The sequence below is a fragment of the Chlorocebus sabaeus genome, chromosome 17, assembly GCF_047675955.1.
Source record: "Chlorocebus sabaeus isolate Y175 chromosome 17, mChlSab1.0.hap1, whole genome shotgun sequence".
Taxonomy (NCBI): Eukaryota; Metazoa; Chordata; class Mammalia; order Primates; family Cercopithecidae; genus Chlorocebus; species Chlorocebus sabaeus.
Genome location: NC_132920.1, coordinates 10693314 through 10837492, shown reverse-complemented (window position 1 = coordinate 10837492; position 144179 = coordinate 10693314). Strand labels below are relative to the sequence as shown.

At 43.3% G+C, this 144179-nt stretch overlaps 3 protein-coding genes across 19 annotated transcripts; 1 reads left to right on the top strand and 2 right to left on the bottom strand.

The window, feature by feature from the left end:
- The first annotated feature begins 26354 nt into the window (after positions 1-26354).
- On the top strand, positions 26355-98148 carry MAK (male germ cell associated kinase). The gene is made up of 14 exons (XM_007973702.3): positions 26355-26741; positions 37736-37790; positions 38717-38838; positions 43009-43088; positions 47819-47951; positions 52536-52707; positions 54379-54546; positions 60397-60708; positions 64884-65056; positions 71408-71556; positions 80511-80642; positions 82869-82943; positions 86045-86164; positions 91972-98148. Exons 1-14 carry the CDS (start codon positions 26641-26643, stop codon positions 92124-92126), a joined length of 1947 nt encoding a protein of 648 aa, XP_007971893.3. The 5' UTR covers positions 26355-26640; the 3' UTR covers positions 92127-98148.
- Positions 98149-104183: 6035 nt separating this feature from the next.
- On the bottom strand, positions 104184-142047 carry TMEM14B (transmembrane protein 14B). 16 transcript variants are annotated; one of them, XM_073005661.1, is made up of 7 exons: positions 112945-113071; positions 111747-111898; positions 111569-111632; positions 111171-111247; positions 110197-110298; positions 106198-106288; positions 104184-104685 (listed from the first exon to the last, which is right to left on the bottom strand). In XM_073005661.1, exons 3-7 carry the CDS (start codon positions 111589-111591, stop codon positions 104634-104636), a joined length of 345 nt encoding a protein of 114 aa, XP_072861762.1. In that variant the 5' UTR covers positions 111592-111632; positions 111747-111898; positions 112945-113071; the 3' UTR covers positions 104184-104633. The 16 variants fall into 16 exon arrangements, with proteins under 16 accessions (XP_072861762.1, XP_072861751.1, XP_072861752.1 ...); XM_073005650.1 differs by having other exon boundaries at positions 111550-111646; positions 112945-113045; XM_073005651.1 differs by having other exon boundaries at positions 111550-111632; positions 112945-113045.
- TMEM14C (transmembrane protein 14C) lies at positions 134104-142073 on the bottom strand. Of its 2 annotated transcripts, none has more exons than XM_073005664.1 (6): positions 141969-142073; positions 140590-140648; positions 140186-140262; positions 139202-139303; positions 136505-136592; positions 134104-134623 (listed from the first exon to the last, which is right to left on the bottom strand). In XM_073005664.1, the coding sequence occupies exons 2-6, from the start codon at positions 140607-140609 to the stop codon at positions 134572-134574; spliced, it is 339 nt and encodes a 112-aa protein (XP_072861765.1). In that variant the 5' UTR covers positions 140610-140648; positions 141969-142073; the 3' UTR covers positions 134104-134571. The 2 variants fall into 2 exon arrangements, with proteins under 2 accessions (XP_072861765.1, XP_072861766.1); XM_073005665.1 differs by having other exon boundaries at positions 140590-140662; positions 141969-142071.
- Between the last annotated feature and the right edge of the window lie 2106 nt (positions 142074-144179).

Genomic DNA, 144179 nt, shown 5'->3' with positions numbered 1-144179 from the left:
TGTACCCAGTTGAAAAATCTCTCTCTCAAAATGAGCCTGCCAGAGGGAAACACAAAATTTGGGGTGTGTTGTCACCAGTGCAAGAAGCCAGCCTACCACTTCCAAGTCTTGAACAGCAAAATTCTATTAGTTTTTTATTTTTGTTTGTTTGTTGAGACAGGGTCTCACTAGTCAGGCTGGAGTGCAATGGCTCAATCTTGGCTCACTGCAACCTCCGCCTCCCAGGTTCAAGCAATCCTTCTGCCTCAGCCTCCCAAATAGCTGGGATTACAGGCCCCCACCACCATGCCCAGCTAATTTTTTTTTTTTTTTTGAGACTGAATCTTGCTCTGTCACCCAGACTGGAGTGCTGTAATGTGATCTCAGCTCACTGCAAGCTCTGCCTCCCGGGTTCAAGCAATTCTCTGCCTCAGCCTCCCTAGTAGCTGGGATTACAGGGGCCTGCCACCACGCCAGGCTAATTTTTGTATTTTTAGTAGAGATGGGGGTTCACCATCTTGGCCAGGTTGGTCTTGAACTCCTGACCTTGTGATCCACCCGCCTCAGCCTCCCAAAGTGCTGGGATTACAGGCGTGAGCCACTGTGCCCAGCCAATTTTTGTATTTTTTAGATGAGGCAGGGTTTCACCATATTGACCAGGCTGGTCTCAAACTCATGACCTCATGTGATCCGCTTACCTCAACCTCTCACAGTGCTGGGATTACAGGTGTGAGCCACCATGCCTGGCCACACATAGTCAATTTCGAAGACAACAATCAAGTGCAAGATTTATGATTCTGTATTTGGAGATTTTTCCATGGTGTCTCACTGCTCTACAGTGGGGTGGGGGAGTGGGCGAGGCGGTCTTTCCTAGGTAGTGGGGGTGGGGCTGTGGGAGGGAGGTTGAGGGTGAGGGTGGGGGTGTGGGAGGGAGGTTGAGGGTGGGGATGTGGGAGGGAGGTTGAGGGTGGGGTTGTGGGAGGGAGGTTGAGGGTGAGGGTAGGGGTGGGGAGTGGGAGGAGGGTTTGGAGAGGAGGGAGGGAGGTTGAGAGTAGGGGTGAGGAAGTCGGGGGTTGGGAGGGAGGTTGAGGGTGGTGCTGGGGGGCAGGCGGAGTCTTTCTTGGGGCTCCTGAGGGTGCAGGCTGCAGATACTCCTGGGTCCTGCACCTAGGAGGGCGGCTTTAGCTGCACCGGGAGGGTGGATACTGCCTGCTCCCAACCCTCCCCCAAGAGCATAGCGAGGTTCTGATCCACAGCTGCAGTTTGGGAGGCTGTAGCCCCACCCAGGAGGGGGGGGCTCCTTCCTGCTCCCTAGAGTAGGAGGCCTGGGTCTGCAGCTGTAGTTCGGGCAGCTGCAGCACCCGGCAGCTCCTATCACAACTCAGAAGTTGCTATCAACTAAAATGGTGAAGGTTGAGGAAGGAGCAGCTTGGGGAAATGAAGGAAGAAGAAAATATATTGGGAGCTCAGTTTTGAACAGGATAAGTTCAAACCGTAAGATTTCTATGTGAAGTGTTGAGCAGGCAGTTGGATATGTAAGTTTAGAGTTCAGGACAGAGGCACAGACTTGGAGATGCAAAATTGAGACTCGTTAACACATAATAATGCCTGGCATTTGTAGATTGTCAAATGCTATTCAAATACAAAGCTTCATCACCTAGCAATTGCTCATGAATATAATACAATAGCAAACATTGGCACACTTAAATTCTTTGATTAGTACACTAAAGATCCTTTTTGAAAGATACTTTTAGCAGAACACTTTTTTTGTTTTTCAGAAAAGCATGGCATATGCAGGTCTTTGACATTCTTCCTGTTATAATTCTTATTTTATTGCTGATTTTAAATATAACAAAGTTCTGAAATTCTTAATTTATTATAGGCTTATGAAATACTATCAATTGGAAATTCTAAGAAGGCCATGTAATTATATCTTCTTTGAGAATGCTTATCTTCCCAGAAACTGAAAAGCTCAAATGTGAAATGCACAGTCTTAAAGAAGCATGCAGCTGCTAGGTCAGCCCTGTCCTGATAATAATCGTTTACCAAAGGATATTCTGCCAATCTTTGACAAGAAACATGCTGGTAGTCTTAAAATATACACACAAACACTCCACCTTGGAAGGAGAATTGTAAGAAATCACCAGTAAGATTGAACTACTGAAAAACTGATTATCTGAGGATGAAACAATTAATGAAAAACAAAAGATGAAGGCATGGGGGAAATCCCAAGATTAATTATTGGGGGAACCTGCCCCCAATATATCAATGTAGGTTCTTTTTATTTTCCATAAGTGTCGGCCAGCTGATAAATAAAGAGAAAGAGTACAAAGAGGAATTTTACAGCTGTTGTGACATCACATATTGGTAGGACTGTGATGCCCACCCGAGCCTCAAACCAGCAAGCTTTTTATTAAGGGTTTCAAAAGGGGCAGTGGTGTAAGAACAGAGAGTAGGTACAAAGATCACATGTTTCAAAGGGCAAAAAGCAGAACAAAAATCACATGCTTCTGAGAGAACAGGACAAAAGGCAAAAGCAGAACTACTGATAAGGGTCCAACAAAGATCACAAGGCAAAGGGCAAAAGCAGAACTACTGATAAGGGTCTATGTTCAGCAGTGCATGTATTGTCTTGATAAACATCTTAAACAACAGAAAACAGGGTTCAAGAGCAGAGAACTGGTCTGACCACAAATTTACCAGGGCAGAGTTTTTCCCCACCCTAGTAAGCCTGAGGATACTGCAGGAGACCAGGGTGTATCTCAGTCCTTATGTCAACCTTATAAGACAGACACTCCCAGAGAAGCCGTTTATAGACCTCCCCACAGGAATGAATTCCTTCCCCAGGGTATTAATATTAATATTCCTTGCTAGGAAAAGAATTTAGCAATATCTTCCCTACTTGCATGTCCGTTTATAGGCTCTCTGCAAGAAGAAAAATATGACTCTTTTTGCCCAACCCTGCAGGCAGTCAGACCTTATGGTTGTCTTCCCTTGTTCCCTAAAAATCGCTGTTTTTCTGTTCTTTTTCAAGGTGCACTGATTTCATATTGTTCAAACACACATGTTTTACAATCAATTTGTACAGTTAACACAATTATCACAGTGGTCCTGAGGTGACATACATCCTCAGCTTACAAAGATAACAAGATTAAGAGATTAAAGACAGACATAAGAAATTATAAAAGTATTATTTGGGAAATGTCCATGAAATCTTCACAATTCATGTTCCTCCGCCACAACTCCAGCCAGTCCCTCCATTTGGCATCCCTGACTTCCCGCAACAATTAATATGAAGCTACTGAAAATCTTGAAGTTATGGCAAAGATCAGAATATCTGTTTTGCTGTTACATTTCTACATGTCAAGTCATAAATACACAAATAGAAATATTTGGGGTCATAAAATGCAATCTTTGGAAATATTTGGGGTATCAGTACTTAAAAATAAATTCTTGAATTTCTGGTTCTAGAAATGGTGGAGTGGCTTGTATTGGACTAACTCTTCTTCACGTAATTATTATAAAACTCTAGACAAATATAAAATTTAATTATTTGAAGACCCTGCAAAAAAAATCACCAAAGTTAGGTAGAAAGTGGAGGGAAGGCTGGGCGCGGTGGCTCACACCTGTAATCCCAACACTTTGGGAGGCTGAGGCGGGTGGATCACCTGAGGTCAGGAGTTAGAGACCAGCCTGGCCAGCATGGCGAAACCTCGTCTTTACTAAAAATACAAAAAATTAGTTGGGTATACTGGCACATGTCTATAATCCCAGCTACTAGGGAGGCTGAGGAAGGAGAACTGCATGAACCTGGAGGCCACTGCACTCCATGCCACCACACTCCAGCCTAGGCAACAGAGCGAGACTTCATTTCAAAAAAAAAGCAGAGAAGGAGGGCATTTGACAGTTGAAATAAGAAAACCACCCACACTGAATGAGAGTCATGTTTATACAGCTGCTCCCTGAGGGCACTCCCCAGTGCACACTGCATGGAGTGGCTAGGACTGAGCAGAAATCGCAGTGCTTTTGACTTGTCAGAGGATGGAGTCTGGGGCTGCCAAAAGACTTGGAAATCGAGGGGAGGAACCTTGGAAAAGAGGGAACCACAAAGAGGAAGCCCCAAAATCTGTGTTTAAACTCACTTTAAATTCTTGGCTGATCCCTGAACAGGGCTTAAGGAGATGAGACTCTAAAGATGTCAACGTAAAGCAACAGCTGGAAAGTGTCAAAAACAGGGCAACTACCTCATCATCTGCGCACTGCAAGGGAGATGGAATTTGGAGTTTGCATATCGTAAGGTCATACTCTAAGAGCAAAGAGTATGTTCTACATCTAAGGAATTCGCCCTAAAACTAGTGGCAAGGCTAAAATAAATGCATCTTTAGAAAGTGTAATACTAAGCATCCACAAATTTAAGGTGATTTGTCGAAAAAGCAATTGATTACTAAAACAGAAAACAACACTCAACTAAGAAAGATAAAATCCAAAAGCTCTTCAATATATTATTCATAATGTACAATATAAAGACAAAATAGTAGCTATTTAAGTAAGTAAGACTAGTATCATGAGGTTAGGAGGAGAAGCAGTCAATAGAAAAACATGTGAGATGGCTCAGATGTTGGAAATAGCTAACAAGAACTTTAAAACAGCTATTATAAATATTCAAAGACCTAAGAAAATATTGTCATCATAAATAAAGATATAGAGAATTTCAACAGAATATGGAAACTATTTAAACAATTCAAGTTTAAAAGTCTAGAACTGAAAATTGAAGTATTTAAAATAAAATAAAACACAATGGGATAGGCTTACCAGCAGATTGGAGATGGTAGAAGAAAGTGTCCATGCACTTGCAAACAGTTTTTTCAGAAATTATCCAATCTGGGCCAGGTGCTGTGGCTCACGCCTGTAATCCCAGCACTCTGGAAGGCCAAGGCGGGTGGATCACGAGGTCAAGAGATCGAGATCATCCTCGCCAACATGGTGAAACTCCGTGTCTACTAAAAATACAAAAAATTAGCTGGGTGTGGTGACAAGCACCTGTAATCCCAGCTACTAGGGAGGCTGAGGCAGGAAAACCACCAGAACCCAGGTGGCGGAGGTTGTAGTGAGCCGAGATCACACCACTGCCTTCCAGCCTGTCCAGCCTGGTGACAGAGCAAGACTCGTCTAAGAAGAAACAAAACAAAATAACATACTGGATTGAACTGAGTCTAATTTTTAATATGTATAACTGGTAATCTTAACAGAGAAAATTTTCCTCTATTAGAAAATTTATAAACCTTGACATTTAAATAAAAATAGATATAATAATAAATACCTCCAAATCTCAGTATGAAACTGTTTAAAATCTACACTTACCAAAGGCTTGTGTAGCATTTTAAAAATGTGAAGCTTATATTTACTTTCTGTGCTGAAAAGAAATGCATGTATTTCCTGAGATTTTTAAAGACAGCCTCCCCCAGATGTCCCACTGTGACCAAAATGAAAAATTATGCATTATAATGTATTTTTAAAAATTGGAATAAAAATCAGAATTTCATTGGTCACTTGTCTTTATTTTGACCCTCTAACATTTTTAAAATGTTGTTTCAGAGTTCTTGAACTTTATTTTTGATAATATATTATATTACCATAAAATCTTCTAAGTCAGTGAATAAAACACGTAAATAAAGTTGCTGGAGCTAGTAGAAACATATTGATAAAGATCAGTTCCACAAAGTCATTTTGACAGAAGCAAACATACTTGAGGTGATATAATTTATTACTTCCTCCTAAGCAGGACAACTTCAAGACATGCTGGTGAAAGGAATGAAGTGAACTAGGAAGGCTGTTTAAGCATAATACGGTGAAGAAGCTGCTTACTGACAGACAACCCGGGTCTCAGGTGTCCAGCCCTGCCCTGTGGCCCTCCCAGACTGTTATGGTCATCCATAAGGATGTGTGTGCCTGAAGTTCCAATGCAGTGTTTTGGGTTCACTGTCTCGGTCCCCTACATATGGGCCTCCCTAACTTCTGCCTACACCTCTGGGACCTCCATGGGTTAGATGCAGACGGTCCTAGTACTGCGATGCCACCTAGCCAAGATGCTATCGTATCATTGAATGGCCTCAACTTTCTCATTCTTGTAAAAAGCAACAAACTGGTCAGGCGCGGTGGCTCAGACCTATAATCCCAGCACTCTGGGAGGCCAAGGTGGGCAGATCACCTGAGGCTGGGAGTTCAAGACTAGCCTGACCAACATGGAGAAACCCCGTCTCTACTAAAAATACAAAATTATCTGGGTGTGGAGGCGCATGCCTGTAATCCCAGTTACTCGGGAGGCTGAGGCAGGAGAATCACTTGAACCCGGGAACTGGAGGTCGCGGTGAGCCGAGATCACGCCACTGCACTCCAGCCTGGGCAACAAGAGCCAGACTTCATCTCCAAAAAAAAAAAAAAAAAGCAACACGCTGTGAACACAGGTAAAAACCAACACATCCACACATATTCTTGCTTTAGTTGAAAAGCTATTGGCAGGGTGATAGGAAGCAATTTCTTTTGCTTAGAGTGGGCTGTTTAGAAAAGCTCTGTATATATTTTTGAAACTTTATGCCCACAGAATAACAAACTCCCCACTTATCCTACCCTGAAATCCCTGACAACCACCATTCTACTCTCTGCTTCTATGAGTTCGACTATTTTTTTATTTTTAGAGACAAAGTCTCACTCTGTCACCTAAGCTGGAGTGCAGTGGCACAATCAAGGTTCACTGCAGTCTCAACCTCCTGGGCTCAAGTGATCCTCCAGCCTCAGCCTCCCAACTAGATGGGACTGTACGTACGCACAACCATACCAGGCTAATTTTTTTAAATTTTTTGTAGAGACAGGGGTCTCACTATGTTGCTTAGACTGGTCTTGAACTCCTGGGCTCAAGTGATCCTCCCCCTTCAGCCTCTCAAAGTGCTGGGATAACATATGTGAGCCACCCTCAGCCACCCTGTATTGTAGTTACCTCATCTAAATGGAATTATGCAGTATTTGTCCTTCTGTGACTGGCTCATTTCAGTTAGCATAATGTTCTCCAGGTTCATTCCTATGTGGCATGTGGCAGGATTTCCTTCTTTTTATGGCTGATTCCATTTACATATATACCACATTTTATTTTTCCATGTATCTGTTAATGGACATTTAGGTTGTTTCTATATCTTGGATATTGTGAATAATGATGCAGTGAGCAAGGGAGCACAGGTATCGCTTCACAGGTATCCTGATTTCAATTCTTTTGGATACGTGCCCAGAAGTGGGATTGCTGGATCATGTAGTAGTTCTGTTTTTAATTTTTTTTCCTTTGAGATGGTGTCTCACTCTGTGGCCCAGGCTGGAGTGCAATGGCATGATCTCGGCTCACTGCAACCTCTGCCTCCTGGGTTCAAGTGATTCTCCTGCTTCAGCCTCCTGAGTAGCTGGGATTACAGGCACCTGCCACCACATCTGGCTACTTTTTAGTTGTATTTTTAGTTGTGATGAGGTTTCACCATGTTGACCAGGCTGGTCTCGAACTCCTGACCTCAGGTGATCCCACCTCGGCCTCCCAAAGTGCTGAGATTACAGGTGTGAGCCACCGTGCCCAGTGTAATTTTTTTTAGAAACCTCCATACAGACAACTAAACATAATGTAATATTCTAAGTGAGATACTGGAAAAGAAATTGGACATAAGACAAATACTAAGGAAATCTGAATAAAGTATGGATTTTAGTTAATGATAATGTATTGATATTGCTTCATTTGTTGTGACCAGTGTAGCATAGGAATGTAAGATGCTTGACAACGGGGAAACTGGCTGCAGGATATAGGGCAATTCTTTGTACTATCTTTGGAATTTTTCTGTAAATCTAAAACTATTCTAAAATTAACAAGTTTATTTCAAACTTTTAAATGGCATACACTAAAATGTTAGCAGTGGTGAAATATGTGATTTTTATTATGTCTTCTAATATTATGTTGCTATGTATTACTTATAAAATGAAATGATAAAGTGGATCAGTAAAGAAAAAATTACCTGATATGCTTTAATATTTTCTTTAGTATTTACTTAGCTGTTCATTGTTAACATTGCTCATAAGTGATTAGGTATTAATAAGAGCTCAATGGCTGGGTGCAGTCACTGACGCCTGTAATCCCAGAACTTTGGGAGGCCTAGGGGGGTGGATAACTTGAGGTCAGGAGTTCGAGACCAGCCTGGCCAACATGGTGAAACCTCGTCGCAACTAAAAATACAACTAAAAATTAGCCAGGCGTGGTGGCAGGTGCTTGTAATCCCAGCTACTCAGGAGGCTGAGGCAGGAGAATTGCTTGAACCCGGGAGGTGGAGGTTGCAGTGAGCTGAGATGGTGCCACTGCACTCCAACCTGGGCAACAGAGCAAGACTCCGCCTCAAGAAAAAAAAAAGACCAGACTCAGTGGCTCACACCTGTAATCCCAACACTTTAGGTGGCCGAGGCAGGCTGATCACCTGAGGTCAGGAGTTCAAGAATAGCCTGGTCAACATGGTGAAACTTCGTCTCTACTAAAAATACAAAAATCAGTCGGGCACGGTGGTGGGTTCCTGTGATCCCAGCTACTCAGGAGGCTGAGGCAGGAGAATTGCTTGAACCCAGGAGGTGGAGGTTGCAGTGAGCCGAGATAGTGCCACTGCACTGCAGTTTGGGCAAAAAAGTGAGACTCCGGCTCAAAAAACTAAACTAAACTAAACTAAACTAAACAAACGGTCAAGTGGAATTCAAATTTCTAATTTCCTAATCAAGGAAACCATAAATTGTCCAAACACTGACTTTCTTTTTTTTTTTTTTTTTGAGACGGAGTCTCGCTCTGTCGCCCAGGCTGGAGTGCAGTGGCCGGATCTCAGCTCACTGCAAGCTCCGCCTCCCGGGTTCACGCCATTCTCCTGCCTCAGCCTCCCGAGTAGCTGGGACCACAGGCGCCCGCCACCTCGCCCGGCTAGATTTTTGTATTTTTTTTAGTAGAGACGGGGTTTCACCGCAAACACTGACTTTCTTAAGAAGACAGGCTACTGTAAATTGTTTTCGGAATGGCATTATCATAGAACACTGCTACCTTGTGATGATTCATGGTATAGCAGATAAATCATGCTCAGATTCTTTTTTTTTTTTACTTTTTCAAAAGGATTTTTCTTATACTGATATCTTCTAAGTAATAATTGTGACAAATGTATTTAGCCTGAACCAACATCAGTTTAAAAAAACAAAAAACACCAATGACCGGCTACTCTACAGAATTCACTGCAAAGGAGATGAGAGTTCTCACCCAGGTAAACTATTACATGAGTATGTGGAGGTTTATTCTTAGAATAAATGTGTTTTGAATTTAGAAGGAAAATTTGAACATGAGCTTATATAATAGTTGATACGTTTCTTTAGAAATTAATTTAACCCACCAACACATCATTTGATGGTAGCTGGATCGGAGTTGGGAGCTGAGGAAAAAGCAAGAGAGTACAGCATACTAGAAAATGGATTGAACCATGAATGTTCTGGTCCTTCAGTCACTGACTGAGTGTCAGGTTCACACACTTGGCATTGAGGCTCGGGGAGGAATTCAAGCATGAGATGGAAGGCTGAACTGGCTAAGGAATGACCCTTCACCCTGCAGTTCTGGGATGGTATCCAATCACAAATCAGTCCTTAAGTGGACAGATGGGACAGCTAACTTCAAATACTGGAAGGGTTAACATGTGGGAGGAAAAAGTAAATCTTCTCTATGGCCCTATAGAAGTCAGAAATGCTTTTTTGTTTGTTGGTTTGTTTGTTTGTTTGTTTTGAGACAGAGTCTTGCTCTGTCAGCCAGAATGGAGTATAGTGGCACAATCTCAGTTCACTGCAACCTCCATCTCCCGGGCTCAAGCAATTCTCCTGACTCAGCCTCCTGAGCAGCTGGGATTATAGGCGTGTTGCCACCATGCCCGGCTAATTATTGTAGTTTTAGTAGAGACGGGGTTTCACCATGTTGGCCAGGCTGGTCTCGAACTCCTGACTTCAGGTGATCCGCCCGCCTCAGCCTCCCAAAGTGCTGGGATTATAGGCGTGAGCCTCTGCACCCGGCCAGAAACACTTTCAATTGCAAGTTGAAATGAAAATCAAAGGACTAAGAAAAAAGAGGAATTTTCTGACCCTTGTCATTGGAGAGACTGGGAATAGATATCTGCGTGGCTCTGTCCAGATGTTCTGATGCTGACATCTGGAAACGATGTCAGTCCCTCCCAGCTCTGCGTTCTTCCTTGTTCCTTCTCAGGAAGGCTGTCCTTGTGCAGCAAAGCTGGTCCCCAGCCACTCTGGGCCTTCATGGTACTGCTAAGTGTCCCAGCAGAAGGGTAGTTTGTCTTTCCCAGTAGCTTGGAATCATGTTGCCATCTGTGTAAGCCACACTGAGACTTTGAGTGGCTCACATGCCCATCTCTGACACTGAGCCACATAGCCAAGTGGGTCAGGGGTGTCTGCCCAAAGAAAACTGGGGGAAGGGCCAGGCATGGTGGCTCACGTTGTAATCCCAGCACTATGGGAGGCCGAGAGGCAGGCAGATCATTTGAGATAAGGAGTTCGAAACCAGTCTGGCCAATATGGTGAGACCTCATCTCTACTAAAAACACAAAAATTTGCCGGGCATAGTGGTGCACACCTGTGATCCCAGCTGCTTGGGAGGCTGAGGCAGAAGAATCATTTGAACCAGGGAGACGGTGGCTGCAGTGGGCTGATATCGTGCCACTGCACTCCAGCCTGAGTGACAGAATGAGACTCTATCTCAAAAACAAACAAACAAACAAACGAAAAACTGGGGGAATACCTGATAAGGCAGGTAGACACTGGTCAGGCAAAAATCAGAGGTCCACTACAGATCACAGTGGATAAAATTCAGGAACTGCAAAGTGACATATCACCATTCAATAGAAGGAAGGCAACTTAAACAATCAGACCCATCTCAAGCTGGGATTGGAGGAGGTAGTGAGTTCTGTCACAGGAGATTCTAGGCAAACACTTGCACTTCTAAAGTTTCTGAGAATTGAAACTGCCGATGGAATCTAAGGATTGGTTTGTGATTGGACACCACAATGCTTCCCTCTGTCTCCACTGCTGTCCACTTCTCCAATTCACCCTCACAGCTTAACTGTGCAACTGAACATGCCCCTTAACTTGTCTCACTGCCTGCCTCCCACTTGCCTCTCTACAATTCATTCTCCAGAGAGCAGGCAGAGGAAACAGACATTTATTCATTCAATAAATATTTATTGAGCACCTGGTATATGCCGGGCACTGTTTCAGGGATAGATATATCAGCGACCAAGACAGACATAAATCTCTGCCTTCAGGGAGCTTACATTCCAGTGGGGGAAGCAGAAAATAAACAGAAATTGGTAAAATATAGTATATATTAAGAAGAAAATTAAGCCAAGGGGTATGCATGAAGTGTCAACAGTGGAGTAGTAGAAGGTGGTTAGAGAAGGCTTCACTGAGAAAGTGATGTTTTGAATAAAGACCAAAAGGAAGTGAAGAATTGAGCTACATGTTGAGTGCGACAATTTTTTGTTCAATGTGGTATCATTTAAGGCTGAATTGTGTTCCATTATGTATTATGTATATCTTGTCATTTGCAACATGGATGAAGCTGGAGGGCATTATGTTAAGGGATAGTAAACGAGATATAGAAAGACAAATATCGGGCCAGGCGCAGTGGCTCAGACCTGTAATTCCAGCACTTTGCGAGGCCCAGGGGGGCGGATCACTTGAGGTCAGGAGTTCGAGACCAACTTGGCCAACATGGTGAAACCCCATCTCTACTAAAAATACAAAAATCATCAGGGCGTGGTGATGAGAGCCTGCAGTCCCAGCTACTCAGGAGGCTGAGGTTTGAGAATCACTTGTACCTGGGAGGTGGAACTTGCAGTGAGCCAAGATCGTGCCACTGCACTCCAGCCTGAGCAACAAAGCAAGGCTCCATCTCAAAAAAAAAAAAAAAAAAAGACAATCACCACACTATCTCATTTATATGTGGAGTGTGAAAAAGTTAAACTCATAGAAATAGATAGTAAAATAGTGGTTACCAGAGGCTGGGGGATGCAATGGAAGACTGGGGAGATGTTGGTCAAAGGACACAAAATTTCAGTTAGATAGGAGAATAAATTGAAGAGATTTATTGTTCATCATGGTGACTATAATTGATAACAGTATACTATATACCTGAAAAGTACTGAAACAGTAGATTTTTGTGTTCTCAGCACACATACAAAAATGGTAAGTATGTGAGGTAATGCTTATGGTAAGTAACTTGATTTAACCATTATACAATGTATACATGTATCAAAATATTATATGGTATAACACAAATATATACAGTTTTTACTTATCAATTTTAAAAATTAATTTTTTTGTTTTTTACTTTTTTATATTTTTTCTATTTGTTTTTTACTTTTTTGAAAAAAATTTTTAGAAATCTAAATGTAGTATAATTTATTACTATCATTATTCTTTTTGATATTCAATTTATTCCAAATTGAGCTAGTAGATACATCTTTAAACTTAGAAGGAAAAAAAGGTCAAATTTTAATTTTTTCATATGGTTACTCATTATGTCATTTGTCCAATAGTCAGTATTTTTCCCAGTGCAAAATTTGAAGTAGTGTTAGAAAACAATATTTTTCTTTTTTTTTTTTTCTTCTTGGAGATGGAGTTTTGCTCTTGTCCCCTAAGCTGGAGTACAATGGCATGTTCCTGGCTCACTGCAATCTCTACCTCCCAGGTTCAAGAGATTCTCCTGCCTCAGCCTTCCAAGTAGCTGGGATTACAGGCACCTGCCACCGCGCCTGGCTAATTTTTGGATTTTTAGTAGAGACGGTTTCACCATGTTGGCCAGGCTGGTCTCGAACTCCTGACCTCAGGTGATCCACCCATCTCGGCCTCCCAAAGTGCTGGGATTACAGGCATGAGCCACCACACCCAGCCTGAAAACAATATTCTGACAGTACACTCTCAGTGGCATATAATCTAAGGACAAATTAAACTGAAAAGAAATCTTGAATTTAGGATAAAATGAGAAAGCCTAACATAGGTCTAAAGAAATTCTAACCAGTAGAAAGAATAAAGGGGAGACAATTTTTGCAAAATCATGGCTATTTTCTACAACAGGTTAAAGATATAAATCCACAGATACAAGAAGCACAGATAATACCAAGCAGAGCAAGTAAAAAGATATTCACATCTAGACATAAAGTAGTAAAATTGTAGAGTGCCAGAACAAAGCAAACTTAAAAGTACCGGAGAGAAAAGAGAGATGACATACAAAGGAGTGGCAATTAAACTGACAGCAGACTTCTTAACAGTAAAAATGGATACTGGAAGATGCAATGAACATTTCTGTTCAAATGAAAATTTCCCCTCACGGTACTGAGAAGTAATAACTCTCAAACTACTAGAATTGTACCTAAGAAAACCATGTTGCAAGAGCAAGGACAAAGAGAGATTTTTAAAAACTGAAAACAAAGCCGGGCGCGGTGGCTCACGCCTGTAATCCCAGCACTTTGGGAGGCCGAGGTGGGCGGATCATGAGGTCAGGAGGTTGAGACCATCCTGGCCAACATGATGAAACCTCGTCTCTACTAAAAATACAAAAAATTAGCCGGGCGTGGTGGCAGGTGCCTGTAGTCCCAGCTACTCGGCAGGCTGAGGCAGGAGAATGACGTGAACTCGGGAGGCAGAGCTTGCAGTGAGCTGAGATCAGGCCACTGCACTCCAGGTTGGACAACAGTGTGAGACTCTGTCAAAAAAAAACAAAAAAAACAAAAATAAAAACAAAAAGCAACTGCAACATTTTACCACCAACAGACCTACTGTAAAGGAACTTCTAAAAGCTATACTTTAGGATGAAGGAAGGTAATCCTAGAAGGAAGGTCTGAGGTACAAAAAGATAAGATGAGCAAAGAAATCATCATATGTATCAATGTAAAAATAATCTGAATGTAAAATAACAGACCAATCTATAGGGTTATAAATATAAACTAAAATATTAGATGACATTAACACATACATTGAATGGGTAATCTGAATTAAAGAACTATAAAGTCCTTGTAGTGTCGGTGGCTTGGTAAAACAGAATCTTTAACCTTTGTTAGGTGGGCATGATACATTTTAAGACTACCTTGGACTTTCCTTGCCCAGGCATGGAATCAGCCACTTCTCCAAGGAGTCCTGTTTCCTTTAAGTAAATAATAGTATTACAAAACCAGGACTTGGGTGTTAATCTGTTCATGTTACTGTACTGTCATTGTTTCTAGATCCTTTCAGTGAACAGAGCTAGGAAGTATTTTTTAGTAAGTCATGAGTTCATCTTGCTACCTCCAAGTCAAAACTGACACCACAGATTCTTCCTCTTCTTTCTCCATTGTATATCTTTATCTCTCTTTTCCCAAATAAGAACTCTGATTTTCAACAGTATCAATATTTGCTTGATTCTACCATATAGATAAATTTTATTAGAACTACTGCAGCTGGTCTGGCACAGTGGCTCACCCCTCTAATGCCAGCACTTTGGGAGGCTGAGGCAGGTGGATCACCAGAGGTCAGGAGTTCAAGACCAACCTGACTAATATGGTGAAACCCCGTCTCTACTAAAAATACAAAATTAGCCGGGCATGATGGCATGCGCCTGTAGTCCCAGCTACTCGGAAGGCTGAGGCAGGATAATCAGTTGAACCCAGGAGGTGGAGGTTGCAGTGAGCCGAAATCGCTCCACTGCATTCTAACCTGGGCAACACAGCAATGCTCCGTCTCAAAAAATAATAATAATAATAATAAATAAAAAACAAATAAAAAATAAAAAACACACAAAACAAACAAATCAAAAAAACCAAAAACAACAACTACTGTAGCAATGCATTATCAACAACAAATCTACTTCTTAGAATTTATTTAGACCCATGTCATGTTAGACTTCCTTATTTTATCCATCATATCTCTTAATTTCTCATCTTCTTATCTTTTATATGCTATATTCTAGGTACTTTCTGCAGATTTTATGCCAATTCCCTAATTCTTTCTTTTCTTCTAATACAACATGTAACTCATTTTTAAAGTTTCAATAGTTATGTTTCTTTCTAACAGTTTATTTAATTCCTTTTCTAATATTCCTGATTGATTTCTGTTCATTTTTGCTATTCCTTATTCTATTTCTCTATATATTTCATATATAGCTATTTTGCATTCAAGCTGATTTTTCCAATTTCAGAAATCCTGGAAAGTCTGAATAATTGTTACTTTTTCTAGATTCTCATTTGACGGTGTTCATTCCTCTGTGGTCATGAGCTCATATTTTTTGAAAAACCTAGAGGCCTAAGTTGAGGATGCCTTCTTCAGAGATGACTGTGTTTGTTTCCTTTGGGATCCAGATGGTGCTCCTGATCTGGGACCACTTTGACCCCTTCTAAGCTCCCCTGGTTGATTTTCTTTTCTTTTCTTTTCTTTTTTTTTTTTGAGACGGAGTCTCGGTCTGTCGCCCAGGCTGGAGTGCAATGGCCGGATCTCAGCTCACTGCAAGCTCCGCCTCCCGGGTTTTCGCCACTCCTGCCTCAGCCTCCCGAGTAGCTGGGACTACAGGCGCCCGCCACCTCGCCCGGCTATTTTTTTTTTTGTATTTTTTAATAGAGACGGGGTTTCACTGTGTTAGCCAGGATGGTCTCGATCTCCTGACCTCGTGATCCGCCCGTCTCGGCCTCCCAAAGTGCTGGGATTACAGGCTTGAGCCACCGCGCCCGGCCTCCCCTGGTTGATTTTCTAGTGCCTGGTCCAGCTCAGCCCTATTGCCACGGGTCCAAGGCTTCATCAGCTGCTTGAAATACTGAAATGGGATTTGCCTTTGGGCCACCTTTGCCTTTCAGGTACGTTCACTGCTCTGCTCAGATATTAGATACCTTTTAGGAGGGGTTAGGAGTGCTTAGAGAATTTGTATTCTTCCTATTGTGAAACGTGACGAAAAAATATGTTTTGTGCATGCTCTACTTGTTTTGAAACAGAAGAGCTCTTCAGACGGAATAAATGCCATTTGTTCTGTTTTTGTGTTTCTACCTCTTTCCTTCTTTCCTTTCTCTTTATCTTTCTTTTGGGAAACCTACCTTTCCTCATTCTGAAATACCATTTTTCTGAGCGATCTCCTACTACTTCCCTGGCTTTTCTTTTTTCAATCTGTCTCTTCCTCACCCCTACTCTTTCTTTCTCCACTTTTTAGAGGATAGAGTTTTCCAGAATCCCATCCCTTTTCTCTTCTTACAGTTTATTTCATCTATATCCGTGATTTCATCCACAGTATCCCAACATATCTGCATTTCTAGCTCTAAAAGAACCCTAAGTTACAAATCTATATTTCAAACTCCCTTCTTGTAATCTGCATTAGGATTTTCCTCAATTTGAAAATTTCAAAACTGGGCTTATTATCTCTCACATCCTCCATCCCTAAATCAGCTCCTCCTCCATTATTTTCCACCTTGGTCATGGATGCCACTATCCACCATTCATCCAAGGCTGATGGTCCTGCCAATTTTAACTCCTAAACATCCCTTGAATTCTTTCTCTGTCCTATTTCCATCATCACTACTAGAGTTGGATCCTTATCATTTCTTCCCAATCAGTTGCAGTAGACTCCCAATCTTTCTCTTGCCTGCAGACTCACAGCTCAAATCCACCCTACCCACTGCTGCTCTTGGGATCTTCCTAAAATGCAAATGTGAACATGTCACTCTTCTGTGAGAGATTCTTCACTGGTCTTCCTCATTGATACATGTTAAAGCTTAGGCTTCATAACTGGGTATATAAAGCTGCTAGGACCTATCAAACTTATGCTTTTTACTTTACCTGCCTACTTCACTTATTTATTGGAGAGCAATGAATCTTTTATTTATTATTCTTATTTTTGAGACGGAGTTTCACTCTTGCTGCCCAGGCTGGAGTGCAATGGTGTGATCTCAGCTCACCACCACCTCTGCCTCCTGGGTTCAAGTTATTCTCCTACCTCAACCTCCTGAGTAGCTGAGATTACAGGCATGCGCCACCACACCTGGCTAATTTTTTGTATTTTCAGTAGAGATGGGGTTTCTCCACGTTGGTCAGACTGGTCTCAAACTCCCGACCTCAGGTGATCCACCCACCTCAGCCTCCCAAAGTGCTGGCATGAGCCACTGCGCCTGGCTATTTATTATTATCATTATTATTTTGAGATAGAGTCTTGCTCAGTCACCCAGGCTGGAGTGCAGTGGCATGATCTCAGCTCACTGCAACCTCTGCCTCCTGGGTTCAAGTGATTCTCCTGCCTCAGCCTCCCAAGTAGCTGGGATTACAGGCACGTGCCACCACACCCAGATGTTTTTTGTACTTTTAGTAGAGATGGGGTTTCACCATGTTGGCCAGGCTGTTCTTGAACTCCTGACCTCAGGTAATCCACCCACCTCGGCCTCCCAAAGTGCTGGGATTACAGACGTGAGCCACTGAGCCCAGCCTGTTTTTAAATTTTTATTTCAATAGCTCTTGGGCTACAAGTAGTTTTTTGTTACATAGATGAATTATATAGTGGTGAATTCTGAGATAGTGCATAGTTTTTTTTAATCCCTAGCCCCTCTCCCATCCTCCCCTTTCTGAGTCTCCAAAGTCCGTTATTTCACTCTGTATGTCTTTGCATACTCATAGCTTAGCTTTTGCTTACAAGTGAGAACATATAGTTTTTGGTTTTCCACTCCTGTATAACTTCGCATAGAATAATGACCTCCCACTCTTCCAAGTTGTTGTAGAAGACATTATTTCATTCTTTTTTTGTGGCTGAGTAGCATCCCATGGTGTATATACACCACATTTTCTTTATCCACTCATTAGTCAATGGGCACTTAGGTTGGTTCCCCATCATTGCAATTGTGAATTGTGCTGCCATATAAACATACTCGAGAAAGCCTACTTCACTTTAAGCTGTGAGGGCCACCAGCATGTCTGTCGTGTCTACCTTTGCACTATTCTTGGTCCCAAGCCCACAGCCGGACACCTAATAATTACTAACTGGCCGCACCACTGCTTCATCGCTTATGTTTCTGTTTCATAGACCCTTTTTGCCAGCCAATCTGAACTATTTGCAGTAACACAAGTGTCTCCTCCTCTCTAAATTCTAGACTAGTTACAATTTATCCATTTATTCACACATTTATTCATTTTTCTTCGAATTACCACTATCTAACCCTGTGGCTGATACTAGGCAGGTTCTCTGAATGAATGAATGGAAACAAACTTAGAAGTGCAGCCCAAGCGATAATACATACCCGAGGAATTGACCAATATAAGGAACTGCATACGAGAACAGTTTTTCCCCAGGCATAAACAAGTGCAAGTAAAAGGCAAACAGACGTCATTCTCTTGCTCTGCCCGGTCTGGGAAACATTTTAATTAATCGAGACTTTTTAGAATGAATCGGAACAAAACCAAAACAAAATAAAGGGCAAACAAACCAACTTCGGAGAAAGAACTGACTGAAAAGGTAATTAACTCCCCTAAACCCCAAGTCTAAATGGCACACTTGCCGCAGCTCAGCCGACGGTTCCCCTGCTCCCTGAAGCCCCGCCCCGGAGAAGGCGGGGCCTGTGGGATTGGCGGGGATTTCCCGCGAGGCCACGCCCTCTCTGGGCGGGCCGTAGGACCGCCTGCTGCCCCCGCCGTTTCCTAGGAGATGAAACACAGAAGACGCCGGAGCTTCACAAGTGAGCGAACTAGGTAAGCGGCCGGCGCGGGCAGGTAATCCCGAGCGGGCTGCGGGGCCACCACCCTCTGTCCGACCCAGCCCGAGCCCGACTTGCGAGGCTGGCCAGGCATGTCCCCACGGCGCCCTGTGCTACCAGGGCCAATCTCCGCCGGGAGACGGGTCCCTGACGCCGGTAGGAGAAGTACTGGAGGGAGGAGGGTCCCCAGAGGGGCGGAGCGGGCGGTAGTGGTCCGTCCAAGGGAAGGCAGTGGGTGTCTCCCAGACATCCTGACTGCTTTCCCGCCTCCTGGACCGCGGGGGCCGGCCTGGTGTGGGAGGATGACGGCGGGGCGTCCCTTAGCCTGAGAGACCCCCGCGCCGAACCTCTTCTCCGGGGCCTCCCACCTCTGCGCCCTCCTCCTCTCCCCTGCTGCTTGGGCTGGCGGTGGAAACTGCTTTTAGGACAGAGAGGCAGGATTGGGTCTCAGGGAGGCCGCGGAATTGAGGTCAGAACTGTTGCAAAATCTAAAAGAAGGGAGAAAAACAGGAACTAGGTCCGACTTCAGCCCTCGCTGGTGCATCCCAAAGGACGCTCAGATGAAAGCAGTATCCCGCACACCCGCGTCCCCCCGACGGCGCCGGACTGCAGGCACCGGGCGACGCCCCCTTCTTCCACCACGCGGTCCCCGGAGCCTCTTAAGGGCCCTGGTTTGCAGAGCGGGATCAGAAAGCGTGTGACGAAACCTGTCCCTTTTCTGCAAATAATACGTTTTAATTTAGGGACAGGTCAAGAGTGCGGTGTCGAGAGCAATAAAACTGGTTTTTAGTGGTTAGTAATCTCAATCCTACAAGGAAAGAGCTGTGTGCAATTGTGTTTAGATAATCGTTTAAAAGAAACAGACATTTGTTCTAATGATATCGGAATTCTCAAAGAGGGAAGCCAAAGTTATCGGACTTAATTTATTCAGAAAGACAACCCACCGAGTGAAATAATGGTGAAGACAAAAGTGACTTAACGGCTTTTCGGTCGGGCCCCGCCTCCCCCGCCCTTCAATTCCCGAGGCTTGACCGGGAGGGAGAGAGTTCCGCCGACCGCATCACCGCCTGCTTCCACTGCAGGCGCAAGGCAGGACGTTTAATCTTTTCGTCGGGGTGGACTTTGTTTATTTGTGTGTAAGCTTTGAAATAATTTGTGAATATCAGCACTGAGAACTGTGCTTTTATATTTTAAGATATAATCTTTGTTTTTCCATCGTAATAGCTTTGTTTAATTTCTGTAAACCTTCGACTTGGTTAGTTTGGGATCTTTTTCCCTGTGTTGCTTTTTAAAGAATTTGGTTACTTTTAGAACGTTAATTCCTCTTTTGTTATGTATTAGAAGCGTTAATGCCAGCCTCGGAGTGACATAATTATAGTATGTGCTAGAAAGCCAAGTTGAAGACATCCAAGCCTTATCTGTTCAGTAATTGGCAGACACTAGTTTTACCCTTCATTTGCCCTCTATGTTAATCTTCTTTCATCCTATCTAAATCTCTTATTAGCTGGCAAAAGCTGTTGAGAATAAAGGCCAGATTTACAACAACTGTGCACTTAAATAAACGGTAATTATGAGCTTAGATTAAAAAGTTGAAAACTGGAATGAGAGATAAATTATAAGGGTATTTATTTTTGTGTAGGTCTATAATTAAACCTCTAAATAAGCATCTTTTTCTTTAACCCGTAGGAAAGTCAGTAACTATTATAGCTTGATTGTAGAAAATTCCAAGTTTTTAACCATTCTGTTAAATTGAGGATAATAGTTAGATTTACTTGGGTTTTGTGTTGTTGCATATGTATCATATCTATATATATCCATGCACATAAGAAACTGTGTTAATATATCCCTATTTTGTAGAATTAGTTTTCCATGGATCAACAGAGAAGAGTATGTGTAACTTGTAGAGAAATATTACTGTGCGTGAACTGTAGAATCATGGGAAGCCTGTGTTTAAGGAACATAGACTGCTTTTTGATTAGTAATCAGTAGTTGCTATGCTACCTTGGTTAAAGTAGTTGCTTATGTGCTATCAGGGAACAGGGACATGGAAATCATGATTTTTTTAAAAGCTTTATCTTTATATCTATGTCTCTACATTAGACCATTGTCCTTGTATGTTCAGGGGATAGAAGAAACAGTTGGCAATGATCAGCTTCTCACCCTGGGCAGCTGTTGATTTTGTAATTAATACAGTTCAAAAGAAGCCTTTCCAAAGTTTTTTCTTAGGGAGCGCAGTATGTAAACTTGTTTTACTTAAAGGTTAGCTAGCTAGGGCTTAAATGGGACAGATGCTCACAGAACCACTAATCTGACCTTTTAAAAATCTATGTCACGTCCATAATCCTCACCACTCCACCCCTCAAACAGAAAGGAGCTGGGAAATGGTCTTGTTCCCTGCTTATTCTTCCCTCAATATAAGTACACACTATCCTATAGCCATCATCAGTGGACAGACAATTGTTGTTGCCGGTGTTTATTCAGAAGTTGATTGGTTAGGCTTGGAATGAGGTTGCCACGATAGCTACTTGCAAAGACACCGTGCGTACCCCTGTCTGGGCCAAAAGTCATCGGTGACCGAATGCTCTATTGTGTTGTTAGCGCTGATACAGCTTCAGGTCACCCTCCCACCCCAGGGCGGTGGCGATGGGGTGGCTGATGGCCTCAACAGTGGAAGAGAGAGGTGTAATTAATTCTTATTTTTTAGATTGTTGGGCCAATGAAGGTAAATTTTTTTGTCACTCTGTTTCCACTTCCCTGAATAACACTCGCTACCATCATTACCACGCTACTAGAGGCAGCTCCCTCTTCCATTCCCTTCTCAAGTAATATGTCCTTTTTCAGAATTGTCTACATTACTTCTACCCTTCATACCCTCAAATGCTTGTCCTTGGTTAGGTGTTAACATGAAAATAATTCGGTTAAAAAAAAGATGATGCTATCATACCATTATGTTTCTGAATTAAATAATTTTCATGTCTGGGTGCAGTGGTTCATGCCTGTAAATCCCAGCACTTTGGGAGGCTGAGGCAGGTGGATCACCTGAGGTCAGGAGTTCAAGACTAGCCGGGTCAACATGGTGAAACCCCATCTCTACTAAAAGTACAAAAAACATCTGGGTGTGGTGGCACGTGCCTGTAATCCCAACTACACGGGAGGCTGAGGCAGGAGAGTCGCTTGAACCCAGGAGGTGGAGGTTGCAGTGAGCAGAGATAGCACCACTGCACTCCAGCCTAGGCAACAGAGCTGTAGGAGATCGGTCAGGGTGGTAGGAAAAATCGTAGAAAGATGCAAACCTTCTTGGAAGGCCAGGGGTTTGCAAAACTTCGAAAGAAAATTTGGCCAAAGGCAGCTGAATTCTCTTAAGAGCTTAGGTTGAATAACAAGGGAAGGTTAAGAAACTGATCTAGATAAGTTAGTTTAGGTAGGCCTCAGAACCTGGCATTTAATCATCCGTGGGCAGGACTGCTCTCTTGGGGGTGGTGGGGGCGGGGGGGGGGTGGGGTGACCATGTTGATTACCCACAAGCCTGTTAACTCAAAGCCTTTGTCATTAAATCTGTGCTGAATAAATGCCTGCAGCGCCAGCTGGTCAGTGCCCTGGTTTACGGCACCCTGCTGCGGTCTGTGTGCTACCTGGTCCCCTAGCCTGCTCTTTCACTGGATACCTGTACCTGAGTGCATTCTTTGATCTGTTGTTCAGCCAGGGTCTGCGGGTCGGACCCAGCACAGAGCGAGACTCTGTCTCAAATAATAATAATTATAATAATAATTTTCATGAGAGGAGCTCCACCTAGGTTCTTTCTCCCTTAACCATTCGAGTTCTAAGGTCTCACTCTTTCCCTTTACTGTTTCTATTAGTTTTCACTGGTCTGAATGACCCAGAGGTAGCCCTAGGGTTTAGTCAGGTTATGGAGTAGTCCCACCTCACTTTCCAGTTAATCAGCAATATCTTAGTGTTTGAGTGAGGAGCTGCATTAGGAATCTTAAGGTGGAGGTTGGGGTGGGTGGCTTCAGTTGTGGAGCTTAGTCTGCATGGTTTTGGAGCAAAGAGGATGTTTTCTTTAGCCTCATTAGGGATAGTAAGAGCTGGCACCAGTTCCTAAGAATGGCTTGTTTAAAAGTTGGAGACGGCCCTGAGAAACCAACAGCTTCAAGCCAAGTGCGCTCATTGGATTGACTCCATCGTTGATTCTCTAGTTGATCCTAGACAGGTCATTTAATCCTTCCATGTTTTTATTTTACAATCTTACTGTCATGAGGAACATGATGGCCTTTTGTGCAAATATATTCTCTATATGCTTACTTAATCAGAAAGAATCAGTAAACCTAGAGTGAACATATTTCCTAAAAGAGATAGTTACATGCCACCTTAAATAGGGTAGCTAGAAAAGAGTGTACAGCAATTTAATATGCTGGTGATAAATTGCAAAATACTGATTTAATAAAATCCTAAGTGAGAAGAAATATACTTTAGTCCATGTTTTGTTTAATGTAGTACAAAACAAAACAACCCAAAAGGTTTTTCCAAATTATATTTGCTTATAGAGATAAAGGCAAAATGAAGAAAAGCAAATTCATGTTTTGATCAGAAACCATGTAGAGAGAGATATTGCCTTTCTCTACATTAATGCCTTAATATTTGGAATCTGTGTCTATGCATAAGGTGACAATGACTTACAAAAGCTATTCTTTCTCAGGCAAATGGGGAACCATTTGCTGGTATTTATGATTATTAGTTCAGGCTTAATCTGACAAAAATGAATAAAACCCTAAATAGAAATGGAATCTGCTGTCGTGGTCTCTTTTTCAAGATCCTGGCCATGGAGTTAGCATAGCCTAAATTATTTTATATGTGCCTTTGAAGGGATTGTTACCTACATGAAGTAAGAGAAATGTTAAATACATACTCCCGATTATCATTATTATTATTTTGAGACAGAGTCTCGCTCTGTTGCCCAGGCCAGAGTGCAGTGGTGCAATCTTGGCTCACTATAACCTCTGCCTCCCGGGTTCAAGTGATTCTCCTGCCTCAGCCTCCTTAGTAACTGGGGCTACAGGCCTGCACCACCACACCGAGCTAATTTTTATATTTTTAGTAGAGATGAAGTTTCACCATGTTGGCCAGGCTGGTCTCAAACACCTGACCTCAGGAGATCCACCTGCCTTGGCCTCCCAAAGTGTTGGGATTACAGGCATGAGCCACGGTGCCCGGCCCACACTCCCTGTTATTAAAAGCGCCACAGGATTCTTCAGTTTTCTGTGAACAGATCCATTCCTGTAAATAGGAAACAACATAGCTTTACTGTACTTCTCTGCACGCTTATGTCTGCTCATGTTTATGTTTGTTTTCTGGGAAAGGCTGTGTTGGGAAATCTTAAGTATTTTGACAAATAGAACATGTCCTTGTTGGTCTTAGATTCCTGCATATAATAGAGAAGCAGTTTCTATGATGTAAATGAAAGTGCTACAGTGAGAGAAAAATATTCTTTGAATGAAGAACTAAGTGATAAAAGGCACTTTAAAACAAACTACAGACATACCTCGGAGATACTGTGGGTTTAGCTCCAGACCACGGCAATAAAGTGAATATTGCAATAAAGCAAGTCACAATGTTTTTGGGTTTCAAAGTACATATACAAATTATGTTTACATTATACTGTAGTCTATTTAGTATGCAATAGCATTTTGTCTAGAAAAATAATATACATACCTTAATTTAAAAATATCTTATTGCAGCCAGGTGCGGTGGCTCACACCTGTAATCCCAACACATCGGGAGGTAGAGGCAGGTGGATTACTTGAGGTCAGGAGTTTGAGACCAGCCTGGCCAACATGGTGAAACCCAGTTTCTACTAAAAATACAAAAAATAACTGGGCGTGGTAGCTTGTGCCTATAGTCCCAGCTACTCGAGAGGCTGTCATAAAAAAAAAAAAAAAAAAAAACTTATTGCTAAAAAATGCTCATTATCTGAGCCTTCAGTGAGTCACAATCATTTTGCTAGTGGAGGTTTTTTGCCTCTGTGTTGATGGCTGCTGAACGATCAGGGTTGTGGCTGCTGAAGGTTGGGATGGCTGTGACCATTTCTCAAAATAAGACAACAATGATATTTGCTACATTGACAGACTTTTCCTTTCATAAAAGGTTTATCTGTAATATGTGAGACTGTTTGATAGCATTTTACCTACAGTAGAACTTCTTTCAAAATTGAAGTCAGTCTTCTCAAATCCTGCCACTGCTTTGTCAACTCAGTTTATGTAATGTTCTAAATCCTTTGTTCTTGACTGGGCACTGGTTCATGCCTGTAATCCCAGTACTTTGGGATGCCAAGTCGGGTGGATCGCTGAGGCCAGGAGTTCGAGACCAGCTTGGCCAATATGGCAAAACCCCATCTCTACAAAAAGTATAAAAATTAGCCAGGTGTGGTGGTGCGCACCTATAATCCCAGCTACTGGGGGAGTGATGGTGATGGCTGAGGACTGAGGGACAAAAATCACTTGATCCTGGGAGGCAGAGGTTGCAGTGAGCCAAGATTGTGCCACTGCCCTCCAACCAGAGTCTCACTCTGTCTCAAAAAAAAAAAAAAAATTCTTTTTTGTCTTTTCAGCAGTGTTAATAGCATCTCTACCAGAAGTAGATTCCATCTCAATAAAACATTTTCTTTGTTCATCCGTAAGAAACAATTCCTCACTCATTCAAGTTTGATTATGATATTACAACATTTTAGTCACATCTTCAGGCTCCACTTCCCTTTTTTATTTATTAAAAAAAATTATTTTTAGAGACAAAGTCTTACTCTGTCACCCAGGATGGAGTTTAATGGTGTGGTCATAGCTCACTGTAACCTTGAACTCCTGGGCTGAAGCAATCCTCGTGCCTCAGCCTCTCAAGTAGCTGGGACTACAAGCGTGCCACCAAGCCCAGCTAATTTTTTAGTTTTTGTAAAGAAGGGTATGATATGGTGCCCAGGCTGGTCTCAAATTCCTGGCCTCAACAATCCTCCTGCCTTGGCCTCCCAAATCAATGGGATTACAGGCATCAGCCACCATGCCCAGCTGTTTCTTATTTCTTTGTATGAATCTAGTGTGACACTAAATTCTAATTAGTATTTAAATTTTTCTTAGTTTGATGTAAAATAGAGTAGCATGTTATTTAAATAGAATACAAAATTTTAAAATAATGCTATTCCTTTCATACAAAACAAAAGTTTGCTTTATACTTACCTTACCCAATTGGGGTACTTATATTCCACAGAAAATTTACAAGTAGTACAGTTTTAAATAATATGCCAAATTAAATACGATACAAAAATTGATTCAAAGAATGGATATAATATGGACATCAATTTTCCAAGGTCTGATTTGGAATAATATAGATTATATTTAGTAACAAAGGAATCATACAAGCCATTATGCCATTATCGAACATAAATAGCACAGTACCATGTAAATGAGGCATTTACCAAGTGAATATTACCAGTGAGTTATATGTGAACTTCATTTTAGATAGACAAGTGAGTTACTGACAAATAGTTAACACAATAGTATTTATATTATTTATAATTTTTCCCTTTGCTCTAAGTTGCCAGTACAATTTTTGAAGAGACTTGTTAATGAAAATTCATGATATCCTTGTTTTCTTTCTTTAGGGTGTCTATAAGAATGGAAGCGCTGTTTCCTGCCAGATTTCTTCATGCTGTATCTCGTGAACCTTTGTAATCTTGGGGAGGAGCCTATATTGAATGATGACAAACCTGTCACCAGTATAGCAACAACAGTGTGAGAACAAAAACAAATAAAAATTAAGACGCGTTCAAATTTATATTCAACAAGGAAGTCATTGCAATCAACAACTTCTGCTGCATTATTTTTCCAAGATGAACCGATACACAACCATGAGACAGTTGGGGGACGGCACGTATGGGAGTGTGCTTATGGGCAAGAGTAATGAATCCGGGGAGCTGGTGGCCATCAAAAGGTACTGTGTGTGACACTGCAACTTCACCTTTGAAAACTCTGCTCTTTGTTTTCCTGTCCTCACTTAAGAATATATACCAGCACAGGCCGGGCACGGTGGCTCACGCCTGCAATGCCAGCACTTTGGGAGGCTGAGGTGGGCGGATCATGAGGTTAGGAGTTTGAGACCAGCCTGGTCAACATGGTGAAACCCTGTCTCTACTAAAAATACAAAAATTAGCCGGGCATGGTGGCGTGCACCTGTAATCCCAGCTACTCAGGAGGCTGAGGCAGGAGAATTGCTTGAACCCGGGAGGTGGAGGTTGCAGTGAGCTGAGATCATGCCACCACACTCCAACCTGGATGACAGAGTGAGACACTGTCTAAAAAAAAAAAAGAAAAAAGAAATGCACACACACACACACACACACACACACACATACATACACACACAAGCACAGGCTGGGTGCGGTGGCTCATGCCTGTAATCCCAGCACTTTGGGTTGAGGTCAGGAATTTGAGACCAGCTTGACCAACATGGTGAAAGCCTGTCTCTACTAAAAGTACAAAATTTAGCCAGGCATGGTGGTGCACACTTGTAATCCCAGCTACTCAGGAGGCTGAGGCACGAGAATTGCTTGAACCCGGGAGGCAGAGGTTGCAGTGAGCTGAGATTGCACCACTGCACTCCAGCCTGGGCAACAGGAGGAGACTCCATCTCAAAAAAAAAAAAGTACATACACACACACACACACACACACACACACACACAAGTACAGAAGGAGGTCTAGTTTAGATCAAATAGCATTTGGCTCATGTGGAATGTCATTCTTGGAAAAGAACATTGACAAGGAGGAATTCTGCTGTTTTTCGTGTATATTACTTTAATTGCCAGGCTTGTCCAGCTACACTGATAAACCAAAACATATGAGTGCCTCCTTTTTCATATGTATAATACATTTGGACCAAAACTATAGGTAATCTTTGGGATGTTCTTCCAAATGTATTTGTTGGTTTTCACTTTTGTTTGTGTTTTTTGAGATGGGGGTCTCCCTCTGTTGCCCAGGCTGGGGTGCTGTGGCGTGATCATGGCTCACTGCAGTCTTGACCTACCAGGCTCAAGCGATCTACCTACCTCGGCCTCCCAAAGTGCTGGAATTACAGGTGTGAGCCACCATTCCGGACCTGTTTTTCACATTTAAAGTTGAGTGCAGAGTAGGGCTTGTAATTTCTTTAAAACAAGATCTCAAAATCAGATGGTATTCACAATGTCAGATTGAGTTCTGAATGATATATGTTATATTCCTGAACTTCTGAAATAGAATTGTTTTTAAGTTGTTTTTAATCCACTGTGTTTTTCCATTGCTGCATAACAAAATACCCCCAAAGCTTAGTGATTTAAAAGAAGAAGATACATTTATTAATTCATATTGTTTCTGTGGGTCAGGAATTTGGAAGTAGCTTAGCTGGGTAGTTCTGGCTTGGGTTCTCTTATGGCAGTCAGATAATTGGCCAAAGTTGCAGTTATCCGAAGGCTTGACTGGGGCTGGAGGATCTACTTCCAAGGTGGCTCACTCTTGGTTTGCTAGGGCCGCTGTAACAAAGTACCACAGACTGGGTGGCTTAAACAACAGAGATTTATTTCCTCACAGTTCTGGAGGCAAGAAGTGCAACATCAAGGTATCTGCAGTTTGGTTTCTTCTGAGGCTTCTCTCCTGGGCTTGTAGACAGCCATATCCTCTCTAGGTCTTTATATGATCTTCTCATTGTGCATGTCTGTGTCGACATTTCCCCCCTATTTTTTTTTCAAGACAGAGTTTCACTCTGTCACCCAGGCTGAGGTACGGTGGTGCAAACATAGCTTAGTATAGCCTCAGCCTCCAGAGCCTGAACCGTCCTCCTCCCTCAGCCTCCAGAGTAGTTGGGACTATAGGTGTGTACCATCATACTTGGCTAATTTTTTAAAAATATTTTTGTAGAGATGGGGTCTTGCCATGTTGCCCAGGCTCCTCTTATAAGGACACCAGTCGTATCAGATTTGGGCCTACCTGAAAAACCTCAGGTAACCTTAATGACCTTTTTAAAGACCCTATCTTCAGATACTGTCACACTGTGAAAGTCTGGGGGCTAGGACTTCAATATAGGAGGTTTGGGGGACACAGTTCAACCCATCTCCCTCACTCACAGGGTTGGCATATTTGTACTGGCTGTTGGCAAGAGGCACCTCGGTACCCTTTTCCAGAGGCTCCTTCCTTGGGCCTTTCCAGAGGGTGGTTTGAATAGCCTCGGGCCATGGTGGTTGGCTTCCCCCAGAACCTGTCTCAGACTCATTGGATACACATCTCCACATCACCACATCAACCACATTATAACAATCTAAAATTTAAATGCTTTAGCAAGTGTTTCAAAATATTATGATCTAAACCATCACATGTACAAGGAAATAACTTCATAAAATATTTTTAAACAGTCATTATCAGATAAGTAAATATATAATATATAATAATGGACATGAAAAATTTATTGAATAGGCTTAATAAAATTCAATACTCATTTGTGATTTGACGAATTTAAAAAAAACAAACCTTGGTTTCTTAAAAAACTTATGATTAAAAAAAGCCACTTGGCTGAACGCAGTGGCTCACACCTATAATCCCAGCACTTTGGGAGGGCGAGGCAGGAGGATCACTTGAGCCCAGGAGTTTGAGACCAGCTTGGCAACATGGTGAAACCCTGCCTCTACAGAAAATACAAAAATTAATTGGGCATGGTAGCGTGTACCTGTAGTCCCAGCCACTTGGGAGGCTGAGGTGGGAGGATTGCTTGAGCCCAGGAGGTCGAGGCTGCAGTGAGCCAAGATAGTGCCACCACTACTGCACTTCAGCCTAGGTGACCTAGTGAGACCCTGTCTTAAAAAAAAAAAAAAAAACTCTTAGCAAATAGGAATAAAAGGAAACTTCCCTAACCTGAGAAAACCTATATAATTTATATTAATGTGAAATATCAGAAGTAATATCAGTACAGTTAGTTTGAAAACCCCAAATGCCTGCTAGCAGTCCTGCTGATTAGGATTGCATTGGGGATACTCACTACTGCAATAAGACAGAAACCTAAGAAATGAGTGTTATTAGACAAAATGAGCTGAAATAGCCCTCATTTGTAGATTAAATGATTATGTAAATTCACACAAATAAATACTTTATTATACACAAATACATTCATGTAGAAAAATATTTTTAAAGGCCTGGAAAGATACACCCAAAAATCCATGATGGCCGTGGTTTCTGGGGAGAAGGGTAGGAGAATCAGAAGGGGCATTGGGTCTTGGGTGTGGTCCCACAGATGGTTATTACTGTCTGGTTTTATATGACAAAGTGTTCATCATTTTTTTCTGAGTGGCAAAATATGGTATTTGTTTTATTCTTCAAAAATATGGTATTTTGTGTTGTTTTGTTTTGTTTTGAGATGGAGTCTCGCTCTGGTGCCCAGGCTGGAGTGCAGTGGCGCTATCTCAGCTCACCACAACGTCCGCCTCCCGGGTTCAAACAATTCTCCTGCCTCAGCCTCCTGAGTAGCTGAATTACAGGCATGCGCTACCACGCCCGGCTAATTTTGCATTTTTAGTAGGGACAGGGTTTCTCCATGTTGGTCAGGCTGGTCTTGAACTCCCAACCTCAGGTGATCCACCAGCCTCAGCCTCCCAAAGTGCTGGGATTACAGGCGTGAGCCACCATGCCTGGCCTACTGTGCTCTTTTTTAATCGGGAAAGCAAAAGCTTTCCCACATCCCATCCAGAATGCATCGGGTTTCTTCTCGTTGATCAGAAGTGTACCACATGGCACCCCCAGCTGCAGAGAGGATGGGAAACTGATTACTTAGCTGAGCATTTTATATCCCTGTGTAAAAGCTGACTCTGAATGACGAGGAAGAGGAGGGCTTTCAGCTAGTCGGCTTACCATGTGTCTGCCACATGCACTATCTACTGTGTGCTGGGCAGTGCTCCACCTTAGGCACGGATGGAGCAAAAATGAATGGGAAGAGGAGTCCCATGGAAGACTTGAAGAAAATTGAAAAATTCATTTATCACAGAATTGTTAAACTACTACTGTGTTTCATGATCAGGACAAAATGGGGACAAGATAGATGTCTTACAGTATGCTCAGGAAGACCAACAGATTCAAGAAGTTACATCATCAAGTATGCTAAGTCCTATGATGGGGGAATATTGGGTCCTATGGGAGCCTAGAGAAGCCACACTGGAGAGGTATCATAAAAGGCTTCTTAAATCAATGAGACCTCAAGAATGAGAGAAAATTATTTTTTTAAAAAGTGGGGAGGGGGGGGCGGTGGATGGGGAAATGCTCCAGGGAGTAAGAAATAGTATGTATGAAGCCCTGGAGGCAAGAGAGAGTGTGTGAGGGCCTAACTGGGGCTGAGTAACTGAAAGAAGCATACGTGACTGGAATGTGGATTACAAGTGGGGCAGAGGAGGGACGTGAGGCTAACAGGTGAAGTCGTGAAGCCAGATGAAGGAGTCTGTATATCTTGAGGACTAGAAGGTCATGAAGGATTTTAAGCAGAATTGTTCATGTGATCAAATTTTTAGAACTGGCTGGTTAGCAGAAGACTGGAGACTTGATTGAAGAGGTCAAGACTGGACACAGGGTGGCCAGTTAGAAGGTCAGTACAGTCATCTTGGTTAGAGTTAGAAGGTCAGTGCAGTCATCTTGGTTAGAAATGGTGGTGACCTGACAGGAAAATAGCTTTGGGGATGGATGTAAGTGGATACAGTCAAGGGACATTTAAGAAGCAGGCTGTATAGAAACTGGTGACTGGGCATGAGGATGGATGGTGGAGTAAAAGATGAGGAAGAGTCCGGGCTAACTCCTGGGATTCTGGCTTAAATGTATAGTGGTGGTGCCATGTACCATGTCAAGGAGGGGAAAATCACAGGCTTTAGGGGTAAAGCTGAATTCAGTCTGGGGCATAATGACTTTAAGATGACTTTTAGTCAGTTGAATATTTGCATTTAAATCTTAAAACAGAGATGCAAGCTAATGATTTGGAATGGTTAGTCTACAGATGGTAATTGAGACTCTTTAGAGGGAGAAGAAAAGAGAGGTCCTCATTTGAAGCACTGAGAAACCATGGCATATAAAGGATGGGCCCTGGAATAGGAGCTTACAAAAAAGTCTGAGGAACCGGAGAAATAGGGGAGAAACCAGGAGAATGTAGAAAATATCTGAAACCGAGGGAAAGATCTAAAGAGGCAAAAGCGTGTATCAAGAAGTCTTGAGTGTGGTGATTCCAGAGCTCTTTCAATGGCTCAGCATTACCCAAGAAATTCAGATGTTTTCTATGATTTTCATGCTGAGCGGTTAGCATTGTTTTTGTCCTCAAATGTGTCATCTAGTGACCACCTTATGGCTACTTCACCTCCAGGCATTACATCCATGCTCAAGGAGGGAAGAAAAGAGAATAATACCAGCAAACTCTTCTCATCTTTTATGAAGAAGTAATAATTCTTTCCCAGAAGTCCTCTAGGACATCCCCTTACATCTTACCGGCTAGCACTGGGTCACGTGGTCTCTCTTACTTCCAGAGGAGACTGAGAGAGTATTTCCTCTTCCAGTCTCTGTTTTAGGAGGCAGAAGGAAAGGGGATGGAAATGGCTTTGTGATATTTCAACAATATCATCTGCTGTGGTGTTCCTTGGGTTTGGGGAATATGACATAACTGGTGGCCGTGGTGAGCATTGTTCCAGTGGAATAGTAGAAGCCAGACCGCAGTGGGACAAGGAGTAGCGGGAAGTAGGGCAGTGGAGGCGTGGAGCTTTGGAGAGCTGTGAAGGATGAGTTACTGAGTTGCTAAGAAAGCCACAAAAGAGTTTCCCAGTGTCAGGAAGAGTCCGCCTGAAATTACATGGGATGAATGTGAAAGTGGAGCTGCTGGAAGCATTTTCATGACTTTGCTTTCCACCTGCACCCATCTGTATGGAGAGGGGAGACTGGAGGATGATAAGGCAGGAGCGGTGGAACGATGGGAGAAGGGGATGTTCAGAACGTGTGTGTGATCTTGAGAGCATAGTGGATGAAAGGCTGATGGTGGGGCCAAGCTGGATGAGGAGGCAAGCCATGCCACGCAGGTGGTTGTAGGAATAGCCACAAGTTGAACAAGAAAGAGGTTGTATAAAGAAGTTTCGAGGGTAACGACGGTGAAAAGGATAGAAGGTTATGATCAAGAGTCTGAAGTTGGAAAGGTTGTTAGGTCTTGGACAGTAGGACTGTTCCTCATAACAAGGCGTTTATGAGTAACTGTGGTAGGACAGAGGTGAACATCTCTTAGGAGTTAAGCAACTGTGAAGGCAGGCTACTGGCAAGGTTAACAGTTTAACCTACACTGACTATTCTCTATAGCCGTTACTCCTCAAGTCTGAATGAGATAGTTATGTTATCTACAAGAGTCATACAAGCAGGCTTTGCCATCTCTTTAAAGCCTGATATACAGGGATAAACTTTACCTGAAAATTACAGATATTAAAGTCCTCATTCTCCCTTCTCATTTTTTTTGTTTGTTACCAAAACAATTCACATCCCATAATAACCAATCAATTTTTTGTTTGGAGATAGAAAATTTTAGGCATTTCCAATTTAGGCTTAAATATTCTAGGTGTATCTTGTTGGGTAACACTTTAAGATCCATTGATACTTTTCCCCTAAAATTAAAAATAAATTCCAGGCCGGGTGTGGTGGCTGACGCCTGTAATCCAAACACTTTGGGAGGCAGATCACTTGAGGTCAGGAGTTCGAGACCAGCCTGACCAACATGGTGAAACCCCATCTCTACTAAAAATACAAAAATTAGCTGGGTGTGGTGGCGTGTGCCTGTAATCCCAGCTACTCAGGAGGCTGAGGCAGGAGAATCACTTGAACCCAGGAGGTGGAGGTTGCAGTGAGCCGAGATCATGCCACTGCACTCCAGCCCGGGCAACAGAGTGAGACTCTGTCTCAAAATAAAGAAATAAATAATAAGTAAATTCTACATTCAATACATTTTGTGGAGTAGCTGAAGAAGAGCTGCCTAGCCTTAATTTTCAGAGTGGGCGGTAAACATATCCCCTTGAAGGGAAATTGATTACCTGGAAGAAGGTGTTTTCATTCTAAAAACCTTTTAAACAAAAGAGCCAGAGTTGGGGGCTGGGAGTCGGGGGTTTCTGTTGAAATTAGACAAGTTCAGCTACGGAATTTAACAAGTTCCGTGTGTTACTAGATACGGCATTTAACACGTTCCATATGGAATTTAACAAGTAGGAATTAAACCAGTTCAGAATGACGTTGAGAGGCAGAGAAGAAGCTGAATGCTAGCCCTCTGCTTTTCCGGAGTTGTCCTGAAGAAGCAAGGGCATGGCGTGACAATTGGTAGATGACGGATAGGATGGTGTAATCTGCTAATGTGAACACGGAGAAGAAAGTTTGTGCTTAATTCAGCAGGCAAATCTTTTGAGCGGTCTAGAAATGCAGTCAGAACTGGCTAGGATGTGTTGGAGGGGGAATGGTTAGAAGTTGGGAGAATGCTACACTGAACAAAGTAAGAGGTTCCTTTGTGAATGTTTCCTTTGGGGAGTTTTAATTTAGATCACTGATATCTTGTCTTTTCTGCTGCCATTTTTTTTACAGTTATATGCTTTATGTTAGAGGATGGTAGAAAGATTCCCTTACTTCATTACGTTAATAAGTATCTATTAAGCCCTCTGCCCTTTAAGAACTTGAGAGGTAGTTCCATTTCTGAAGCTGATTTCCTGTGTCAGATGGGAACACCATGGTACCATCTCTGATTTGTTCATTGCCCTGGCATGGAGTAGATGTTGACGAATTAATACATAACAAAAGATGGCAAGGAACCTAAAAGGAAATGCCTTTTCTTAGCTATTCTAAGCAATTGGTTTACCTTTGGGATAGTCATTTTGCAAGGAAACTTCTGTTGTAGATAGATACATGCATTGCCTTAGGGAAGTACTGCTGAGAAGTGGTATTTGCTGGAAAGAAGGAGAGATGAAGAGAGTACATCTGGATGGATGAAGAGAATACAGATTTTTTTTTTTTTTTTTGAGATGAAGTTTCGCTCTTGTTGCCCAGGTTGGAGTGCAGTGGCATGATCTCGGCTCACTGCAACCTCCACCTCCCAGGTCCAAGCGATTCTCCTGCCTCAGTCTCCCAAGTAGCTGGGATTATAAGCATGCGCCACCACGCCCAGCTAATTTTTGTATTTTTAGTAGAGATGGGGTTTCTCCATGTTGGCCAGGCTAGTCTCAAATTCCTGACCTCAGGTGATCCGCCCACCTTGGCCTCCCAAAGTGCTGAGATTACAGGCATGGGCCACCACACCAGGCCTAGAATTTTAAAAGTATCCAATCTTTTAGAAGCCAAATAAAAATATGTTCAAGTTACTTTTCACAGTTCAGTGATAATTGAAACTCATTCTACCTGTAAAATCTGTACTCTCACTGGGCATATTGGTGTGTGCCTGTAGTCCCAGCTACTCCGGAGGCTGAGGCAGGTGGACCGCTTGAGCTCAGAAGTTAGAGGCTGTAGTGCGCTATGACTGAGCCTGTGAATAGCCACTGCACTCCAGCCTGGGCAACACAGGGAGACTTTGTCTCTAAAAAAAATAATAATAATAATCTGAGGCCGGGCGCAGTGGCTCACACCTGTAATCCCAGCACTTTGGGAGACTGAGGTGGGCAGATCACGAGGTCAGGAGATGGAGACCATGCTGGGTAACAGGGTGAAACCCCATCTCTGCTGAAAATACAAAAAATTCACCAGGCGTGGTGGCTGGCGCCTGTAGTCCCAGCTACTTGGTAGACTGAGGCAGGAGAATGGTGTGAACTCGGGAGGCAGAGCTTGCAGTGAGCTGAGATTGCGCCACTGCACTCCAGCCTGGGCGACAGAGCAAGACCCTGTCTAAAAACAAAACAAAAAATCAAATCTGGCCGGGCGCAGGCACATTATGCTTCAGCAGGACATTTTATAAATCTGTAGCACTGAAAGGTATCTTTTAATAAGCTAGTAAACCCCCATTTCATCACACTTCTTCATAAATGTCTAGTACCTGAGTAACTGCAAATGAAATTCTCATTCACTAAGGATATTTTGGAAATAATAGCAGTGATGCCCTTTATGTCATCTTAGTGATGTCCTTTATGTCATCTTACAGTCAATCACAGATATTGGTAAAAATGAAAACATCTAGTAGTTATTGAGTGCTGAACTAAGCAGTTTGCAAGAAACTCTTCTTATGCAGTAGTTTCTACTGTATGGCTAACTAAGGAATTTGAGGCATAGACTGGTCGTTAGGTAACTTGTCCAAAGTCCTATGGTGAGTGACTGGGCCAGGATTTGAATCCAGGCAGTGCGGTTCCAAAGCCTCTGTTCTTGGCTGTGATGTTGTGCTGCCAATTTTTACTCATTTCCTCACCTGTGTGTTATACCCCTATAGAGCCTCTGGATCATAAGGATTATTGTAATTAATAAAGACAATGCTAAGCTTCCCAAGGATCTTCTGGAACATCTCGGTAGGAGATTATATTACTAAATGAAAGCAGCATGACATATTTGGTTTTTCTTTTTCACAGCCCAGCCTTATAATTCCCATATCTGAAGAAACATTTTTTAGAATATGAATCCTGTCTTTTATCCGCTGTTTTGTATGGTGACTAAAAATCTGTTCATATAAAAACACATGTTCATGTAAAAACACGATGACGAACTATGGTGTATATAGTGGAAATACTTTTTACCCTAAGTACACTTTTGGTATGTTTATCTCTAGTAGAAACCAACATTGGGATGAAAGAGGGGAAGTAAAGAACAAAATTCAAGAAAGCCATTTCTTTTCTGAGACAGAGTCCCATCTGTCGCCCAGGCTAGAGTGCCGTGGCGCAATCTCAGCTCACTACAACCTCTGCCTCCTGGGTTCCAGAGATTCTCCTGCCTCAGCCTCCCTAGTAGCTGGGACTACAGGCGCCTGCCACCACGCCCAGCTAATTTTTTTGTATTTTTAGTAGAGACGCGGTTTCACCATGTTAGCCAGGTTGGTCTTGAACTCCTGACCTTGTGATCCGCCCACCTCACCCTCCCAAAGTGCTGGGATTACAGGCATGAGCCACTGCTCCTGGCCAAGAAAGCCATTTCTAACGTTGATAGTTACTTCTGAATTTTTACCGACTTAAATAATTTAAGTAAGGAGACATTTAACTATGGGCCTCTTGTCTAAAGCTGATGTAATGATATGAGAGTTATCAGATCAAATTCTTTGACTACATTTGCTCAAAATTTGTGATTTCTTTCCCTAACTCCCTCTGAAGTATAGTGTTTTATATTTATCTCTTAAGTTCTAAAAAGAGAGGAACTTGAAAGGGACTGTTTAAGAAAGGCACAATTAAACTGATTAGAGAAATGTTAAGAACTCACCCAGAGGCCGGGCGCGGTAGCTCAAGCCTGTAATCCCAGCACTTTGGGAGGCCGAGACGGGCGGATCACGAGGTCAGGAGATCGAGACCATCCTGGCTAACATGGTGAAACCCCGTCTCTACTAAAAAATACAAAAAAACTAGCCGGGCGAGGTGGCCGACGCCTGTAATTCCAGCTACTCGGGAGGCTGAGCCAGGAGAATGGCGTGAACCCGGGAGGCGGAGCTTGCAGTGAGCAGAGATCTGGCCACTGCACCCCAGCCTGGGTGACAGAGCCAGACTCCGTCTCAAAAAAAAAAAAGAACTCACCCGGAAAGGAAGATTAATGGTAATTTTTTCACTTTTGCGTTAAAGCTGATGTTTGGATGTGACATAGGCCTAACAAGTAGCCTTGAGATATAGGAGGTGATTTCCTTGTAAGGATGAGGAAATGGAGAGAGAGCTCGTCCAAAGTGAACCAATACTGGAGTAAGAAAGCCAGCAGTGTAATGTGTGTCTTTGAATTCTCAATCCCTGAACACTAAACTTTCCCTAATTTCTTTTAGGATGAAGAGAAAGTTCTATTCTTGGGATGAGTGCATGAACTTGAGAGAAGTTAAGGTAAAATCCTAAAGATGAAAAGAACCTGGAAGGCCTTAAGGCTACCTGAGGATAGTAGTTAAGATTATTTTATTCTCTGTGGGAAGCATTCTGAAGATAATTGTGTTTGTTTTTCCTTTATATTCCTAAATTAATTTCTCATTTCTTTTGGTTCTGATGTCAGTGGAGAACAGAATATAATTATAACCTCACATTTGAAAGGTCACTTTCACTTTTAAGAGAGCATCTTAAAATCATATTATGCAAAGACAACTTTTCTTTTCTTTTCTTTTTTTTTCTTTTTTTTTTTTTTTGAGACAGAGTCTTACTCTGTCACCCAGACTGGAATGCAGTGGCATGATCTCTGCTCACTGCAACCTCCACCTCCTGGGTTCAAGCGATTCTCCTGCCTCAGCTTCCGGAGTAGCTGAGACTACAGGTGTGTGTCACTATGCCCGGCTAATTTTTGTATTTTTAGTAGAGACAAGGTCTCACCATGTTGGCCAGGCTGGTCTCGAACTCCTGACCTCAGGTGATCTGCCCACCTCAGCCTCCCAAAGTGCTGAGATAGCAGACATGAGCCACCGCGCTTAGCCACCAAAGACATCTTTTTAAATTACTACATACAATTTCCTTAGATTTTATGCTTAAAGACTTGGATATAATTTTGGATACCTTTGCATGGTTAAGTCAGACAAAAGTTAGACCTATTTATAAACCAAGGGAAAAATGTAACAGATTGAAATGTATAATAGCCATTGCTGGCTTGATTTATTGTTTGCACTTAACGTTCATTACTTAAAGCAATTATGGAGATATTAAAATGTAATTAATTAATGAACCCAGGAGAAATGGAAAATTACATAATTATACTTAGCATTGATACGATTTTGCCAACTTTTGTAAGTTTTTTAAAGAAATTTTAATGCGTGTTTGTTATTTTTCAGTCTCTGAAGAAACTTAATCATGCCAATGTTATTAAATTAAAAGAAGTTATCAGAGAAAATGACCATCTTTATTTTATATTTGAATATATGAAAGAAAACCTCTATCAATTAATGAAAGACAGGTATGTTTTTATTCACATTTTTCCCTGTTATTCCCTCCATGAGTTCTTTTGATCCTTTCAATATGTCATACTTTATGAGATAAAAATTGATCACTGCAAAAGGTAAATTTAAATTAACTAGTTCTGTTACCTTTATCAAAGGGTAACATTTAACACTGAAGAAGAACCAGCTGTGACATAGCCAGCATCTTTCTGTTGTAAATCCTTGAAAGTGAAGGCCAGTATCTTATATAAATACACATACTATCTATCTATGCTTTTTAAAATACTAATTTATGTATAGTTTAGTACTCAGTAATAAAGCTGGCCTTGGGCACTGTTGAGAAAATTATCTTGCTTGCTCTCCCAAGCATCTTGTGAAGGTTGATGAAAGAATGGAGAAAGGAATGAAGTTGCTTTCAAGAAAGGATCTAAAAAATTCATTCAGTAGAATGCACAAGTCAGTGATAAGACTTGGTGTGTTACCAATTCCAAGGAAATTCACAATTTTTAAATATGTGTGGGCAGAGTCTGTACAGGGAGAGCTTCAGTCTTCCGCCCTGGGCTCGGGGAGATAATGTTTTAAAGGTTGTTCTGGTCACATCTGGGAGATTAACATCCATTTTGCCTGCTTTTAAAGTGAGAAATGTTCAACAAAAAACCCTGAAATACTTAAAAATAATTTTCCAAAATAATGATGTTGATTTCTCTCTGTTTCTTTCACACACACACACACACTCTCACTCAAGGTCTGAGGATGTTACGTGAATTCTTCTTTAATCATATTTTTCCCTTTCTCAAAACATATTTATTGAATGCCTCTTATGTTCCAGGTCGAAATCATTATAACATTAATATCAATTAAAATAAAAGTAAATTTCTGCCCCTCAAATCAGTTTTTACTTTTCTAAAGTCCCTTCTAGGCCTTGTATATAGACATGCACGCCTTTGTACTTGTAATTTCAGTGGGACAAAATTTTTTATTTGATTCATTTACTTACAAGTATTTTTTATGTGGATATGTAGTCTTTATAGTTACTATAAATAATATATTCTGTTAAATGTCTGTACTAAGCTTTACTTTTTGAACTATTTAAAATAAATATCAGTGCAAAAATAGGTTGGTAATTATTGTATATAATATTGATGGAATTATTACCATTAAAGGTGATAATTATAAGGATTGTGAAAATGCTTCCAAGTGGAAAAAACAAACGAAATTGCGTGTATGTGACATTCATTCCTAATATAAAAGTTATGCATGCAAATGAATTAGGACTGGATTAGAATACTGAAAAATTAAAAAAGTTTCTTAATCATGTGGAATTATCAGTAATCTTAATTTTCAGCCTCTAATAAATTTTGTCCTGTAAAATATTGAAATGATATATACGTACATGAAATATCAAGATACACTTGTTGAAGAAAAAAATGGAATACATAAATGCATGAAATATTAAATTTTTGTCTATTTTTGAAATATATATAAATCTGGCTGGATGTGGTAGTTCCTGTCTTTAATCCAGTACTTTGGGAGACTGAGGTGGGAGGATCACTTGAGCCCAGGAATTTGAGACCAGCCTGGGCAACATAGTGAGACTCCGTCTCTACAAAAAAATTAAAAAAATTAGCCAGGCATGGTGGCACACACCTGTAGTCCTAGCTACTTGGAGGCTGAGGTGAGAAGATTGCTTGAGCCTAGGAGGTTGAGGCCATCCATAATCCCAGCCACTCAGGAAGGTGAGACAGGAGAGTTGCTTGAACCTGGGAAGCCAGCTAATTTTTGTATTTTTAGTAGAGACAGGGTTTCACCATGTTGGCCAGGAGGCAGAGGTTGCAGTGAGCCAAGATTGCCACTGCACTGCAGACTGGGCAACAGGGCAAGACTCCATCTCAAAAAAAAAAAAAAAATACATATATATATGTATATATATATATGTATTTTTTATATATAGTATTATATATGTATTATATATGTATATATATAGAGAGAGAGTATAGAGCTACACTAATACAGTAGCCACTAGTCAGATGTGGCTAGCTCCTGAAATGTTTGCATTGAGGAGTGTTGTAAATGTAAAATAAATTACACATCAGATTTTGAAAACTTGGTACAAAAGAGAAAATGTCTTAATAATTTTTGTATTTTTTTTACTCCAGGGTTGGTGACTCACACTTGTAATCCCAGCACTTTGAGAGGCCAAGGCGGGAGGATTGCTTGAGCCCCAGGAGTTTGAGTCCAGCCTAGGCAACATAATGAGACCATGTGTCTCTCTTCTTTTCAGAGACAAAGTCTCACTCTTTTACCCTGGCTGGAGGGCTGGAGTGCAGTGGTGCAAACATGGCTCACTGTAGCCTTGACCTCTCCGGCTCCAGCAATTCCCCTGCCTCAACGAGGCCCCAAGTAGCTGGGACTACAGGCACGCGCCACCACGCCTGGCTGATTTTTATATTTTTAGTAGAGCCAGGGTCTCACCATGTTGCCCAGGCTGGTCTCGAACTCTTGAACTCAAGGGATCCACCTGCCTTGGCCTCCCAGAGTGCTGGGATTACAGGCGGGAGCCACCGCACCCAGCCCGTGTGTCTTTTTCAAAAAACAAAAAAAAGGTAAATTTTTAAAATAAATAAATAATTTAAAAAAAATTTTTTTTTAGAGGCATGGTCTTGCTCTGTCAGCCAAGCTGGGGTATAGTGGTGCAGTCAGCTCATTTTTATATTGATTACATGTTGAAATAATATTTGGCACATATTAGGTTAAATATATTGTTAAAAATTAATTTTACCTGTTTGATTTCTTTTAACACGGCTGCTAGAAAAATGATGTTAAGTACACAAGTAGCTCTTATATATATTTCTTTCTTTTTTTCGCGGGGGATGGAGTCTGACTCTTTCGCCCAGGCTGGAATGAAGTGGTGTGATCTCAGCTCACTGCAGTCTCCGCCCACTGGATTCAAGCGATTCTTCTGCCTTAGCTTCCTGAGTAGCTGGGATTACAGACATATGCTGTCACACCCAGCTAATTTTTATATTTTTAGTAGAGATGGGGTTTCACCATGTTGGCCAGGCTGCTCTTGAACTCCTGACCTCAGGTGATCCACCCACCTCGGCCTCCCAAAGTGCTAGGATTACAGGCATGAGCCACTGTGCCCAGCCAGCTCTTACATTTCTATTGGACAACACCAATATGCAGAATATAACTGAAGCATTTATTTATATCTCTAACTTTATTTATTTTTTCCTTTTTTTTTGAGACAGGATCTCACTCTGTCACCATGCTGGTGTGGAGTGGCACAATCACAGCCCACTGCAGCCTCAAACTCCCAGGCTCAAGTGATCCTCCCACCTCAGCCTCTGCAGCAGCTGGACTATAGGCCTGCGCCCCCACACCTGACTAATTTTTGTATTTTTTGTAGAGACAAGGTTTCACCATGTTACCCAGGCTGGTCTTGAACTCTTGGACTTAAGCGATCCTCCCACCTTGGCCTCCCAAAGTGCTTGGGATTATAGGCATGAGCCACCGCACCCGGCCACCTCTAAAATTCTTGAAGCCTACATAATACAGATTCGATGCTTGGCTTATCTGTTAGTAATTCAGTTTTTCAACTTGCTTTGCTCTTCTTGGAACAGTTTAAAATTCAGCTAGTTAGGCCGGGCACGGTGGCTCACACCTGTAATTCCAGCACTTTGAGAACCCGAGGTAGGCAGATCACCTAAGGTCAGGAGTTCAAGACCAGCCTGACCAACATGGTGAAACCCCATCTCTACTAAAAATACAAAACCAGGCATCATGGTGCATGCCTATAATCCCAGCTACTCAGGAGGCTGAGGCAGGAGAATTGCTTGAACCCGGGAGGCGGAGGTTGCAGTAAGCCTAGATTGTGCCATTGCACGCCAGCCTGGGTAACAGAGAGCAAAACTCTGTCTCAAAAAATACATACATATATACATATATATTTTATATGTGTACAATATATTCAGTTTTGGATTTGAGTTTTTACCTCACATCAAAACAAAAAAAATCTAATTTTCATGTTTTAAATGTATGATCTTTAACACTATAAATCTGTGAATCACACCTTTAACCAGTATCGTGAGGCCAGTAGAGGCTCCAAGGCAGGGGGAATATAATCTTTCTTTGGATTGGTTGGCTGGTTGCTTAACAGAATTATGTGACTGTTCATTTCTTTACAGAAACAAGTTGTTCCCTGAGTCAGTCATCAGAAATATTATGTATCAAATATTGCAAGGGCTGGCTTTTATCCATAAACATGGTAGGTTTCTTTTAAGTTTCATTTCCCTACCTCTTTAGATTACTGTCGAGATTGTGCATAGAAATTACTTATAAAACTGTTAAATAACTTTATATTGGATAACTATGAATTTGGGGTATGTGCCTTTACACACGGACATTTTAATTTTAAAACTTTATAATTTCTGTGATTCTATATAAAATGGAATTTCTGGCTGGGCACGGTGGCTCACGTCTGTAATCTCAGCACTTTCGGAGGCCAAGGCAAACAGATCACCTGAGGTCATGAGTTTGAGACCAGCCTGGCCAACATGGTGAAACCCCGTCTCTTCTAAAAAAATACAAAAATTAGCCAGGCATGGTGGCAGGCGCCTGTAATCCCAGCTACTCAGGAGGCTGAGGCAGGAGAATTGCTTGAACCCAGGAGGTGGAGGTTGCAGTGAGCTGAGATCATGCCATTGCACTCCAGCCTGGGCAACAGAGCGAGGCTCCATCTAAAAAAAAAAAAAATATATATATATATATATATATGTGTGCGTGTGTATATACACACACACATATCGGGCCGGGCTCACACTTGTAATCCCAGCACTTTGGGAGGCCGAGGCGGGTGGATCACCTAAGGTCACCACATCTCTACTAAAAATATAAACAATTAGCCAGGTTGGTGGCATGCGCCTATAATCCTGGCTACTTGAGAGTCTGAGGCAGGAGAATCACTTGAACCCAGGAGGCGGAGATTGCAGTGAGCTGAAATCATGCCATTGCACTCCAGCCTGGGCAAAAAGAATGAAGTTCCATCTCGAAAAATAAATAAATAAATAAAATAGAATTTCTATAATGTATAATTATCTTCCACCATAGCAGAGTTTTTTAACAGTTTAATCATCGTCAGCCTTTAGTCTCAATCATCACATACCCGTCCTGTAACCTCATCCCCCTAATTTTATCATGGAAATGAAAAAAAACAAAGGACCCTCTTTTGGAAAAGATTCGACTCTTTTGATCTAGCATGACCAATTATTAACATGTAAATAGCTTGTAGCACCCGTGGAGCCATGTTTTATAGTTTTCCTTAGTATTTACTTTTATTTGTTTCTATTCTGTGAATGGAAATTAAAGCAAGTATTAATACTTGTTCTATTTTCTATGAATTATGTACTTTGATTAATGTAGTTTTTCATATCTGTCAAACCAAAATAATTATTAATCCAAAAAGTTAATATGATTTTTTTAAAAAACATTTGTTTAGAATCACTGGATGTTTAGATATTAAATTAGAACGTTTATCCCGTACCATTGCCGTGTTCTGAACATAGGCACTCAAAAATCACCGTTAGTTTCCTTTCATGTCTCTTCCTGTATTTTTTTTTATTATTGTTATTATTTGAGACAGGATCTCACTCTGATGCCCAGGCTGGAGTCCAGTGGTGCCATCATGGCTCACTGCAGCCTCTACTTCCTCGGCGCAGTTGATCCTCCCACCTCAGCCTCCCTAGTAGCTGGAACTACAGATGCACGCTTCCACACCCAGCTAATTTTTTGTTTTTTGTAGAGATGAATTTTTCCCAGGCTAGTCTTGAACTCCTGGACTCAAGTGATCCTCCAGCCTCAGCCTCCCAAAATGCTGGGATTACAGGCAGGAGCCATCACGCCCAGCCTTATCCTGTAGTTTATATTTTGTTTTTTCATTTTCTTCTCTAACTACTACAGGAATTATTTACCTTCCAAAAATGCTCCATGGGATTCCATATAAATATTTTAAGAACACTTCTTAAACTTATAAAAATAATATTTTAAAAATGTTTTAAGGACATTAAAAATCTTTTTATTTGTACCGTATAAACTGTTGGGGTCTTTTAAAAGTCTAAATTCTGTAATTATATACTACACTTTATTGGCAAAGAACAGTAATGTATTAACTATATGGAAATAAGGGACATCTGCTATTTTAATTATTCATAATGAATTCCTGATTTTTGATTGTTTTAAACTCTGGTCAGCATGGTAACACTTGATATTTGCCTGGGTTGATTCATGCTGTTAGCAACATCTAAAGCATAAAGCATTGAAGGAGGCAGTTCGATTAGGATTTTAAAACTGTGACTGAAAGAAATAACGTATGAATAATCAAGAGTTGGCCATAGAGTTGGCTACATAGTAATTTTGGAAACCAGGCTGTAAGGACAATGACACATGTTTACAAAAGCCACGTAATTCTTGCTGTTAAGCATCTCAGATGTAATACTTCAATAAAATAGATATTTTAAAATAGTTGTTTGGCCGCGCATGGTGGCTCACACCTGTAATCCTAGCACTTTGGGAGGCCAAGGCAGGCAGATGCAGATCACTTGAGGTGAGGAGTTCGAGACCAGCCTGGCCAACATGGCAAAAACCTGTCTTTACTAAAAATACAAAAATTAGCTGAGTGTCATGGCACGTGCCTGTAATCCCAGCTACTTGGGAGGCTGAGGCAGAAGAATCGCTTGAACCCGGGAGGCGGAGGTTAGTGAGTTGACATCGTGCCACTGCAGTCCAGCCTGGGTGACAGAGCAAGACTCTGTCTCAAATAAATAAATAAAATAAAATAAAATAGTTGCTTTAAAAAAAAGAAACTGTTATTTAGTTCAAATAGGACTGAATTACCGATATATGTATATTGGGATGGGGAAAGGCTCAGACGTACAAATATGTAATTGGTTTAGTTCTCTGAGACCTTATGAATTCATGTCCCTCTGCTCTGCCTCACATGGTCCCATTCCTGTCGTTACATTTGTTACAAAAGTACAATGAATGTCTCTTGGACACAGTGAAATGGATGTTACCAACTATTTACAGTAAGAAGTACCGGATAAACGTGGATTACAAAACTGTTAAACGATGTCACAAACAGAGCCCACTCTGGCTTTGAAGTGATTGAAAACATTTAGGCTTAAAAAGTCTTCCTGGGTGACAGAGCGAAACTCCGCCTCAAAAAAAAAAAAAAAAAAAAAAAAAAAAAAGTCTTCCCAACCCCAGCTAGGCCCGGTGGCTCACGCCTGTAATCCCAGCACTTTGGGAGGGTGAAGCAGGTAGATCACGAGGTCGGGAGTTTGAGACCAGCCTGGCCAACATGGCGAAATCCAGTCTCTACTAAAAATACAAAAAATTAGCCAGGTGTGGTGGCAGACGCCTGTAATCCCAGCTATTCTGGAGGCTGAGGCAGGAGAATCGCTTGAACCTGGGAGGTGGAGGTTGCAGTGAGCCCAGATGACACCACTTTACTCCAACCTGGGTGACAGAGCAAGACTCCATCTCAAAACAAAAACAAAAAAAGAAAAGAAAAAGATAAAAGAAAGTCTTCTCAGCCCCAAAGCTACATGAAAACCCTCTTCAAGTGATCACCTGCAGTCTCCCTGCCTCCCAAGGCCATTGGAACCCAAGCCATGTGGATATAACCAGAATACTCTAGACTGCCCTTAGAAAAAGCCTTCCTTAAGACAAATACTCATCTGCTAGGAGGGCTTTAATGTTTGTTCTTTTCCCCCTGGTTTTCTTTTTATTTATTTGTTTGTTTGTTTGTTTGTTTTTGATGGAGTCTTGCTCTGTTGCCCAGGCTGGAGTGTGGTGGCACGATCTCGGCTCACTGCAACCTCTACCTCCCAGGTTCAAGTGATTCTTCTGCCTCAGCCTCCCAAGTAGCTGGGACTACAGGCATCCGCCACCATGCCTGGCTAATTTTGGTATTTTTAGTATAGATGGGGTTTCGTAATATTGGCCAGGCTGGTCTCAAACTCCTGACCTCATGATCTGCCCACCTCGGCCTCCCAAAGTGCTGGAATTACAGGCGTGCGCCACCACACCCAGCCCCTGCTGGGCTTTCTGCCTCATTTTCTTTGGTTTCCCCATTAGCTTTCTAACCATTTATTTTATAGATTGAATTGCTAATATAAACATTATAATTATTGGAATTTTGCAATAACACAGCTATTGAGTAAAACTGAACATTAGATAAAATAATTTTAAATGAAGAAATTAGTTCTGATGTGTGGAGTTACATTTTTATTGAATGGACTTTTTAAACAAGTGATTTTTCTCAAGGAGTCAGCTGCACCGACTTAAGCCTGATTAAAAAGTGCTCTTCTCAGCCTGGGTGACGTTGCAAAATCCTGTCTCTATCAAAAATACAAAAACAGCTGGGGGTGGTGGCATGCACCTGTGCTCCCAGCTACTTAGTGGGCTGAGGTGAGAGGATTGCTTGAGCCCAAGAAGTTGAGGCTGCGGTGAGCCGAAATCGAGCCAGTACACTCTGGCCTGGACAACAGAGCGAGACCTGCCTCAAAAACAAAAACAAAAACTTCTCACACGTTAATTAGGTGACTTCACTCTGGCCCTCAACCTCCTCCTCTGTTGCACAATAGTGATAACAGTACCTCCTTAAGGTTGTTGTGCAAATGAATGGAGATAACCGTAGTGTAATAATACCTAGCCCAGCGCCTGAATACCCACTGGAGTCACAAATAAAAATAAATGTTAAATGGGTTGTTACTTTTAATTATCTCATACACTGTGTGAACTTTCTTGCCCAAGCATTTTAAAAGCAGGGTCCCTACATCCCGTTACTTGTTAGACAATAAATATGGTTTACTTTTTTCCTAAGATGATGCTTCTCATTACAAAAGAGGGAGTTCATTTATATGTTGTTTATAAATCAGATAAAGCTATGTTTAAACCTAATGATTGATTTTATTTTTTTCTCTATATGTCACCAAGGGTTTTTTCATAGGGACATGAAACCAGAAAACTTGCTTTGTATGGGCCCAGAGCTTGTGAAAATTGCTGATTTTGGACTTGCAAGGGAATTAAGGTCCCAGCCACCATACACTGATTATGTCTCTACCAGATGGTGAGTAGGATTATGCAACCCTCCTGAGGCATAAGCCTATGGAGAAATTTTCCTACGATGGATTGTTACATATTTCTGGAAGTTCTGTACTGAATATTTAAAACATAGAATTGAATTTTATATTGTTTAAAGAAAGCGAAGGATTGGTTTATTGCTCTTCTGATCACTGAAAAAATAAGGAAAAAGAATTTCATTTATTCACTCAATCATTCATTCAACAAATATTTATTGAACACCTACTATGTGCCAAACATCATTTTAGGCACAGAGAACACAGCAGTAAAATAAAAAAATAAAAGAAAAACCTCTGCCTTATGCTGCTTATATGACAGCCAATACACAGATAAACAAGTTAAAAATATGATGGGTCACCGACAGAAAGACATATCATGTTCACCAGAAGACGTGAATCCTCTCAACTGCACGCCGCCCAAATGTCCCTGAACAGTAGCATCGTGTATCACCCAGAGGAATGCTTTGCAACAGTGAGAGTGAATGGTCTATGACTGCATGCAGCAATATGGGTGAATCTAAGACAATGTTGAAAGCAAGAGTCCAAACAGAAAAAGGGCACATACCATACGATTTAGTTTATGTAAAGTACAAAAACAGAGACAAATAATCTGTGCCATAAACGTCGGGATAGCAAGCAGTTCCATGGGGTGTGTGTGTGTGTGGTGCCTGGACAAGTGTACAAGGGGCCTTCTGGGTGCTGGTAACATGTCTCTCTCTTTTATTTTGAGACAGTCTCATTCTCTCGCCCTGGCTGGAGTGCAATGGCGTCATCTCGGCTCACTGCAACCTCTGCCTCCCAGTTTCAAGTGATTCTCCTGTCTCAGCCTCCCACGTAGCTGGGATTACAGGTGCCCGCCACCATGCCTGGCTAATTTTTGTATTTTAGTAGAGACAGAGTTTCACCATGTTATCCAGGCTGGTCACCATGTTATTACAGGCGTGAGCCACTGCGCCTGGCCGATAACATATCTTTCTTGATCTGGGTGCTGGGTCCGTGGATGTGTTGTATTTGTGAAAATTCATCAAGCTCTGCTCTTAGAATACATGCCTCTGCCTGTGTGAATATTATACTCCAGTGAAAACAAGAACATACAGGCCGGGCATGGTAGTTCACGCCTGTAATCCTAGCACTTTGGGAGGCCGAGATGGGGGATCACTTGAGGCCAGGAGTTCAAGACCAGCCTGGCCAACATGGCTAAACCCTGTTTCTACTAAAAATACAATATTAGCTGGGTGTGGTGTCACCTGCCTTGGTGCCACCTACTTGGGAGGCTGAGACATGAAAATCACTTGAACCTGGGAGGCAGAGGTTGCAGTGAGCCAAGATTGCACCACTGAACTCCAGCTTGGGCAACAGAGCAAGACTCTTTCTCAAAAAAAAAAAAAAAACAAAGAAAGAAATATATTTGAAACATCTGATGATGTTGATACATTATAATAAAGAAAAATAAAATATGAAAGGGAGCAGGGAGTTGTGGGAGATGGGGAGGGACAGGAATGTTGCTGTTTTACCTGGAAGGCCTCACTGAGAGTGGCCCTGAAGGAGATGCCAGGACTAGCAGGAATTTTTTTAGGCAGAGCAAATGCTAAATAGAAAAGCTTTGAGACAGGTGCATGCCCCACGTGAATTGCGCACAGCGTAGAATGAATGAGGAGGGCAGTCGTAGGAAACAAGGGCAGAGTTTGTAGAGTGGCCAGAAATGATAGTGACTTGGACCTGCTGGATATGCAGGTAGTGAGAAAGTGTGGAATTTGGGGTATGTGTTCTAATGAATCAGATGTGGGGGCTGAAAGAAAGGAGTCCCTGTCTTAGTGTGTTTTGTGTTGCTGTAAAGGAACGCCTGAGACTGGGAAGTTGATAAAGAAAGGAGGTTTATTTGGCTCCCGGTTCTGCAGGCTATAAAAGAAGCCTGGCACTGGCATCCGCTTGGCTTCTGGTGAGAGTTTTTATGCTGCATCGAAACATGGTGGAGAAGGTCAGGCTGGGCGCAGTGGCTCATACCTGTAATCCCAGCATTTTGGGAGGCCATGGCGGGTGGATCACCTGAGATCAGGAGTTCAAGACCAGCCTGGCCAACATGGTGAAACCCCGTCTCTACTAAAAATACAAAAATTAGCCGGGCATGGTGGTGCATGCTTGTAATCCCAGTTACTCAGGAGGCTGAGGCAGGAGAATCACTTGAACCCAGGAGGCGGAGGTTGCAGTGAGCTGAGATCGTGCCATTGCACTCCAGTCCGGGCAACAAGAACAAAACTCCATCTCAAATTAAAAAAAAAAAAAAAAAAAAGGTGGCAGGGGGAAGGTCAAAGGGGAAATGGGCATGTGCGAGAAGGGAACAAACAAGAGGAGGAAGCTTGCTGTGGAGCAACCCACTGTCTCAGGAACTAATTTCATCTTGTCTGAAAAAGAACTCATTCACTGCAAGAGAACAGCACCAAGCCTTTCATGAGGGATCCGCCCTGGTTACGTAACCTGCGAATGTGACCTTATTTTGAAATAGGGTCTTTGCAAATGTAATCAGGCTAAGATGAGGTCAGACCACAGCATGGCTGGTCTTAATCCAATAAGACTGATGTCCTTATAAGAAGAAGGCAGACACAGAGATGGAAGAGGGAAGACACGTGAAGGCACCTTGGGAGAAAGCAGTGTGATGTACACTGTAAATGGATCAACTGTATATTACGTGAATTCTATATCAATAAAGCGTGTAAAAATATTCGTCAAAGAAAGTATAGTAAGTTCTCACTTAACATCATCAATAGGTTCTTGAAAACTGACTTTAAGTAAAACAACGTATGATGAAACCAATTCGACCATAGGCTAATTAAAATAAACAATTTCATGGCACATTTCTGGTCACAAAAACATCACGAAAGTTTTTTTTTTTTCTGTCACCCAGGCTGTAGTGCAGTGGCATGATCTCGGCTCACTGCAACCTCTGCCTCCCAGATTCAAGTGATTCTCCTGCCTCAGCCTCCCGAGTAGCTGGGATTACAGACGCCCATCACTACACCCGGCTAATTTTTTGTATTTTTAGTAGAGACGGGGTTTCACCATGTTCACCAGGCCGGTCTCTAACTCCTGACCTCGTGATTCGCCCACCTTGATCTCCCAAAGTGTTGGGATTACGGGCGTGAGCCACTGCGCCTGGCCACCAAACTTCTAAACAGCGACCAAAACACTAGTATTGAACATTGAAATACATGTGAGCCATACATACATTTAAGAAAGATTAATAAAAACAAAGAAGATAATTATTTGTCCAGTTATTCTAGTTCAGGGTCACAGGTGGCTACAGCGTGTCCTGGAAGCTGGAGGTGCAAGGTGAGCACCAACCATGGATGTGACAGCCTCCCATGGCAGCACTCCCGTCCCCCCGCCCCGACACACACATGCACCCACTGACTCCTCCTGGGGCCACACGGACACCCCAGTTCCCCTGACATGCACACGTTTGGGATATGGGAGGAAGATGGAGTCCCGGAGAAAACCCACGTAGACTTGGGGAGAACGTGCAGACCCCACACAGTGGCTCAGCCAGAAATGCCTTCTTTTTTTCTTTCTCATCAACATTACAATGAAACAACATTGAGCAAAACAACACTGAACAAAACTAGTTTATTTGAGGGCTTGCCATATTCTCAGTGAACGCAGAAACATTATGCCAAACATTTGGACTGAAATAGTTACACATTTTGGATGGAAAAAAAGAGAGTTGAGAGTATCTTCCATTTAGCAGACTTTGTGTTGGATTCACCAGCTCACTTTGCTCTTGTAAATTGAGTATTTTTCTCAATTAAAAATATTGTTAGGCTGGGTGTGGTGGCTCACGCCTGTAATCTCAGCACTTTGGGAGGCTGAGGCCAGCTAATCACCTGAGGTCAGGAGTTCGAGACCAGCCTGGCCAACATGGGGACACCCCATCTCTACTAAAAATACAAAAATTCACCGGGCGTGGTGGTGTGCCCCTGTAATCCCAGCTACTCGGGAGGCTGAGGCAGGAGAATCACTTGAACCTGGGAGGCGGAGGTTGCAGTGAACCAAGATCCTGCCATTGCACTCCAGCCTGGGCAAAAAGAGCAAAACTCCACTCAGTAAATAGAGTTGACTACAGAAGAGGAGTCGGTTGAGGATATCAGTACTTTCAAACGGATAAAAAGAAGAAAAAACTGCACTACTCAGGGATAATCCTTGTTCATCTTTTGTTTTCTGTGCTTCCTTGTGAATAGATGCTGAATATAATGCTTTGTAACATGGTTTTTCTACTTTTTTTCTTGATATATCAGATGGCACTTATTTCCATATCCATTCAGTTGAGTTCCTGTCTGAGCCTTCATGGACATTTCATAGTCATTAATTTGTCCCCAGCCCCACTCATTGTGGTCAGGGAACATGTGTTATGTCCTATTGTCCCCAGAACATTGTACAAGTGCCTGACACACAGATGGAACGGGGTCTGAATATCTGTTCCTTGATGGAAATGCATGACCAAAGGGCGTAGAATGCTACTGCCCATTCACCTTTCAAATTACAATCAAAATCACCTCTTTTGTTTTCTGTTCTCATAGGTATCGTGCCCCTGAAGTTTTACTGAGATCTTCAGTTTATAGTTCTCCCATTGATGTGTGGGCTGTTGGAAGTATCATGGCTGAACTCTATATGTTAAGACCACTTTTCCCAGGGACGAGTGAGGTCGATGAAATCTTTAAAATTTGCCAAGTTTTAGGGACTCCCAAAAAGGTAAGTACTCTTGTTCCTAAGTTGTTATAACTTTTGAGTATTTCTATCTTGCCACTTTGCTTTTAATTTTATAATTTTTGATTTTTTACAACTGTTGCCTAGATAGCTGATATTTTCATTTTGAAATAGGCTCGTACTTTAATGATTAATTTTCTTATAATACTTTTTTTTTCTTTTTGAGATGGAATCTCACTCTGTTGCCCAGGTTGGAGTGCAGTGGCACAATCTCAGCTCACTGCAACCTCCACCTCCCAGGTTCAAGCAATTCTCATGCCTCAGCCTCCCAAGTAGCTGGGATTACAGGTGTGCACCACCATGCCTGGTCAATTTTTCTTTTAGTAGAGAGGGGATTTCACCATGTTGGCCAGGCTGGTCTTGAACTCCTGAGCTCAAGCGATCTGCGATCTGCCCACCCCAGCCTCCCAAAGTGCTAGGGTTACTTGGCGTGAGCCACTGTGCCCGGCCATAATCCTTATTTTTTTTAATCAGAGTAGGTTAAGGATTGCAAGGAGCCAGAATCCCACTAGCTGAAGAAAAACAGGTGTTTGCCTTTAAGAACTTCAGGAAAAATTCTGTGTGTTTAGAGTGTAACTTGGGGGTGATGCCCAGCTGACACTGTACAGACAGCCTTGCTTGGGCTCTTTCCTAGTCACTCTGTGGCTGGCCATTGGCATCACCTATTAACCCCTGTTGTCTTGAACCTTATATTTTCTTTACCCTTTCTTGTTTCCTTTTCTATATCTCTCCTGTGGATATTTGACTTCTTGAACTGAGTACTTTTTAATTAACTATAATTATATTTCATCTATACCTTTCTTTCTGAAAGGTGCTTTATAAGTGTGTATATAACGACATCCTAATTAAATTAGTATGTGCCTTGTAGTTAACATTACACAAGTAAATGTAGATATTAAAGCTTTAATGTAATTGTCATTTCCCACATATGTGCATTTTTAACATTGGACGTGATGGGTAATATATACAACAAGGATCTTTGTTAGCAATCAACCTCTTTTAAAGCACTTTTCCTTATTTGTTCAGAGTTAACCCAGATATCATCACAGCAACATCACCATCAGGATCTAAAACCAGGCAAGAGCTTAATATTGTGAAATTTATAGAGGTCGGGCATAGTGGCTTGTGCCTGTAATCCTAGCACTTTGGGAAGCCCAGGCCGGAGGATCACTTGAGCCCGTGAGTTCAAGACCAGCCTGGGCAACATAGTGAAACCCCATCTCCACAAAAAAAAACCAAAAAAAAACCAGGTGTGATGGTATGCACCTGTAGTCCCAGCTATTCAGGAGGCTGAGGTGGGAGGATCTCTTGAGCCTGGGAGGGTGAGGCTGTAGTGAGCCATGATTTGCACCACTGCACTCCAGCCTGGACAACAGAGCTAGATCTTGTCTCAAAAAAAAAAAAAACAGAAAAAAAACAAGTTATAAAAGTGCTTTTCACATTGTTTCCTAACTCTCAGCTTAATGTTCTTTCTACACTGTCGTAGCACTGAACTGTAGACGTGGTCTGGTATTTCATTCTCATTTTATTTATATGGATCAACATGAAAATGTTCAAACATAAATGATGTTTATATTACTGCTGTGTTTTTTTAATGGATTACTAAAAACAATTTGTTTTGCCCTCCCCACCCACACTTATATATTCCTGAAACAGAGTGACTGGCCAGAAGGATACCAGCTGGCATCCTCTATGAACTTCCGTTTTCCCCAGTGTGTTCCTATAAACTTAAAAACTCTCATTCCCAATGCCAGTAATGAAGCTATTCAGCTCATGACCGAAATGTTGAATTGGGATCCAAAGAAACGACCAACAGCAAGCCAGGTAAGAGGAGTCTTCCTGTTAGACCTTTTAAAATGTTTAGGTTTTTTAATATCAGGAATGTTTTCATTTACAAAGGCAGGTCTATTCTCAACCAGGATTTTACTAAGAGAATTAAACACAAAGCTCTAGGCATCCAGCATATGTAATAAATTAATTTCTAGGCATATAAGATCATTGGGAGAAATGCAGAAATAGCCACACCAATGATTTTCTGTGTTTTGTGGTTCAAATGAAGAACCTGAAGTTGCAACAAGGAATCAGTCTGCAGTGATAAAAATTCAGACATGTGACAGACTAGTTATGAAGGAATCTGTCATGGGTAGCAAAAAGGCGTCTCATGAATCATTCCACATAGTAGACCTTCCTATGCTGTCTTTATAGTTTAGAGGTGGGATTCTGGTTCGCTATACAACAGTATCATCCCTTGCTGGAACTGAGTGTGCGGCCTCTGGCTGCCACAAGAGGGCAGCCTTGTGGCACTCAGGCTTTGTTGCTTTGTGACTGCACCTGACATATCCACAGATGTATTCCAAGTCTCGGGCCTTTAAAACCCAGTGCTTTTGTCTGCAAGGCTTCAATAAAGCAATAATAATCTTTATTGTATTCTCATCATTTAAATATAAATTCTGTGTGACAATTACAAAATTTATTTTGCTTTTTTTAAAAAATTAATCTTGAGAAAATGTTTTCTAAATGTCATCTGGAAGAACAAATGGGAAAGGATAGTCAAGACACGTTAAAACAAGAATAAGTAATTAGAGAGTGGTGAGGCCGGGTGTGATGGCTCACGCCTGTAATCCCAGCACTTTGGGAGGCCGAGGCAGGCAGATCACAAGGTCAGGAGATCGAGACCATCCTGGCTAACAAGGTGAAACCCCATCTGTACTTAAAAAAAAAAAAAACCAAAACCAAAAAATTAGCCAGGCGTGGTGGCAGGCGCCTGTAGTCCCAGCTACTTGGGAGGCTGAGGCAGGAGAATGATGTGAACCCGGGAGGCGGAGCTTGCAGTGAGCCAAGATCGCACCACTGCACCTCCAGCCTGGGTGGCAGAGTGAGACTCCGTCTCAAAAAAAAAAAAAAAAAAACAATGGAGCGGTGATAGGGATGGACAGCTTGCCCCACCAGATATTAAAGTAATCTTTAAATTGATGATGGTAACAGTGGAAGTACTGGCATAAGAACTGACAAATAGCTCGATGTTGCAGAACGTATGAGTCAGCATAAGGTAAACAAATGTGGCATCACATAGGGAAGGACGGCTCAGTGGGTGGGTGATACTGGAAAAATTCATTAGCTCTTAAGGAGAAAGATAAATTGAGGTTCTTACTGCTCACCATACTTTACAAATCACAGAAGGATTACATTTTGTTGTTGTTATTGAGATGGAGTTTCACTCTTGTTGCCAAGGCTGGAGTGCAGTGGCGTGATCTCGGCTCACCACAACCTCTGCCTCCAGGGTTCAAGCAATTCTCCCGCCTCAGCCTCCCAAGTAGCTAGGATTACAGGCTTGTGCCACCACACCTGGCTAATTTTGTATTTTCAGTAGAGATGGTGTTTCTCCATCTTGGTGAGGTTAGTTTCAAACTCCTGACCTCAGGTGATCCGCCCTCCTTGGCCTCCCAAAGTGCTGGGATTACAGGCGTGAGCCACCACGCCCAACCAGGATTACATTTTCAAAGTGTAAGAAAAAAGCACCTCTAAACTGATAGAAACAAAAGGAAAACATACACGTGTATTTGATCTCAAGGTGAAAAAAACATGGGTATAAAAATAATAGAAGAAACCACAAAAGGAAAACTCAAAAGATTTGATTACATACAAATTAAAATTTTTCTCTATGTAAAAATCTTAAAATGGAAAGATAAGACAGAGAAAATTATTGTTAATTCTTAATATAATACTGAAACATAAGAAACATAAGAAAAATACTGAAATGTTTATGTGTATTTTCTTTTTTTTTGAGATGGAGTCTCTGTTGCCCAGGCTGGAGTGCAGTGGCATGATCTTGACTCACTGCAACCTCCACCTCCTGGGTTCAGGCGATTCTCCCCGAGTAGTTGGGATTACAGGCACCTGCCACCACGCCTAGCTAATTTTTGTATTTTTGTAGAGATGGAGGTGTTTTTTTTTGTTTTTGTTTTTGTTTTAATTTGAGATGGAGTCTTACTCCGTCGCCCAGGCTGGAGTGCAGTAACGCGATCTTGGCTCACTGCAAACTCTGCCTCCCAGGTTCAATCTGTTCTCCTGTCTCAGCCTCCCAAGTAGCTGGGACTATCGGTGCCTACCACCATGCCTGGCTAATTTTTGTAGTTTTAGTAGAGATGGGGTTTCACCTTGTCAGTCACGCTGATCTCGAACTCCTGACCTCAGGTGATCCACCCCAGCCTCCCAAAGTGCTGTACAGGTGTGAGCCACTGCGCCCAGCCAGAGATGGAGTTTTACCATGTTGACCAGGCTGCTCTCGATCTCCTGACCTCAGGTTATTTGCCTGCCTTGGCCTCCCGAAATGCTGGCATTACAGGCATGAACCACCATGCCCAGCCATTTAAGTGTATTTTCTAATTTTTCTTTTTTAAAATTGTTTTAAAGTTTCATTTCTTTAAAGATGGGGTCTTACTAGGTTGTCCTGACTGGTCTCAAACTCCTGGCCTCATGCAATTGTCCTGCCTTGGACTCCCAAAGTGCTAGAATAATAGAGGCATGAGCCACCACACCTGGCCCATATTTTCTAATTTTTCTAAACATGTATTACCTTCGTAATAAAGACACAATAAGTTTTTCAAATGTGTTTTAAAAAGAAAAGTAGTCATGGGACATGAAAAAGAAACACAGGAAAAGAAATATAGATTACCAAAAATGCTTTTTAAATGTTCAGTCTTTGTTTACTCTCATAAAATGCAAGTAGAAATGAGATACCATTTTTCATTGATCTCTTAGTAAGAGAAAGTAATTTTGTAGTAAATAAAAAAGAGCCTTAAAGACAATCAGAAATTATGCTCAAAGATGTTCAATTCCAATAGAAAACTGTCCATTGAAAGCTAATCAAAATGTTTCCAGCCGAATGCAGTGGCTCTGCAGTGCCAATGCCTGTAATCCCAGCACTTTCCCAGGCGGGCGGATCACTTGAGGTCAGGAGTTTGAGACCAGGAGTCTGGCCAACATGGCAGAACCCTGTCTCTACTAAAAATACAAAAAATTAGCAAGGCATGGTGGTGTGCACCTGTAATCTCAGCTACTCGGGAGGCTGAGGCAGGAGAATAGCTTGAACCTAAGAGGCGGAGATTGCAGTGAGCCAAGATCATGCCACTGCCCTCCAGCCTGGGCGACAGAGCGAGACTCTGTCTCAAATAAATAAATAAATAAATAAATAAAGTTTCTAAACTTAAATTATGTGCGTCTTTAATTTGGAATACACTGCCAGCATTAACAGTGAATTTGTGAAATAAAATTTTTAAACAATTTGGGACAAATTTCATGCTAAAATACTATTATACAAATAATATGATTTTGTCTTTGAAAAATACATTTTATATGAGAAAAAATACTGAAAAGTATAAAAAAAGGTTAGTCTTGGTTGTCTCTGGGTGTTAAATTTTTATTTTCATCTTGAGAACTCTACATGTTTCTCATTCTCTACAGTGATCACCGCTTCCCTTAAGTAAATAGGAAAAAAATAAATGCTATTAATTTTTAAAGTTTTCCCTCTTCTTGAAGGATAGTAACTGGTATCTTAAAGTATCTTAAAAGGGAAGAGTTGGCCGGGCATGGTGGCTCACACCTGTAATCCTAGCAATTTGGGACGCTGATGTGGGCGGATCATGAGGTCAGGTGTTCGAGACTGGCCTGACCAACATGGTGAAACCCCGTCTTCTACTAAAAATACAAAAATTAGCTGGGTGTGGTGGCGGGTGCCTATAATCCCAGCTACTCAGGAGGCTGAGGCAGGAGAATTGCTTGAACCCGGGAGGCAGATGCAGTGAGCCGAGATGGTGCCACTGCACTCCCGCCTGGGCGACAGAGCGAGACTCCATCTCAGAAAAAAAGGAAGAGTTGTTATAAATAAAGCCTTGAAATTACAAAACACATCCTCAAAGTTTCCGTCTCCAAAATATGCATAACTAATTTAGGAATATTGACATATTAATTAATGTTACTTAATTCAGAATTTGAGTACCTTCAGCGTGCTAGGCATTGAAGTATTTAAATTATGCATATTTGTGTATTCCACTGAGAATGCAAGTAACGCTTAACGAACTCTTTCTGGTGCTCTGTTTCACAGCCCTGCTTTTTAGTGGAAGTGGAAAGACCTAATTTAGGGGGAGAGGTTGGTTAAGTTGTAGAATATGAAGACCATTTAAAGTACCAAGCTGCCTTCTGTTCCTCTAAAAACTGACCTTACACATGGGAGGAGTTAACTGTTGGTCAGGGCTGTGTTCCCACGTGTGTGGGGACTGGCTAAAGGCAGGAGGTTCAGGGGAACAGAGCTTGACCATCTTAAGGAACCCACCCCCCCCAAAAAAAGAACAGCTACTTTGCCCAGGTATTTGATGCCAATAAGGGAATTTTTCCATAGCTGAGCTACACAGGCTTTAGACATTCTGTAGAATATTTTTTCAGTTTTAGCCTTATTGACATTTTGAACCAGATAACTCTTGGCTGTGGGGTGCTATTCTGTGCATTATAGGGTATTTAGCATTGTCCCTGGTCTTCTAGACACTAGATACCAGTAGCATCCCCCTACCTCTGTCATTATAAGAAGAAATGTCTCCAGACATTGCCAGATATCTCCCAAGGGGCAAACTTGCCCCCAGTGGGGAAGCACTTCCCTAGACAGTGCCACCCGTACACCAGGGGGTCCCTTCCCTCTCATGTGAGCAGGAAAACGCAAACAGTGATCATTTTTCTTAGTGTTTTTATATTTTCTTCCCATAAATGTCTTCTCTTCGCTGGTATACTGATGAAATAAACTTCAACAGTATGTATGCTTTTGTTGTCCCCTTTTGATTTTTTTTATTGTTGTTGTTACTAGTAGGTATATTGTTGTACTCAGACTGAGAGTAACCCGGAATTTTATATACAGCTCTGGTTAATCATTTCAAATAATCTATATGGAAAATTTTCTTAATTCACTTTTTAATGTCTTTGAATGTACTCTAAACCATTTTTGGTGTGTAGTATTTTAGCTTGAAGTAATCACATTAATTTAGCCAATGCCTATAGATTAGATTTTATTTTCATTAACAAATCAAATAAATAGAACAGTTGTTTTGCTTAGATGTTATAATAACAAGTGAGCTTTCTATTTTTCCTACTTGTACTGGTTTTTTTTTTTTTTTTTTATTTGTTTGTCTTTTTGAGACGGAGTCTCGCTCTGTTGCCCAGGTAGAAGTGCAGTGGCACAATCTTGGCTCACTACAACCTCCTCCTCCCAGGTTCAAGCGATTCCCGTGCCTCAGCCTCCCATATAACTGGAATTACAGACACCCACCAACATGCCTGGCTAATTTTTGTGTTTTTAGTAGAGACTGGGTTTCACCATGTTGGCCAGGCTGGTCTTGAACTCCTGACCGCAAGTGATCCGCCCGCCTCGTCCTCCCAAAGTGCTAGGATTACAGGCGTGAGCCACCATGCCCGGCCACTTTTAATTTTTTAATGCAATTTATTTCTCAAATCATTTTTTTCTGGTTATTTTTAAAAGGGACACTGTATAGGGAATGATGGCTGCTTTCTAAATCTTTGAAGCTCATGTGGGCTAATGATAAATGCCTCGCACAGGGTCAATCATAGTTTATGTGCAATACATTTAGGTGGAACTGTTTTCCATTTGTTGTTTTTTCTGTGTTTTTATAGGCATTGAAACACCCATATTTTCAAGTTGGTCAGGTATTAGGTCCTTCCTCAAATCATCTGGAATCAAAAGAGTCTTTAAATAAGCAACTGCAACCATTAGAATCAAAGCCATCTTTAGTTGAAGTAGAGCCTAAGCCTCTGCCAGATATAATTGATCAGACTGTTGGACAACCCCAGCCAAAAACTAGCCAGCAGCCACTGCAGCCCATTCAGCCACCACAGAACCTGAGCGTCCAGCAACCTCCAAAGCAACAGAGTCAGCAGAAACCGCCACAAACACTATTCCCAAGCATCATCAAAAACGTGCCAACCGTGAGTAGCCAATCATGACGCTTGCAATGAAGTAGTTTGACTCGTGCAATGAAGATTTTGTTTCGAGGCATTTCTAATCATGTTGGAAAAGATAGAAAACATTATTCTTTGTTAAAGACCTTGAGTCCTCTGATTGGAGCTTGACATGAGATCACTTAAAATTCTAATATGGTTTATAAAAAGAAAAACTTTCAGAATAAAAGTAACCAAGTGTACATGCTACACAGTCTTCAGTCTTTCTTTCTTTTTTTTTTTTTTTGTGAGACGGAGGTTTGCTCTTGTTGTTGAGGCTGGAGTGCAGTGGCACGGCCTCAGCTCACTGCAATCTCTGCCTCCTGGATTCAAGGGATTCTCCTGCCTCAGCCTCCCGAGTAGCTGGGATTACAGGCACGCACCACCACACCCGGCTAATTTTTTGTATTTTTAGTAGAGATGGGGTTTCACCATGTTGCCCAGGCTGGTCTTGAATTCCTGACTGCAAGTAATCTACCCGCCTTGGCCTCCCAAAGTTCTGGGATTACAGGCGTGAACCACCACGCCTGGGCTTTTCGTTTTTTTTTTCTTGAGACAGAGTTTCACTCTATTTGCTCAGGCTGGAGTGCAGTGGTGCAATCTTGGGTCACTGCAGTCTCCACCTCCAGGGTTCAAGCAATTCTCTTGCCTTAGCATCCTGAGTAGCTGGGATTACAGGTGCCCACCACCACACCCGGCTAATTTTTGTATTTTTAGTGGAGACCATGTTGGCCAGGCTGGTCTTGAACTCCTGACCTCAGGTGATCCATCCGTCTCAGCCTCCCAAAGTGTTGGAATTACAGGCGTGAGCCACCAAGCCCAGCCTAAAGTTCTTTCAATGCAGAAGAATTCAAAGAAATAATTTAAAAGAATCAGGTACTCCAGAGTACTGATCCTAAATCTTAAGAATTTTCAACAGTACTATCATTTTACAGTGTTCTTAAATGCTAAGGAACATGGAGAGAATGGGTTTTTATTTATTATTATAATTATTATTATTTTGAGATGGAATTTCACTCTTGTTGCCCAGGCTGGAGTGCAATGGTGTGATCTTGGCTCACAGCAACCTCCACCTCCCGGGTTCAAGCTATTCTCCTGCCTCAGCCTCCCGAGTAGCTGGGATTACAGGCATGTGCCACCACACCTGGTTAATTTTGTATTTTTGGTAGAGACAGGGTTTCTTCATGTTGGTCAGGCTGGTCTCGAACTCCCGACCTCAGGTGATCCGCCCTCCTTGACCTCCCAAAGTGCTCGGATTACTTTGGGTAGTGAGCCACCGCGCCCAGCCAGAATGGGTTTTTGAAGTGTCAGGCATAGTATAAAACTTTTTCTTCCATCTTTTGTTCGACTCCGGGAGCTCTTCAGTTGCTGTAGTGTTTTAGCTGTCCCATTGGGGTATACACTCCCAAATGTGTTTGCATTATGGCATTTTAGGATGGAAATTGGTCTTACACAGCACGTATCTATTTCCTTATCCAGTCCCCACCTGCCCTGCCAACCCAGTATAAGCAAGACCTCCTCGTCCCCCAGTAGCACTAATCACATTCTAACATACTGTTAATTAGTTATTTCTTAGGTTTATTGTTTATTTGTCTCTTCCTCTGGAGTGCAGCAAGCTCAGTGAGGTCAGGAATGTTTTCTGTTTATCAGTACAGCCTCAGCGCCCTGACCAGTGCCCGCCACATGGTAGATTCTCAGTAAATATTTGTTCAGTGAATGGATTGAATCATTGCCCACACGACTTGCAAACCACCTCTGGGGTCCCAAGGAGTCCCCTTTATCTTTGGAACAGTTCTGAATATTAGAAGGTTCTTCCTTATACTGGGTAAAATCTGGTTTTCTAGCTTTTAATGAAGGCTAATCACTTTTCTAGAAAGGCAGCCTTTTAGGTATTTGAAAATAGCCCTTATATTATCGGCCCTTTTCTCCAGAGAAACATCACCGTTTCCCTTAAGGGCTCTGCATATAACGCCATTCACAATGACTGATAACTCTCAGTTCCTATTATGAATATGCCTTTAAGTCCCCTCTCATCCTGCTTCCCACTTAGAATGAGGCTGCCAGAACTGGAGGCAGACAGCAGGCAGGGAATATAGAGCAGGACGAATCACCTCCGACACTCTAAACCATGTGTGCACTCGTGCCACCAATGATTACAGTCCTCCCCACAACCCCTTAGAAGATGCCTCAGTTGCTGACTCATACTGTGAGGGAAGGAAAGGAAGTTACTATTTATTGAGTAGCTACTAAGTGCCATGCATATGCTAGGGACCCTGTGTGTATTCTCTAAGTTAAAGAGAATAACCTAGCCCCCCGCCCCGCCACACACACACACATTTTTATATAGGTAAGTTCCAATACTTAATCCAGGGATTGAGTATTGTGTCAACTAAAATTTCTAAGTATACCGATTTTTTCATAAATGCTTCTCCTAAATTGTATATTCTGTACCTCTGACTTGTGTATTTCATCTCTAGGATTCAAAAAGTTGCAAGACCTTTTCCAATTTCTAATTATTTTTGAATCTTTTATGTTTTCTTCTCAGTTTACCCATTTTGGGTAAACTGAGTTTACTCAGTTTGCCCAGCTTCTTGCCAGCTGTGTATTTGTTTAGTTGTCTGTTTTCCTCCTGAATCTTCATGATGAATAGAATGACCGTGAGATCTTGGGCAGGCCACTACAACCTTCTCCTAGATTGACATTGATCCATTCATCAGTACTCTTGGTCAAGTTCTTCAACTATGTGCTGATCGCCTTTGCTGCCTTCACCCAATGGGCTAAAGTTTACATACACTACATTGAATGAATTCATTGTTTGCCATTTATGAAAAAGTGTGGTCTATATGAGCTATCACTGTTTTTCCTTAGTGCTCACAAACATCCCCTCTAATAATTGATTTTAGAATCTTTGCCCTCATCCTCTACCAAACTTACTGAGGTGGAGTTTGCAAAAATAAATCTTCTACTTTATTAAGACTATTATATTTGCCACTTTCCAGTCTTCTCAGACACACAGGATTCTTGGATATCACTGACATTGTTCAGCAGCGTTCAGCATCGGCACCCTAAAATACAACTCAACAGAAAGGAAGCTCAAACTCAGCTCAGGGTAACCTTTTATGAACCCTACTCATCTGGAGCTTAACATTTTTTTATTCTCTTTATTCTGGAGATTGTTCTGCCTGGCAGAGAAAATAATAGTGTAGAAGCTGGCAAATACTGCTTTTTGTTATCATCCATCACTATCACTGTGACACCATCAGCTTCAAGCAATAGCACGTCCATTCTTTAAGCATCTCCCTGCACCCAACATAGCTGTATTTTCTGACAATTTTCCATGCTCTATTCCATAGTTTTGAGTTGCCTTTTGGATTTTTCTGTTTATGTGCCCCCAAACCACTCTCTGTAAATTTGTATAAAACCAATTCATTGTGTGCTCCAAGCCAGGACTTCTTTCCTGTTCCTTATTTCTGTTAACGATGCCTCCATTCTGTTGGCAGTCAGACTCATACTTCCCTCTCTGTTTCCGTTAGGATTACGTTCAGGGACTTATGACAAAAACTCGACCCCTGTGGCTTAAACAATAGGGGTTTTTTCTCACATAACAAGAAATTGGGTGGTGGAGCTCATGAAGCTTGCAGAGGAGGCAGGCTGCTGCTGGCTTCGCGCTCCACCACCCTGAGCAGGTGGCTGTCATGCCTGTGGCCACAGGATCACTGGTGTGCCTTTGGATGTCGTGTCTACATTCAAGGAGGGGGAAGAGTACAAGATGCTGGCACATGCCAGCCTTAGTGTCCTTCTCATTAAGGCTGTCCCCAGTTAAGGAGGACACTAAGGCTTTGAGAAGTTAAGTCCCTTGCCCAAAGAGACATAGCCAAGTCTCGGGTTTCCAGATCCTTCGTGTCAATGAAGAGTCAACTCAGATCCAAAATATTCAAGTCTCCCACTGACCTAGTTCACAGAGATCTCTCCTCTGAACACCTGTCATATTTTTGGCATGTACCGCCCATTTTTGTTCATGCTTTTAAATGTGTATATATGTTATGCACTTAAGTGTATGGAATGCTCCTTGAGAATGGGGACTGTTAGTGTCTTACGTAGTAGCTTGTACATGAAAGGCATTCAGTACATGATTAAAGATTATGACTGATTTTCCACCACAGAAGCCAAATGGCACACTGAGTCATAAAAGTGGTAGGAGGCGTTGGGGTCAGACTGTCTTCAAGTCTGGAGACAGCTGGGAAGAGTTGGAGGACTATGATTTCGGAGCCTCCCATTCCAAGAAGCCAAGCATGGGTGTTTTTAAAGACAAAAGGAAAAAAGATTCTCCATTTCGGTAAGATTTCAAATTCCTCAGAAAACTATTTTTGCCATGCATTCACTTTATTTTACTCACTAAATATAAATGCATGTAGACCTTAAAAGAAGAAAAGTTTGCTTAATAGGCCGGGCGCAGTGGCTCAGGCCTGTAATCCCAACACTTTGGGAGGCGGAGGTGGGTTGATCACTTGAGGCCAGGAGTTTGAAACTAGCCTGGCCAACATGGTGAAACCCCGTCTCTACTAAAAATACAAAAATTAGCTGGGCATGGTGGCATGCACCTGTAATCCCAGCTACTCGGGAAGCTGAGACATGAGAATTTGTTGAACCTGGGAGGCGGATGTTGCAGTGAGCCAAGATTGCGCCATTGCAATCCAGCCTGGGTAACAAAGTGAGACTCCAATTCAAAAAAGAAAAAAGTTTGCTTAATATATTGGTTCCTTCCACAAAATGCAAATCTTTCCACATACCTCTGAAAAGGTAAGAATCTTCTCACAGTAACAATTCTCAGTATTAACAGATGAGTGGGGGGGGGGGGGGTGTGTGTGTAGAGAGAGTGTGTCAGTCCGTTTTTGCATTGCTATAAAGAATGTGTTGGCCCAGGGTTCTGCAGGTTGTACAGGAAGCATAGTGCCAGCATCTGCTTCTGGTGAGGGCTTCTGGAAACTTAGAATCATGGCGGAAGGTGGAAGAGGATCCAGCCTGTCACAGGGCAAGAGAGGGAGCAAGAGAGAGAGGGAGGAGGTCCCAGACTCTTTTAAACGATCAAGTCTCGCGGGAACTCAGAGTGAGAACTCACTCATTACCGCAAGGATGGTACCAAGCCATTCATGAGGGATCTGCTCCCATGATCCAGACACCTCCCACCAGGCCCCACCTCCAAAACTGGGGATTACATTTCAACATGAGATTTAGAGAGGACAGATGTCCAAAACATATCAGAGGGGATCTTGTTCCATTTTCACCATGCTCTCGTGAATGACCATCATTATTCCCCTTTGAAATTGACATGCCTCGTTGCAGAAATCAGAGCACCACATGCCAAGTTAACGGCTGCTTCTGACGGTGTTAAGATTTCATTATCTGCTTGCTTGCTGTTCTAAACTTTTTTCAATCATTTTCTGAGTCTTTTCTGGAAGTTTAATCTCTCTAGCAGTTCCTTTTCTTTTTATAAGTGAGGTCATCCTCAGTGTATTATTCAACTTTGAAGTTAGGATGGGTTAAGTTTTGGTGAATATTTTGGAAAGATACTTTTTTTTTTTTTTTTTTTTTTTTTCTTTTCCTCTTTGAAACAGAAGAATGGGAAGAACAGTTGTGTTATGAATCAGGAAAACTTATCCCGTATCTATTTGGCATGGTATAGTATGGAAGTCTTCACTTTGGCGCGCGGGGATTCTCTAAGGAGTACATACGCTTGGATAATTTTTTTTTTTCTTTTTTGCTTGGATAACTCTTAGGCAATCCATCTCCAGGTCTTCACATTCCATAGGTACTCTTTCCTAAAAATACATGAATTTGAGGAAAAGCCCACTCAAGTCCTCTTCCACTTTAGGCAAAAAAGTCACACCTCTCAGTTATTTCAATTCTTACATGGCATAGAGTTACTAAATAAAGGGACAAATCAGAAAACTGGCTTTCTGTTGCTTCTTGTCTTATAGAAATCGGGTACAGTAGTCCCCCTAACCTGCAGTTTCATTTTCCATGGTTTCATTTACCTGCAGTACAGTGCAGTAAGATATTTTGGGCTGGGTGTGGTGGCTCACCCCTGTAATCCTAGCACTTTGGGAGGCTGAGGCGGGTGGATCACCTGAGTTCAGGAGTTCAAGACCAACCTGTCCAACATGGTGAAACCTCATCTCTACTAAAAATACAAAAATTAGCCGGGTGCGGTGACAGGCGCCTGTAATCCCAGCTACTCAGGAGGCTGAGGCAGGAGAATCACTTGAACCCAGGAGGCAGAGGTTGTGGTGAGCCGAGATCGTGCCATTGCACTCTAGCCTGGGTGAGAGTGAGACTCTCAAAACAAAACAAAAAAAAAGATGTTTTTGAGAGCACATTCACGTAACTTTTATTACAATATATTGTTCTACTTGTTCTATTTTAGTATTAGTTATTAATGTTAATCTCTTGCTGTGCCCAACTTATATATTAAATTTCCTCATAGGTATGTATGCACATACATATAGGAAAAGACAGGCTGTATAGGGTTTAGTACTACCTGTGGTTTCAGGCATCCTCTGGGGGTCTTAGAACATATCCCCCACACATGATGGGGGCTACTGTATTTTAGCCCATGTTGGAAAGCACGGTGATTTGGAAGCACTGAAGCACCGGGGCTTAGTGATGTGTATTCTTTCAAATATACTAAAATGCTCTGTTTTCTCTTTGAAACAGAAGAATAGGAAGAACAGTTGTGTTATGAGTCAGGAAAACTTATCCCGTAGCTATTTGGCATGGTATAGTATGGAAGTCTTCACTTTGGCGCGCGGGGAATCTCTAAGGAGTACATATGCTTGGATAATTCTTTTTTTTTTTCTTTTTTGCTTGGGTAACTCTTAGGCAATCCATTTCCAGGTCTTCATATTCCACAGATACTCTTTCCTAATCCATGTGTTTAATCCACGTGTTTTCAAAACACGTGGATTAAAATTTTACTTATTTCTTTGAGGATCAGAGTGTATTATGGATAAGGTAGTTAAAACTTATTTTATCAAACCATACCATGAAACACTCCAGTTGCAGTCAATCCTCACAATATTTCATCTTATAAAATACCGTTTCTATCTGCTGTTAACAAGAAATAAGGAATACATTTATGATGAAAAATTATAGATGTCAATTTAAAGATGTGCAGGGAGTTACGTAGTTAAAAAAAATTATTTGGGTCTAGGAACAGAAGAGTTTGAAGACCATTGATGTAGTATATAGGAGACTTGAAACATTTTATTTTCTTTTTTCTCTTTTTGGGGGGAATGTCGGAATGTCGCTTCATTGCCCAGGCTGGAGTGCAGTAATGTGATCACTGCAACCTCCGCCTTCAGGGTTCAAGCAATTCTCCTCCCTCAGCCTCCTTAGTAGCTCAGATTGTTATAGGCATGTGCTGCCACGCCCAGCTAATTTTTTGTATTTTTAATAGAGACAGTGTTTCACCATGTTGGCCAGGCTGGTCTCGAACTCCTGACCTCAGGTGATCCACTGGCCTTGACCTCCCAAAGTGTTGGGATTACAGGCGTGAGCCACTGTGCCTGGCGACTTGAAAACATTTTTTAAAACCCACGTCATTCTGATTTCAGCTAAATTTTATTCATAATTATTTATAATTATTCATAATTTATTCATACATTTTACTCATATATTTTTGAGGATGGTAGAGGTTTGAATCAAAACCTATATTTAAGATCAAGGTTGTGGCTGTTCATGGTGGCTTGGGCCTATAAATCTAGCACGTTAGGAGGCCGAGGTGGGTGGGTTGATTGAGCTTAGGAGTTTGAGACCAGCCTGGGCAATATGGCAAAACTCCATCTCTACAAAAAAAAAATACAGAAATTAGCCAGATGTAGTAGCCCACACCTGTAGTTTGAGCTACTCAGGAGGCGGAGGTGAGAGGATTGCTTGAGCTTGGAAGGTTGAGCCACTGCACCCCAGCCTGGGCAACAGAGCAAGACACTGTCTCAAAAAATCAAAAAAAGATCAAGGTTGTAGTACAACCAGTAAATTTCTTCAACATTAATTATCCCTTTTCTCTTGAAATTCTTTAGAAAAGTGGTATGACAATGAATTTTTCATGTGGGTATTTCTTCTATATGTATTTTTTTTTTTTTTGAGACAGAGTCTTGCTCTGTTGCCCAGGCTGGAGTGCAATGGTGCGATCTCGGCTCACTGCAAGCTCCGCCTCCCGGGTTCACGCCATTCTCCTGCCTTAGCCTCCCGAGTAGCTGGGACTACAAGTGCCCGCCACCACGCCTGGCTAAATTTTTTGTATTTTTAGTAGAGACGGGGCTTCACTGTGTTAGCCAGGATGGTCTTGATCCCCTGACCTCCTGATCCGCCCACCTCGGCCTCCCAAAGTGCTGGGATTACAGGCGTGAGCTACTGTGCCCAGCCATTTCTTCTACATTTTTATTTTTTGGCATCTTTCAATGGTCCTGTACAATTCTTGGCATATGGTTATTATTATGATCATCATTATTATTAGTATACTACCATCTGTTAAGCTCCTGCCTAAACTTTATAATTTTCATACTTCAGTAAAAATATCTGCAGACTAGGATGCTGAGACTCAGATAGGCTGGATTTCTTGCCCAAGATCAGGTGAGGATTAATTCAAATCCAGGTCTTTCTCTCTTCTACCCCACGCTGCTTCTTTAGCAATAGGAGCTGAATTGGTGAATTGGTGGATTTGTGAATAGGAGGTAAATTGGTGAATTAGTGGATTTGTGAATAGGAGGTGAATTGGTGAATTAGTGGATTAGTGAATAGGAGGTGAATTGGTGAATTAGTGGATTGGTGAATAGGAGGTGAATTGGTGAATTTGTGAATAGGAGGTGAATTTGGTGGATTTGTGAATAGGAGGTGAATTGGTGAATTGAACAGACCCTGCCGTCCCCTGCTAGGTCTCTCAGGCAGCCAGGGCCTCCCCATAGAGAATACAGAGTACCAAATACTAACATGTATACCTTTTATTTAATGGTTGTCTTATTTTTTAAATTATTGTTATTATTATTGAGATGGAGCTTTGCTCTTGTCGCCCAGGCTGAGTGCGATGGCGTGATCTTGGCTCGCTGCAACCTCTGCCTCCTGGGTTCAAGCCGTCCTCCTGTCTCAGCCGCCCAAGTAGCTGGGATTACAGGTGACCATCACCACGCCCAGCTCATTTTTGTATTTTTAGTAGAGACGGGGTTTCACCATGTTGGCCAAGCTGGTCTCAAACTCCTGATCTCAGGTGATCCACCCGCCTCAGCCTCTCAAAGTGCTGGAATTACAGGCGTGAGTCACTGCGCCCGGCCTGGTTGTCTTCTTAAAAGTGAACAAAAAGCACGATATTAATATTTACATTTATACTGCATTTATATTCAGTAGATGTTTACTGAATACCTAGTGGGAATTAAGCCTCTCCTCAACTCATCAAATATATAGCAACAGAAATAAGACCTCCAGAGGACGATAACACGTGACAAGTGTGTGTATTTAGTGCCACTAGTGACAGCTGCAAGGAGCACTGGGAGTTCTCTCTATGGGCAGAGATCCCTCTGATGAGGAGAGAAATGTCTTTTTAGAGTGAGCAGTTTTGAGAATGGGTAGAATTTCAGTTAGTGGTACAACAGCAGTGGGCTCAGGGGAAGGGAAAGATGCCAGAAATGGCATCTTTGGGACTGTTCCCAATGAAACAGACGTACCTGTGCCTAGAACTGCCCCCAAGCAGGTGGCCAGCAGTTCAAAGGGCCACCCAAGTGAGTGTCCATTTCCAAGAGAGTCGACTTGGTGAGTAGGGTACGGTAGCATGAATTTCTAGGTGGAAACCATGGATGCTTGGAGTTAACAAGTGATGGAAGTTGGGCAGTATATTCAGGCCCCAGCAAAGAAGGAGCCCAGTCGGAGGGTGGTGGGGAGGAGGTTGGTCGTGGAGGGCTCATTACACACAGAGGAATGGGCAGCAGAACAAAGCAATGGCTGCCTCACGCACTGCTACCTGGTCAAAGAGGCCTCAGGAACAGGCCTTGGGCATGAGACAAAACTAAGCCTCGAAGTAGAAAGTCCTCAGTCCCTGCACAGAAACAGGACTGTGGGAGTCAGTGACCAATGGGCAGAGAGTCAGTCTTAATACTAACACCACCAAACAGCCAGCTAGGTGCTTAGCCACTGCACAAGTCTGTTCTGGCTACTGAGACACAGGCATGTCTCCACAAATACCTATTTTCTGTGCCTGACACTAGGGTAACCGGAAATTGTATATGGGAGCTTTTTTCACTTCAGTTTTTTAGGCCATCCAAACCGTGCCCCAAACAACCTCATTGATTATAAATTATTTTAGTCAACAGGTGAAGATGGCTGTTATTTCCGTCTCCACACACCAGCTTCCCACATTATGAATCCAACTGCAGCAGTTGCAGGACAGATAGAAATATATTACACACAAGCAAATTGCTGCTCCATTATAAAGCCTCCTGTCACATACTGTCTGGCATCAGAAATGAGTCTGTGCACAACCTGATATCTCCGGGGGTAGAGGGGAAGCTGTCAGTTAGCCAAAAGACTGATGGAAACCATTTAAGAGAGGTCAAATTGACTGGCTTAGGAAGATGTGCAGAGGGTGGGCGAGATCCTCCTGCTGTTCGTGCTGTAATGCTATCTTTCATTGGCTTTCAAGGCTTCCAGAGCCAGTACCCTCAGGCGCCAGCCACTCGACAGGGGAAAACAAGAGCTTACCTGCGGTTATTTCCCTAAAATCTGATTCCGAATTGTCAACTGCTCCAACCTCTAAACAGTACTACTTGAAACAATCAAGATATCTTCCAGGTAAGTGGAGCAAAGAAAATGTTTGCTGCTAACTAGAGTATAGATAGGTCAGGTTCAAGTGTCTTGGACTCTCCGAAGAAAGGGCACCCGTGAACTAAAAAGCCTAATCACAGAGCTCTTTAGTCGTCAGTCTGTCACCAAGGACTTTTCTGGACCTCCTGTTTCTACCACTGGTAGAATTCTGCTCAAGAAATGCTTAGGAGCAAAAATCAAGATGACGAATATGCTTCCAGAAAACACAAAGCCCCACCCCTCGCCAAAGCTATGCATTCAGCAAATCCTAAATTTTATTAAACCAATTCTGTGTCCCCATAACAACTTTTCATAAAATATAGATTTTCAAATGCTCTTTCCTAAATGAGCTGGTGTACTTTTTTTTTTTTTTTTTTGAAACAGACTCTCGCTGTGTCATCCAGGCTGGAGTGTAGTGGTGGGACCTCAGTTCACTGCAACCTCCGTCTCCCAGGTTTAAGCAATTCTCCTGCCTCAGCCTCCTGAGTAGCTGGGACTACAGGCATGTGCCACCATGCCTGGCTAATTTTTTGCATTTTTAGGAGAGATGGTGTTTCACCGTGTTAACCAGCATGGTCTCAATCTCCTGACCTTGTGATCCGCCCGCCTCAGCCTCCCAAAGTGCTGAGATTACAGGCGTGAGCCACCATGCCCAGCCCATCTGGTGTACATTTTTAAAAGATTCTGCCTGCTCGGAAGAGCATGCTGGGAACTCAGGACAGACAAGGACACTGGTTAAGAGGCCACTGCTTATGTCCAGATGGGATGGGGTAATGTAAATGGCTGCTTCCAGAGTGGAAGTAGCAGAGGTACAAGTGAGCAGAATCTACACGTTTTGGTAGTGGAACCAATAGGACTTGTGGGTAGATTGGTGGAAAGAATTAGTGGCAGCATCCGAGGTTTTGACTTGGGAACTGGGTGAATGGTGGTGACTTTAGCTGAGAAAGGTAAATTAGAAGAGGAGAGGAGTGTGGAGGTAGAGAATGGAGAGCTGAGTGCGGGATGCCTGTTAAACATCTTAGTTGATCCACCTAATGGGCACCTGGGTATATGAATCTGGAGCTTGGGAGAAAGATCTGGACAGACAGTGGGGAGTTTATCATGTGCCTGCAAATAGCATTTTCTCCTCTAAATCCAAGTGAAAAGGAAATGTTTCAATTCAGTTTAATCTAAAAGGGAATCCATTTTTAAATCATCCTGTATCTGCGCAGATACATCTTTAATCCAGTGAGGGAGAAAATGATCTTTTTCTTTTGTGTTTTTGTGGGCATGGTCATTTATAACTTTCTAAACACATGAGTGGGCCACCGTGTTTATCTGAGGAAGATTTGCTTTTCACATCTAAGTCTCCTGAAGCAAGACACAGTCTCCATTTCCCAGAAGCTTGTTTGGGAAGATGGGGTATGGCAAACAAGAGAAAAGGTTGAGATTGGATTGCCAGCAAAAGATGGATCCGTAACACACTTCCCTGTGTACCTTTTAGGCAAACATAGAAATTTCAGTTGTAAGAATCCAGCTGGGGCTGGGCACAGTGGCTCACACATGTAATCCTAGCACTTTGGAAGGCCGAGGTGGGTGGATCACCTGAGTTCAGGAGTTCGAGACCAGCCTGGCCAACATGGCGAAACCCCGTCTCTACTAAAAATACAAAAATTAGCTGGACATGGTGGCGGGCACCTGTAATCCCAGCTACTCGGGAGGCTGAGACAGGAGAATTGCTTGAACCCAGAAGGCGGAGGTTGCAGTGAGCCGAGATGGCACCACTGCACTCCAGCATGGGCAACAGAGCAAGACTCTGTCTAAAAAAAAAAAAGAATTCAGTTGGGACCCTCTCTTGCTGTTAGTAATTGGGGAAAGGAAAAAAAATGAAACCAAGCAGAGGGTTTAGAAATGAATGGGATAGAAAACAGAAGGCATAGTGGGTGTATAGGTTTAGCCACAGGTGTTGAATAAGTTGATGTAAACTTACAGGGGGTGTATTGAGGCTTTAGGACTGCAGTCCTGTACTGATTTGTGAGGAGGAAGACACTAACATATTTGAGAGGTTGAAGAAATTGGCATAAAGCCATCAAGGACAGAGCAAAAACTTTATAACCCTGCGTATTTGGAGATCTAAATAGGTTAAATACTTTTGCGTGTGTGTGTGTGTGTGTGTGTGTGTGACAGACAGAGTTTTGCTCTTGTCGCCCAGGCTGGAGTGCAGTGGCGTGATCTTAGCTCACTGCAACCTCCGCCTCCTGGGTTTCAGTGATTCTCCTGCCTCAGTCTTCCAAGTAGCTGGAATTACAGGCGCTCATGACTATGTCTGGCTAATTTTTATATTTTTCAGTAGAGACGGGGTTTCACCATGTTGGCCAGGCGGGTCTTGAACTCCTGACCTCAGGTGATCCACCCACCTCGCTTCCAAAGTGTTGGGATTACAGGCGTGAGCCACCACACCCAGCCCTATGATATTTTTTGTCGTCGTTGATGTAAGCACGTCTTTAGGCTCTGTGGCACCAGAGTGAGACATGGGAAGTGGGCCTGGAAAAACCTGGGTCTTGTTTGTGTATGTCTGGATAGAGAAACAATGAAAAAATGTATATGTATCTTATTGGTTGCATATGCCAAATTAATTTACAAGTATCTTATTAAAATAGTTAATGAGGCCAGGTGCAGTGGCTCATGCCTGTAATCCCAGCACTTTGGGAGGCTGAGGCAGGCGGATCACTTGAGATCAGTAGTTCGAGACCAGCCTGTCCAACATGGCAAAACCTCGTCTCTACTGAAAATACAAAAATTAGCTGGGCGTGGTGGTGCGTGCCTGTAATCTCAGCTACTCAGGAGGGTGAGGCAGGAAAATTACTTGAACCCGGGAGGCAGAGGTTGCAGTGAGCCGAGATTGCACCATTGCATTCCAGCCTGGGTGACAGAGTGAGACTCTGTCTCAAAAAAAAAAAAAAAAAAAAAAATCTACTTTTGACCTTAAAGTCTGTATTCTTTCTTCCTCATGAGGTCAAACTTTCCTGACTGTCATTTCACCTACAGTTTGAAAACTGTTCTATTTGTGACATTATGCTTTGATTCTTGAAAGTGAGAGAAAATAAGTTATTCTAACATTTTTGTATAGGAAGTTGTCATATCATGACACTCACAGAATGAGAAATCTGCCCATATTTCTTGACAATCAGACTGTAAACATGGCAGGCCTCATTTCGGCTGCTTCATCTTAGATGGCTGTGAAGAGGAGCTTAGAAACAGAATGAGGCATTTCAGCAGTTCTCCATGCAGGTTTGCGTGTAGAGGAGCAGGATCTCTTACAGAGGAGGAACTGGTAACACAGGAGGTGAAGGCGGATGAGTGAGGGACTGAAGACCTTAGGAAGGTGGGAGAGGAGTTGGGATCAAGACCAGGGTTGAGGCACACTTTTGAAAGCAGCAGAAATCCTTGTGTTGTAATCTTTAGATACCTGTGTGTAAATTTTGGTGTTGAAATCATGAGAGAGAAAAAAAGGATTTCTGAGAGAGTTTTAATCTGACTGCAAAAGCAGGGATGGAAGGAAATTTCCGAAACATATGTTCATGGGAGATACTTTTTACTTTTTTTTTTTTTTAATCAGTACATTTTGCTGGGTAAGGTGGCTCACGCCTGTAATCCCAGCACTTTGGGAGGCCAGGGTGGGTGGATCATGAGATCAAGAGATCCAGACCATCCTAGCCAACATGGTGAAACCCCATCTCTACTGAAAATACAAAAATTAGCTGGGCGTGGTGGTGCGTGCCTGTAATCCTAGCTACTCAGGAGGCTGAGGCAGGAGAATTGCTTGAACTCGGGAGGCGGAGGTTGCAGTGAGCTGAGATCACACCACTGCACTCCAGCCTGGCAACAGAGTAAGACTTCGTCTCAAAAACAAAACAAAAACAGTACATTTCACTGACTGAAATATCGCAAATCGATATTTTCTTACTTATAGAAGTGAGTGGTAGGAAAGACTACTGCAAACTTTGTCAAAGGATATTTATCCTTTGAGCCAAAGCACCCTGTTTTCATAGTTCTGCTTCCTAATGTGGTTTTCAAAAATTTATTTCAGGGTATCTGAGACCTGTTTGATAAATTTCCTTTTTAACCAGAAATCTAACAAAGTCTGCAAATATTTGGGATCAGAAGTAAGGCTATAATTGAGATTTAAAAAGTAAACTCAATTACAAATAATTGTGTGGTGTGTAAACTTGAGCCTTCCTGTCACCTGTTGGCATTCATTGTTTTGAAGATGACCCCTCTGGAGTTGGATGAAATTTAAAACTAGAATCAGGCTCAGTTCAGTCACTTGGACAGACATTTATTGAGCACCTATTGTGAACCAGCAACTATGGAAAGAATAGAAACCCAAATAAGAGGCAATCTTTGGCCGGGTGCGGTGGCTTATGCTTGTAATCCCAGCACTTTGGGAGACCAAAGCCGGTGGATCACTTGAGGTCAGGAATTTGAAACCAGCCTGGCCAACATAATGAAACCCCATCTCTACTAAAAATACAAAAAAATTAGCTAGGCGTGGTGGCGGGTGCCTGTAATCCCAGCTACACAGGAGGCTGAGGCAGGAGAATTGCTTGAATCCGAAAGGCAGAGGTTGCAGTGAGCCGAGATCATGCCATTGCACTCCAGCCTGGGCAACAAGAGCGAAACTCTGTCTCAAAAAATAAAAAAATTTAAAAAAAGAAGCAATCCTTGACATTTTTTTATGATCCATAGTTACTTTTGTAATTGAGTATCTTCAGGAATAAAAAATACTAATATCTTTTGGGGACCCCTCTTTACCCTAAAGCCAAGTATAAGAGGTCTTATTAAGCATCAACTTTTAGGATTATGGGAGCTCTAGAAATGTACCATATAATTGCAGGGCAGCATGACATTATACTGCAAGGATTGGCAGATCTGTGACACTGGCCTTCAGGAAGGAGACGCAAGAGTCATAGTTATTGACCAGCTACTACTAACCGGCTGTGTACTTGGAGCAAGATTCTGTTTTCTGTAACTTACGATGGGACTGCACCATCTGTCAGCTCACTCTGTAAGCCTTAGGTACTTTAATTATCACAAGGTAGTTGCAAATACAGTACGCAATGGAAATGCTAATCTCTCAGCGGTGCCCTCTGGTCTCACCCCCTGCTCCTACAGCCAGGACTCTGGGCATGAATCGATGCCACCACTGCTGGCCAGAAGAGCAGCTCACTCCATAGCACTTCTTTTTTTGTTTTTGTTTGTTTGTTTGTTTTGTTTTGTTTTGTTTTTTGGAGATGAAGTGTTGCTCTGTTGCCCAGGCTGGAGTGCAGTGGTACCATCTCGGCTCACTGCAACCTCCGCGTCCTGTGTTCAGTTGATTCTCCTGCCTCAGACTCCCAAGTAGCTGGGACTGCAGGCGCACGCCACCACGCCCAGCTAATTTTTGTGTTTTTAGTAGAGATGGGGTTTCACCATGTTGGCCAGGATAATTGTGAACTCCTGACCTCAAGTGATCCAGCTGCCTCAGCCTCTCAAAGTGCTGAGATTACAGGTGTGAGCCACCGCACTTGGCCTCCATAGCACTTTTGAAACTGATCTGTGGATCCTTCTCTCTTCCCATTCATTATTTACCATCTTTCCTCCCACCCTGTTTATTCAACGTCCTGTGTCATTTCTACATTAGCCTCTGCTACAGCATTTTCACTTCCTTAACACGGCACACAAAATCCTATGTGACCTGCCCCTCCTTCCCTCTCTAGCCTCATTTTATACCACCCCGTGTTCTTGCTGCACCCTTACTGGCCATCTGTGAGTTCTTTCGCATCTCAGGTCCTCTGCCCAAACTGTTGCCTCTTCAAGGATCACACCTCCCCACCCCTTAAAACACATTTATGCCTAGTGTTCCATTATTGGAACGCTAAACATGTGGTAGTTACATCCTACTGCTCAAGGTCATTGCCAAGGCCTGATTGCTAAATTTCAAAAAATTGCGACCTCAGGCATAAATGGGGGTTAACCGTGATTCATATTTCAGCTTAAAGTTGCTTATTTAAAGAAAGACTGGCTGAGTTGCTTCTGTTATTTGCCCCCTCCACCCCAGATTCTTCTAAATATTATGCACACTGCTCATTATGTATTTACTTAGTTATAACTAAAACCGTCTCCCTTCTCATTAGATTCTAAGAACCAAAGAGTAGAAACTGGTCTATTTTGTTTACCACTTTTTCTCCAGTGCCACACACTGCCTGGCACTGGTAGGTGCTCAGTAAATATTTGCTAACTGACTTTTTTATGTCCTTTGAGGCAAGGGATTATCATCATATAATGATATCTATCATTATAATATCAAATTATATTAATTTATGCTTCTTCCTAAGGGCGTTTGGTGTGTAGGAGGTACCCAGTGAAAACTTATAAACAAATAAATAACAAAATTCTAGGACAGGATATATCTATTTCCAACAAATTGGAATATTTATCTTAAATAGACCTTGAGGCCAGGCATGGTGTCTCACACCTGTAATCCCAGCACTTTGGGAGGCTGAGGCGGGCAGATCACCTGAGGTCGGGAGTTGGAGACTAGCCTGACCAACATGGAGAAACCCTGTCTCTACTGAAAATACAAAGTTAGCCGGGCATGATGGCACATGCCTGTAATCCCAGCTACTCGGGAGGCTGAGGCAAGAGAATCACTTGAACCTGGGAGGTGGAGGTTTTGGTGAGCTGAGATCATGCTGTTGCACTCCAGCCTGGGCAACAAGAGCAAAAGTCTGTCTAAAAAAAGAAAATGACCTTGAATTAAACTAATTATCTTCAATAATTTACTTACCTTCCTTTTACTTTAAAATACTTTAAAAAAAAAATAAAGCCTATTTAGGAATATTGCCAAGGCCAACTGGATTAACAACATCATTTAAATATTCAGAACTCATTCTTTGTTGAACTATAGTTATGAGAACTGTGTTCACACCGATTTTTAATGTTTTACCCCCCACCTTGCACTTCCTTTTTGGGTAGGTAATTTTTTTTTTTTTTTTTTCTTCTGACAAAGTCTTGCTCTATAGACCAGGCTGGATGCAGTGGCACCGTCTCAGCTCATTGCAACTTCTACCTCTTGGGTTCAAGTGATTCTTGTGCCTCAGCCTCCCGAGTAGCTGGGATTACAGGCAGGTACCACGACACCCAGCTAATTTTTTTGTATTATTTTAAGCAGAGGCGGGGTCTTGCCATGCTAACCAGGCTGGTCTCAAACTCCTGACCTCAGGCGATCCACCTGCCTCGGCCTCCCAAAGTGCTGGGATTACAGGCGTGGGCCACCATGCCCAGCCTAAAGATGTTTTTAATATGAGTAATTGCCACCAAGTGCATCTTTATGGTCAGGTAGTTGCCTTTTTTTGTCTTTTTTTTTTTGAGATGGAATCTCGCTCTGTTGCCCAGGCTAGCGTGCAGTGGCACGATCTCGGCTCACCACAACCTCTGCCTCCCAGGTTCAAGCGATTCCCCTGCCTCATGCCCAGCTAATTGTTGTATTTTTAGTAGAGACAGGGTGTCACTATGTTGGCCAAGCTGGTCTCGAACTCCTGACCTCGTGAGCCACTCGCCTCAGCCTCCCAAAGTGCTGGGATTACAGGCATAAGCCATTGCGCCCAGACAGTAGTTGCCTATTATAATTTGATTCGTAGTTTTATTAGGGAAGTTAAATCCTTTAAAGAAAGGGAAATTACTTGCCTGATGAAGTGTTTCCTTAGAGAACTGATAATGGGTAACTTTTGAGGCTCAGTATTTCTGGTTTCAAAATAAGGACATTATTACATATCTCATAAATATGAAACCTTTCTAAGGAATTCAGCTTGCAAAAAGCAAAAGCTCAACTGCCTGGAGACAGTTTTGACTTCCTAAATCAATGGAGTCCCCAGTGATTATTTCTGCACTAGATAAAGAAAACTCTCCGTGAATGACCTAAAGGCATAGAATGGGCAAGTTCACTCTAATTTAATTATCAGTGAAAAGAAAACAAGCTCAAGAAGTTTTCAAGTCTCTTAAGAACAGGTTGAAACAACTCCCTTTGACCACTAGTATCACAGCCCAAGGCTGAATGGACATTTCACAGATTTCAGAAAATCATAAGTAATTAAAACTGTCCTTTTTCCAAGTACATTTGCAATGCCTTCTTTCTGGTGCACAGGGCCTAAACTTTCTGTTTTACTGTGTCTCACATACAAGTAAGTGCTACAGGCGGAGCTTCATATCTCCGAACTTCAAAGGTTTTCCTGAGTTCTTAGTCATGTGTCTGTTTTCCCTGCTACACCAAGGGTCGGGCCAAGAATATACGCTCAAAACAAGTGACATGAAAATGTCATGTTGGGTCGGGTGTGGTGGCTCACACCTGTAATCTCAGCACTTTGGGAGGCCAAGGTGAACGGATCACTTGAGGCCAGGAGTTTGAGACCAACGTGGCCAACATGGTGAAATCCCCTCTACTAAAAATACAAAAATTAGCCAAGCATGCTGCTGTTGGGCGCTTGTAATCCCAGCTACTCGGGAGGCTGAGACACAAGACTCACTTGAAGCCAGGAGGTGGAGGCTGCAGTGAGCCGAGATCACACCATGGCACTCCAGCCTGGGCGACAGAGAGAGACCCTGTCTCAAAAAAAAATTTAAAAATGTCGTGTTGTTGAAGAAAAATTTTTATGACACCTCATTTTTTACAAGACCCCTAGCAAAAACATCAAATGTTATTATAGTATAGAAAATATCTTCTGCCTATAAAGTACACTGTCACCATCCCAGGGGGTTGTGCTAAGGGCTTCATCAGAAAACAAGTATCTGTTACAGTTTCACGTAGATTTATTTCCATTCTCCTGTCCAAGGTATTTCTAGTCTTTGTTTGAATGTATTACACACGTTTCCTTTAAGTTTATGATCCACTCTAACCTTCGAGGCGGCTGCTTTGTTCTTCTCAGGTGTGAATCCCAAGAACGTGTCCTTGATGGCCAGTGGAAAGGAAATAAACCCCCACACTTGGAACAACCAGTTATTCCCCAAGTCACTGGGACCCGTCGGGGCAGAACTTGCTTTCAAAAGGAGCAATGCAGGTAACGCAAGAACACAAACTGTACATGTACGTGGTTTTCCTTTATAGATGTCTACTTTTAAATATACTGCAGCGCTCTTCCAACCAAGGTACATGTGCACTGGGGAGACACACCAAGGTTTTCCGCCACACTCTGCCTAGGGGGAGCCCTGCTCTGCTGGAGCAGTCATGGAGTGGTAACACTGCCTCTTCAGTAAAACTGTTTCCAGCCGGATGAGCGTGGTGGTTCACACCTGTAATCCCAGCACTTTGGGAGGCGGAGGTGGGCAGGTCCCTTGAGCCTAGGAGTTTGAGATCAACCTGGCCAACATGGTGGAACTGTGCCTCTATATTAAAAAGTACAATAATAAAAAAAAAGAAAAGGTTTTCCCATTAATTCTTGAGTACAGCTAGTTTTAAGGATATTCTCAACCTCCATCTGAGTCTTTCCTGAGATAGGTCTGCCCTAGCAGGGAGTCTCTATTCTGAAAAGAAGACTTCTCACTGGCTACCATGGTGCGTTTTCTTTCTCCTCAAAATGTAAAAATATCTGGGGTGCCAATGAAACGGAAATTCTGGTATGTTGATGTCACTCTTGAGAGGGTCAGTAACTTTGATTTGATGACTGAGGAACAGATCCTTTTTAAAGTCGGGGAGTCTTAACAGTTCCCAGCATTTAGAAAATTGAAGGAGGACCTGCTCGAGTTCTTAGCTGACAGGTAATTTAAAATTTTTTAAAAAAATTTTTTTATGAGATCAATATATGAATATTGGTCTGTAACTTTGAAGAGTGTTTGAAGAATAGAGGGGCAAAGCTATCACAAAACCCCTTTTGTTCCCAACTATCTGTTTGTATTAGCGAGATTTCTTAGTGCTTCTGTCTCCAAAAAGGAAGAAGAAAGAAAAGAGAGAGAAAATGGCCCTGATGCTGTGATTCCAGCAATAAATACTCATTTGTTGATACATGAACTAGTTGAAAATAGCCTCACCTTTCTCATTAAGAGACGCGTTTGCAAAAAACTGAATTTCCGTGTTTAGTAATCAAAATATATAATATTCAACTTTTTGATTAATTATATACAATGAATCATTGTAATTATAACTAACTTTATATAGTGTGTTAATATCCTTATGGTTACAAGAAATTTTTTAAAAATGTAATTTATACATATTTTAGAGTGGCCAATTTTAAGACTTTTAAGCCTAAGATTACATTTGGATAAAATTTGGAAGCTGAAGTATAAATAAAAATATAATTTTAAGGGAAAAAGGAATTAATGTGAAATGTCCAAGTGTCAAAAAGGAACTTGTTCATGTATTTTTATGTCAATATTGGAGGGCGTAAAATCACTAATAGTTTTGGCCAGGCGCAGTGGCCCACTCCTGTAATCCCAGCACTTTGGGAGGCCGAGGTGGGCGAATCACAAGATCAGGAGTTTGAGACCAGCCTGACCAACATGGTGAAACCCCATCTCTACTACAAATACAAAAAAAAAAAAATTAGCCAGGCATGGTGGCATGCACCTATAAACCCAGCTACTCAGGAGGCTGAGGCAGGAGAATCTCTTGAACCCGGGAAGTGGAGGTTGCAGTGAGCCGAGATCACACCACTGCACTCCAGCCTGGGCGACAGAGTGAGACTCTGTCTCAAAAAAAATCACTAATAGTTTTATTTTTAAAATGCCTATAGTTACAATATGTCAGAAATAACATCCTTTGGAACTGTTAAACTTATGATTAAAAATTTTAAATATCAACTTAAAAGTGTGTAAAGAGGTACAGTTTGTTTTTAATGTAGGTGATACTGGATCAAAAAACTTTGACAATTACCATTATAATAAGTGAGTAGTTTAGTGAGATATTCTGATGTGACATCAATACTCAATACATTTGGACTTTTTACAAGTTTTCCAGATTCTTTAAAAACTCAGCTTATCCATTTAATGTTGCTGAGGTGTCATACACTGCAGCACTGTAATTTACTTATTTTTTCTTCAGATAATTAAAAATAATATTCACTGAACCAACCAATTACACAAATTCAATTAAATGACAGTAGAACAACTTTGAGTCTCAGGGAATATACAGTTGGCATCAAATAAATGCTGTGACAACACATGGGGACATTTTTGCATTTTTAAGGGTTCTTTCTGGGTCTTTTCATTAATCATCTAATCCATTTTTTCTCTGCTTTTCCTAACACTTTCTCCTTACTATTATTCTTTCTTTCCATCTGTCTTCTCTTTAGAAGAAAGCATAATTAAACCAATCGAAAAACTATCATGCAATGAAACTTTTCCTGAAAAATTAGAGGACCTACAAGGTAATTTCTGGGTGTCAGATGAATGCAATTTGTTCTTTGAATCTCTTGTCTAATTCTCTTCTCAACACATGCCCCAATCCTGACATAAAAGACCAAGATGATCTGCTTTTAGAAGTCAAATCAGGACTAGGACAAAGAAAAGCATTCTGTCTCATCAAGAATATCTTCCTTCAGCCGGGCGCGGTGGCTCAAGCCTGTAATCCCAGCACTTTGGGAGGCTGAGACGGGCGGATCACGAGGTCAGGAGATCGAGACCATCCTGGCTAACACGGTGAAACCCCGTCTCTACTAAAATATACAAAAAACTAGCCGGGCGAGGTGGCGGGCGCCTGTAGTCCCAGCTACTCGGGAGGCTGAGGCAGGAGAATGGCGCGAACCCGGGAGGCGGAGCTTGCAGTGAGCTGAGATCCGGCCACTGCACTCCAGCCTGGGCGACAGAGCGAGACTCTGTCTCAAAAAAAAAAAAAAAAAAAAAAAAGAATATCTTCCTTCAGTAATTGAGATTTTAAGATGAATATGCTCTCAAAAGGTTATATGCTGGTCTTCTTAAATTAATTATGGACATTTATAGAAGAAATCAAGCAAATAATTCTAATGAAAAGAATCAAAAGAATATTTCTAATTTTGTGATCTATATTCTTGGAATTTTTTTTCAAAGTTCTGAAATTCATTTATTAAGCATGAACAACCACTTTTTAAAAAAGGTTAGGCTGAGTGCGGTGGCCCACACCTGTAATCCCAGCACTTCAGGAGGCCGAGCCGGGCAGATCATGAGATCAAGAGATCGAGACTATCCTGGCCAACATGGTGAAACCCCATCTCTACTAAAAATACAAAAATTAGCCGGGTGTGGTGGCGTGCGCCTGTAATCCCAGCTACTCGGGAGGCTGAGGCAGGAGAATCGCTTGAACCCGGGAGGCAGAGGTTGCAGTGAGCTGAGATTGCGCCACTGCACTCCAGCCTGGCAACAGAGCAAGACTCCATCTCAAATAAATAAATAAAAATTAAAAAAAAAAAAAAAAGGTTAACTGCGTTAATAGAGATGGTGGATTTCCTAGGGGTTCAGTGTCACTGGTTTCAACAGTGCTAACCACTGGCTCCAATCTGAAAATTCATAGCATACAAGGTACTTCAAATAATAAGCCAAAATAATTCAAGAAGACCTAATTTTCTGTTCATTTTTTTCCCCTAACAACTTCTTTCTCCAATAAGAAGCATCATATAAGTGTTCAATGCATGAATCCTAGAGTCTGACGTATCCCCATTTCGTCACTCACCAGCTTTTGTGGTTTGGGACAAGTAGTTTAAGCCAGCTTTCCCGTCCGTAAAATGGACGAAATTTCCTTAGGTATTCTTACATAACCCTACCTGGAATTTTGCCACATGCTAAGCATTTAATACGTGTTTGCTCTGCTGATGAGGATGAGAGCAAGAGACATGACTGAAGCTGCTAGTGAATCCAATCACTGTTTTGAATTTCCTTCCTCAAATTTTTCTGAAGTAAAAGGTTAAAGTAGGCAGCAGCTGAACTTATGCAAAATTCAGTAGGGTTAAACATGTATAGACTGAGAGCAATGTGCTTACTGTATACAATCCTTTAGGGGCTGATAACATAATATTGCACTTTAACATTTGTTGCTTCAAGAGCAGACACCTGTTGAAGCCTGATATACCCTGAGAGACCTCAGGGACACAAGAGCCCAGTGTTGAGACATGTGAACAGATAACACTATGGAGAAAACACTCTGTTTACTGAACAGTGCTTTGAAACCACGAGGGTGATCAGAGCCCCGTTTCGCCTTCTAGAGATAAACTGTCTCCATGCAGAGCTAGCTCCACCTGTCACTTCCGGTTGTCGTTTGTCTTCAGTCTGCTTCCTGCCAGTGCAGCAGCTCCGCTAGATCTTGACATCCCAGTGGCCAGATCCCATGGGCAATGCTGATCCCATCCAAGTCCTCTGCCTCATCTCCCATTCCTTTTTTTCACACTCAGTGTGTATACTCTTGGATTTCCATATCCTGTTCCTCCTACCACCCCCCTCTCTACCTGTTCTCTTCCTCCATGGGATCCTTTTCTCTCCTGTCCCTTAATGCTGATGTTCCTTGGGGGTCTACTCCAGGTCTCTGCGCATTCGCAGTCCCTCTGAGCTGGCTCCTCCAAGCCCACAACTCTGTAAGCACCACACCCTGATCATTACCAGTCTCCACGCCTGCCCACCTGCCCTCTGCCTGCCACAACTTGAATGTCCTCCGGGTACCGTGTCTTTCCCCCAATCCTCATTCTCCTCCTATGTTGCTATCCATGGAGAGTGCACCCAGTCACCTGAGCTACAAACTTAGGAGTTTATGTTCCCCTTTCCCTGCCACCTCCACCCCGTGAACCTGCTTCGTTCCCTTCTTCTTCACCCTCTGCCACGGTTGTGGTTCAGACCCTCATCCTCTCTCATTTCAGCTATTAGCAGTGACTTCCTGACTGGTCTCCAGACTCTAGATTTTTCCTCATCAATGCATCCCTATGCTACCGCCAGACTGAGCATGCACCGATAGTGATGATGATGATGGTGACGATAATGATGGCAATGATGCTAGCTGACATTTAATGAGTACAGATTCTATGCCACGTGCTCTGAAGAGTCTCATCAATCCCTACAATAACCCTACGAGAATAGGTCCACTTACAACCATTTTACAGAACAAGACAGACACAGAGAGCACTTCAGAGATGGGGGCTTCGCAGTGGGAAACATAGCCCCATATTAAGAAGCGGGGTCATGAGAAAGCCTGGCATGTTCAGGGTGAACTGAACACCCCTGGGCTTTGAGTTCAGCCTCCAGCTCAGTCTCTTACTAACTGTGAGAAGTTAGGCAAGTTACTCAACATCAGAGAGCCACACGATATGGATGATAATGTGGATAATAATGTGATCTCAGAGGGCTGTTGTATGGATGGAATAAGAATATCTGTAACAAGCACAGCATAGTGCCTAGAACATAGTAGATGCTGAAAAGTAGTATTTAGAAGTAATGGGGGAGTATTCAATGTTATTCTACTGTGCCTAAAATATTCACCTTCTGACTGTGAAACTTTATGATATGTCACTAGGAAATCTTGGAAGCTATGCTACTTACAATCAGTCAGGATATATTCCTTCCTTTCTCAAAAAAGAAGTGCAGTCAGCTGGCCAGAGGATCCACTTAGCACCTCTCAATGCAACGGCTTCAGGTAAGAACAACTTCAGATACAGTTTTCTAGATTCCTGAGCAGAAAGGAGCATTTTCCTTTTTAAGTTTATGCAGTCACTTTTCCCAGCAAAGACTTTTAGTCAGCCTCACCTCATTCATGCATTTCTTTTTGTTTTTACCGAAATGTCCTATTTTTCTTCCAAAAATGTGTATTTGAGGGTCTCATAATTATAAGAAGAGCTACCTCTAATTAAGTGGTGACTCTCTGCCAGGCACAGTGTAAAGGGCTTACTGGGATTATATCATGTAATCCTCATGATAACCTGATGACGTAGCTAGATCTCTTCTTTACAAATGACGAAACGTAGGTGAAGTAACTTACCTGAGGTCACACAGCTAGTGGAGCTGGGATAGAAACTCAACTTAATCCACTTCCAAAGAGTGTGCCGTGCTGCACAGTGAGATGTGAGAAAATGCCTTTTCCAGAGCCCTCTGCCCAGGACCTGGCACAGGGTGAAAGCTTAATAAATGCTGACACTCTATTTATGAATGAGTCAACATGAGGTGTGTCTCTACAGTTCCATCTTAGGGCGTAGAAGTTAGTGGTGGCAGGACTTTCACAGCCTGCCTCTTGCTTTGCAGTAGTAGTCGGCGGGGAAGGGTTATCCCTCCACCCTCCAGCGATATGCCTAACTGAGGTAAGCCTGCTCCCCAGTGGCGTGGCATGTGACAGCCACATGTCGGGGTACACACTTGAAAGGGAGGGTGATGATTCTGTACTTAAGCCAGTCAGATTTGACCATGAATGGTCTCTGAATCATTTTAATCTGAAATAGATATCCTTAGTGAAGCACCAAAAATAAACATTGAAGCAAATTATTAGAACTTTGATAAGATACCTAATTGTAGTTTAATTTATTTATTTTAACTCTTTTTTATAGAGAAAAAGCCTTGCTCTGTTACCCAGGCTGGAGTGCAGTGATGCAATTATGGTTCACTGCAGTCTCGAATTCCTGGGCTCAAGTGATCCTCCTGCCTCGGCTCTCTAAGTAGATGGGAATACAGGTGCACACCACCACGCCCAGCTAATTCAAAAATATTTTTTTTGTAGGAACAGGGTCTTGCTATGTTGCCAAGCTGATCTTGACTCCTGGGCTCAAGCAATCCTCCCACCTTGGCCTCCCCAGACTCTGGGATTACAGGCATGAGCAACTATGCCTGGCCTGTAGTTTAATTTAAAAGTTGACTCTGAAAGTATGCTTACAGCCTATCCTAACCACTATCTTATATTAAAACCCCTGATTAGATATGCCAGTCTTTAAAGTTCACACTATTGGAGCTAAAAATGTATAAAGCCTGGACTTCTTTAATTTTTTTATTTCTTGCCACAACAGAACTGCTTAAGTAGTACTACAGTTACCTTATCTGTGAAAAGAATTGCTTCATTATCTTTCTGCTGAAACAAAATAAGTAAACATTTTATATACAGCAGTGATATTTATAAAGCCTCAAATATTTAAGCCAGCCTTATAAGTCATTCATTTAGAAATATAAAATTTTATTGATTTTTTTTTTGAGATGGAGTCTTGCTCTGTTGCCCAGGCTGGAGTGCAGTGGTGTAATCTCAGCTCACTGCAACTTCCACCTCCCAGGTTCAAACAATTCTCTTGCCTCAGTCTCCTAAGTAGCTGGGATTACAGGCATGCACCACCATGCCCAGCTAATTTTTTTTGTATTTTTAGTAGAGACGCAGTTTCACCATGTTGATCAGGCTGGTCTTGAACTCCTGACCTCAAATGATCCACCTGCCTTGGCCTCTCAAAGTGCTGGGATTACAGGTGTGAACCACTGTACCCAGCCACATTTTATATTTTTAATATAAAAGCAGAAAATCATAATGTTTCAAATTATTTTGTTACCTAGGTATCTACTCTTATAAATCAAGAGTGGGTCTTTTAAAAAATATTTTTGTAAGATATTGAAGGCCTTTATATATTAATTATTCTATCCAATTAGCTTGCATATTCCTGTTTTCATTTTTTTAAGTAAATACTTTTTCTTAACTTTTCATTTCTTTACTTTGCTTATCAGAATTTTCTCCAGATGGTGATAGGAGGAAAGGTAAAAAATGAAGTAAATATTAATCACTCTCAAGTGGTCAATGCAAATCCTTAGAAAAGCACTGTTCTGTAAGAGATGCGTCTTCCTGTCATCCCAGTTGGGTGACAGTTTCCCACAAGAAAATAAAACCAGGTCATTACCATATTTACTCAACTATTTCCCCCTTCTCCATAGTCTCGTCTTTGCTCTTCTTTCTCCCCTTCAAGTTTGTTTTGTTTTTTGTTTTTGTTTTTATTGAGACAGAGTCTTGTTCTGTCACAAGGCTGGAGTGCAGTGGCACAATCTCAGCTCCCTACTGCAACCTCTGCCACCTGGGTTCAAGCAATTCTCCTGCCTTAGCCTCCCTAGTAGCTGGGACTACAGGTGCGCGCCACCACGCCCAGCTAATTTATGTATTTTTAGTAGAGACGGGGCAGGATGATCTCAATCTCTTGACCTCGTGATCTGCCTGCCTCAACCTCTCAAAGTGCTGGGATTACAGGCGTGAGCCACCGCACCCGGCCTCTACCCTTAAATTTTGAGACGGAAAATCCACGTCTTCCTCCCCGCATAATCTCTCCTTCCAAACTTCCTAATACTTCCTTATTCCTTGCCTTGAAACTAACAACAAGGACTTGGAGGACTGACTTCTGTTCTACACAGCACCCTTTAGGATCACTTTAGAAGTGCGGGATCCTGTTTTAAGCACTCTGTGTACATTAACTCATTAATTCTCCCAGGGCTCTATTCCAGGAGGTACTATTATGATCCGCATCTTACACAAGTTTTATATCTTGTTAACAGTTACATCATAGTGGCATCAATTAAATCCATAACTAAAGGCAAACTTCTTTCGTTTAGCACAGATTTTCTACAAGAAGTTAAATGTCCTTGATAGGACAGATCCAGTTTTTAAACGCAGAGCAAGCATTACAAGGCTCACTATCCGGCTCCTGCGGGGCGGTGAGGTGTGGGGTGGTCCCACTAAGGCACAAAAGCATTTCTTGCCCTGCCACGAGATCTGGGCTCCTCTCAGCTGTTGGGTTATTCACCAAAGGTACTTGAGTCCTAAAATTCTAGTATATCTAGGAAAGGAACCCTAAATCTCAACTCTACCCCCGTCTTAGCACAATGATTCCCTCCTGAAAAAGTTTTACAAAATACTGTCCTGAACACAATTTCATTTAAAACCGTTTAGGACTTGACTTGGGTGATGTCATGACCTGGAAAAAGGCTTCTCTTTTTGTTACTCCCCAAAGCTCTCAATTCTTGCCCTCAGAGCCTCACTCATTAGCTTAATGCCATGCTCCCTTTTCCCTCTCGGAATCAGCTGGGCTTATTCCTCTCTCTCGCTCTCTACTCCCCTCCCACGCTGTCTCTTCTACTCCTACTTTCACCTATGGCCCACATGGGTGAGCTCAACTAATTTAGCAGACAGAGGCTCGTTTCCCTTCCAATGGCTGTAACTAAAGGGCTCTTCCTAGAAAACATGGTGCCCTAACTGGCCTTCGTAGGCACATTGTCCCGGACTTTGTTAGATAGCTTTTTAGTGGCGTTGACTTTGAGAATTTTAGCCCAGGAAAAGAGTGGAATAGAAGGACCTGTCAAACCATGGAGTGCAGAGCTCTTGGCCTCCCTGCCTCCACCAAACTACACCGCAGCCAGGCTGCCGTCTTACCCAGGGTGTCCACGCTTAGTATCTTGTTCACCCGTGCTGAAGTTAGTAGCTTGTCAGGACCACGTGCTCACAGAATTCCCTCCTACCTCCCAGTTTTACAGGGAAAATTTAAGAAAAACTGCCAACCATGCCAGTAAATATGGGATAGCTAGGGCTGGGGATACAAAATGGTCAGATTCGTTTCAGTATTAACAGTTAGAGTTTAATCCAGGAATGGCAGCTACTACACAGTGTGAAGAGATACTTAAACCCCAGATGGAGAAAGCAAACATCCCTCCTCAGATACCTGTGATACCTCAGCTCTCAGTTCGAGGTGAGGAAAGCATGAAGGAAGGACTGAAGAAGGCATCAAAAGTTCTCTGTAAAATGATCTCCTGCTTTATCCTTTGAAATGTTGAAGCAGTTTTAGCTCATAAATTGTTCAGATAACAAATGTTCAAGAAATTTTAAATTTTTCACAAATTTTTAAAAAGTCAGATATATGAATGAAACAACCTTATAATTCAAAGTTTAGGATCCAGCCAGGCGTGGTGGCTCATGCCTGTAATCCCAGCACTTTGGGAGGCCGAGGTGGGCAGATCACGAGTTCAGGAGATCGAGACCATCCTGGCTAACACGGTGAAACCCCGTCTCTACTAAAAAAATACAAAAAAAATTAGCCGGGCGTGGTGGCGGGTACCTGTAGTCCCAGCTGCTTGGGAGGCTGAGGCAGGAGAATGGTATGAACCCAGGAGGTGGAGCTTGCAGCGAGCCGAGATTGCGCCACTGCACTCCAGCCTGGGCGACAGAGCGAGACTCCATCTCAAAAAAAAAAAAAAAAAAAAAAAAAAAGTTTAGGATCCTACCATTTCAGGGGGTTGTGTTCCCACCCATGATTTTCCCAATGAGAAATGAAGTATCGGCCGGGTGTAATGGCTCACACCTGTAATCCCAGCACTTTGGGAGGCTGAGGTGGGTGGATCGTTGGCAAGGCTGAGGTGGGTGGATCACCTTAGGTCAGGAGTTCCAGACCAGCCTGGCCAACATGGAAAAACTCCATCTCTACTAAAAATACAAAAACTAGCTGGGTGTGGTGGTGCCCCCCTGTAATCCCAGCTGCTCAGAAGGCTGAGGCAGCAGAATCGCTTGAACCCAGGAGGTGGAGGTTGCAGTGAGCTGAGATCACTCCATTGCACTCCAGCTTGGGCAACAAGGATGAAACTCCGCCTCATTAAAAAACAAAACCAACCAAACAAACAAAAAACTTCATTATAAAACCCACATTTTAATTTTTAAAAAGAAATCTATTATAGGACCCCATGTGTGTTTCTCCATGAAGCCACAGTTTTATAGATTCACAATTTCAAATACATTTTTCTGTGGTGATGCTGTGTGAATGTTATTTAGATGTAACCACAGTGTGACATTACAAAGTCACTAACACTGTGGGTGTTGCCCATTGAATTTGAGCCAATAATTTTTCTTGGTCTTCTTACCTGGCATTGCCTATCTAAAAGTAAAATATTGAAAATAGCAGTAGCGTCAGCACTATAAACCAGGAATGTTGGCTCTTCAGCTACTGAAAATTCTTTTTTTTTCTTTTTTGAGACGGAGTTTCACTCTTGTCGCCCAGGCTGGTGTGCAACGGTACGATCTCGGCTCACTGCAACCTCTGCCTCCCGGGTTCAAGTGATCCTCCTGCCTCAGCCTCCTGAGTAGCTGGGATTACAGTCACCCGCCACCACAGCCAGCTGACTTTTTTGTATTTTTAGTAGAGACGGGGTTTTACCATGTTGGCCGGGCTGGTCTCGAACTCCTGACCTCAGGCGATCCACCTCGCCTCAGCCTCCCAAAGTGCTAGGATAACAGGCATGAACCACTGCGCCCGGCCAGCTATTGGAAATTCTAATTGATGTCAACATAATAGTACACTATAATTTTTGGTTTTAACATTTAAAAAACCTCAGAGAGTACTGAGTTAATCTTTTAAACATAAATTCAGATTTTCCCCATCAAATGAGAGGATGAATTTCTTTGAGTTTGATAAGCAAATGAGTAAAACCCTATTTTCCGAATCTGATTTCTTTCAGAATATACCTGGAACACAAAAACTGGTCGGGGGCAGTTTTCAGGACGTACTTACAATCCTACAGCAAAAAACCTAAATATTGTGAACCGTGCACAGCCCATTCCCTCCGTGCACGGGAGGACAGACTGGGTGGCCAAGTATGGAGGCCACCGGTAGGAGTCTGTGGTGTGAAACCCCACAGCATTGCTCCGTAGAGTACGTGCAAGTTCCTTGACCCTGGGAAATGTCTACAGATGTCTATTTCTACTGAGTTCTGGAAGAAATATGCAAAAGTGGGTACTTGGAAGAGCAAAAATCATCCCCTATTTTATTTATTTCCAAGAAATGCATTTTCTTAGAATCATTGCCCACAGTGTTGATATATGGGTAGGATGTTACAAAGTATTGAATAAACTATTTGCCAAAGTATGAAGTATTTGATCTACAATTTAGTAAATCCAATAAGAACCCTTAAAAAAAAAAAAACTTCCAGAAAATGTTTAGTGTGTTTTAGTTTTCATTTGTTGTATGTGCCCAAATGGTTTAGTAGTTCTTCACTTTGCTGTGATTGGCTCAAGAGGTTTGTCTTTTGTTTTTGTACAGCAGTTGGGCCAACCTCTGCTGGCTGTCAGCTGTGGTTCTTATTTGGCTAAGGCTCTGCGCTGCCATTTTGTCAGTGACAGAAAGATTGCAATTATTTGTTTTTCTTCTTTGAAGCTATGGGAGCGATGGTAAGTTCAATCTTGAGCAGGATGTCTTTTTTTTTTTTTTTTTTAATGAGACAATGTTTCACTGTTGTCCAAGCTGGAGTGTAGTGGCACCATCTTAGCCTACTGCAACCTCCACCTCCTGGGTTCAAGTGATTTTCCTGCCTCAGCGTCCCAAGTAGCTGGGATTAGAGGCGTGCACCACCACGCCCAGCTAATTTTTGTAGTATTAGGAGAGACAGGGTTTCACCATGTTGGTCAGGCTCAGGCTGGTCTCGAACTCCTGACCTCAGGTGATCCACCTGCCTCGGCCTCCCAAAGTGTGGAGATTACAGGTGTGAGCCACAGTGCCCAGCCATTTTTTTTTTTTTTTTTTTTTAGAAATAAATGTATCTTTAACATAGAGAGTATCAAAGTTATGCCACCTGGTTTTAGTAGACCGCCTGTATTTTGATCTTGACAGTACAGCTCCTATGAATTCAAGGTGACTGTCAAACCCGATGGCTTGATGACTTTGATATTAACCAAGTCAAGGTTCTCTTGGTTTGACATCATTAAGAAAGTTTTGGAAACTGTGTTTGATGCTGGTTCATTGGACTCTTCAAACTGCTTTGTTTCTGTGTCCCTACCAGACTTAAAGGTGAAGCGTGCCAGCTGGTTCCCCCAAGCCAACTCATGCTGCTGACCGTTGACTCAGCTCTGACATTCACATTTGCTCTAAAGCAAGTGTGTTCAGCTGCTGGGGCAGTGATATCACATAGTACACATATTATGTTCTTAGTTTATTTCCAAACTGGTATTTTAAATAGACACTTCGAACTTTGGGCTACTCTGTTTAAACTTGCCACTTTCTGGGCTGGACCTTAGTACTGTAAATTCTTTTTAAAGAATAATAATGTTATCAACTACTGAGATTTTTATGTATTTTGTGACTTTGTAACAACTGCTATTGTAATAGGTGTCATCTTGTGGGCATTATCCAAGCCATATTGTAAAATAATAATGATGATATTTTTGTATAGAAGATTCAACTGTTCAGATGTAAAATGCTGAAAAATGTTAAAATCTAAAGAGTAATTTATCCTAGGGGTAATGGTTATATGTATTTGTACAGTTTAATGTCTCAAAGCTGTGTAGTCTTTTGTGTTACTGGGAAACTTTTAAACTCTGAATAGACATTAAAATAAATATGGTTAACTAGTGTGTTTTCATTATGTTTTTAAATCTTATATCCTGAATTCTATTTGTTGTTGTTTTAATTAGTAGTCTTTAAAAAAAGCAGTTTTAGGGCCGGGCAAAGTGGCTCACACCTGTAATCCCAGAACTTTGGGAGGCCTAGGCGGGTGGATCACTTGAGGTCAAGAGTTCAAGACCAGCCTGGCCAAGATGGCGAAACCCCGTCTCTACTAAAAATACACAAAAATTAGCCGGGCACGGTGGTGGGCACCTATAATCCCAGCTATTTGGGCGGCTAAGGTAGGAGAATTGCTTGAACCTGGGAGGCAGAGGTTGCAGTGCACTGAGATCGTGCCACTACACTCCAGCCTGGGCGACAGAGCGAGACTCTGTCTCAAAAAAAAAAAAAAAGCCATTTTATATTTATGAAAATATTGATCAGAAAGTAGAGTTCCCATATGCCTCTTCGTCTCCTCCTCCCTGATTTTCCCTATTATCAACATCTTGCACTCATGTAGATAATTCATTACAACCGATAAGCCAGTATTGATACATTGTTATTAAAGTCCATAGTTTATAATAGGGTTCACTCGTGTTGTACTCTATGGGTTTTGACAAAATGTATAAGGATATGTATCCACCATTATAATATAAGAATCGTTTTACTCCCTCAAAATCCTGTCATCTCCCTATTCATCCTTCCCTATCTTGCCCTGAACCTCTGGCCACCATTGACCTTGTTACTATCACCACAGTTTTTCTTTTTCCAGAATTACCTGGGGTCAGAAGTTCGAGACCAGCCTGGCCAACATGATGAAACCCCATCTCTACTAATAATACAAAAACATTAGCTGGCCGTGGTGGTGCATGCCTGTAATCCCAGCTACTTGGGAGGCTGAGACAGGAGAATTGCTTGAACCTGGGAAGTGGAGGTTGCAGTGAGCCAAGATTGTGCCATTGCACACCAGCCTGGGCAACAAGAAACTCGATCTCCAAAAATAAATAAATAAAATAAATAAATAAAATAATAAAAGAAACTGCCAAACCGTCCTCCAAAGTATCTGTACCATTTTGTATTTCCCGCAGCAATGAATGAGAGCTCCTGCTGCTCCACATCTACACCAGTGTTTGGTGGCATCAGTGTTTTGGATTTTGGTCATTATAATAGATGTGTAGTGGCATCTCACTGCTATTATGCTTTGCACACTCTAATGACATGACGTTGAGCACCTTTTCATATGCATTACCATCTGTCTATATTCTTGGGTGAGGTATCTGTTCAGATCCTTTGTCTACTTTTAAATTGGGTTATTTTCTTGACTACTGAGTTTTAAGAGTTTGTCTATTTTGGATAACATTCCTTTATCAGATATGTCTTTGGCAAATATTTTATCCCAATCTGTGGCTTGTCTTTTCTTTCTCTTGACAATGTCTTTCAAAGAGCAGGAGTTTTTAAATTTAATGCAGCCTAACTTAATTTTTTCTTGCATAAATTGTGCTTATCATGTCATATCTAAAAAGGTATCACCAAACCCAAGGTCATTTATGATTTTATCCTGTTATTTTCTATGAAGTTTAAAAAAAAAAAAACAAAAAAACATTTTTTAGAGATGGGGGTCTCACTGTGTTGTCCAGGTTGGAGTGCAGTGGCACAATCATAGCTCACTGGGCTCAAGCTTCCTCCCCTCCTCAGCCTTCCAAGTAGCTGGGACTGCAGGCGTGTACCACCACAACCAGCTAATAGGAGTTTTATAATTTGCATTTTAAATTTAGATCCGTGATCCAAAGTCAGTTTTTATGAAAGATGTAAGTTCTGTATCTTGAGGTTTTTTTCATGTTAATGTCCTGTCATTCCAGCAGTTGCTTTTTTGTTTTTTTGTTTTTTTTGAGACAGAGTCTCACTCTGACACCCAGGCTGGAGTGCAGTGGCATGATCTCGGCTCAGTGCAGCCTCCACCTCCCAGGTTCAAGCGATTCTCCTGCCCCAGCCTCCTGAGTAGCTGGGATTACAGGTGCCCACCACCATGCCTGGCTAATTTTTGTATTTTTGGTAGAGATGGGGTTTCACCATATTGACCAGTCTGGTCTGGAACTCCTGACCTCAAGTGATCCACCCACCTTGGCCTTCCAAAGTGCTGGGATTACAGGCATGAGCCACTGCGCCGGCACATTTGTTGAAAAGTCTACCTTTTTTCTTCATTGACTTGCCTCTGCTCCCTTTGTTAAAGATCATTTGACTGTATTTATGTGGGTCTTTTTCTGGGTCCTCTATTCTGTTCCAGATCTATTTGTCTATTCTTTCCCAATACCACACTGTCTTATTAATTTAGCTTTATAAGTTTTGAAGTTGAGTAATGTTAGTCCTCCAATTTGTCTCTCTCCTTCAATATATTATGTTGACTATTAGGGTCTTTTACCCCTCCATATAAACTCTAAAATCAGACTGTCGATATCCACAAAGTAACTTACTGGGATTTTGATTGGGATTACACTGAATCTAGATCAAGCTGGGGAGAACTGATATCTTCTTTGACTTCTTTCATTGGTTTTGTAGTTTTTCTCATATAGATCTTGTACATATTTTGTTAGATTTATAGCTAAATATGTGAGTTTTTTGGTGCTAATGTAAATTATACTGTAATTTTTTCTTCCCCCCAATACTGTATTTTTAATTTCAAACTTCAATTCTTCATCGCTGGTATATAAGAAAGCAAATGACTCATATATTAACCTTATATCCTCATACCTGCTATAATCACTTATTAGTTCCAGGAGTTTCTTTGTTGATTCTTTGGGACTTTGCACAGACAATCATGTCATCTGCAAGCAAAACAGTTTTATTTATTCCTTCCTAATCAGTATACCTTTTACTTGCTTTTATTGTCTTATTGCATTAGCTAGGACTTCCAGTATAGCACTGGAGTGGTGAGAGTAGATAGCCTTACTTTGTCCTGGTTTTAGCAGGGAAAACATCTAATTTCTCCCCTTATTAAGTATGATGTTAGCTGTAGGGGTTTTTAAATAGATATGCTTAAGTTTGAGAAAGCTCCTCTTTCCAGTTTTCTGGGAGTTTGTGTTATACATGGATGTTGGATTTTGTCAAATCCATTTTCTGCATTTATTGATGTGCTCATGTGATTTTTCCTCATCGGCCTGTGAATGTGATGTTTACATTAATTGATTTTCAAATCTTGCAACTCAGCCTTGCATGTAAATCCCACTGGATTGTGGTGTATTATTCCTTTTCTATATTGTTTGACTTGATTTGCTGATACTTTAGAGGCTTTTTCATTTCTGTTCGTGTGTGTGTGTCTGCGTGTGTATTTAGAGAGAGAGAATGTGCCTAATGCTAACAACGGGTGAATCAGTGAGACTAGGCGAAGGGTATGTGGCTGCTCCTGAAGATTATTGAAACTTTCCTGTAGATATGAAAATGTTCAAATAAAATATTAAAACAACATAAATATATAAAGCAAAGATTTATAAATATAGAAAGAAATGATCAGAGTGGGAGGTTTTTCTCAGAAAAAAATATCTAGAGACCTAAGATAAGTAAAGAAATACTTAATAACACAGTAAACTAAGTTTTTCAAAAGTATACCATATAGAACTTTGACCAACAAGGAAAATCTTCACATTCTTCTTAAATACATGTAACATTCACAAAAAATGTAACCCTATTGTTAGGCCGCAAAAAAAATCTTAAATTCTCAAATGTAGAAATATGCAAGCCACAATCTCTTTCTACAGTGTAATAAAATTGGAATATCACAAAAAGTCATGGCCCCCAAATCTATCCACTTAAAAATTCCAAAATATTGTTCTAAATAAATGTTTCAAAAAGGAAGTATCAACATTGAAATGAAAAGCCTTTTAGAAATGGACAATAATATACCTCTATATTAACAGGTATAACATCCAGCCAAAACAGATCTCAGAAAAAAATTATGCGCATGGTTTATTTGTGAAAGAAGCGAGCATGGAAAATATGCTGAATTTGAGCATTTAATGTAGGAAGCTAGAAAAAGAGTAACAATGTAAAAAAATGTTTTTAAGTAGATTTCAGCCCAGTAGCAACAAGATACCTAGTACTCAGATACTGGTTTCCAATACCACTGTTCAATAAAAGGAACCAGGGCTACTTGGAGAAATGGCTGATTCTAGTACTAGGACAGGAAATATACAAGATGAGTCTAGAACGTCTTGTAGTGCCAGACAATAAGGAAGTTCTACAAACACACAAACCAGCCCAATAAGGAAGTTCTACAAACATACAAACCCTTTGGCTATGCCAAAGGGACACAGAGGTCAACTGAGTTTCCAATGGCCAAAGCTGCAACAATTTGAGCAAGAAAATAAGAATTACAACCCCAAGAAAAAAGAACTATCCATGAGTCCATACTAAGATGAATGCATGAATGGCCAAGTGCAGTGGTGACTCACGCTTATAACCCCAGCACTTTGAGAGGCCGAGCTGGGTAGATCACCTGAGGTCAGGAGGTTGAGACCAGCCTGGGCAACATGGTGAAACACCAGCTCTGCTAAAAATACAAAATTAGCCGGGTATGGTGGCACACGCCTGTAGTCCCAGCTACTAGGGAGGCTGAGACAGGAGAATCACTTGAACCCAGTAGGTAGAGGCTGCAGTGAGCCCAGATTGTGCCACAGCACTCCAGCCTGGGCGAGAGGTCCCAGGCGAGAGGTCCCGACCTGAGGTCGGGAGTTCGAGACCAGCCTCACCAACATGGAGAAACCCTGTCTCTACTAAAAATACAAAATTTGCCGGGCGTGGTGGCACATGCCTTTAATCCCAGCTGCTCGGGAGGCTGAGGCAGGAGAATCGCTTGAACCTGGGAGACAGAGGTTGTGGTGAGCCGAGATCGCACCATTGCACTCCAGCCTGGGTGACTAAGCGAGACTCTATCTCAAACAAAAGAGTAATAATGTGAAGTGCTTTCCATAGACACAAGATCTTTTTTTTTTTTTTTTTTTTTTTTTTTTTTAAGACGGAGTCTCGCTGTGTCACCCAGGCTGGAGTGCAGTGGCGCGATCTCGGCTCACTGCAAGCTCCGCCTCCCGGGTTCCCGCCATTCTCCTGCCTCAGCCTCCGAGTAGCTGGGACTACAGGCACCCGCCACCACGCCCGGCTAGTTTTTTGTATTTTTAGTAGAGACGGGGTTTCACCATGTTAGCCAGGATGGTCTCGATCTCCTGACCTCGTGATCCACCCGCCTCGGCCTCCCAAAGTGCTGGGATTACAGGCTTGAGCCACCGCGCCCGGCAGACACAAAATCTTGTAACAGCCCAATGGGTTCCCTTTGCCCTTTGCCTAGACAGAGCCGATTTATCAAGACGGGAACTGCAATAGAGAAAGAGTAATTCACGCAGAGCCAGCTGTGCAGGAGACTGGAGTTTTATCGGTACTCAAATCAGTCTCCCAGAGCATTCAGGGATCGAAGTGTTTAAGGATAACTTGGTGTGCCGGGGGCAGCCAGTGAGTCAGGAGTGCTGATTGGTCCGGTGGGAGATTAAGTCATAGGGAGTGCAAGCTGTCCTTTTGCACTCAGTCAGTTCCTGGGTGGAGGCTACAAGATCAGGTAAGCCAGTTTATCCATCTGGGTGATGCCAGGTGATCCATCAAGTGCAGGGACTGCAAAATATCTCAAGCGATGATTTTAGGCTTTACAATAGTGATGTTACCCCCAGGATCAATTTGGGAAGGGTCAGAATCTTGTAGCCTCCAACTCCTTGTGACTCCTAAATCATATTTTCTAATCTTTTGGCTAATTTGTTAGTGCTACAAAGGCAGTCAAGTTTCCAGGTAAGAAGGGGTTTGTTTCGGGAAAGGACTGTTATTCATCTTTGGGTTTTTTGTTTTGTTTTGTTTGACACGGAGTCTCGCTCTGTCGCCAGGCTGGAGTGCAGTGGCGCGATCTCGGCTCACTGCATTCTCTGCCTCCCAGGTTCAAGCAATTCTGCTGCCTCTGCCTCCCGTGTAGCTGGGATTACAGGCACCCACCATCACCATGCCAGCTAATTATTTTTTGTATTTTTAGTAGAGACAGGGTTTCACTGTGTTGGCCAGGATGGTCTCGATCTTCTGACCTCATGATCCACCCACCTCAGCCTCCTAAAGTGCTGGGATTACAGGTGTGAGCCACCATGCCGGGCTTTCATCTTTGTTTTAAACTATAAACTAAGTTCCTCCCACAGTTAGTTCAGCCCACACCAGAATGAACTAAGACAGCTTGTAGGTGAGAAGTAAGATGGAGTTGGTTAGGCCAGATCTCTTTCACTATCTCAGTTACAATTTTGCAATGGTGGTTTCAATCTGAAAGCCATAAACAAAATATAATAAACTTGATTTCATAAATGTTTACTTTCTGTACAACAGCAAAATAAACAAAATCAAGAGACAACAAATGAGAGGAAAATATTTTCAATACATACGATAAAGAACACATTTTTATACTAGAGAGTCTCAGACTATCCAGTGTTTTCAATTAAAAAACCAAAAACGTGAACAAATGAGATGAAAGGCAGCTCACAGAAAAAAATATAACTGGTCAATAAATGTATGAAAGATGCTTAATAATTCATAACTAAATCACCGAAACCATTAGATAACATTTTTTGGACAGATTAGGGGTTGGCATGGACAGAGCAGGAGCATCGCCATCTTGGACAAGCCCTCATTCTAAAGTTCACCTTAATAAAAAAACACCTAAATTCAAAGGGCATCAGCCTAATGGCTAAGGTCAGCACTACCATAAAACCACAACATCTTCAACCAGTAACATTTCAAACTCCTCCCAGACCAGAGACATGCTGGCCCCAAGATAAGACCCCTCCAGCTGGGAAGATGTTTGTCCCAAGATAACCCCTCCTCCCAGAGAGATTCCAACCCCGCCATGAACACACACAAACATTCTAAGCTTCTGGTAAGTCCCCTCACCCTAAAACCAATATACACTCTTAGTCTGTAGGAAAAAGTGCTCCTAACTGAAATCGGCTGGGAGGCCTCTCAGGTTTTAACTAAAGAAAACCTGTCTTTGACTGCAAAGCCGCGTTTCATGTTTTTCTTCTTTCTTTAACTCTTACAGGCATGACTATGGTCAGCGAGCCAATTCTAGTCCATTGCCTGTTTTCGTGCAGACAGCAAGTTGCATTTAGAAATGGTTGAAAAAAATCAATATAAGACTACTATTTTGTGATATGTAGAAATCATATGAAATCCAGATTTCAGGGCCCATACATACAGTTTTATTGGAACAGTTACACTCATTTACCGATTGGCTATGGCTGCTTTCATTCTACAAAGGCAGAGGTGAGCAGATGGGACACAGATGGCCTGCGAAGCCTAAAATACTCACTATCTGGCCCTTTACAGAATAAGTTTGCAGACTTCCAGCTTAATGTGTCAAAGATTTTTAAAAAGTTCAATTCCACAAAGTTAGCCACCACTAGTGGGAGGGTAAATTGGTACATTTTCTTCTGAGGGCAATCAGTTTTAAATGCTGAGATGCTCTGACTCAGCATTGAGGAATGTAACCTACAGATTCCTTTGCACATGTTCATGGGGATTTCCATGAGGGTATTTCTTGGTACACCATCCTTTGTAATATCAAAGGCCTCAGGGGATCTGCCCAGCTTGGCCTCCCAAAGTGTTGGGATTACAGGCGTGAGCCACTGCTCCCAGCTATCAAAGACATTAAACAAGACATATTTCTATCAGTAGGGGAATGGTAAACTAAATAGTAAACATCCGTACAACTTAAAAGCTATTATAAAGAATTAGATCTTGGCCCGGAGCGGTGGCTCACGCCTGTAATTCCAGCACTTTGGGAGGCAAGATGGGTGGATCACCTGAGGTCAGGAGTTCAAGACCAGCCTGGCCAACATGGTGAAACCCCATCTCTATTAAAAATACAAAAAAGCCGGGTATGGTGGTGCACACCTGTAATCCCAGCTACTCAGGAGGATGAGGCAGGAGAATCGCTTGAACCCGGTAGGTGGAGGTTGCAATGAGCTGACATCGCATCATTGCACTCCAGCTTGGGCAACAAGAGCCATACTCCATCTCAAAAAAAAAAAAAAATTAGATCCCAAAGGAAAGGGTTGAACCCAGCTATGCTACATAGGAGTTTCATGCCTTTGAGGCACTGTACGTATTGTTCCCTCTATCCGAGACACTTGCCCTTCCTTACCTATGAAATCCTCATAGACAACTCACAAAAGGAGTTCATGTCAACTGACTCATGAATCAACTGACAAGGCTCAGTTTAACTATTGGTTCCTTTGTGAAGCCTCCCTTGACTCCCTAAACAGAAATGCCCACTCCCCGCCTTGTGCCCCCACAGTAATAGGGATCTACCTCCATTATACACTTATTTCTGTACTGCCTTTGTTTAGACGTCCGCCTCCTCCACTGGACTCCAGAAGAGCAAGCACCATGGCTTGTTCTTTGCACTGCTAGGACCCAGTGCGACCCTTAGCAGTAAATACTCCGGGACCTTTGCAGAGAAGCAGGGACGAGGGGACTTGGCAAGGGCTCTGAAGACCTCCTGCCTCTCATCTGTGGGCAGCCTTAGAATTTTCCAGGCTGATTGCTAGGGACCAAATAGTCACACAGGGATCTACTTGGCACCTAAACTAATTCCCACCTTCAGGGAACCTTGTCATTCAGGATTCAGGTGCTCCTCTAGGACTGAAGGTGGCAAAAATGTGTGCCCTTTGGAAACACTCCATGATAGATGAAAACAGGGTCAACACCGTGATTCAAACTCTTAGCTATGGAAGCCTGGGAGGCTGGTAGGTTTGGATGGTCTATGGCCTTCTGATGCCTCTACCACTGCAACACAAGTGCCCTCAATTGTCCAGAGTCCTATAAAAAAGGATGGAAAACTAGGACTACCATCAAGGGGCTTATGCAAATACATAAAGTGTCTGAACTATACTCTAAACTCAACCAGTATCAGTTAGGGGAAATCAGTAGCAAATACCTTTTTTTTTTTTTGAGACAAGAGTCTTGCTCTGTTGCCCAGGTTGGAGTGCAGCGGCGCGATCTCAGCTCACTGCAGCCACTGCCTCCTGGGTTCAAGCAATTCTCCTGCCTCAGCCTCCTGAGTAGCTGGGATTACAGCCGCATGCCACCACACCCAGCTAATGTTTGAATTTTTAGTGGAGACAGGGTTTCACCATGTTGGCCAGGCTGGTCTCAAACTCCTGACCTTGTAATCCACCCACCTCGGCCTCCCAGCGTGTTGGGATTACAGGTGTGAGCCACCACGCCCAGCTCCTTACCTTTTTAAACGGAATGAAAACTAAAGCAAGGGGCACCAGATCAATTCTTCATGTTGAAACATGAATAAACTAAACTAAAAACGTACCAGTATCCAGTAAATGTGTCCAATGTAGAGACCAAATTAGGTGATTCAAGCTCTAGATGGGTCTTCCAGTTTCACAATTATATATGAACTAATTAACAACAACAAAAAAACACATTTTTTCTTCTTTTTTTGCTACACAGTCCTAATCTTAGAAATCCTCAGTGGCCAGGTACAGTGGCTCATGCTCATTAGCCACGACTTTGGGAGGCTAAGGAGAGAGGATCGCTTGAGGCCAGGAGTTTGATACCAGCCTGGGCAAGAGCAAGACAGCATCTCTACAAAAAAATAAAATAAGTTAGCGAGGTGGTATGCACCAGTAGTACCAGCTATTCAGGAGGCTGAGGTGGGAGGACTGAACCCAAGAGTTTGAGGTTACAGTGAGATATAGTTGTACCACTGCACTCCAGGCTAGGTGACAGAAAAAGTCCCTGTCTCTTAAAAAACAAAAAAAAATCCTCAGAGATCATTTTGAAACAAGCTTCAATGCAATGTACAATCAAATAACTTTCCTTGGGCCGGGCACGGTGGCTCAAGCCTGTAATCCCAGCACTTTGGGAGGCCGAGACGGGCGGATCACGAGGTCAGGAGATCGAGACCATCCTGGCTAACACGGTGAAACCCCGTCTCTACTAAAAACACAAAAAACTAGCCGGGCGAGGTGGCGGGCGCCTGTAGTCCCAGCTACTCGGGAGGCTGAGGCAGGAGAATGGCGTAAACCCGGGAGGCGGAGCTTGCAGTGAGCTGAGATCCAGCCACTGCACTCCAGCCCAGGCGACAGAGCAAGACTCCGTCTCAAAAAAAGAAAAGAAAATAAAATAAAATAACTTTCCTTGGTCCTTAAATTTCTCAAAATAGGTAATTTCTAAATATCAACAAAACACTTTCAAGTTGCTATATCTTGCGGCTAGCACCATGTCATTCTATGAACTAGACCAGCTCTGGCAATGAAGACCCATAGGAAATATTATTTATAGTAAACTTTATTTTCAATGATATTTCACTTAACATAATTTCAAAGTCAGTCTGTGGTCTAAGATGGGCAAAAGAACAGATACTCTATTTTTTCACACTGTTCCTCTGAGCACGGAATGGGGTTTCACGGTTCTCAATGTCAACACCTAACATTTTACCCTTGAGATTTACCTATAGATACAGAAAGAAGAGAACATCAATATACAAGAATCGATCTCTGTGAGGGTCTCAATAAGCTCATGTTACATCTTCATTATAACCTCTGTAGGGTTATAATGGTAACAACTGATTTTCTACCCCTCTGCCAAGTTTGGTGTCTTTTTTTTTTAGATAAAATGTCAAATGCAAAAATGCTGCACTTATTTCTCTTAATACATTGAAAATAGTGGAAGATGCAGATTTTTAATCCTTCATGAGTCCAAGCTAGAACATGACTTCTGCTAATCAGATGTCATCGCCATACGAACTCCAACTTTGGCGGCCATCAGCAAACTGTTTAAAAGAAACAAGATAGAAAACGTCAGGTAAAGGACAGAACAGGCAACTATGTTTTTAAGGAACTAAATTCTGCAGGTTCCTCACAACTGTGTGGGGGAGGAGGTACTAAGGCAACAGTGGTCAGAGGTAAAATTTCCATCCCTGGAGGAACCAGAGAAAAAGCAAGCCAAGGGACAGTCTCATACTGAGGTCTTAAAATAGCACACATGAGCTGGATCCTAATCCAACTGCCAATAATTTGAAGAGATGAAGAAATGGAGGCAAGAGCGAGCAAGGCCGCCCCACCCTCAGGGATCTGATTAATGGTCGAATCTCTAGCCTCTCAGTTTACTGCTCTAGACCTTGCTCCACATTGACTCTTTTGCTTCAGGTATAAAATATTGGCCGGGCGCGGTGGCTCAAGCCTGTAATCCCAGCACTTTGGGAGGCTGAGACGGGCGGATCACGAGGTCAGGAGATCAAGACCATCCTGGCTAACAAGGTGAAACTAGCCGGGCGAGGTGGCGGGCGCCTGTAGTCCCAGCTACTCGGGAGGCTGAGGCAGGAGAACGGCGTAAACCCAGGAGGCGGAGCTTGTAGTGAGCTGAGATCCGGCCACTGCACTCTAGCCTGGGCGACAGAGCTAGACTCGTCTCAAAAAAAAAAAAAATATTACACCAGCAGCATCTCAACTATGATGAGAGTAGAGTATGCAATCTTTCTCCAAAACAGGTTTGTTAAAATTCCCCTGCCTTCAGGATGTCTTTATCATACTTAATAACCGATTTTTTTTTTCTTTTTTTTGAGACGGAGTCTCACTCACCCTGTTGCCCAGGTTGGAGTGCAGCAGCACGATTTCAACTGACTGCAACCTCCGCCTCACCAGTTCAAGCGAGTCTCCTGCCTTGACCTCCCGAGTAGCTGGGATTACAAGCATGCACCACCGCGCCCAGCTAATTTTTGTATTTTTCATAGAGAGGAGTTTCACCATGTTGGACAGGCTAGTCTCGAACTCCTGACCTCAAGTGATACGCCCGCCATGGCCTCTCACTGTGCTGGGATTACAGGTGTGAGCCACTGTGCCTGGCCCACAAGTAAATTTTTTTAAAACCACAATTTGGTTTACATATTATAATCAAAATTAGAAAACAGGATTCAATCAAAATTCCCTTTTAGCAAAATTTTCTATAAAAGACACCTACACATCTAAGAAATATGGGACCCCCTACACATTCCCCACAAGTCACACAAAAGGTTGCAGTCATAGCTTTGCACTAAAACTTCTGCCACCATATAGGGAGGAGCTAGGACCAGAGAAAGCCATCTCCACAGTGAATGGATATACTCATGTCATTGTGACATTAAATCAACCATTGTTTTTGAAGCATCTCCTATTAGTGTATATATCAAATGTCAGTTGATGCATAGCATCGGATATCCTGAAACAAGTTAGGTTTTGAATGCATAAAGTATCCTGGGGAATAAACTGAACTCTACATGGTAAAGAAGAGTAACAAATGAAAGTACCTGGCACCTGCAATTAAACCTACAGGCATGACTTTTCCATAGTAGTAGGATCTCAATCCCATAACACCAACAAAAGTAACAGATGTAGCAGCTGAAAAAGATACAAAGAAGGGTCAAAACTCATTACATCTTCTACACAGGGGAATCAGAAGTGGACCAAGCCCCACCCACCTCTCAAGGGTCACACCTCATCCTATGCTTATTCTTCCTTCTCCAAGTGGGGGGAGATTACTGGCTGCCCACATCCTATGGGTCCAAGTACCAATATTGGCCAAATAGGGCCCTTCACAGCCTGGGCCCCGCCTGCCCTTCCAGCCTCATCTCTTATCACTCATCTTCTGCAAAACCCCCCCTTTAGCCATCAATGTGTTAGTTTTCTCTAAAATGCTGCTGTTTCTCACACCCTGCAAACACTATTTCTTCTACCCTGCATGCAATTCCCACTGGGTAACTGTCAAAGCACCTACTACATGTCAAGCGCTGTGCTAGGTGCTGGAGAATAAAAAGGTAATTGTAACTGTCTTTGCCCTTTTACAGTGCTTCAGGTCTGATGGGACAGACCTTAAACAATCACACAAAGAAAAACAAGGTACAATTTGTGCTTCAGGTATAATTGATGCTACACAAAAAAGCTCAACAGGGGATCAACCTATTCAGGGAGATCATGCAAGGCTTTTAGCCAAGGAAGTGAAGACTGGCTGAGATCTGAAATTACAGGAGTTAATAAGCTGAAGGATGGGAAGGCCCTTTCCAGGCAGAGGGGACAGTATATGCAGAGGCCCGGTGGTTGACAGGGAGCATGGCACATTCACCCTCAATGGGCAGTGTGGCACAGAAGTCAAGATGCAGTTTGCAAGTAAGAGGGGCCAGGCCACATGGAGCCTTGAAGGCCATACTAGGGATTGGGTTTTCATCATAAGAGCAATGAGAAGCTATTAAAAGCTACTAAGCAGAAGGATGCATGAACAGAGTTGCATTATTATTATTTTTTGAGACAGTCTCACTCTGCAACACAGGCTAGAGTGCAGTGGCATGATCTCAGCTCACTACAACCTCTACCTCCCCGGTTCAAGCAATCCTCAAGTCTCAGCCTCCCAAGTAGCTGAGACTACAGGCACCTGGCACCATGCCCGGCTAATTTTTTTTAAATTTTAGTAGAGACGGGGTTTCATCATGTTGCCCAGGGTGGTCTGAAACTCCTGAGTTCAGGCAGTCCGCCTGCCTTAGCCTCCCAAAGTGCTAGGACTACAGGCGTCAGCCACTGTACCCGGCCCAGAGTTGCATTTTGAAAGCATAATTCTAGCTGTACCATACAAAACAAACTTCAGGGAAACTAGCGGGTACATGGGGATACCAGCTAAGGAACGTCCTTGGGAATGCAGGTAAGAAAGAGGGGATAACTGGGACTAGGATGATGGTTGTGCAGATGAAAAAGAGGACAACTCAGGATAAGGGCTGGAAATAGTGTCGACAAGACCTGCTGATGGATTAGTCAGAAAGGGGGCGGTGGAGGGGAAAGAGAGCAATCAAGACCCGAATGGATGGAGAATAGAAGACAGGAGGAGTGTGTGGCCATGAGGTTAGGTCTGGGCAGATTCCTGGAGACATATGAAGGAAAGTGGGCAAATGAATACATGAGAATCCAGGCTGGAGGAGAGAGAAATTTGTGTCATTTGTGTATTGGTGGAAATTAAAGGCATAGGCTTTGATGGTACTTATAAACTGTCAAGAGAGTAGACAAAAAGAGCCTGAAGAACTTCAAAGTCTAGTGGCCAAAAAGGAAAATGAGTTGCCAAAAGAGAATGGGAGGATAAAAAAGGGAAACCAGGAGAATGGAAAATGACTGGTCAACCATGCTGAGAACTGCTAAATGGCCAAGTAAAATGAGGACTGAAAAATGTAGATTGGATTTTGTACAAACACAGGTCACTGGCAGCCTCAGGGAGAGCTGTTCCACAGGGACAGAAACGGAGACTGAGATGGGCTGATCATGTGTGATGGGAGAGGAAGCATAAATGATCTTTTTCTTTTTTGAAACGGAGTTTCGCTCCTGTTGCCCAGGCTGGAGTACAGTGGCTTCATCTCAGCTCACTGCAACCGCCACCTCCCAGGTTCAAGCGATTGTCCTGTCTCAGTCTCCCGAGTAGCTGGGATAACAGGTGCCAGCCACCACGCTCGGCTCATTTTGTATTTTTAGTAGAGACGGGGGTTTCTCCATGTTGGTCAGACTGGTCTCAAACTCCCGACCTCAGGTGATCCGCCTGCCTCGGTCTCCCTAACTGCTGGGATTATAGGCGTGAGCCACCGCGCCCAGCTGCATAAATGATCTTTAAGAAGTTTTTGGTCTACCGCCATACCGCCCTGAACATGCTCCATCTTGTCTGCTCCCAAAAGCTAAGCAAAGTCGGTCCTGCATGGATGGGAGAATACCACCCCACCCTGGGGGAAATACCAGGTGCTGTAGGTTTCTGGCCTCCCATTCCCTCCCTCTTGCCCTCTTGGCTGGGCATGGTGCCTCACGGCTGTAATCCCAGCACTTTGGGAGGCCGAGGCGGGCAGATCACCTGAGGTCAGGAGTTCCAGACCAGCCCGGACAACATGGCGAAACCCCGTACCTGCTAAAAATACAAAAATCAGCCTGACGTGGTGGGAGGTGCCTGTAATCCCAGCTATCTAGAAGGCTGAGGCGGGAGAAGCGCTCGAACCCAAGAGGCAGAGGTTGCGGTGAGCCAAGACCACGCTACTGCACTCCAGCCTGGGCAACACAGTGAGACTGTCTCAAAAAAAAAAAAAAGAAGTTTATGAAGAGGAAAGAGACAAGCACATCTGAATATCAATGGGGGGATCCACCTAAAAGGAGGAATACAAATACAAGACAGGATCCTTGCCAGGAGAAGGTCAGGGAGAAGACACTCAAAGCACAGAGGAGGACACTGGTGTTGGAGAGGAGGGAAAACAGGACAAGGTAAGGCTTGGAGATTAAAGGTTCCAGGGAGTCCCCACGTGATGGCTGCTGTTTTTTTCTCTACAATAGGCATGAGGTCATTTGCTGAGTGGAGCAGGATCAGAGAAAGGGAAAAAGCAGGCTCAAAGTCACTCTGCAGCATGAGGCAGGGAGCTGTTAGGCAGAGCTGGGACCTGGACGCACCTCCTTCCCCAGCACACCCCATTAGCCATCACTGACCTCCCTTCCCAACCCCGGCTGATGTGTACAGATCACACGGCTTCTCCCTCCCACATGGCACTCATTCTCACACGGGGTTTGTGGAGACAGTGAGGAACCCACACTCCTAGCAGCGTCTGACACATAGGTGGAGCCCCACAGAACTGTGCTGAAAGCCACCCTGATAAGAAGGACTCCTCGGTCCCCCACCCCACTCACTGTCCATGCTGCTCAGAGGGTACATTTCCAGTCCTGCTTCTATGCTCATGTCTTACTTCCCCAGTGAAGTCAGTTGAAAGCTCCTGGAAGGCATGGCCTATGTCTTACATATTTATGTAGCTGACTGCTAAAGAGGTGATTTTCAAACGGGAAAAATGCAACGTGGATGCAAACCTAACCTAGATGTGTGATATTTTAGTATGCTGAGGCCAATGGTTTTCAGCGGAAAACCTCAACGGTTGACACATTATTTGTCTTACACAAGTTTACTGCTAATTTTACTGGGTAAATATGGGTAATACAAGTTTGATGCTAATTCTACTAGGTAAACACTGAAAATAAGGCCCACAGAGGATGGATGATTTTCTGAGAGTCACACAATTCATGAGGTATGGAAATCTTTCCATATTCTCTACCTAAATGATAAACAGGAACCAGGACAATTCCCGCCACCCTTCTCCTATTTTCAAACATTCTGAGGACTTGGACTTGGAGAAGCAGTGAAACTGTAGTAAATTAAGTGTGAAGAACTCGCTCCATCCCACCAAACCAGGGTCGTTTGGAAAAGAGTATTGCCCACACACGACTGCCCTAAGGAGACGCTGAAGGACACATACCTAGGAAAACCCAAACGTTCTTTGGATCCTGAGACATCTGGTAAGAACCCAGGCCAGCTAGGCTTCCGAAGAGCAGCCCTGCAGCCAGGGACGCCACCCGGCCTAGAGGGAAGCAAACACAGCTTGCATTGTAATGTCAGGCACTTATTTCACTAACAGAATCCACCAGACCCCCTGTCCTACAAAGGAGGACAGCACAGAGAACTCTCAACACAGCTCATAGCCAAGGTGGACTCAAGCAGGAAGATGTTTCGGGGAGTGTGCTATCTTCTCAGAGAAGTCAGGGTCTTCCCAACCCATTTTTCTCTCCTCTAATAGGCAGGGCACTTCCATCTAAGGAAAGGAAAGAAGGCCATCTTCCCTCCTTAGATGGAACTACGGCTAGGCCTTCTTTCTAAACAGGCCGGATCAACCATGAAGGGCTGGAACTGTGTACAGGCACGACCTCCAGCAAATCACAAAAGGAGAGGGAAATACAGCCAGGTGGTTAAAAAAAATAGAAGACCAGGACAATAAGAATTCTGGTGTGGGGGTTGGGGTGGGAATGCAGGCAAGGACTAGGTGGCAGAAACAGGCACAGCCACTAATACACCCCTGCCTGGCCTAATGAAGAGACTTCAAAATACCAGTCTGTGTAGACCAGAGGTTTCCTCCTACCTGAGCCCAGAGACAGCACTTGGAGGTCGTGGCTGATGCACGGTAGTCAATGATAATAACAAACTACAACCACCCCTGCCTATCTTTAGATAAAGAGGCAAAAACAAGTAATTCCACAAGAGGCCTGGCTCAGTTTCACCAGATAACCAGAAGGCAAGTGCAGAAGCTGCAACACTGACAAGGAAGCCTGCACTCCAGCTTGGGGTCCTACAGCAAACCTGACTCTAACGAGCTTGCTTCTCAGGGGTACCCGGGCACTCACATTTCACTGGAACAACGTGAAGATGTTAAGAGGCTAAATAACAACAAAACCATACCTGTTTTTACATAGCCAACGATCCCACCAGAAACAACCAATGCTGTGTAGCCAAAGCCAAACCAATGCAAAGGCACTCTGAAAACACAAGAGAGAAGTCAGTGCTAACCTGGCTTTAAAAACAAACCATATTGTCATAGGATGGGACTAAAAGGTCATCATTACCCACAGGTTCTATCACTGAAAATAAGGCCCACAGAGGTTGGATGACTTTCTGAGATGTCTCAGCAAAGTCAGAGCTGGGACTCAAACCCAAGTCTCTGGCCCACAGGTCCAGTGATCCTCCCATCCCCCACGCAATCCCAGGCAGTCTCCTCTTAGGGTTCTTTTCAGCTGAGGAAAGGAACTCTGGTTTCCAGAAGCTCCTGGCTACTCCATACCCATTTCCTGTCCACTCACAATGGGAAGGGGCTCTTCTCCATTCTCTTCTCAGTCCAGACAGGAGACTACCCCAGGCCTGCATCTGGGGAAAACAAGCTGGATCAGAGGTGGTTAAAAGCACAGCTCTCCAGCAGTCCGAAAGAAGTGTGTCCAACCCGCAAGCTACACAACCTAAGTCTCAGTATCCTTCACGTACCATGAGGATAACACTGGTACCAATTTCCTGGGGCTGTTGTGAGCATTCAACGTATGACACACGCAAACGTGCTTAGCACACAGTAACGCTGAACAGATGCCGATCATTTCACATAGGCCCACAGGAAACTCAGCAAGATTCACTGACCAACTCTATAATCAGGGAATGTGTTAGCCATTTCATCAAGTACTCATGTTATCACTAAATCGGAAAGCAAATACTCCCGTGCCCTTAATCCAACTACTTTCATGTCTCTTTCGGGGGGACGCAGGGGTGTTGCTTTTCATCCCTGCTGCAACAACCAATTTCAATACTCAAGGTTTTTAGAAACTTCTGCATCCAACTCACAGTTCTTTTTCGGAGGGAAGAAGAGGGGGTAAAATATACGAAAACTCAGGTCAAGATCACACGTGACATTGCAACCTTGGAAAAACAGCTCGTATTTTCTTACAGAAAAGTATCCTGTATGCAGTGAGCCTAACAAGATGGAAAGCAATGCATACCCCGTTTATTCTGTTTAAAGAATTAGGCCAGGCAAGGTGGCTCACGCCTGTAATCCCAGTACTCTGGGGGGCCCAAGCAGGCGGATCACCTGAGGTTACGAGTTCGAGAACAGCTGGGCCAACATGGTGAAACCCATATTCTATTAAAAAATAAAAAAAATAAAAAATAAAAACAAATCGGGCATGGTGGCGTGCACCTGTAATCCCAGCTACTTGGGAGGCTGAGGTGGGAGGATGGCTTGAGCCCAGGAGGCAGAGGCTGCAATGACACATATTCAGGCTACTGCACTCCAGGCTGGGCGACACAGCGAGACACTCCCTCAAAAAAAAAAAAGAAAGAAAGAATTAAGCTCCCATAAAACAGGGAAGGGCAGAAGGCTTGGGATCTTGCCCACACTTCTTAACTCGAGGCGGCCCTGAGTAAGGGAGGCTTTTAAAGAGATGGAGCAACAAAACCACCAGGAAACCAGGCAACACTATGCTACATGGGTAAGCCTTTCTCTCAGGAGCTCAGGGACTCCGTACATCCACAGCCTCTTTCAAGACAAGCAGAAAATACCGAACGAGAAAAGCACCGACCACACGGCCTAAAGGCCCGGCTGAATCGGCAAGACGAAAAGCAGACGGCCGTGAAACTCCTAAATAATCCCTAAAAGTCGTAGAAAATAATAACCATACTCCCCAAGGATCCGCACCGATCTCCCGAAGGCCCGCGCGGTCCAAAAGCGCGCAAAAGCCGCGGAGCACAGCAGCCAGGTCTCGCCGGAAACGCGGTTGCGTGCGCGCTGCGTCCCTGGAGCGCGGCAGGGCGGGGAGAAAGGCGGGGCGTCGTGTCGCCTGCGCAGTGGCCTGGGAGAGGAGTGAGCGGAAAACGGAGACGGTGGGGGCGGGGCTTGAGCTGCCGAATAGCCGCACGCGCCCGGCATCCCGGGGGCGGGGAGTGGGACGGTGCCTCGCCGCGAGTGCCGAAGGCGGGGAACGGGGCGGGGAATCTCTGTGCTTCCTCAGTCCCCAGGCCCTGCACCTGCAGGGCCGACCAGCTCCAGTCCGAGGTCCAATCCTGAGTGGCCAAAAGCCGGAAACCCGGAGCTGGAATTGGGTCTTGCACAAGCTGGACCACGTAAGCTGGGCCAGGCCGGAGGTGGAGGCCACCGCTACGGGAGGAGGGCATCTGAGGCTGGATTTTGAAGGACCCCATTAATAGAGGGTATAAACCAGATGCAGGCCATCAGGGAGGATTGTCACTGTAGCCCGATCTTGTTTGTTTACACCAGGAAGGGTCTGCCTTCTACCTGCAAGAAAATATGACGGCTGCAGAATAATGTGACTCAATGCCAAATATCCGTTTGTTTTAGGGAGTGAGGCTACTTGAGAAGCATCTTAAAGGGGGAGAGAGCAAGTTAAATCTGATTTCCACGCAGCTCTGTGGATTCCGAATGTCCACGGCATGATGTTATCTCCAGTCCCACTTCCAAGTCGCTGCTGTTCCCTGTGTTTCCTGCACCACCACTCTCTCAGTTGCTCTACACTAAAATTTGCTGTCATCGTTGACTTCTCCCTCTCCTTCATCCCCTACAAGTATCAACATAGACAAATCCGATCAATATAATCATCAGTGAATAAAGCAAATTGCAGGGCATATTCTTAAAGACAGACTTTCCACTTGCAGCAGCACCTACCTTGCAGAGAGCTAAGCTGAAGCCCGTGTTTATCATAGCGGATTCTAACCAGCCAAAGCTGATAATGACTAAGAACTTGCAGGAGTTGCAGTATGCCAGACCTTCAATTTAATTGAAGACTTTCCTGAACAATTAATAAGGAGACTTGTCTTAACCTGCAGGGAATGGCTTTAGGGACGCATTCTTTCCTATGCAGGTGCAAGCCTAAAACCTTAATTAGGATCATCCACGATGATCCTCGAGCCCTTCCCTCACCTTATATTTGAAGAGGCTGAACCTCAGAGAATTAAATTACCTACAGTCCTGGTCACTGGTAGAGCTATTATTTAAAGGAAGGTCTAATGTTAAAGCCTACATCCTTAACTCTACCATATGCTGCTTCTTGTAGTGTCGTTCCTCAACCAGAACACATAGCTCTTCTGTGTAGGAAAAGTCCATCAAAACGTCACAAATTAAAGAAATTGGTTTCTGCTCTATTTCAATTCGTACCAGAGTAAATCAATCAATGATTTGTGTTTGGGAATGTTGCTAGCTGCCATTAACGTTGTTAAGAGATAGCTTAGCTTTTCACTGGGGGCCCACTGAGGTATCAGAATCCTGAAACACAAATGTGTCAAAAGGGTGTGATCAAGACCATGTCAGGGAATGTTAAGTTTTTAGTATTTGGTCACTGAGGCCTATCAGTAGGTTTGGGTGTTTTGTTTTGTTTTTCCCACAATGAGGCTTTGAGGAAGAATTGTGTCTGGTAGACAAACACAGGTACACAAACAAGTGTGTACTCACACAGCAAGAGCAGTAGAGATCATCTCCCACAACAGAAGAGCTCATGAAGAAAGGGAATTGAGCTTCAATTTAAGCATTAGTTTATCATTTTTGGAGCCTGAATGTGTTGAACTTTACAAATTAACAGGACCCTGAACAAAAATGTAAAACACAAATCCCAAGCTGCAGTCCGCCCAGGTAATTCATGTCTATCAAGTGTCTACAATACCAATTTCTACATCTTTGGGAGTATTTTACAGGTTTGTTTGAAGAGCAAGGTCAATACCTCTTTCCCCAAGAAATAAATCATTAAAAAAAAAAAAAAAAAAAAACGCCTTATTTTCTTAACCTACCCCATCTGCCACCTACTTCTAGATCATATTTATTGGAGCCATAAAAATATTAGCAAAAGCATATGCAGTGCTTATTATCTGCCACTGTTGGAAGTGCTTTACATATGTTAACTTACACTTCACTTCCAGCTCTGTGCAGTGAGGACTATGAATATCTCCTGCTTTTACACATGGAAGAAACTGAGGCACAGAGTACAAGGTCACACAGCAAATGGCAGAGCTGTCCTAACTGCATTTGTTTCTTGCAGTGAAGAGGTTTTTTCTGTGTCTTAGTCTGTCTCAACACAGTGACCACAGCGCTTGTGTTATAAGTCTTATTGTGCCATTTCTCTCCCCGAAACCCTCTGGTGGCAACCTTTTCTCAGGCAGTGCTTTGCAAAGCCCCACACATCCACCTCCCTGACATCAGCATCTTCTCTTTCCCCCTCACTGGTATTTCTTCCTTGCTCCCAGCTGCTTCATCTGCCGGGAACCCCTCCCCAGACAATCTTCCAGTTCACTCTCTCACCTCCTTTCTGTCTTTACGAAAATGTCACTTCTCAGAGAGGCCTTCCCTGATCACCTGATTTAAAACTTCAACTCATCTGCATTTCCCCCCAACAGCTTCTTTCCTTCCATGACAATTCCCTGCTAACCTGCTCCATAACTGGCTTAAACATTGTAGAGCCTACCTCCCCCTTTTTCGCGTGTTCGTTTCACGGGAGTGATAATTATGCAGCATTTAGCACAGTGCCTGACCCATAACCAGTACTCGGTAAACATGAATGGACAAGTAGATGTGGAATGAGAAATGAGAGGGGTGGTCGGCAGAGAGAACAAAGGCCACATGTACAGATTGCCCTGGCTGTACCCTGGGTCTGGTTCTTCCTATCTTGGCCTCGGCCAGATACACCTATGTCCTTCTCACATACTTACTCCCACGCCCTCTGTCGAAGCTTAGGACATCCAGAGCTGCATTTGTGTCTTTCAGTGAAGAGTCTTTTAAAATCTGAGACAGCCTGTGAGCGGTGGCTCACGCCTGTAATCCCATCACTTTGGGAGGCTGAGGCACATGGATCACCTGAGGTCAGGAGTTCAAGACCAGCCTGGCCAACATGGGGAAACGCTGTCTCTACTAACAATACAAACAAAAAAAATAGCCGGGTGTGGTGGTGCACGCCTGCAATCCAAGCTACTCAGTAGGCTGAAAAGGAAGAATCACTTGAACCTAGGAGACAGAGGTTGCAGTAAGCCGAGATCACACCACTGCACTCCAGCCTGGGTGACAGATGGAGACTCCATTTCAAAAAAAAAAAAGAAAAAAAAAATTTGATTTAACATCATGTACCCTGTGTCATTCAAAAACTCAACATTTCACTAGAGTTATCAGTCAAGCTGCCCAAGACTGCCCCAGGCTATTGCATTTAATACGTTAATTTATTTACCAAAGCTCTGTATTTCAGAAGGGATTCTGTTTTTCCTTCTAGCCCCCAGAATCTAGGATAGCACCTGGCACACATGGTGAGCACTCACTACAGAGAAACAATGGAGCAAGGGAAGGTGGAGGTGAATGCTTACATATGGGGAATTGTATCAGGAAGGAGTGTATGTGTGATGAAAACCTGGTCTACATAAATAGCAAAGTTGATCATTCAACACGTGGACGGCTAAGACAATATGCAGAATATCCATTCCCAGGAGGAAAAGGGAAGCTATCAACCTGACCTCCCCAAAAGGATTCCATATTTTGATTTGAATTGTCATGTGGGAAATGCAGTGGCCTCCAGGTATACTACCTTCTCAGAGATCAGTGAGCAGACAGGCTCACAGATCAAATTAAAATGCTGGAATCTCTTATTTAAATCAATTTAAAGAAACAGTGAAAAGCAAGAGAAAAGTGGTGGGATAAGTAAACGCTGTTAAGAGAGGGTGCAAATCTGGTGGAAAATGCCCGCTACCTAAAGCCTGCCTCATACAACGTTTAAGGGGCTACCATCCCCCACCTGCCCCAGCCTCCCACCCCTCTCTGTAACATCAACTTTTCTGTGGATGGTGGTGCTGAAGACGAGAGGTTTGAGCAAGGAGACTCAGAAGCAAGGTGCCCTGCGCCAATGACACACACTTGCTCTGTCTGAGATGCAGGTACAAGCAAGCCTGGCAGAGTTGAGCTTTGGCTGTTGGCCTGTGGAGAAACCATGGGTTTTACTGTGTTTCTTGGACAGAGGACACTTGGGGACAGAGGTGAATAACCTTATTTAGGACTTCATGACTATTTCATGCTTATGTATATTCTGTGCCCTGTATTTAGTGCCTCTTGGACATTTAATGTATCAAATATTTCATGCTCAGGTGTCTCATGTATACTTGGTGGCTAGGAATGTTAAGTATCCTGGACTTTATTCCTTTGTTTAACACATGTTCTATTTACTTACTACTTAACACATCTTGTAAGATCTGCCTATGTTTTAAAAACTTTAAGATTTATCTGTACTTAACTCGTACTGAAAAGCTTTCCCCTATGTCACAAACATATTAATCTTTAATAGTATTGAATACTCTCAGAAACCAATGTATTTTCCAACTTTCTTTTTACATGCCACATTAAAAAAACACCCTCTGGCTGGGTGCAGTGGCTCACACCTGCAATCTCAACATTTTGGGAGGCCAAGGCAGGCAGATCACTTGAGGTCAGGAGTTCGAGACCAGCCTGACCAACATGGTGAGACCTGGTCTCTACAAAAAAAAACTAGCTGGGTGTGGGGGTGGATGCCTGTACTCATAGCTACTTAAGAGGCTGAGGCAGAAGAATTGCTTGAGCCCAGGAGTTCAAGGCTACGGGGAGCTGTAATCGTGCCACTACACAGACCCAGTGTCTTAAAACAGACTTAAACAGCCAGTTTCAGCCTTTCAGTTAAACTTCGCACAAAGAATTTTAAGAGAGTTGCTCTGTCGCCCAGGCTGCAGCTCACGGCAACCTCTGCCTCCCGCGTTGAGGTGAGGCGGCGCCGCTGGAATTACAGGAACATGCCACAATACCCTACTATTTTTTGTATTTTTAGTAGACAGGGGTTTCACCACGTTGCCCAGGCTGTTCTCCAACTCCTGACCTTGTGATCCACCTACCTCGGCCTCTCAAAGTACTGGGATTACAGGGTAAGCCACAGCTCCCGGTCCCCACCAAGAATTTTAAACATTTGATGGGAATGGGTCCGGAATTGGTTCCTTCCAGGGCGTTTTTGGTCTCACCGACTTAATGAAGCCACGAACCCTCGCTGTCAGTGTTAGTTCTTAAAGATGGTATGTATAGAGTCTGCTCCTTCTGATGTTCGGACGTGTCCGGAGTTTCTTCCTTCTGGGGGGTTCAGTGGTCTCACAGGCCTCAGGAGTGAAGTCGTAGACCTTTGCTGTGAGTGTTACAGCTCTTAAAGGCGGCGCGCCCAGAGTTGTTCATCCCTCCTGGTGGGTTCGTGATCCCACTGGCTTCAGGAACGAAGGTGTAGACCTTAGCAGTAAGTATTACAGCGCATAAAGGCTGGGCGTCCAAAATTGTTCTTCTCCCAGTGGGCTCGTGGGCTCGCTGGCTTCAGGAGTGAAGCTGCAGACCTTCACAGTGAGTACTACAGCTCATAAAGATAATACCTACCCAAAAGAGCGAGAAAAAGAACAAATCTGGGGGGGATTACTAGCTCGGGTGGCCTGCTTTCTATTCCTTTATTTGGCCCCACCCACATCCTGCTGACTGGTCCAATTTAGAGTGCTGATTGGTGCGTTTACAAACCTTTAGCTAGACACAGAGTGCTGATTGGTGAGTTTACAATCCTTTAGCTAGACAGAAAAGTTCTCCAAGTCCCTGCCCAGCTGGCTTCACCTCTCAGGAATATCTGCATTATATACTCAACCTTGCTGTAATATGCATTCCCTAGGAACTGACTAGAATTAAATACCTGGAAGCTTCATCAAGTTGCTTATTTATTTTTGAGACACAGTCTCACTCTCTCACCCAGGCTGGAGTGCAGTGGCATCATCTTGGCCCACTGCACCCTTCGCCTCCCAGGTTCAAGCGATGTTCCTGCTTCAGCCTCCCAGGTAGCTGGGATTACAGGTGCCAGCCACCACACCTGGCTAGTTTTTTTTTTTTTTTTTTTTTTTTAAATCTTTAGTAGACACCGGGTTTCACCATGTCGACCAGGCTGATCTTTAATTCCTGACCTCAGGGGATCTGCTGCCTCTGCCTCCCAACTTGCTGGGATTATGGGCATGAGCCACCGCACCCAGCCTCAAGTAACTGCCTTAAGGTGATCCTACATTGATTTTAGGGAGAATAGCGTAACAGGAATTACATTTGTATCCATTTTTAATTCCATCTAAAAAATCATTCAGAAACTTGCTTCTCTGGGATGACAAGAGTAGACGTACTTCCCCGGCTCACCAAGTGCAACTAAAAACTCTGGACACATCATATATAGATGACACATAAGGCGGCACTGAAAGGTGGAGTCAGGGACCTTGGGACTCAGGAATGACATGGTAAGTTCCCTAAAATTGTTTCCCTTATATATCTCAGACTTAAATGTGAAAACTAACGAGGCACGGTGGTTCACGCCTGTAATCCCAGCACTTTGGGAGGCTGAGGCAGGTGGATCATCTAACGTCAGAAATTCGACTTCAACATGGTGAAACCCCAGCTCTACCGAAAATACAAAAAATTTGCTGGGTGTGGTGGCAGGCACCTATAGAATCCCAGCTACTCGGGAGGCTAAAGGCAGGAGAATGGCTTGAACTTGGGAGGCAGAAGTTGCACTTGAGCCAAGATCACACCACTACGCTCCAGCCTGAGCAACAGAGCAAGACACTGCCAAAAAAAAAAAAAAGTGAAAACGTGCGAAAATGGCTGCTCACACGTTGTGGCTCATGTTTGTAATCCCAGCACTTTGGGAGGTCGTGGCGGGTGGATCACCTGATGATAGGCGTTCACAGCCAGCCAGGCCAACATGGTGAAACCCCGTCTCTACTAAACACACAAGGTAGCGGGGTGTGGTAGTGGGCACTTGTAATCCCAACTATTCAGGAGGCTGAGGCAAAAATCACTTGAACCCAAGAGACAGAAGTTGTAGTGAACCGAAATCACACCACTGCACAACTGAAAGCTAAACTCCCTCTCAGAAAAAAAAAAAAAATTACCATAAAGGACACACACGGACCAAATAAAACTTGCAATAAAACTCCTTCTCTTTGTAGCGTAAGGACCACACAAGGAGCACAACATCCACTCCCGCAGCGTCCAGAATCGGCTTCACCTTCAACATCCACTCTAGCAGTGTCCAGAATCAGTGGCTTCTTTGTTTCACTCACTGCAAAATGAAGCCACAGATACAGTAAGCATTACAGTTCTTAAAAATGGTGTGCTCAGTTTGTTTCTCCAGACATTCAGCTGCATCTCAATCTTCTTGCTCCTGGTGGGTTTCATAGTCTTGCTGTTAGAAGTAAACCTGCAAACCTTCGTGGCAAATGTTACAGCTCCTAAACACAGTACGTCTTGAGTTATTCATTTTTTCCGGGGGATATATGGTCTTAATGGCTTCAAAAGTGAAGCTACAGACCTTCACAATAAATGCTACAGCTCACAAAAGAAACATGGACAGAAAGAATAAACAACAACAACAAAACAACAAAAAATCAATATTTCCACCCCCACAAACTGGCTTACCACTGGCTGGTTCCGGCAGCCTGCTTTTATTCCCTTATCTGACCCCACCCACATCCTGCTGATTGGTCCGTTTTACAGAGAGCTGATTGGTCCATTTTACAGAGAGCTGATTGGTCCATTTTGACAGGGTGCTGATTGGTGAGTTTACAATCCTTGAGCTAGACAGAGCCACAGAGTGCTAATTAGCTAAATACAGAGTTAGCTAGATACAGAGTACTAATTGGTGTATTCACAAACCCTGAGCTAGACACAGAGTGCTGATTGGTGTATTTACAATCCTTGAGCTAGACACAGAGTTACAGAGTGCTAGTTCTCCAAGTCTCCACTAGGTTAGCTAGATACACAGTACTGATTGGTGTATTTACAAACCCTGAGCTAGACACAGAGTGCTGATTGGTGTATTTACAATCCTTGAGCTAGACACAAAGTTACAGAGTGCTAGTTCTCCAAGTCTCCACTAGGTTAGCTAGATACACAGTACTGATTGGTGTATTTACAAACCCTGAGCTAGACACAGAGTGCTGATTGGTGCACATACGATCCTCCAGCTAGATATAAAAGTTCTCCAACTCCTCATCCGGTTCAGGAGCCCAGCTAGCTTCACCCAGTGGATTCTGCACGGGTTCTGTAGGCGGAGCTGTCCGCCAATCCCGAGCCGCGCCTGCACTCCTCAGCCTTTGGGCTGTCGATGGGGCCGGGCACCAGGAAGCAGGGATCGGCGCCCTTCGGGGAGGCTCAGGCCGCGAGGGGAGCCCACGGCAGAGGAGCTCAGACATGGCGGGCTGCAGGTCCCAAGCCTTGCTTCACGGGAAGAAGGCTAAGGCCCGGCGAGAATTTGACGGCGGTGGCCGGCGGGCGGGCATTGCTGAGGGACCCGGTGCAACCGCCACAGCTGCTGGCCCGGGTACTAAGCCCCTTACTACCCTGGGCCGGCGGTGCCGGCCGGCTGCTCAGTGTGCGGGGCCCGCCGAGCCCGCGCCCGCCGGAATTCACACTGGCCCGTGAGCGCCGCGCGCAGCCCCGATTCTCGCCCGCGTTCTCCCTGCACACCTTCCCGTAAGCAGAGGGAGGGGACTCCCACAGTGCCGTGGCGGGCTGAAGGGCTCCTTCAGCGCCGCCAGAGTGGACGCCGAGGCTGAGGAGGCGCTGAGAGTGAGGGCTGGTTAGCACACTGCCACCCCTCCGCAGCGCTCGAGGAGGCCTTCAGCCCGCCACGGCACCGTGGGAGCCCCTCTCTGGGCTGGCCGAGGCCGGAGCCACCTCCCTTTGCTTGCGGGGAGGTGTGGACAAAGACGCGCGGGCAGGAACCGGGGCTGCCCGCGGCGCTCGCGGACCAGCGCGAGTTCCGGCGGGCGCGGGCTTGGCGGGTCCCGCACACGGAGCGGCCGGCGCCACAGGCCCAAGGTTGTGAGGGGACCTAGCACCCGGGCCAGCAGCTGCGGATGTTGCTTCGGTCCTTCAGCACTGCCGGCCCGCATGCGCCGCGCTCGTATTCTCTCGGAGCTTTAGCCGCCTCCCCGTAGGGCAGGGCTTGGGACCTGCAGCCCGCCATGTCCGAGCCTCTCCTCCACGGTGGGCTCCTGCGCAGCCCGAGGCTCCCAGATGGGTGCCGTCCCCGGTTTCGCGGCGCCCAGTCTCATCGACAACCCAAAAGCTGAGAAGTGCATGCGCGGCTGGGGATTGGCGGAGCTGGGCTGAGTGTACTAGGTGAAGCCAGCTGAGCCCCTGAGTCTAGGGGAGACTTGGAAAACCTTTATGTCTAGCTCTAAAGGATTGTAAACGCACCAATCAGCACTCTGTCTAGCTCAGGGTTTGTAAATACACCAATCAGTACTCTAACTCAAGGTTTGTAAATGCACCAATTGGTACTCTGTATCTAGCTAACCTAGTGCGGGCTTGAGAACTTTTCTGTGTAGCACTCTGTGTCTAGCTCAAGGATTGTAAACACACCAATCAACACTCTGTCAAAACGGGCCAATCAGCGCTCTGTAAAATGGACCAATCAGCAGGATGTGGGTGGGGTCAGATAAGGGAATAAAAGCAGGCCGCCGGGGAAGTAGAGGTAATTTGTTGAGGTTAGCTTCTATACTGGGGGAGTCTTGTTCTTTTACTCTTTAGGAGTATTCTTGGTGCTGCTAAGTTGGTTTAATGCTGTCTTTAAATCTGCCTTTAAGAGCAGTGGCAGTAACTGCAGAAGGTATGCAGTTCTTGTTTGGAAGTTAGTAAGACCGTGAACCTTCCAGGAGGGGCGACTGTAGATGTGCAACTTTTAAGAGTTGTTAGTGTTACACTCACTGAAGGTTTGCAGCTTCGCTTTTGTTGGTGAGATCACGAACTTATCAGAAGGGAAATGCTCCAGTAAACCTTTGACTGTCTGAAGGAACAAATTCCAGACATACCATGTTTAAGAACTGTAATACTTACTGTGAGGGTCTGCAGCTTCATTCTGTTAAGTGAGGTTTAGAGCCCACTAATTTTGGACACAATGTATTGCCAAAAGTCATCTACTTCTATCTGGCAGTAGCATCCTTCTTCTTTTCCCCAACAATGTCGGAGAAAATCTGCTAAAAGGTAAAAATAAGAACCAGAGGCTGGTCTCGTGTGTTATCTCAGCACTCTGGGAGGCCGAGGCAGGTGGATCATTTGAGGTCGGTTCAAAGCTAAGCCTGGTAAACACACTGAAACCTCGTCTTTAAAAATACAAAAATCAGGTGTGGTGGTGTACACCTGTAATTGCAGTTACTTGGGAGGCTGAGTCACGAGAATCGCTTGAACCCAGGAGGTGGAGGTTGCAGTGTGCCGAGATGACACCACTGCACTCCAAACTGGCAGACACTTTTTCTTTTTTGGGGGGGGGGGGGGGAATGAAACGGCTCTGTTCCCCAGGCTGGAGTGCAGTGGCGCGGTATTGGTTCACTGTGGGCTCCGCCCTGGGTTCACGCCATTCCATTTTCCTTAGGCTCTGGAGTAGCTGGGACTACAGGAGCCCGCCACCACACCTGGCTAATTTTTTGTGTTTTTACTAGAGGTGGGGTTTCACTGTGTTAGCCAGGATGGTCTTGATCTCCTGACTTTGTGATCTGCTGGCCTCGGGCTCCCACAGTGGTGGGATTACAGGCGTGAGTCACCACACCTGGCGGAGACTGTCTTAAAAAATAAGAGCCAGAGTCTGCTAACATACAAATGTGTCCAGAATTCAATAGAAATCACCCAATATACAGTCATATGCCACATAACTATGTTTTTGGTCAATGAGAGACCACATTTATGATGTGAGTATGGTAAGATTATGAAACCATATTTTCAGTGTCCCTTTTCTATGCTTAATTATGTTTAGACATTCAAATACTTACCATTGGCCAGGCGCAGTAGCTCATGCCTGTAATCCCAGCACTTTGGGAGGCCAAGGTGGGGAGATTATCTGAGGTCAGGAGTTCAAGACCAGCCTGGCCAACATGGTGAAACCGCATCTCTCCTGAAAATACAAAAATTGGCTTGGTGTGGTGGCACGGGCCTGTAATCCCAGCTACCCGGGAGATTGAGGCAGGAAAATCACTGTAACCCAGGAGGTGGAGGCTGCAGAAAGCCAAGATCCTGCCACTGCACTCCAGCCTGGGCAACAGAGGGAGACTCCATCTCAGAAAAACAAAACACAAAACCCTTACCATTGTGTTACAATTGTCTACAGTATTCACTACAGTAACCTACTGTATAGGTTTGCAGCCTAGGAGCAATAGGCTCTATCATATAGCCTAGTTTTGTAGTAGGTTCTACCAGCTAGGTTTGTGTAAATACAATCTGATGTTTGCACAATGATCTCGCCTAACAATGCATCTTTCAGAACATATCCCTGCTGTTAAGTACACATGACTATACCTAGAACCAAAGACAATCAACGAATGTCAACATCAAGATTATAGAGATGTTATTATCTAGTAAAGATTTTGAAGTAGCCATGATAAAAATACTTCAAATAACTATGAACATGTTTGAAACAAATGTACTAATAGAAGGCTCAGCAAAGAAACAGAGGTCTCAGCCAAAAATAACAGCAATAAAAAAAACAGATGGACAATTTGGAACTATTAAATACAATAACTGAAATAAAATGCTCAGTAGAGGGGCTTAAACAGCAGAATGGAGGAGAAAGAGAAAGAATCAGTTATATGGAAGACAGAATAATAGATCTCATACCATCTGAACAACACAGAGAAAAGAGGCTGGGAAAAAAAGTGAGCAGAGCCTCAGAAACCTGAAGGACTATAACAGAATACCTAATATTCTTCACATCAAAATCCCAGAAAGAGAAGAGAACAAAGGCAGGGTAGAAAAACGACTCAAAGAAATAACGGCTGAACACTTTCCAAATTTGGTAAGAAACACAAAGCTAGATTCAAGGAGCGCAAACCCACAAAAGGATGAAGGAAAAAAAAAAAAAATCAGGCCCAGGCTGGGCACGGTGGCTCATGCCTATAATCCCAGAGCTTTTGGAGGACGAGGTGGGTGTATCACCTGAGGTCAGGAGTTCAAGACCAGCCTGGCCAAAACGGTGAAACCCCCGTCTCTACTAAAAATACAAAAATAAGCCAGGTGTGGCAGTGCTTGCCTGTAGTCCCAGCTACTCTGGAGGGTGAGGCAGGAGAATGCTTGAGCCCAGGAGGTGGAAGTTGCAATGAGCCCAGATTGCACCACTGCACTCTATAGCCTAGGCAACAGAGTCAGACTCCGTCTCAAAAAAAAAAAAAAAAACAAAAAAAACCCCACCATGCCAAAACATACCATAATCGAACTTCTGAAAACTACAAAGAAAAAAAAAAAAAAACCTTGACAGTAACCAAAGAAAAATACTTTACCTATAGAGGAAAAACAGTTCAAATGACAGCAAAATTTTTGCTAGAAAACATGGAGACCAGAGGAAGTGGCACACTATTTTGCAAGTGCTTAAAGAAAAGAACTATCAACCCAGAATCCCATCCAGTAAAGGATCTTTCAGGAATATGAGAAAAATAACAACAATCACAGATGAAGAAAAGTTTTAACTTCACACCAGGAAATCTACCCTAAAGAATGGTTAAAGGAATTTCTCTAAATAAAAAAAGAACCCTGGAACATCAGGAACGAAGAACATGATAAACAAATACTTGTGTAAATATAATAAACCTTCCTTGGTTGGGCGCAGTGGCTCATGCCTATAATCTCAGCACTTTGGGAGGCCGAGGCGGGCGCATCACCTGCGGTCGGGAGTTTGAGACTAACCTGACCAAAAAAGAGAAACCCCGTCTCTACTTAAAATACAAAATTAGCCGGGCGTGGCGGTGCATGCCTGTAATCCCACCTACTGGGGAGGTTGAGGGAGGAGAATCGCTTGAACCTGGGAGGTGGAGGTTGCTGTGAGCTGAGATCATACCACTGCACTCCACCCTGGGCAACAAGAGTGAAACTACATCTCAAAAAAATTTTAAAAAATAAGCCTGCCTTGTCCTCTGGAGTTTTCTAAATTACATGTGACAAAAAAGCAAAAATTATATTATCTAATATTCTAAATTATAAAAGTAAAATATTTAAGAATTTATATTATAAGCTGGGGAGGATAAAGAGATGTAAAAGGAGGTAAAGTTTCTATGACTCACTCAACTTGTAAAAAACAATGGTAGTAGACTATGATAGTTTATGAATATATAATTTAATACTTAGAGCAATCACTAAAAAAAACCCTAGCCAGGCACAGTGGCTCACACCTGTAATCCCAGCACTTTGGGAGGCCTAGGTGGGCAGATCATGAGGTCAGGAGTTTGAGACCAACCTGGCCAATATAGTGAAACCCCAACTCTACTAAAAATACAAAAAATTAGCCGGGCATGGTGACAGGTACCTGTAATCCCAGCTACTCAGGAGGCTGAGGCAGGAGACTTGCTTGAACCTGGGAGGCGGAGGTTGCAGTGAGTCGAGATCGCGACATTGCATTCCAGCCCCGGCGACAATGCAGGAGTCCGTCTCAAAAAAAAAAAAAAAAAAAAAAAAAAAAAAAAAAAAAAAAAAAAAAACACTCTACAAGGAGAAACACCTGAAAACAAGATGTAAATATGGCCAGGTGCAGTGGCTTACGCCTGTAATCCCAGCACTTTGGGCAGATCACCTGAGGTTAGGAATTCAAGACCAGCCTGGCCAACATGGTGAAACCCCATCTCTACTAAAAATACAAACATTAGCCAGGCATGGTGGCAGGCACCTGTAATCCCAGCTACTTGGGAGGCTGACGCATGAGAATCACTTGAACCTGAGAGGTGGAGGTTGCAGTGAGCTGAGATCGTGCCATTGCATCCCAGCCTGGGCAACAGAGCAAGACTCTGACTCAAAACAAACAAACAAACAAACAAAACCTAGTAGATTTGATGAATGTATTCAGCAAAGACTTACTAAATTCCCTACTATATTCTAAGTATATATGGTAGTAACAAAAATGTTGTTTTTCCTGCCTTTATACAACATTTATTCTAGAGGCAGCTATTCAATAAACACATAAAAACATGTATGTTTGCAAATTATGATGGGTGCTATTAAGAAAAAGAACAGGATGTTATAGAAAGCTAAAAGAGAAATATAAATGTAGTCAGGGACCATTGAGTAGTTTTAAGTCTTGGAGTCTAATTATACTTGAGATATGCCTCTGCCTGCTGGGTAAAGAATGACTTGTAGGGTCATAGCATGAAAAGAAGTATTCCTTGCAGAAGATTATTTAAATAGCCGCGTAAAAGATAGAAAGGTTTGGACTTGGCTATTAGCAATAGTATGGAAGAGAATGAATTATGGCTATTGACAGAAAGCTATTGGTTTTTAGTGTTGATCTTGTTTCTTGCTGCTTTAAAGATCTCCGTTAGTTCCAATCGGTTTTTAGTTGCTTGTTGTGGATTTTCCAGATAGACAATTATCAGCTGTTAAAAATATTTAAGTTATTTTCTACTATTAATGTATACCTCTCAAATTATCTTTTTTATTGTTTTGTCTAATTTCTCTAGAACTGTGTTGAATGTTGCCAGTGATAGCAAACATCCTATTATTTCTAACTTTAACATAAAGCCATAGAATCAGATAAAGAGCAGCTAATAAAAACCTAAAGCAAGTAATATGCTTGAGTGAGGTGACAGAAGCAGTAACATTAATGTCAGGAATTCATTTTGTTCAGATTGTTACCTAGTTAGAAAATACATGAAAAAGTACCCATTCATAATAACAAAACTATAAAATACTACAAAATACAAGAAATTCAAAATACCACAGAACTGTAAAATAATCCACGATCTTACTAAAAATGTAAAGTACTATGTGACTAAAGCTCTAAAATATTGTTTTAGGACATTTTTTTAAAAACTTGAACTTGTCGGGTGTGGTGGCTCATGCCTATAATCCACTTGCCAGCTGAGGTGGGTAGATCACCTGAGGTTAGGAGTTCAAGACCAGCCTGGCCAACATGGCAAAACGCTGCCTCTACTAAAAACGCAAAAATTAGGTGTGGTGGCAGGCTCCTTTTATCCCAGCTATTTGAGAGGCTGAGGAAGGACAACCGCTTGAACCCGGGAGGCAAAAGTTGCAGTGAGCTGAGATCATGCCACTGCACTCTAGCCTGGGCGACAGAGCGAGATAGTCTCAAAAAAAAAAAAAATAAATAAATAAAAAATAAAAAACAAAAAAAATCTGGGTGCGGTGGCTCATATCTGTAATCCCAGCACTTTAGGAGTCCAAGGCGGGTGGATCACCTAAGGTTGGGAGTTCAAGACCAGCCTGGCCAACATGGGGAAACCCCGTCTCTACTAAAAATACAAAAACAAAAGCTAGCCGGCTGTGATGGTGCACGCCTGTAATCCCAGCTACTCAGGAGACTGAGGCAGGAGAATCACTTGAACCCAGGAGGTGGAGGTTGCAGTGAGCCAAGATCGCACCACTGTACTCCAGCCTGGGCAACAGAGCAAGACTCTGTCTCCAAACAAACAAACAAACAAACAAACAAAACCTGAATTAAATGAAGGAACATACAATGTTCCTGGATAAGAGGAAATATTTTAAAGCTTTCAATCTCCTCCGTTATCTATCAATGTGTCATAATAAAGTCCCAAGTAAATTTTAAAAATTAAAAGGCTAATTCTAACTAACAAAGGAAAAAAAAGAAAAAGCAAACAAACAAGCAAAAAGCCTAATTCTAAGTTTATCTTGTAAAGTTACTGTGTTAAGAAAAATCTGAAAAGTAACAACAGACTTGTCCGACTAAATATCAACATATAGTACAAAGCTACAGTGATGAAAACAATTTGGCACTGGGACAGAAAATAAAGAAATCCCTGGAAGAGGCTAGAAAACCCAGAATCAATTCTAAATACAGAAATTCAGCATATAGTAAAAGTGGCATTCCAAAGCAATGAGAAATTAATATTTTTCAATAAACAATATTAAGGTAATGGCTATATTTTGGAGAAAATAATCAGATCCCTCATTTGCACCATCACACACAAAAATAAATTCTAAAGTAGCATTAAAAATAGAAATGCTCTCACCACACAAGAAATGGTAATTTGGTAATATGATAGCTTGGCTTGACTGAATCTTTCTATAATGTATACAGAGATTAACACATCACATCATACCCCATAATGTGGACAATTATTTGTTAATTAATAAATTTTAAAAATAGAAACCCTAAAAGATAAAACTATAAAAGTGTTGAAAGAAAATAAGATGATTTCAGGCCAGGTGTGGTGGCTCATGCCTGTAATCCCATCACTTTGGGAGGCTGAGGCAGGTAGATCACTTGAGGTCAAGAGGTCAAGACAAGCCTGGCTAACATGGTGAAACCCTCGTCTTTTTTTTTTTTTTTTTTTTTATACTTTATGTTCTAGGGTACATGTGCACAACGTGCAGGTTTGTTACATGTGTATACATGTGCCATGTTGGTGTGCTGCACCCATTAACTCATCATTTACATTAGGTATATCTCCTAATGCTATCCCTCCCCGCTACCCCCACCCCACAACAGGCCGCGGTGTGTGATGTTCCCCTTCCTGTGTCCAAGTGATCTCATTGTTCAATTCCCACCTATGAGTGAGTACATGCGGTGTTTGGAAACCCCTGTCTTTATTAAAAATACAAAATTAACCAGGAATGGTGGCATGCACCTGTAATCCCAGCTACTCAGGAGGCTGAAGCAGGCGAATCTCTTGAACCCAGGATGCAGAGGTTGCAGTGAGCTGAGATCGTGCCACTGCACTCCAGCCTAGGCAATGGAGTAAGACTCCAACTCAGAAAAAAATAAATAAACTATAAACTAAGTTCTTCCCACAGTTAGTTCAGCCCACACCAGAATGAACAAAGACAGCTTGGAGGGTAGAAGCAAGATGGCGTTGGTTAGGTCAGATCTCTTTCACTGTCTCAGTTATAATTTGGCAGTGGTGGCCAGGCGCAGTGGCTCACACCTGTAATCCCAGCACTTTGGGAGGCCGAGGAGGGTGTATCACAAGGTCAGGAGATCGAGACCATCCTGGCTAACATGGTGAAACCCCGTCTCTACTAAAAATACAAGAAATTAGCCAGGCGTGGTGGCACGTGCCTGTAGTCCCAGCTACTCAGGAGACTGAGGCAGAAGAATCGCTTGAACCCGGGAGGCAGAGGTTGCAATGAGCCAAGATCGCGCCACTGCACTCCTGCCTGGGCAACAGAACAAGACTCTGTCTCAAAAAAAAAAAAAAAAAAAAAAAATTTTGCAATAGTGGTTTCAGTCTGAAAGCCGTAAAGAAAATATAATAAATTTGATTTCATAAATCTTTACTTTCTGTACAACAGCAAAAATAAATAAATAAATAAAATCAAGACATAAATAACAAGTGAGAGGAAAATGTTTTCAATACATATGATAGGGAACACGTTTTTATACTATACAGACAGTCTCAGACTATCCAGTGTTTTCAATTAAAAAATAAAGAAAAACAAAAACATGGACAAAAGGGATGAAAGGCAGCTCACAGAAAAATTATAACTGATCAATAAATGTACAAAAGACGCTTAATAATTCATAACTAAATCACTGAAACCATTAGATAACATTTTGGGGGTAGATCAGGAGGTGGCATGACTATGGTCAGCGAGTCAATTCTAGTCCATTGCCTGTTTTTGTGCAGACAGCAATCTAAGAACGGTTTTGCATTTTTAAATGGTTGAAGAAAATCAAAATAAGATTACTATTTTGTAATATGTAGAAATTATATGAAATCCAGATTTCAAGGCTCCTAAGTACAGTTTTATTGGAACAGTCACCCTCGTTTGTTTACCTATTGGCTATGGCTCCTTTCGTTCTACAAAGGCAGAGGTGAGCAGCTGGGACAGAGATGGCCTGCAAAGCCTAAAATATTCATATCTGGCCCTTTACAGAAAAAGTTTTCAGACTCCTAGCTTCATGTGTCAAAAATTTTTAAAACGTCCAATTCCACAAAGTTAGCCATCACTGGAAGGAGGGTAAATTGGTGCATTTCTTCTGAGGGCAATCACAATTTTAACTGCTGAGATGCTCTGACTCAGCGTTTACAAATGTAACCTACAGATTCCTTTGCACATGTTCACGGGGATTTCCAAAGATATTCCTTGGTACACCACCTTTTTTTTTTTTTTTTTTTTTTTTAGTGACGGAGTCTCACTCGGGCTGAAGTGCAGTGGCATGATCTCCCCTCACTGCAACCTCCGCCTCCCGGGTTCAAGCGATTCTCCTGCCTCAGCCTCCCAAGTAGCTGGGACTACAGGTGCCCGCCATCACACCCAGCTAATTTTTTGTATTTTTAGTAGAGATGGGGTTTCACTGTATTAGCCAGGATGATCTTGATCTCCTGACCTTGTGATCTGCTCTCCTCAGCCACCCAAAGTGCTGGGATTACAGGCATGAGCCACCGCGCCCGGCCGTTTTTGTTTGTTTTTTGTTTTTGTTTTTTTTTCAGATGGAGTCTTGCTCTGTCGCCCAGGCTGGAGTGCAGTGGCGTGATCTCGGCTCACCGCAACCTTGGCCTCCAGGGTTCAAGCGATTCTCCTGCCTCACCTTCCTGAGTAGCTGGGACTACAGGTGCCCGCCACCATGCCCAGCTAATTTTTGTATTTTTGGTAGAGACGGGGTTTCACCATATCGGCCAGGATGGTCTCGATCTCTTGACCTCGTGATCTACCCACCTCAGCCTCCCAAAGTGCAGGGATTACAGGTATGAGCCACCGCACCCAGCTATCAAAGGCATTAAATAAGACATATTTCTATGGGTAGGGGAAGGGTAAATAGTAAATATCCATACAACTTAAAAGCCATTAAAAAGAATTAGATCTCTAAGGAAAGGGTTGAACCCAGTTGTAGTTCATAGTTTCATGCCTTGGAGGCACTGTATGTATTGCTCCATCTACATGACACATTTGCCCCTGTCCTTGTCTATGAAATCCTCACAGACAACTCACAAAAGGAGTTCACATCAACTGACTTGTGAATCAACTGACAAGACTCAGTTTAACTATTGGTTGCTTTGTGAAGCCTCCCTTGACTCCCTAAACAGAAATGCCCACTTCCCTCCTTGTGCCCCCACAGTAATAGGGATCTACGTACATTATACACTTATTTCTGTACTGCCTTTGTTTAGACGTCCACCTCCTCCACTGGACTCCAGAAGAGCAAGCACCATGGCTTGTTCTTTGCACTGCTAGGACCCAGCGCGACCCTTAGCAGTAAATACTCCGGGACCTTTGCAGAGAAGCAGGGACAAGGGGACTTGGCAAGGGCTCTGAAGACCTCCTGCCTCTCATCTGTGGGCAGCCTTAGAATTTTCCAGGCTGGTTGCTGGGGACCAAATAGTCACACAGGGATCTACTTGGCACCTAAACTAATTCCCACCTTCAGGGAACCTTGTCATTCAGGATTCAGGTTCTCCTCTAGGACTGAAGGTGGCAAAAATGTGTGCCCTTTGGAAACACTCCATGATAGATGAAAACAGGGTCAACACCGTGATTCAAACTCTTAGCTATGGAAGCCTGGGAGGCTGGTAGGTTTGGATGGTCTATGGCCTTCTGATGCCTCTACCACTGCAACACAAGTGCCCTCAATTGTCCAGAGTCCTATAAAAATAGATGGAAAACTAGGACCACTTTCAAGGGGCTTAGGCAAATACATAAAGTGCCTGAATTATACTCTAAAGCAGTAACAGGGTAGAGAACAGTAGTTAAGTATGTTTTCCTTTTTAAAGAGGGAATGAAAACTAAAGCAAGGGGTACCAGATTGAGTTAATTCTTCATGTTGAAACAGTACCAGTATCCAGTGAATGTGTCCAATGTAGACACCAAACTAGATGATTCAAGCTCTAGATGGGTATTCTAGCTTCACATTTATGTATGAACTAATTAATGACAACAACAAAATCACCTTTTAATTTTGCTACACAGTCCTTTTTTTTTTTTTTTTTTCCCTCGAACTCCTGACCTTGTGACCTCGGCTTCCCAAAGTGTTGGGATTACAGGCGTTAGCCACAGTGCCCGGCCCACAGTCCTAACCTTAGAAATCCTCAGTGGCCGCCAGGCATGGTGGCTCACACCTGTAATCCCAGCACTTTGGGAGGCCGAGTCAGGCGGATCACTTGAGGTCAAGAGTTTGAGACCAGGTCGACCAACATGGAGAAGCCCCATCTCTATTAAAAATACAATCAGCCAGGCATGGTGGCGCATGCCTGTGATTCCAGGTACTCAGGAATCTGAGGCAGGAGAATTGCTTGAACCTGGGAAGCAGAGGCTGCGGTGAGCCAAGATTGTGGCATTGCACTCCAGCCTAGGCACCAAGAGCAAAACTCCGTCTCAAAAAAACAAAAAAGAAAGAAGAAAACCTCAGTGGCCAGGTACAGTAGGTCATGCTTATTACTCCAGTACATTTTGGGAAGGCAAGGCAAGAGGATCACTTGAGACCAGGAGTTTGAGACCAGCATGGGCAACAGAGCAAGACCCCATCTCTACAAAAAAAATAAAATACATTAGCCGGGTGTGGTGGTATGCACCAGTAGTACCAGCTATTCAGGAGGCTGAGGTGGGATGATTGAACTCAAGTTTGAGGCTACAGTGACATATGATTGCACCACTGCTCTCCAACCTAGGTGACAGAGAAAGACCTTGTCTCTTAAAAAACAAACAAAAAATCCTCAGAGGTCATTTTTGAAACAAACTTCAATGCAATGTACAATCAAATAACTTTCCTTGGTCCTTAAGTTATTCGAAATAGGTAATTTCTAAATATTAACAAAATACTTTCAAGTTTCTATATCTTGCTGCTAGCAACATCTCATTCTATGAACTAGACAGCTCTGGCAATGAAGACACCATAGGAAATATTATTTATAGTAAACTTTATTTTCATTGATATTTCACTTAACATAATTTCAAAGTCAGTCTGTAATCTAAGATGAGCAAAAGAACAGATATTCTAAATCTCATAAGAGATTTTTTCACACTGTTCCTCAGAGCACGGAATGGGGTTTCAGGGCCCTCAAAGTTGACACCTAACATTTTACCCTTGAGATATACCTATAGATACAGAAAGAAGAGATAACATCAATGTACAAGAATCGATCTCTCTGAGGGTCTCAATAAGCTCATGTTACATCCTCATTATAACCTCTGTAGGGTTATAATGGTAACAACTGATTTTCCACCCCTCCGCCAAGTTTGATGTCTTTTTTTTTTTAAGGTAAAATGTCAGATGCAAAAATGCTGCACTTATTTCTGTTAATACATTGAAAATAGTGGAAGATGCAGATTTTTAATTCTTCATCAGTGCAAGCTGGAACAGGACTTCTGCTAATGGGGTCTGTTGAACATACTAACTCCAACTTTGGCGGCCATCAGCAAACTGTTTAAAAGAAACAAGATAGAAAATGTCAGGTAAAGGACAGAACAGGCAACTATGTTTTTAAGGAACTAAACTCTGCAGGTTCCTCACAACTGTGTGGGGGAGGAGGTACTAAGGCAAGAGTGGTCAGAGGTAAAATTTCCATCCCTGGAGGAACCAGAGAAAAAGCAAGCCAAGGGACAGTCTCACACTGAGGTCTTAAAATAGCACACATGAGCTGGATCCTAATCCAACTGCCAATAATTTGAAGAGATGAAGAAATGGAGGCAAGAGAGAGCAAGGCCGCCCCACCCTCAGGGATCTGATAATGGTAGAATCTCCAGCCTCTCAGTTTACTGCTCTAGACCTTGCTCCACACTGACTCTTTTGCTTCAGGTATAACATTATACTGGTAGCGTCACAACTATGATCAGAGCGGAGTATGCAATCTTTCTCCAAATCAGATTTTTAAAAATTCCCCTGCCTTCAGGATGTCTTTATAATACTTAACAACTAAATTTTTTGTTTTAAAGAAGGTTAAATTTTTTTTTTTCTTTTGATACGGAGTCTCACTCACCTCTGTTGCCCAGGCTGGAGTTCAGCGGCACAATTTTGGCTCACTGCAACCTGTGCCTCCCAGGTTCAGGCAATTTTCCTGACTCAGTGTCCCAAGTAGCTGGGATTACAGGCGTGCACCATCATGCCCGGCTCGTTTTTGTATTTTTTCATAGAGATGGGGTTTCACCATGTGGGCAGACTGGTCTTCAACTCCTGACCTCAAGTGATCTGGCCGCTCTGGCCTCCCAAAGTGCTGGGATTATAGGCGTGAGCCACCAAACCTGGCCTACAACTAAATTTTTTTTTTTTTTTGAGATGGACTCTTGCTCTGTCCCCCAGGCTGGAGTGCAGTGGCATGATCTCAGCTCACTGTAATCTCCACCTCCCAGGTTCAAGCAATTCTCCCTGCTTCAGCCTCCCGAGTAGCTGGGATTACAAGTGCCCACTACCACACCCGGCTAATTTTTGTAGTTTTCGTAGAGACGGGGTTTCACCATGTTGGCCAGGATGGTCTTGAACCCCTGACCTCACGTGATCCGCCAGCCTCGGCCTCCCAAAGTGCTGGGATTACAGGTGTGAGCCACTATGCCTGGCCACAACTAAATTTTTTAAAAGCCACAATTTGGTTTAGGTTTTATAATCAAAATTAGAAAACAGAGCCAGGAGCAGTGGGTCATGCCTGTAATCTCAGCATTTTGGGAGGCCGAGGTGGGCGGATCATGAGATCAGGAGTTCGAGACCAGCCTGGTGAAACACCGTCTCTACCAAACAACGAAATGAGCCAGGTGTGGTGGTGCACACCTGTAATCCCAGCTACTCCAGAGGCTGAGGCATGAGAATCACCTGAACCCGGGAGGTGGACGGTGATTGCAGTGAGCAGAGATCACACCATTGTACTCCATCCTGGGTGACAGAGCGATACTCTGTCTCAAAAAAAAAATTAGAAAAGAGGATTCAATCAAAATTCCCCTTTAGCAAAATTTTCTGTAAAAGACATCTACACATCTAAGAAATATGGGACCCCGGCATCTTCCATGCAAGTCACACAAAAGGCTGCAGTCATGGCTTTGCAGGAAAACTTCTGCCACCATATAGGGAGGAGCTAGGATGGACCGGAAAGCAAACATGAGAACAAACCCATTTCCACAGTGAATGGATACACTCATGCCATTGTGACATTAAACCAGCTATTGTTTTTGAAACATTTCCTATTAGTGTATAAATCAAATGTCAGTTGATGCATAGCATCAGATATCCTGAAACAAGTTAGGTTTTGAATGCATAAAGTATCCTGGGGAATACACTGAACTCTACATGGTAAAGAAGAGTAACAAATGAAAGTACCTGGCACCTGCAATTAAACCTGCAGGCATGAATTTTCCAGAGTTGTAGAATCTCATTCCCATAATGCCAGCCAAGGTACCAGATGTAGCTGATGAAAAAAATACAAAGAAGGGTTAAAACTCATTACATCTTCTACACAGGGGAATCAGAAGTGGGCCAAGCCCCACCCATCTCTCAAGGGTCACACCTCATCCTATGCTTATTCCTCCTTCACCAAGTGGGTGGAGACTACTGGCTGCCCACATCCTATGGGTCCAAGTACCAATACTGGCCAAATAGGGCCCTTCACAGCCTGGGCCCTGCCTGCCCTTCCAGCCTCATCTCTTACCACTTGTCTTCTGCAAAACCCACACTTTAGCCATCAACGTGTTAGTTTTCTCCAAAATGCTGCTGTTTCTCATGCCCCGCAGACGCTATTTCCTCTACCCTGCACGCAATTCCCACTGGGTAACTGTCAAAGCATCTACTACATGTCAAGCGCTGTGCTAGGTGCTGGAGAATAAAAAGGTAATCATAACTGTCTCTGCCCTTTTACAGTGCTTTAGGTCTGATGGGACAGACTTGAAAGACTCACACAAATAAAAAGGCTTAGCCAAAAAAGTGAAGATTGGCTGAGATCTGAAATTACAGTAGGAATTAATGAGCTGAAGGATGGGAAGGCCCATTCCAGGCAGAGGGGACAGTATATGCAGAGGCCCTGTGGTGACAGGGAGCATGGCACATTCACCTTAAAAGGCCAGTGTGGCACAGAGGTCAAGAGGGGCCAGACCACATGGAGCCTTGAAGGTCATACTAGGGACTGGGTTTTCATCCTAAGAGCAATGAGAAGCTGTTAAAGGCTACTAAGCAAAAGGACACATGAACAGAGTCGCATTTTTTGTTAGTTTTTGAGACAGATTCTCGCTCTGTCGCCCAGGCTAGAGTGCAGTGGTGTGATCTTGGCTCACTGCAACCTACAACTGCCGGGATCAAGCAATTCTCAAGTCTCAGCCTCCTGAGTAGCTCAGACCACAGGCGACCGCCACCACATCTGGCTAACTTTATTTTATTTTATTTTATTAAAGACCCGGTTTCACCATGTTGCCCACGGTGGTCTCGAACTCCTGAGCTCAGGCAATCCACCCTCCTTGGCCTCCCAAATCTGAGGTCAGGAGTTACAGACCAGCCTGGACAACATGGTGAAACTCCTGTCTCTACTAAAAATAGAAAAATCAGCCAGGCATGTTAGCGGACACCTGAATCCCAGCTACCCGGAACACTGAGACAGGAGAATTGCTTGAACCCAGTAGGTGGAGGTTGCAGTGAGCCAAGACTGTGCCACTACACTCTGGCCTGGGCAATACAGTGAGACTCTGTCTCAAAAAAAGGGAAGTTTATGAAGGGGAAGGAGACAAGTACATCTGAATATCAGTGGGGGGATCCACCTAAAAGGAGGACTACAAATACAAGACAGGATCCTTGCCAGTGTAAAGGTCTGGAGAAGGTCAGGGAGAAGACACTCAAAGCACAGAGGAAGACACTGGTATTGGACAGGAGGGAAAACAGGACGAGGTGAGGCTTGCAGATTAAAGGCTCCGGGGAGTCCCTACCTGATGGCTGCTATTTTTTCCCCTGAAGTAGGCATGAGGTCATTTGCTGAGTGGAGTACAATCACAGAAAGGCAAAATGCAGGCTGAAAGTCATTTTGGAGCATGAGGGAGGGAGCTGTTAGGCAGAGCTGGGACCTGGACGCACCTCCTTCCCCAGCACACCCCATTAGCCATCACTGACCTCCCTTCCCAGCTCATGTGTACAGATCACACGGCTTCTCCCTCCCATATGGCACTCATTCTCACACGGGGTTTGTGGAGACAGTGAGGAACCCACACTCCTAGCAGCGTCTGACACATAGGTGGAGCCCCACAGAACTGTGCTGAAAGCCACCCTGATAAGAAGGACTCCTCGGTCCCCCACCCCACTCACTGTCCATGCTGCTCAGAGGGTACATTTCCAGTTCTGCTTCTATGCCCATGTTTTTTGTTTTTTGACACGGCGTCTTGCTCTGTCTCCCAGGCTGGAGTGCAGTGGTGTGATAGCTCACTGCAATCTCTGCCTCCCAGGTTCAAGCGATTCTCCTGCCTCAGCCTCCCAAGTAGCTGGGACTACAGGCACCTGCCACCATATCCAGCTAATTTTTGTATTTTTAGTAGAGACGGAGTTTCACCATATTGGGTAGGCTGGTCTTGAACTCCTCACCTTGTGATCTGCTCACCTCGGCCTTCCAAAGTGCTGGGATTACTGGTGTGAGCAGTCACATTTAGCTAACTGCTAAAGAGGTGATTTTCAAATGGAGAAATTGCAACTCGGATGCAAACCTAACCCAGATGTGTGATGTTTTAGGGATGCTGAGGCCAGTGGTCTTCCATGGGCAACCTCACCGGCTGACACATTTGCCTTATAGAAGTTTAATGCTACTGGGTAAATACATTCACGAGGTATGGAAATCCTTCCATGTTCTGTACATAAAAGATAAACAGAAACCAGCACAAATCCTGCCTCTGCACCCTCATTTTAAAACTTTCTGAGGACTTGGTAGAAGAAGTGAAACTGTCATAGGTTAAGTGTGAAGAACTCACCCCATCCCACCAAACCAGGGTCGTTTGGAAAAGAGTATTCTGGAAACACAGCTGCCCTAAGGAGACACTGAGGCAGACATACCTAGGAAAACCCAAACGTTCCTTGGATCCTGAGACAGCTGGTAAGCACCCAAGCCGGCTAGGCTGCCGAAGAGCAGCCCCGCAGCCAGGGACGGCACGCTGCCTAGAGGGAAGCAAACACAGCTCGCATTTTTAACATGAGGCACTTATTTCACTAACAGAATCCACCAGACCCCCTGCCCTACAAAGGAGGACAGCACAGAGAACTCTCAACACAGCTCACAGCCAAGGTGGACTCAAGCAGGAAGATGTTTCGGGGAGTGTGCTATCTTCTCAGAGAAGTCAGGGTCCTCCCACCCCATTTTTCTCTCCTCTGATAGGCAGGGCACTTCCATCTAAGGAAAGGAAAGAAGGCCATCTTCCCTCCTTAGATGGAACTACGGCTAGTGGCTAGGCCTTCTTTCTAAACAGGCCGGATCAACCATGAAGGGCTGGAACTGTGTATATGCAGGACCTCCAGCAAATCACAAAAGGAGAGGGAAATAGGGCCAATCAATTAAATAAAAATACAAAGACCTGGAGAATAAGAATTCTGGTGTGGGGGTTGGGGTGGGAATGCAGGCAAGGACTAGGTGGCAGAAAAAAGCACAGCCACTCACACACCCCTGCCTGGCATAATGAGGAGACTTCAAAATACCAGTCTATGTAGACCAGAGGTTTCCTCCTACCTGAGCCCGGAGATAGCACTTGGGGGTCGTGGCTGATGCATGGTAGTCAATGATAATAACAAACTACAACCACCCCTGCCTATCTTTAGATAAAGAGGCAAAAACAAGTAATTCCACAAGAGGCCTGGCTCAGCTTCACCAGATAACCAGAAGGCAAGTGCAGGAGCTGCAACACTGACAAGGAAGCCTGCACTCCAGCTTGGGGACCTACAGCAAACCTGACTCTAACGAGCTTGCTTCTCAGGGGTACCCGGGCACTCACATTTCACTGGAACAACGTGAAGATGTTAAGAGGCTAAATAACAACAAAACCATACCTGCTTTTACATAGCCAATAATCCCACCAGAAGCAACCAGTGCTGCGTAGCCAAAGCCAAACCAATGCAAAGGCACTCTGAAAACACGAGAGAGAAGTCAGTGTTAACCGGGCTTTAAAAACAAACCATATTGTCATAGGATGGGACTAAAAGGTCATCATTACCCACAGGTTCTATCACTGAAAATAAGGCCCACAGAGGTTGGATGACTTTCTGAGAGTCACACATCTCAGCAAAGCCACAGCTGGGACTCAAACCCAAGTCTCTGGCCCACAGGTCCAGTGATCCTCCCATCCCCCACGCAATCCCAGGCAGTCTACTCTTAGGGTTCTTTTCAGCTGAGGAAAGGAACTCTGGTTTCCAGAAGCTCCTGGCTACTCCATACCCATTTCTTGTCCACTCACCCTGAGCCGGTGTCCGGCATTCTTCTCAGTCCAGACAGGAGACTACCCCAGGCCTGCACCTGCGGAAAACAAGCTGGATCAGAGGTGGTTAAAAGCACAGCTCTCCAGCAGTCCGAAAGAAGTGTGTCCAACCCGCAAGCTACGCAACCTAAATCTCAGTATCCTTCACGTACCATGAGGATAACACTGGTACCAATTTCCTGGGGCTGTTGTGACTATTCAATAGATTTCACATGTAAAGGTGCTTAGCACATAATAAACGCTGAACAGATGCCGACCATTGTCACAAAAACCTTAGTTCTAATCACATAGGCCCATAGGAAACTCAGCAAGATCCACTGACAGCTCTATAATCAGGTGATGCATTAGTCATTTCATTAGCTACCCATGTTACCACAAAGTTGAAAAGCAAGTACTCCTGTGCCCTTAATCCAACTACCTTAATGTCTCTTTTGAGGGAAGGTAGGACTGCTGCTTTTCATCCCTGCTGCAACAGCCAATTTCAATACTCAACTTTTTTAGAAACTTCTGTGTCCAACTCACAGTTCTTGTTAGGAGGGCAGAAGGGGAGGATAAAATATACGGAAACACTGGTCATATTCACATGTGACATTGCACCCTTGGAAAAACAGCTATTTTCTTACAGAGAGTATCCAGCATGCAGCGAGTCTAACAAGATGAAAGCAATGCACACCCCGTTTATTCTGTTTAAAGAATTAGGCCATGTGCAGTGGCTCACGCCTGTAATCCCAGTACTTTGCGAGGCCGAGGCAGGCGGATCACCTGGGGTTAGGAGTTCAAGACCAGCCTGGCCAACATGGTGAAACCCATTGTCTACTAAAAAATATTTAAAAAGCAATCGAGCATGGTGGCATGTGCCTGTAATCCCAGCTTCTTGGGAGGGTGAGGTGGGAGAATGGCTTGAGCCCAGGAGGCAGAGGCTGCAATGAGACATATTCAGGCTACTGCACTCAAGCCTGGGCGACAGAGTGAGACCCTCCTCAAGGACGAAAAAAAAAAAAAAATTAAGTTTCCATAAAACAGGGAAGGGCAGGGGGCTTGGGATCTTGCCCACAGTTCTTAACTCGAGGCGGCACTGAGTTAGCGAGGCTTTTAAAGAGATGGAGCAACAAAACCACCAAGAAACCAGGCAACACTATGCTACATGGGTAAGCCTTTGCTCAGGAGGTCAGGGACTCCGCGCGTGCACAACTTCTTTTAAGAAAAGCAGAAAATACCCAACGAGAAAAGCACCGACCACACGGCCTAAAGGCCCGGCTGAATCGGGGGGACGAAAAGCAGACGGCCGTGAAACTCCTAAATAATCCCTAAAAGTTAAAAGTGGCAGAAATAATAAGAATAATCCCAAATACTCGCACCGGTCTCACGAAGGCCCGGGCTGTCTACAAGGGCGCGCAAGCCGCGGTGATGACAGCGAGATGTCGCCGGAAACGCGGCGGCGGACGCTCTGCGTCCCGGTGGCGGGGTGAGGCGAGGGGCGCGGCTCTGTGGTGCGTGCGCAGTGTCCCGGGAGAGGGGCGGGCAGAGAACCGGGACGGTGCTTGAGCCACCGAGTAGCAGCTAGCGCCCTGCATTCAGGGCGTGAGGAGTGGGGCGGGGCATCGCGGCGAGCGCCCGAGTCCAGGGAACGGGGCGGGGAATCTCTGTGCTTCCCCAGTCCACTGCGCCTGCAGGGCCGACCAGCACCAGTCCCAGGTCCAACCCTGAGTGGCCAAAAGCCGACAACCCGGAGTTGCCCAAGCTGGACCACGTGAGCTCGGCCAGGCCAGGGGTGGAGGCCACCGCTGCGGGAGGAGGGCATCTGAGGCTGGATTTTGAAGGACCCCATTAACAGAGGGACAAGTTACAGGGTATAAACCAGATGCCGGTCATCAGGGAGGAGTGTCACTCAAGCCCGATCTTGTTTGTTTACACCAGGAAGGGTCTGCCTTCTACCTGCAAGAAAATATGGCGGCTGCAGAATAATGTGACTCAATGCCAAATATCTGTTTGTTTTAGGGAGTGAGGCTACTTGAGAAGCATCTTAAAGGGGGATAGGGAGTAAGTTAAACCTGATTTTTGCCCAGCTCTGTGGATCCCGAATGTCTGATGTTATCTCCATTATCACTTCCGAGCCGCTCCTATTCCCTGTGTTTCCTGCACCACCATTCTCTCAGTTGCTCTACACTAAAGTTTGCTGTCATCGTTGACTTCTCCCTCTCCTTCATCCCCTACAAGTATCAACATAGACAAATCTGATCAATATAATCGTCACGCAATAAAGCAGATTCCAGCGCGGTCTTTTTTTTTTTTTTTTTTTTTTTGATACAGAGTCTCGCTCTTGCCCAGGCTGGAGTCCAGTGTGCGACCTCGGCTCACTGCAACCTCTGCCTCCCAGGTTCAACTGATTCTCCTGCCTCAGCCTCCTGAGTAGCTGGGATTACAGGCCTACACCACCACGCCTGGCTAATTTTTGTATTTTTAGTAGAGATAGGGTTTCACCATGTTGGCCCTGCTGGTCTCGAACTCCTGACCTCATGATCCGCCCCCCACTTGGCCTCCCAAAGTGCTGGGATTAGAGGCGTGAGCCACTGTGCCGGCTTTTGCAGCGCATATTCTTTTTTTTTTTTTTTTTTTTTTTTTTTTGAGACGGAGTCTCACTCTGTTGCTGTAGAAAGTAGAAATTTCCTCTTCAAAGCTCGTCTTGGTTTAAAAATAAAATAATAGACACTAAGAATAATCACTTCTTACTCTAAAGCCTCCTATCAACTGTCAGTTCTTACACTTTAGCCCAGTTAGTTGCTTTGGCTTACTCAGGCATGTCTGGAGAGGCCCAAGCAAGTCTCAGCTCATAGCTTATGCCCCTCCTTATTTGGAAATGTTTTTGCTTCCTTAAACCTTTCATAAGCAACTTCCTCTCCTTCTTTATCCTCCCTTCACTTATCTATTTAGGAAAGTTTCAGGATGTTAGCAAATCGGGTATCAGTTTAAGACTGTGAGGTCCAGCACCAGCCAATGGATGCAAGACACAGCAGTAATGCCGACCCAAATGTGTAAGGCATAAATAGGTCTGCTTTTCCTTTGTCCAAGTGTGCTTTCACCATTGTTCCATCTGTGAGAGGTACTTTTTCCGCAGAAAGTAAAAATGGTCTTGCTGAGAGATTTAAATTTATGTTTGAGTGCTATTTCTTTGCGGTGCCGGGGAACAAGCATTCCTAACAGTTGCCCAGGCTGGAGTGCAGTGGCAGGATCTCGGCTCACTGCAACCTCCGCCTCCCAGGTTCAAGTGATTCTCCCGCTCAGCCTCCTGAGCAGCTGAGATTACGGATGCGCAGCACCACACCGGGCTATTTTTTGTATTTTTAGTACAGACGGTGGTTCACCATGTTGGCCAGGCTGGTCCTGAACTCCCGACCTCAAGCAATCCGCCTGGCCGGGTCTCCCAAAGTGTTGGGATTACAGGCGTGCGCCACCACGCCCGGCTGCAGCGCATATTCTTAAAGACAAACTTTCCACTTGCAGCAGCATCTACCTTCCAGATAGCAAAATTGAAGCACGTGTTTATCATAGCTGATTCTAACCAGCTAAAG

Excerpts from the sequence above, each read along its gene's own strand:
- MAK (XM_007973702.3), top strand. The coding sequence starts at position 26,641 with ATGAACCGATACACAACCATGAGACAGTTGGGGGACGGCACGTATGGG. Across the intron at positions 43,089-47,818 it reads GGCTTTTATCCATAAACATG|GGTTTTTTCATAGGGACATG; the intron begins GTAGGTTTCTTT and ends TATGTCACCAAG. Across the intron at positions 65,057-71,407 it reads AAAAAAGATTCTCCATTTCG|GCTTCCAGAGCCAGTACCCT; the intron begins GTAAGATTTCAA and ends TTGGCTTTCAAG.
- TMEM14C (XM_073005664.1), bottom strand. The coding sequence starts at position 140,609 with ATGCCGGACACCGGCTCAGG. Across the intron at positions 139,304-140,185 it reads TATTGGCTATGTAAAAGCAG|GCAGCGTGCCGTCCCTGGCT; the intron begins GTATGGTTTTGT and ends GCTTCCCTCTAG. Across the intron at positions 136,593-139,201 it reads GAACGTTTGGGTTTTCCTAG|CTACATCTGGTACCTTGGCT; the intron begins GTATGTCTGCCT and ends TTTTTTCATCAG.
- TMEM14B (XM_073005648.1), bottom strand. The coding sequence starts at position 113,175 with ATGCCGGGCGCGTGCGGCTATTCGGCAGCTCAAGCCCCGCCCCCACCG. Across the intron at positions 111,248-111,549 it reads TGTGAGTGGACAGGAAATGG|AGTGCCTTTGCATTGGTTTG; the intron begins GTATGGAGTAGC and ends TTGTGTTTTCAG. Across the intron at positions 104,686-106,197 it reads GGTTTAATTGCAGGTGCCAG|TTTGCTGATGGCCGCCAAAG; the intron begins GTACTTTCATTT and ends TCTTTTAAACAG.